This window comes from Bombus vosnesenskii, unplaced genomic scaffold (assembly GCF_011952255.1).
Source record: "Bombus vosnesenskii isolate JDL3184/JDL3185 unplaced genomic scaffold, Bvos_JDL3184-5_v1.1 scf7180000013264, whole genome shotgun sequence".
NCBI classification, from domain to species: Eukaryota; Metazoa; Arthropoda; class Insecta; order Hymenoptera; family Apidae; genus Bombus; species Bombus vosnesenskii.
The window spans coordinates 1053435-1175330 of NW_022882924.1; the positions used below are offsets into that span (position 1 = coordinate 1053435).

At 43.3% G+C, this 121896-nt stretch overlaps 9 protein-coding genes and 1 pseudogene across 19 annotated transcripts; 5 read left to right on the top strand and 5 right to left on the bottom strand.

Annotated features, from left to right (window-relative positions):
* Positions 1–24287: 24287 nt before the first annotated feature.
* Positions 24288–26347, bottom strand: LOC117238308 (annotated as a pseudogene).
* Positions 26348–26468: 121 nt separating this feature from the next.
* LOC117238295 (nucleoplasmin-like protein) lies at positions 26469–30749 on the bottom strand. Of its 2 annotated transcripts, none has more exons than XM_033503106.1 (5): positions 30528–30749; positions 30154–30269; positions 29119–29332; positions 28614–28690; positions 26469–27759 (listed from the first exon to the last, which is right to left on the bottom strand). In XM_033503106.1, exons 1-5 carry the CDS (start codon positions 30547–30549, stop codon positions 27652–27654), a joined length of 537 nt encoding a protein of 178 aa, XP_033358997.1. In that variant the 5' UTR covers positions 30550–30749; the 3' UTR covers positions 26469–27651. The 2 variants fall into 2 exon arrangements, with proteins under 2 accessions (XP_033358997.1, XP_033359004.1); XM_033503113.1 differs by lacking the exon at positions 26469–27759 and adding an exon at positions 28050–28318.
* A 594-nt stretch (positions 30750–31343) lies between these two features.
* LOC117238244 (nucleotide exchange factor Sil1) lies at positions 31344–33732 on the top strand. Its single transcript, XM_033503009.1, has 4 exons — positions 31344–31696; positions 32109–32389; positions 32462–32724; positions 32801–33732. The coding sequence occupies exons 1-4, from the start codon at positions 31573–31575 to the stop codon at positions 33498–33500; spliced, it is 1368 nt and encodes a 455-aa protein (XP_033358900.1). The 5' UTR covers positions 31344–31572; the 3' UTR covers positions 33501–33732.
* A 166-nt stretch (positions 33733–33898) lies between these two features.
* On the bottom strand, positions 33899–48361 carry LOC117238253 (zinc transporter ZIP13 homolog). 4 transcript variants are annotated; one of them, XM_033503030.1, is made up of 5 exons: positions 46950–48361; positions 37650–37760; positions 36146–36411; positions 35495–36056; positions 33899–35394 (listed from the first exon to the last, which is right to left on the bottom strand). In XM_033503030.1, exons 1-5 carry the CDS (start codon positions 47170–47172, stop codon positions 35216–35218), a joined length of 1341 nt encoding a protein of 446 aa, XP_033358921.1. In that variant the 5' UTR covers positions 47173–48361; the 3' UTR covers positions 33899–35215. The 4 variants fall into 4 exon arrangements, with proteins under 4 accessions (XP_033358921.1, XP_033358913.1, XP_033358931.1 ...); XM_033503022.1 differs by having other exon boundaries at positions 36146–36414; positions 46950–48341; XM_033503040.1 differs by lacking the exon at positions 46950–48361 and adding an exon at positions 45483–45593 and having other exon boundaries at positions 36146–36414.
* A 1913-nt stretch (positions 48362–50274) lies between these two features.
* Positions 50275–56690, top strand: LOC117238211 (F-box/LRR-repeat protein fbxl-1). Of its 3 annotated transcripts, none has more exons than XM_033502923.1 (8): positions 50275–51000; positions 53199–53398; positions 53563–53837; positions 53925–54191; positions 54266–54635; positions 54715–54918; positions 55003–55220; positions 55301–56690. In XM_033502923.1, the coding sequence occupies exons 1-7, from the start codon at positions 50890–50892 to the stop codon at positions 55136–55138; spliced, it is 1563 nt and encodes a 520-aa protein (XP_033358814.1). In that variant the 5' UTR covers positions 50275–50889; the 3' UTR covers positions 55139–55220; positions 55301–56690. The 3 variants fall into 3 exon arrangements, with proteins under 3 accessions (XP_033358814.1, XP_033358825.1, XP_033358832.1); XM_033502934.1 differs by lacking the exon at positions 50275–51000 and adding an exon at positions 51222–51646; XM_033502941.1 differs by lacking the exon at positions 50275–51000 and adding an exon at positions 52525–53069.
* LOC117238548 (ras-related protein Rab-28-like) lies at positions 55986–57720 on the top strand. The gene is made up of 4 exons (XM_033503554.1): positions 55986–56060; positions 56888–57073; positions 57187–57420; positions 57496–57720. The coding sequence occupies exons 1-4, from the start codon at positions 55986–55988 to the stop codon at positions 57718–57720; spliced, it is 720 nt and encodes a 239-aa protein (XP_033359445.1).
* Positions 57721–57887: 167 nt separating this feature from the next.
* LOC117238206 (hexosaminidase D-like) lies at positions 57888–61203 on the bottom strand. Its single transcript, XM_033502908.1, has one exon. The coding sequence runs from the start codon at positions 60757–60759 to the stop codon at positions 59008–59010; it is 1752 nt and encodes a 583-aa protein (XP_033358799.1). The 5' UTR covers positions 60760–61203; the 3' UTR covers positions 57888–59007.
* A 3114-nt stretch (positions 61204–64317) lies between these two features.
* LOC117238182 (shootin-1-like) lies at positions 64318–69929 on the top strand. The gene is made up of 10 exons (XM_033502866.1): positions 64318–64756; positions 66337–66785; positions 67468–67581; positions 67659–67753; positions 67946–68099; positions 68175–68303; positions 68375–68520; positions 68871–69402; positions 69483–69541; positions 69616–69929. Exons 1-10 carry the CDS (start codon positions 64683–64685, stop codon positions 69760–69762), a joined length of 1899 nt encoding a protein of 632 aa, XP_033358757.1. The 5' UTR covers positions 64318–64682; the 3' UTR covers positions 69763–69929.
* A 104-nt stretch (positions 69930–70033) lies between these two features.
* LOC117238277 (protein BCCIP homolog) lies at positions 70034–72049 on the bottom strand. The gene is made up of 3 exons (XM_033503071.1): positions 71909–72049; positions 70844–71098; positions 70034–70769 (listed from the first exon to the last, which is right to left on the bottom strand). The coding sequence occupies exons 1-3, from the start codon at positions 72017–72019 to the stop codon at positions 70230–70232; spliced, it is 906 nt and encodes a 301-aa protein (XP_033358962.1). The 5' UTR covers positions 72020–72049; the 3' UTR covers positions 70034–70229.
* Positions 72050–72450: 401 nt separating this feature from the next.
* On the top strand, positions 72451–121539 carry LOC117238159 (protein Skeletor, isoforms B/C). 5 transcript variants are annotated; one of them, XM_033502838.1, is made up of 12 exons: positions 72451–72548; positions 88744–88922; positions 104653–104878; positions 105773–105884; positions 118652–118890; positions 118980–119160; positions 119296–119316; positions 119432–119822; positions 119980–120300; positions 120463–120586; positions 120848–121142; positions 121256–121539. In XM_033502838.1, exons 2-12 carry the CDS (start codon positions 88856–88858, stop codon positions 121376–121378), a joined length of 2100 nt encoding a protein of 699 aa, XP_033358729.1. In that variant the 5' UTR covers positions 72451–72548; positions 88744–88855; the 3' UTR covers positions 121379–121539. The 5 variants fall into 5 exon arrangements, with proteins under 5 accessions (XP_033358729.1, XP_033358725.1, XP_033358717.1 ...); XM_033502834.1 differs by lacking the exon at positions 72451–72548 and adding an exon at positions 72883–73082; XM_033502826.1 differs by lacking the exon at positions 72451–72548 and adding an exon at positions 85944–86077.
* The last annotated feature ends 357 nt before the right edge of the window (positions 121540–121896 follow it).

Genomic DNA, 121896 nt, shown 5'->3' on the forward strand with positions numbered 1-121896 from the left:
GTACGGAAGTTTCAAAATCTCGAAAGATATTGCACTTCTTGCACTTGCAAACCTAACGATCGCTCGAAAATGACAAAACAAACGTGCGTACAGCCACGTTGGACAGCACGCGTTAGGTCGCGTCACTCTGTAGTTGCAGTTTCGGTTTACCAAGTTTCCGCGTCAGTTTCCTTCTTCGTGTTTCAAGAAAAAAAATATTGTCAGCGAAACATCTTGAACTAACCAGTAAACCACTAGCGAAAGACGTAGCGTGCGACTGTAACGATCAGCCACAAAGTTCATCCAAATCAAAGTAGTATAACGAACGAGAAATGAAATAAACGTTAACGTTGCTTCCACCAAAAACACCTGTACGCTTTTAGCATTTAGTGGTTGTACCAAGAGTGAAGACAAAGATATTTGACAACCATCGATCGAATTCATTCGACGTGCGAAAACTACTTAGAAAACAGACTGATTCGCAAACGAGAGAAGACACTGTTCGATTTAGCAATTTTCGTTGAGCGGAAGGTGGCAGGAAATTCGTTGGAAAAGTCGGAGAGATCGAACAAGCCACGAACAAGCTTGGCTAGGGGTAGCGAAGGAGGTGTTTGGGCGCGATGTCGCAAATAATTGGTCAATAATACCCTTGCGGGTGGCGAAAAGCAGGTTGGTCGGGGACAAAACGTCGTCGTCGGGGCGTTATCGTGTACAGTGTAGCCGTGTGTTCAACGAATACCAGCCCCTTCCTCCGGTCGGGCCCCTACCCGGAGGCAGCGCTGACAACTTCTCATTGTCCGGGATTCAGCTTGACGTCGCGGGGACGTGCTCATTGTTAATTAAACTACGCGTCGCCGCGCCATTGCCGCAGAACTCTCGCCGTGTTACTCGCCCGATAACTGTGGGCCTGCGGCTGTCTCTCGCGCGCGCGTATCGAACCAGGCGAGTAGCATTTTCTCCTCGCAGCGTTTTACCCTGCCGCGCTGCCCCCGCGCAAGCCAGACACGTTTCATCGAGCTGTCGCTAATAACGCGCCGGTTTAATTACCACGGCGAATTAACAGCCGAGCCGATGGTACGCGACCGTTCGATGGCCGCCTTCGCGATCCGCCTTCTCTTTCGCTTTTGCGTGCACCATCGTCGTAAAGAATATTTTTTCGTGGCAAAGTCGTTTCGCTTGGACACCGGAGTTCCGGACTTACGTTTAGGCAAGTTTCAACGGAACGCGTAGATTACTCACCGGCCGACGCACAGGCCACGTCGATCAACTTTGTAAAACGAAGAATTGACGAGGCGATCGTTCGACAAATACCGTTTCGTAGAATTTGCGATTTCTTCTTTGCGATATCGTCGCGATACGTAGACTTGCGGAAGGAAGTCCAACGTGGCGACCAACTCGGACGAAAACAGAAGGCGTAGCTAATCGGTTCGGTCTTTGAAGAAAGATTCGCATCTTCGAACGAGAGTCTCGGTACCAGTCGTTTGTCGTAACGGACAACGATTGAGATCCGCCGAAAATAATTCCACGGTATCGTGCGCGAAAAGAACGCAACGTCCTAGTGACGACGAATAAAAATATATCGCCACGGAATAACGTGCCGAAAGTCGAATCCCTCGCCGACTCGTGGAAGACGAAGAGGATCTTCGGTGCGCTTAACACGAGATCGCATATTACGTACGATGGCCGTCCTAATTCTCAGGATCGGGCGTCCCGATGCTCCTTAAGCGGGCCATAAAACGCAGGAAATTACCGGGTAGCAACGTCGTGACGTTCTCGCCGATACGAACCTTATCGTACGTAAGCGGCATCGCTTCGTGCTCGGTGGATCGCAAAAGGATGGTGACGGTGAGGCAGGGGTTGAGGGGCAAAAGGCGCGAGATAGAGGGTAGTTTCTACGGAGGCTTTCAACGAACCATCTCACGTGCGACGATTCTCTATTGTGTGTGGCGGCCGAAGCGGCTTTTTCTGCCGGCGGAATCGTTCGACTCCTAATTTCGGAGTCAGGCGATGGGAGAAGAAGCATCGCGCGGTATCAAGTGGATATAAAAGGGACGGCATAAACTCCGTTCTCGCCCGAGGAATTCCGGGCTCGGTTTTTCCATCGATGCCGAGTCTTTTTCCAAACTGTTCGCACCAGGGTTGACAGTATCGCCGCGATGAACCGACGTCTAGAAGTTTACGAGTTGTTTTTGCGGATGCTGCGTTTCCGCGAGTTTCTTCGTCCCGTTGGAATTTCATCGAGCCGATTTTCACCTTCGATTCTAAACTGGAAAGGAAAAGTACTGTTCGCTGGGGTCTATTGGCCGGACGAAGAAGAAGAGATTCCGAAAGACGGCAAAGTCGTACGAGAAAGAACCGGTGGCTCGAGCCACGAAGCTCCCGTTCGTAGAAACGGCGGCTAGGCAGGCGAAGCGGAACGTTCGAAGAATCCGGATCTGCGACATTCGTGCAAATTAGCAGCGACCGGTGACAGTATCCATGATCACCGTGACACCGAGTAACCACTCGTCGCTCCATACATTCCTATCTACGATCCCCGTGGCCGGCCGTGACAGCCACGCGGAGATGTCTGTCCTGTGCGCCGTGATCTTTCGCCGTCCAAAGAATCCTCTCTTCGAGCGGTAGCGATATCAGCAACAACACCGACCTCGAACAGAGTCGTATACGTTCTGTTAGGCGGAGGAGGGCATAAAACGAGAGGTCGCTAGCTCGTAGTCGTGGCTGTGGCTGTGGCTGTGGCTGTGGCTGTTGCCGGCGCACCGTTCTTCCAGCTTCTTCTCTCGCGTCGCCTTTTGTCTCCCTTCTCTGCCGTTGGCTGGCAGCCTCGTTCGTCCGTATTCTCGTCTCGTTCCGTTACCGTGTCGTTTCCTCGTCGTTCGCACGGATCTCTCGTTATCCCTTTCTTCGTCTGTTCTTCGTCTCGACTCGGCTGTACTTGCCTCCTTCTCTTTCCTTTTCGTCGACCGCGTCTGCGGGGACGATAGTCGAGAGCAGAGGCAGTAGAGAGTAGCTACGAGCTCTCTGGAGTCCCGACAATACCCAGGAAATTACATAACTGTTGGAAATATCAACCAATACCAGTGCTCTGGCATAGCCGCGAGAGCCGGCGGCGGCGGCGGCGGTAGCGGCGGCGTCGGTGGTGTCGGTGCCAACCCCTCCGTGCCATTATTATAACTGGGTAGGTGGCGTATTATACGCGGCCGTCGGGGGAACTCAGGCGGGCGAACGAGATAGCACCGTGCCTGGAGAATGAAACGAGAAATTGAGTTGTGCTGAAACGGGGAAAGGGGCTGCACGCCGCGGAAGGGGCGCGCCGGAGACGCGGCCGACCGCCTCGACGACCGGCGTCGCGATGGACGCGAACCTCGACCGGGCCCAAACAAATTTTACTCCTCTTCCACGCGGTTTTCTTCCTTATGGAAATGTCTTACGGCGATTCTTAACGTGACATCTTTTTGCCGAATTATTTTTCCAGTTGATCTTCGTTGATTCCGTGGAACGACGGGTTGAAAAATCTGTCCCCTTTAATTTTATCGACTGCGTTTCGATCGTGCTTTAGACGTACGTTGCACGGCTAATTACTCGCTATAATTACTCGTCGACTCGTGTAAAGAAAAGAGACGTTCGTACGGAATGGCGAAAAGAAGAAGAAAATATCGGCACCTTGAATCCATCGCTATTGCGGAGAGAAGTGCGACGACGAGAACGGGGAAAGATAGTGCTTCGGTGGCGCGTACACCGGTGGCAGCACGTCGACTGTCGAGTAATTCGCAAAAATTAATTACCAACTTGTTCCACGGAGACAAAGGAAAAAGGAGCTGCTTCAGGAATAGTCGCACAATGGAACGGGAACGCGAACGCTCCTCGAGAAAACCCGGCGTACAATCGTGCGTTTCGTCGCGCAACTGTCGTTGGAATTTCTCGCCGCTTAATCGACTACCGTTAATGAACTTTACGATCCATAGAGCCGATACAATTCGCGTTATTAGACGAAACACGGTAGCCGTAAAAAGAAAATGACGAGATATTTATAGAAATAGAGTAACGTCGACAAATTCCACGTGACGATTGTAAAGGAATTTAAAAGTGGATAAAACGAAGGCGATAACGAAAGATTAAATAGCGCTTAAAGGAACGATATAACGATAAATGCAGGTAGATAGGCAGCCACTTGAAACAACGCTATAAACTCGATCGAGTTGATACTGTATGCATACCGATAACAGCAACCAACCCCCGGGACATTTCAATTCGTAGATACAGAGGGGTCCATAAAAACTGGTCGACGATATAAATAAGCGTTTAATGTTGCGCGTTCCTAAATTGAATCTCGGCCATCCAACGATCTGTGGACAAGATCCTTAGGGGTGGAATCTCCGGGAAACTATTGTCCACCCTGGAACGTACGCGGCGGTTCGTACGCCAACAGCTACTCGTGACATATCTTTGGCAGCGTTTTATGCACCCCATAAAAGCCGGCATTACATAGGAAAAGTCAAGCGGCACGACGATGGACCCCATACGTTCTCTGTTTGCCTATTATGTATGGTTTACCGTGGTTTAACCAGGGGAAATCTGGTAGCCAGAGAGGGAAATATAGGAGGGGGTGAGTCCCGCTAGACTCATGACTGTGATTAAGTGTGATGTATCGAGGAATGGATATCAAAAATTCGGGGCGGAATTCACCCTCGTGATTTCTGCTGTTCCGCGTACAATCGCGTCTACTCGCGACATTTTTCTCACGGTGCGTGCAACGGCTGGAAACGTATGGTCGGTGCGCGAGATTCGAATTTCCGACGATCCGACTTTTCGGCAATTTTCGATCTAGGCAATTTCCTCGAAGACGCGCAAGCGAATCGAGCGACGATCTAAGTTATTTGGATCGGAGATGTTGAATCGGTTGCACTTTCGTTCGACGATCGAAACTATTGAAATTATATTCGCAGAAACCGTTTGGAAACGTCGCCTGCGCCAGTTTCTATCCTCGTTTGAGTAATAGATCGCTGCTGTCCGGCACGGCTACTGGTCGAAGCTCGTTCGCGAACGAGACGTCCCCGCTAAACGCTTTCTTATCGCTAGGCGACTGAAAAAGCGCATACGTCAAGGAACGTGACATTTAAACGCGCAACAGCTAATGAGGAATACTCGCGGCAAGACGGAAATGAGCTGCGAACGTATCTGCTCGATGGCCGCGAGCCGGCATTATGCGTGCTTTTATTCATTAAGGGACAATCGACCGGCGGACAATTGTTATAAAAACTTCAGCAGGCAACAGGGAAATTCAGGCTCGCGACGTTATTCAATGGCGCGTTATTTAGAAACGATCGTTCCTTCGTTTCTGACGACAGTCGTCACTGCGCGATTATAAAAAGCCTCGTGACATTTTCGTTTGAAACCCGAGCGCGATATCTGTCAACCTAAATGTCAACCGTTCGTGGAGACGCGAGCAGAGTGAAAAATTAATTTCTAAAATTACACGTTGGTCGAACGTAATCGAAGAATGCGATCGCGCGACGCCGCGTATCGTCAACGAGAGACAAAGAAGAGGGTAGAAACAGCCGGCAGCCGATACGAGGAGGAACGATAAAGTGGTCGAAGGCAAAAGACACGGCGTAATGTCCCGCAGAAAGCGAACATTGTGTCGCGTAGCGAAAGGGGTAATTCCGTAGTAGGAAGCCTTATTGGAAAAGAGCAGATAAGGGGGGTTGGCAACGGAGAAGGGAGGTTTGGGTGGCGCGAGTAGGTGTGAATGGGCGTGCAAACGCGGCGTTGTCGGTGAACACACGAACGAGTGCGGCGGATGCACGCGTGTGTGGGTGGCGATGGGGGTGACGTCGGGAACGGGTGGCGAACAGGGGTGAGGCAGAGGGGTGAGCGGCAGCGTTGAACGGAAATTAAATATGCCTCACTCGATAAGTCAGAGTACCATAGGAGGGCTCCGTATCAACGCCGGGAGATGAGCTATTGTGCTATTTTCGAGCGAAATCTCGGCGAGGCCATCCCCTCGAGTTCTGTCTCTCTGTGTAAAACGCTTTTCGCTTATTCCGTCGCAGAAACGAACGGATATCGGCATGGTCGCTGCCTCCAAACGGGCATTCGACGAATATTCTTTTATTTTTTCTCTGTATCCTCTTTTCTTTTTTTCTTTTCTTGTCGTTGTTGTTTTTTTTTCCTGTTTCCTTTTTGCCGAGTTTGTTTAGAGAAAAAGAGATCGAGGGATGGACGTATCGCGAATTTCCGGCAAGAAGGCGAGGATCGATATAGACTCGCGAGAATCTTTTTTCCTTTCGTGCTTCTGTCGATAGTTGTTATATCTTCCTTCTCCTCTTTGTTTTCTTTTCTTCCTTTTTTTTTTTTTTGTTTCTTATTCCCTTCCTCTCCTTTTTTTTTTTTTTTTAATTTCAGTTTTAATTAACGAAGACGAAGGGGAAAGAATATCGGCGATTTATTGGACGATCGTTTTATTCGCACGAAATAACGAGAGGAAGAAAGAAGTTAATTTAACCGGACGGTAAAAGCCGGCGATGCGAGCGGAATAATTATATCAGATTTATTATCAAACTCGGTACAACCGCGCGAACCCTTAGATAATAGGCTTTTTACGACTCGGTCGCGCGAACTACCCGATTCGAAAGTTACGATACTGTAAAGCTCTCTTTACGAGGCCATTACCGGGAGCTGTTACTCATATTTTTTCCTCAAACGAGTCGAGAGACACTTCCAGCAATATCATCGCGGAATGACCGAAATTCCTGATTTAACCAGAATTAAATATTAATTCCACCTATTGTTTTTCCAGCGACGTAAAAAAAAAATACTTTCACCCTTCGTCTCTCTCTTCGGATACGATGGAATCTACGTCGCGAAAATAATTCGCGAAACAACGATACGAAAAAAGCTTATCGTTCTTAGGGATTGCTTTGTGTCCGATGGAACAGCAGTCTGTTCGGATCGCAGCGGGCCTCCGAAACGAAGGAAACGACGCTCTCGAGAACGATTTCGCATAAACGACGTTGCCGCCACTACGACGAAATCGTTCGTGCACCGGCACACTTTCGAATATACACTTACGTCCACTGGAGCTGCAGAATCGATGCTCTCGAGAGATCATAACCGTGACTGGAGTGGCCATTCACGCTGAAAAACTTTCCTGAATGAATTCGTCCCGTGAAATGCCGGACAAAGCCTCGTTCCGACCGACATTTTCGTCTCGCGATGATTTTCCAAAATCTCTAGCCGCTGAAAGGAACTGGCATTCACGCTAGAAGGGGCATCGTGTTGTTGCTCGTTCTTGCGGCGGCGGTTAATGAAGTCATCGCTGAAAGGCGATGAAAAGATCGCCTGTCATAGCTATTCGATATACTCTGTGACGCTGTGTCGACTCTTTCTTCCCGAAGAACGAAATTTCGCGAACGAGTCGCCCGTTGGCAGACAGACTCGCAAGAATTTTTACCATAAGCGGCTTCTCGCATTGGTGTAACATATTCGTCAAAGAGCACGAGCGAAGAGGTTCGCTCGAAGGTACATCGATGATTCTCGAAGTACAAAAGATCTCGAAGTACAAAGGAAAGATTTGGCGTGTTGACGCTATTAATTTTCCCGATTTAGCCTGACAAAGCAATTAGTCTTCCCGAGAAAATCTGCTCGACGTTCGTAAAGAACCGTGTTCATAAAAATCCTTAGTCATCTCGCGTCTAAGTCCCCAGCTGTATTATGTAGAAAGGTTAACTCTTTGCGTATTTTCTCCAAACGTTTCGCAGAACAGCAACGCTATAAAAAAGATCTTCGAAATAGACTTGGGTAGCGCACCGAAGCGAAGCTAATCGGGATGGAAAAATCACCGGCCGAGCGAACCGTGGAACTTTTTCCCCTGGAAATATTACCGAAACATTACCCGAGGACGGTGGCCATAATGCGGTCATTAGGATCGAAGTCGTGACAGACACTCGATCGGGTCGAAGGCGACGGAAGGTCGAGGAAGCGAAAAATGAAACAGCCTCACGGGCCAGTGAGCCGGAGCTCTCTTTCTGGCCGTTTATAAATCCGACATAATGCGACCCGAACGAGATTATTTCACGATTTATCACCTCGGGTTCGCTGAATGCGTAGGGTGGTCTATTAGGTATCGGGAGGGTGGCCGGCAAGATGGCGGCCGAAGCTGGCGAACAATTGCGTTTCGGTCCGATGACAAATGACGCGGGAACCGTCTGCCGTCTCTCTGACTTACGACTTTTCCTTTGTTCGCGACTTGGAGCCGATACCACGAAACCGACTCAGGTGTTTTCTTCGGAGTTGAATTTTTCACGGGCCGTGATTCCAAACTCTCTAAATTCCTGTGGCGCCTCCGTTCTTTCGATCGATTTGCTCGAAATTTATGATAAATTTATTTTTAAGCAATATTCTTAATCTCTCCTCGAAATCTTAAGGTTCTTTTTCTCCACGCGAATGGAGACCTAACGATTTGTTGGCGGCGTTCTTCTACAAAATCCTGTGTATAACGATTCCGTTAACGGAACTCGACTCGTTTGCCCGTTCGTTTAATGCTCGATTGCCTCTGTTTCGTGAAAGCGACGATCGCGACGATACGAGTGGCAATAGCATCGATGAATAATCGATGAATCGTTAATTTCGATCGTACAAAATATTTTTCACGGCAACGATGATAAAGTCGGTTATCGTGGTTAATTATGGTTCCGCTTATAGTTACTTGGTTTCGAGCGAAACAACAATGACGAGATAATAAACAGCAGTGTGGAACAATAGAGGAAATAGCGACCGACGTTCGTATTTTTCGTCCATCGTCTGTGCATTTTTAGTAGGAACTAGTGGACGAAGAACCGTGACGGTAAAATACCAGTTTGTTATAATCGTGAATTATGGGCATTCACAATATTTACATAGTCGAGCGAACGATCGAAACGTAATACTTCCGGCGATTGTAAACCGATTATCGAATCGATTAGAATGGCGATATAACGAAAATAATTGGAATACAATCACTTAACCGCGAACGGAGGGTCAATGCTTCGGAACAATCGGGCCAGGCATTGACACTGATGATAATATGTCAATGGTCAAAAGGACGCGTCTGAAAATCGTATATCGTCGTTCGCGTCATAATTAAGTCGAATGTTAAATGAAATTAATCGAAACGAAACTATCGGTTCGTTCCGTAAATATCGCGATATTTCTGGAATTTTCCTCGATCGTAGACGTAGCGTAAAGTTCGTTACTACGCGGATTACGTAGCGACGACTATCGTAGACGGAAGAAGATCAATTAGAAACACAGACGTAAATGTATACTCGTAACGTATAAAAATAAGCAGAAAAATAGAACGACGATGAGAAACAAAGACGATGAAGAGATTAATAGGATATCGTCCGCCATAGTAGAAACGTAAAGGAGAATCGTGTCCGACCAACATCCCCGAAGTACGCTCCTAATCATGGTCGCGGAAAAAACCATCCCGAATCGAATTTGCCGTGGTTGTGTCGACAGTGGTCGCACGATCGCGCGGCAAGATGGACGAGCTCGCCTCGTTCCTGTACTTGCCTTCATCCCTCCGTTGAAACGAAGCAGCGATCGAGCGAACGAGCAGGAGGAACGAAGAAGGAACGAAGAAAGGCAGGACGAGGAGCAAAGGGGAGCAGAGAATGGGAGGATAGAACAAACAGAGGGCGAAAAAACGACGATTACGAGGAAGATGGAAGGGGATAGACGATATCGTGTGGCGTTCGCTCGAAACGAGAGCTGCCAACGAGTGAACACGAGCCAGGTGCAAAGTGACTCTGGTAGAGTTCTCTGAAGACGGAGGAAGAGCGTTATCCCGCGAAGCTGGCCCGAGCAGGAAGGAGAGAGCGGCCAACAGAGTCCTCGTATGTCGGCCACGAGTTTCTCGGAACACAATCGCATATAATACATATGCAATAGTCCTGGCTGGAGTCCGCTGCCAGTCCGGCCGAGTCCTGAACGGGTGTCCAGAATAGACACCGAAGCTGGACATCGTTGGATCGTGCAACATGGCCGCCGTGAGGCGAGCCCCGCTCGATAATTGAAGGGCAGCCCCCCGAATCCCTTTCCACCTCCTTGTTCCGGCACCGTTCTCTTTTTGTTCGCCGTGCAACGCGTCGTTCTCTCTCTCTCTCTCTCTCTCTCTCTCTCTCTCTCGCTCGCTCGCTCGCTCGCTCTCTCGGTCCGCGATCGCTCGCTAACCGTACCGCAGAGTTATGAGTCGCGGGGATAATGTCGCTTGTTATTAAGACCCCTATCGACGTTTCCTAATCTACGGTTAGCCGGACCACCTTAGACATCGGGGGCTAATTAAGATCGTCGGACCTTGACGGGACGTTGCGCTCTAATTGAACTCACGGAATCCCTCGACGTTCCGTGAACTCGTCTTGGCGTTAAACCGGTCAGCTTAGAGCTTACTCCTATCCTATCGTTGGTCGTTTTTTTCTTCGAAATTGCTTATATAGTTGGGCGCAGGGGCGATATCTACCGTTGCTCTACGCGCTCGAGGATCGACGAAAAAGTGAAAGAAGGAGGGGGTTAGGCAACGACGGTCCCAACGAGACCCACTTAACAAACAACGCTTAGTCATCGATCGAATCTCGATGGTAATAGCGATTTTCTCGCGCACACGCCGCCTGCGAGAACGACGGGGGACGTCAGGAAACCCGGTCGGCTCGGTTATCTCCCGACTTATCGTCAGATACAATAATGGCCCGGGAAAATGTCCCCGACACACAATAATGGCCTGTTAAAAGACCCACTTTCTCTCTCCCTCCACGCGTGTACCTTGCGCTCTATCCACCGCTGCCTCCCTCCGGTTCTTCTTCTGCTCCTTCTTCGCATCCCTTGCAACCTCCGGAGCAGTGGCGTAGCTCGGCCGGTAGCCAAAGAAATTCGCGAAGCTTCGTGTTCGATTAACGGCGTGTGCCGTTTCACGGCCGTTTTCGAACACCGTCTACGTTCTTCTCGCGACACGATTTTTATTAAAGCGGTCGAGCTTTCATCTCGGGTAAAGTATACCGCGTGAAACGACGAGAAATTACCTACGGACCCGTCACGGTTGATACAAGAACAAGCGACTTTCTAAGGACCAGTCCGATACGTACGATTTTCCCACCGTACAAACATACATCTACAAAGCAGGCACTCGAATTTGTGTACCGAATGGATACGCCGCTGCAGATATTACGCGCGCGTGCGTACACACGCACAAAGCTCAGCGAGACGCAGTTACACGCGCGCCAGAGAGAAAGAGAGAGACGAAGAGGTGGGTAGAGCGAAGGGCTGCATCCTGTCGGGGGTTGATTCGTATTACTCGTGTTTGCCGAAGGGATTTTAGGCTTCCTCGAGCACGCTGGGGAAAAATAATTAAAAGCGTTTATCTTGCGTAATCCTGGCCACGGGCGGATGATGGGACGCACGAGCGAGGGTAGGTGCCCCACGCACCTGTGATTTCTCGACCAAGCATAACGGATCGTCGAGGAAATATCGTTCTCGACGGTGATTAAACACGAATCGCCCACCAGTAATCGCAATGGTACGTCGAGATGTTAGGAATTTCGTATTTCGACTCCTGGCGGTATCCGTCTTTTGGTTTCGTAATCGGAAAATAAGTAATAACAAGCGACGCGTTGCGGTGATTTCAAAAAATACGATGAATTTTTTATAATAACAAATACAAACGAAAAACGTTTCACGAAGAATCATTCTCAGCTGTGGATGATGAATTTTTGGTGAAAAATTTGCGCGACTTTTCCGGCAGGCGTATCGTAAAATATTCGAGTTTTCGGGTTTTCAGGGCCAACGAGCGAAACAATCGTTACGCCGATGTCACGGAATAGTCATACACGAATTCGATCTAACGAATTTAGTTGAAATTCAGGGTCGAACGATTGCCCAAACACTTCCGTCGATGAATATTTATCAAATTTACCGATTGTTGTCTCGACACGGACCGACCGACCCATTCGTTCCTTCTTTAGCCGCGTAGCTGCAGCTATGCATATGCATGCGGAGTCGCGCGTTGATTTAGAAAACAATATCCACGTTATTTGTCCCTTGCCGTAGAATCTCACTCGCGCATCAGACGGTTCACAGTTAAATAAATTCCTTCGCGTTGCATGCGATTTCCATCGATTCACCGGTGGAATTAACATTGGAAATTTCCATTGTTCGAAGCATCTCGCTCCGTCGTTTCTTTTATTCCTCCTTTTTCCGTCTTTTTTCTTCTTTAACCGAAACCCTCCTCCTTCTTCGTCGTCTCCTTCTCGTCTCCTTCTCGAATGCGTATAATTGTAGAAGGAAAAGAGGACTCGAAATTTCGGAGAAAATCGATACGAACGAAAACGAAGGTACGTATTTTCAGACAAACGTAAACTGTCTGACTATCAATGGATCATATCGCTCGATCGATTACGCAATTTTTATGGAATCGAATTGAAAGTTATCGATCGTATGTTACTCGGCGGAATCTATAATTTGTAAAATTCGTCCGACTCGACGGAAATTTAAGATCCGAGATCCGAAAAGCTCGCGATCGAGTAAGCTTACGCTACGTAGAGATTTAGGTGTCGATGCACGATCGCCGATATCGATCGGGAAGAACAAAACGTTCGTAAATCTCTTTCGTCGTAAAAATAAAAGGAAATTCGTAAGGCAAAATTGTTGCATATTCAGGCCGAGCTGGATGGAAAAGGGGCCGGGACGTGTTACAAAATAAGGTCGTAAACGTCGACCAGGGCATTGAAAGGCCGAATCACGCGCACAATGTGGCACACGAGAACCGTTTTGCCGTCTAAAATTGCGACTCGATTCTTCTATTTTACGAGGGCCGCGGCAGAGCCAGCCGGCGCTTAATTGGGCAATTACTATTCCGAAAATTGACAGCGCAGTCAACCGCTATTTAACCAGTGGCGTGTGTCAAAGAAAGAGTAAACACGTCCCGTGACCAAACACACCGGACGGCGAAATGGTACACGAGCCGCCACGTTGCCTCTCTCTCTCGACTCTACAAATACAAATTTAACCCGCGGGCCCGCATTTTACGACCGAGACATAGTGCTCCAGCGAAATCTCTGTCTGGTCCTCTTCGTCGTCGTTCGCGTATCCTACATTCGGAGACAGCTCGTGCACGTATTTACGGTGTGCGAATCATGCTCGAAAGTATGGCCGAAGCACTTGCAAGCTCGTAGCGCTGTACCGGCTGAGCGGACAAAGCTGTGGCAACGTCTTTAAACCGAAACTTTTCCTCTTTTTTAGCGTCACTTAGCAAAGGCTATTTCCCGTGTGATCCGTTCCTGGATCCTTTCGATCGTTGCAGTAAATCTGTTCTTTTTTCTTTTCTTTTTTTTTTTGGAAAATTAAATAAATAATCACAAACTTCAGTACTAGAATTTATAGAATCATAAAGCTCTCGCAAAACGATCGGCAAAATTATTAAATAATCTCCAGAGAATTGGCTAACCACTTGGACTTGTGACTAGCTCGTATCACTTTTTAATACGTAAAATAATTTACGAGCAGCAATAATCGTCGAATCGGATGATCGACGAAGATGTAGTATAAAGCGTTCGTGGAAGCGATCGAATTCGTGTTAAAACCGTCGACTGGATGAAAAGGTACGAATAATCGATAGAAAATGTCGTACGAGCTGAACATATCGCGGCTTGCGTATAATTAATTTTATTAATTTGTTATCGATCCCGACGTTAATGTCGGGCCCGTCGTAACGAGCGGCGAGAGCACGAACCGCCGTCGTTTAGATCGTAAATCCGAAACTGCGGCGATCGTTTCGGCCCGATGAAACGAAACTTATCGCAATTTCAACGTCCCCTCCATAACGGACGACTTTCACTTTGCGTTGCCATTGACTATGACTACTTAACGTCACGCACCGGGCTACCGTGGAAAAAGTCCGTGTTAAAAAGACGTTAAAAAGGCTGCGATTCTTATTGGAACGTGATCGCGTTGCCGAAGCTACAGCTCGTTTCGAATCGATTGGTAGCTCAAGGTCACCAGGGAACGATCCCCCACCACCTTCGTTTATCCTTTCTCCCACCAAATTCCCATAGAATCCTCGAATCTTTCGACGCCTCGTAACAGCACTACGACTCGCTACGTACAGATAGTGGCGAACTAATCGAAATCGATAGCGATAAAATGTTCTGTCGTTATAAATAAAATTTAGATATTCGAGCTTGCTGTCTCGTTATCGCTGCAAACCCGTGGATCGTTGATCGACAACGAATTACGTCGTAGACAACGTAAGCTTCGGTCTTACGTTGATAAATTAAGATTCCTCGTTGATAACCGGTGTGCCTCGTTGATAAAACGCTGGCGAAAGTTTGCTACGTTGCGCTACTTAACGCCTGAAGTATCGAAGTGGAGGAAAACTCGAAGCTTTTTTACTTGGAAAGTACAGTAAGATTACCATAGAGAAATTGCGAAGGAAAAAATAGTTAAACGCAAGCTTTATCAACAAGACCGGTGAATTGAACGCAAGGAACAGGATAAAGGGGTTGAGTGAACGAGATTGCCGGGGTTCATTGTTCCATTTAATTTCGTTGGCCCGGGGGAAGGGCTTAAAGTTTTGAAGCGTTAATCGGCAATTTCGCGGCCGGGAAAAATCTTGATGATGTTACGGTGAACTAATAACGTAAATACAGGTCGGATATATTCGAGGAAGGTAAAGTAAAGCCGCTTCAGCCTGGCGGACAGTTAATGGGACCACCCGTAGCCGTACTCTAATACCGCTACGATTAAATGCAGACAGGATATTAAACTACGCTCTATACATCGCGGTCATAACACATTTTGACAATGCATCGTCAAGGCAATAAAGTAAAATCGTAAACCTCTTGCAACGTGGTTATCCACGACTACGAGCTTGAAACGGTGTCGTATAAGTGACATGCGACGATCCGTAACGATCCAAACTTTACAAACGATTCTTTCGCCTGCGATCAACTACGTTTAACGCGCGGCAATTTCAAACGTTACCTCTTGTTCGTTTTTAAATTACCTTTCGACGTTCCTCGACATCTCGAAAATATACAGTGGAACCCCGCTTTTGTAGGAACTCGTCGAGGGACGAGAGTGGCCGTTGCCGTTGGCCGATACGTAAAATAGTAATTCGCGTCCGCATAAACGAATTCGACTAATTAAAACTTGGTACGAACGAATGGCGTTCCGCCGTAATTCTAGCGAGGCGAAAAAGTAATTGCAAAAGCGTGCAGCTCTAGCGAATAGAAACCGAAGTGGAAATCGGACAGGATTGGAGCGTGCAACGGTACAAGGCGAACGGGGTCGTTCCGTTTCTCAGCGGTGCAACTGAAATTCGAGTCGGCAGATCTAATGGTGGCAAAGGCGAGTCATCACGTACCTACGACGGAGAACGGGCTCAGCCACCAGGGGCCACCGTTACAGGGACACGAAAAAGAGAATGGAAATCACGAACGGCAGAAAGAACTCGTGTCGTGTTACCGCGGGCATTAGCTAACGCGCGTGTCATCGCGCCGCGAATCGAGCCGTAGACACGCGAGAATTCGCGGAAAGAAATCGTTCCCTGCACCCGTCACACGGCTAACGAGCTCGCCACGATCGTTGGCTGGCTGCTCGCACGACCTCTCAAAACTCTTTCTACCTGATCGCTCGAAGCTTCCAATCGGCTACAAAGTGGAATTAAGTTCCATTTTATCGTATTCGATCTTCGTTTCGAAGGATTTTCGCTCTTCCTAGTATTACGTTGTCCGAAAAGTGTCTTTCTTCTACAGACGCGTGTTTTACAACGACGCATCTTTACACAAACGTGAAACCTAATCTGTCAAACGTTGTGATCTTTATCTCGATAGAACATAATCGATCATACGTAATTCGATAAAATAATATACAACGGAAAATGTCGCGCATCCGTTATTTCCTTATAAAACGAAAGACGCCTTTCAGACGACCCGATACGTAGGGATTCGACGAATTTCGAATAATTGGAAATCTTTGGTTCGCACGGTGTTAAGTCCGGGAGAAGAAAAATGATATAAATAAATCTGCGCGGCGCTACGATTTATCTTTATTGTCGAGGTTATTCGCTGTGTAAACAGAGAAAACTCGTGGATAAAATAAGGTAGAAAACATATTTAAATAGAAGTGTAACTATAAGTAAGAATACAATTTGAGCTGGTCCAGATCCTCGCGCTACCTGTGTTACCCAATAACTGAAAACCCCGAAGCCAACGTCGCCTGTCTACTGTTTATGGTCTGTCTTCGTCGCAGTCTTTTGTCTATACGCTGTCGATGGCTAAAAAGACCAGATGTAGAGTTTTCTTAGAAGTGATGACCACTTCGATATTTATTAAGATTATTATCAGTCTGGAAGCTACACCGCACGGAGACGTCGCAACGGGCAGTCGTCGTTCGAGGTTGTCGAACTATCGCAAACATCGTAACAGCTTCGAAATTAGCAAAAGTATTTCCCGGCCAAACGCGAACGTTACATTTTACGGCGTCCGTACGAACGTTCTTGTACCTAATTCGTTTGCCAGAGAAAGATATACTCGCGTCGCTTTGCAATAATACGTAACACGGAGAACGAGTGTACGTTTAATAGACCACGTTTAAAGATACGCAAAAGCGACATTGAATTGCACGAGAGAGGAAAGAAAAAAAGGGAGCGACGAGGCAATTTATCAAGCCGCGAGTTAACACAATATCGCGTTAAGGAGGAGGAGAGAGCCAGGGAAACTCGGTTTCGAGATGGCTAGTCGTATTTTCGCGCCGGTTGATTCACGAGCCGCTTTAAAGCACTTTTCGTACATAAAGAGGGATATGCAAGACGTTTCGCGATACGACGGGGGTTCTTAAGATGAAATACCGTTATCAGGAAAAGCGTGGAGCCGTGCTCGCGGGGATGATCCGCGACCGCAAATCCGTTCGACGTAATTGTCTTTGGCGCTGACGAATATATTTCGCGGATAAACGGTCATACGATTCCATCGTGGTCGCGCGTTTTTCATTTTCGCAATATAACGGACGAGATCGAGCATAATAACGTCGCGATAGCTCCGCCGGGGGCAAGGTTCGAGGTTTCCCTCCTTTCGTTTCTCACAATTTGCATTTTCATACCGTTGGACGGGAGGAAACGCGCGTTGCAACCTTCTGTCGCTACGAAATCGGAGAAACAAAGTCTTGCCGGGTTATTAATTTACTATCGTCTCTCGTTTGACGATACGTGCGAAGATAAGACGTGGAAATTATCGAAGCGTAGCTTGGACGAGATCAACCGTTTTACCATACTCCCGTTTCGGATACCTCCTAACGAATGGAAACGTAGTATTCTGCGGATTGGTAACGTTTTTTACCACGAGTCCTTCCACCGATGTACGTACAAATCCTACAGTCCAAGGGCTATTTACCTGGAGCCTTCCAAATCGCTTGCAAATATTTCCTCGAGACCAGTTCCACGTCCGCTTCCCGATCGGCCTCCAGCCACTTTTCTGCCAACGCAACTAGAAGCCTAAAATTCGCTTGTCGTATACATCGTTGCTCGGCTAGTCCAAACTTTTCTCACCTCGCTTCCAAATATCTCTACTCGCTCGTCGATCTACTTCGAACCACCGTTCCGCGAACGAAACGACCCAAAGAGCTAGGAATCTGACTGACGCGAATACCGCTCGATTACTCGAAGCTTTCCAACGTATTTCCAAAGATCCGCCGCGAGATCCACTCGTTTGCTGATCGGTCCGCGAGCAGCTTTTTTTCTTTTCTTTTTTAAAGAAACGTTCGAAAAAGCCGAGATCGAGTCGCCGGCGAGACAGGACTCGGAGTTTCGCGCGGATCCTGGAGATTCGCGTCGCGCCGCCGATGTGTAGGAACGCGGTGGTCGGCGCACCGCGACCGCCTTTTAATCTTGTTTCTTCGAGCGTCAGGCATTTTTCTGGGAACGGCCTCTTTCTCGCTCTCGAAAGAGAGAAGCGGCGAGAGCAGCCGGCCGGCCGTCTATTTTCGCCCCCGGAGACGACGATGCTGAACGTTTAAACGGCCCCGCGGTGACAAACGCCACGAACAGATAGGCCGGGACAGAACGGAGGCTCGCGCGATGCAACTCGAACGGATGCTTGTACCATTAACCGCAGACCGCAGATTGGGATAGATCCGAAGCCTAATGGAGTCGTACGCGGCGGCAGAACGGTGAAACAGCGTGGAAAAAAAAGAAGAGGAGAACGAAGAGATCTCGTATCTCGTGTCAAACAAATATCGTCGTTCCCACGACGCCTCGCGAACAGCGTACCATCTGTTTTGCTTCGGATCGTTCGCGGTCGCGCCCCTCTTCCGCTCTACGGTTAACGATTTGCGCGTGTACCATCGGTGGTACACGCGTCATCGCGATTAGGTTTTCCAAACAGGTAGTAAATTCGCGGATGCTCGGTACGTAGAAAACGATTCGTAGCAACGAGATTCGTGTTTTTCCCGAGGCGAAACAAACATCGGCAAAGACTCGCTATCGTTCGAAGAAAGTTACTCGATGGATTTGCTGAACTCGAACGGATTTATTCTTGTAATTCTAAGTGGACGATCTTGCACGATGAATTCTTTCAAAGATTCGAGCGTGGAACGAAACTCGTACGACTTAAGATACAAAGACACGGCGGTCGGAACGAGCGGCTAAAATACGTACTACGTAAATCTTGCGAGTCTTCCTGTCGCTAAATCATACCGTCGTCGCGGCTTTTATGTTTTCGCCACCGTTTTTCGTCGATCGATCGATTAAGAAACAAACGAGCAAAGAGTATCGCTCGAGAGCCGGGAACAAACGAAAATCGAAAAGAAAGAACTCGTATCCATTCGATCCGGTGGATCGGATACGCGAAAGCCTAAACCACCGTCCCGTCCGATTATCCAAAAAGGAGAAAAGAAAGTAAAAAGAAACAAAACGCTAGGAAACACAATGAACATCTCATCACGAGGACAAAACCCGTCGCATAAATCGTCGAGAAGCGTAATTGAATTTCTTCTTGGCAGAGCCGGGGGACGCGTTCCCTCCCTGAAAAGGATTCCATTTTGAAGGATCTCGTAGTTACGGCACTGCACGCTTCCCTTCCCCGCTGCTGGCGTGTGGCATCTTCGTTGCTCTCGATGGCTAGCGAACGTTTTAACCCGTGCGCCGGTCTTTGCCGGGATATCATCTGGCGAAGGTGAGACGCAGCAGAGAAGCGCACCCGGTACGCTGGACTAATTGGCCGATAAATCAACCTCCGGCTTACCTTCTCTCCACCGTAGCTCCGCTGGACCTTTTAGACTCATAGGTGGACTTTCCGGACGCAAGGTATACACGCGCCCCGAGTCTAATTTTGAACGGCGGTGCTCCGAGCTCCGAGAAATTCACGATACATATACGACGTTTCCGACAGACCGTTTTCCGCGCCGCTGCCGAGCGTATTCTTTCAAACGCCACTCCTTTCTTCTTTCCACTTTCTTTTTCCCTCTCTGCTATTTTACAGCGCGATTCATCGTACGACAGTTCGTCGATCGATCAGCGGATCGACGATAGAATCTTTTCTGCGCGTTCGCACCGATTCGCTTTCGGCCTCTTTTGCGGAGATTCGCCGTACAGTTCGTCGATGGATCGTCGAATCGGAACTACGACTGGTGACTACGCGTCTCTTCGCGAAAGGCGAAAAGTACGGACGACGAGTCTCTTGGAAAGAAAACGACGATTCGTTGCTACTAATTACACGGCTTGAGAGCCAACGGCTCAGCGAATAGCTCGAACGCCACGGATTCGACTAATTAGGCGCGTCTTCGCGAACGCGGAAACGCGATACGCACGCACCTCTCAACGTTATCCTGTGGTTCGCGCGATCTCGAGCGAAGCTACGCATACGTTGGCGTACTTGATGCAGCGATCAAGTCTCGGACAGAACGAGGCGAGAGGTCGGTCCAAACGAGCACGACGGAGATATTTTATCAGCGAGGATCGAGATCACCGCCGATAGCCAAGCGACGAGGCGAGAGCCGACGCGATAAATTCTCGAACGCGACTGCCGCTCTGTCGGTCGATTCGTATTTTCGCGAAAGTCGCAGTGTCTTTCGTCGAGAACTCGCCGAGGGATTCGACGTTCCTAGATCGTGCGCCTATGGTTTTTCGCTCGTTGCCGAAAAACGAGAATTCCCGTGGCCGACCAGCGACTGAGAACCCAGCGCATCTCTGCGCCAGAAGCCTACGATTTGCTCGCACATGGCGAGATTGCGAAGCAGAAGAGTGCCGTGTCGATGAAAAGTTGCGTCGTCGAGAGACGAACGGTCGCTATCGAGTTAGAATTATCGTAGAATTTTCTATTTAACGAATAAAAAGCTAATAAGACGCGAAATACGGACAGCAACGAGGAAAAACAAGAAATTACGTAATTATCGTTAATATCGTAATAATCGAGAACCGCTCGACACCGTGCAGCGCGGCAGGCACTGGAAAGCAGGCAATCGGATTTCGATAAAATTGCAAACAGCAGGAAAAACGGTGGTCGATAGTGGAAGGTCCGAGGGAAGGAAGAAACGATTTAAAAAATGGAACGCGACCACCGGCCGGCGCGGGGTAAAGATTATCGTGGCGAGACGATCGGCACTCGGTGCTCCCGTAATTTGTGTTTTCGTTATTGCGTCCGATTCCTGTTCCCCGAAGGCACGAGAGAACAACGACGGTATCTGGTGTCGCGGAGCAGCCGAGAATGCGAGAAACCTCCGCCGCGTGTGGAACAGGTTCTTCGTTTTCCGGGGGCAGATCGGTGTTCGCTTGTTACCGCGAACAGAGAGAGAGAGAGAGAGAGGAGAACGGAGAAAAACGAAGAATTAAGAGGGAACGAGACTGCATAGGCGTACGTGTGTGCGCCCGGACACCACGTTAAAGGTACACGTGTGTACAGGTCGCACAAACACCAGCACGTACGCGCACTAATCGCATCGAGCGAACTTGTTGGAATTAATTGGTCCGGCCAATTAACGCTCACGGCCTGAAACGCGTCGAGGGCAATGAAGGCGCACGATTGGCCTGCTCCCCGCCATCCCCTTCGACGCTCGATATCCTTCGGCAGCGAGCCAGCTTCCTGCGAGGCCCCTAATTAATTTCGACTCGCGATCGTTCGCAGAAAATCGGACGGTACCGCGGCCACTCGGACACAGCAACGATCGGCGTCGCTTCGATCGATCGCTATCGGCTAGATCGCAAGATAGGTTTGTAGGAAAGTGCTTCCGATCTTCTGCCACGTAGTTCCATAAACCGATCCTTCGAGTATACAGGCTGAGATTCGCGCAATTCGCGATGCGTTTCCAGTTATCAGTTAGTCCGGATTAGGTTTACAACTTTACGTTTACGCGGTCTTTCGTTCGGCGCGTACTTTTGTCAGCTTTGCAACTGGCAAATAGCGTGAGAGCGTTCGTTGAAATCGTTACGCCGCAACGATTCGTCTGACGCGATTAAGGCCTTTTTAAAAGCTCGGTCCTATGGAGACGAAACGATCGATCGACGCGTGAAAATTGTTTTTTTTAAATATAGTGGAGAGGGGCAATCGTCGAGAAGGGAAAGAGACGCCACGGGACAGTAAACAGACCTGTTTCTCCCTTGCGCCGAAAGGAAAACGTCGCGTCCCGCGATAACTCGATTATTACGGAACATATTGATTCGTGTACGCTGCACGAGGCGGGCAGCAAAAAGCGAATTTGAATCGGCCGGTAAAACAATGAAATAACGATGTAATCTTCGACAATGGATGGCATAACCGGCCGGAGTCGCTCGTTGTCCGCTTGTTAACGATGAAATATTACGTATGTACGGCAGCTGTCATCTTACTTGTCCTTTGACGGCATATTTATACCGGTTTCACCCTGTTCCGCGGCGCCCGATCGCCGATAACGGATGCCCCACGCTAACGCATCTCGCCACCAAGACGCTTCTACGCTTCTGAATTCGTTACGCTATCACCTAGACTCTGGACGCGGTGAACGTGCCAATTCGCGGACTGTTTTACGCGTAGGAAATTCTCGTTCGACCAATCGAATGCCACCAAACGAATCATATTTTTCACGTTTCGCGGACGAACGATTTTAAGAGTGTCGAACGTTTCGAAAATATCTGTCGATCGTCGGAAACGTTGCGCCATTAGTCTATCGCGAAACGAAGGGAAATCTCTGCGAGCTATCTCTGAGAAGCTTGTAACTCTGCGTTTAAGCAGCTTTTTTTCCAACTATCCAAGTACCTGTATCGAGATACGTATTGCCTTTTAGCCGCCACGTAACGAACGACAGAACGTAGAAAACCGAACGTCAAAATGAACGTATCGCGTTTGTACGGTTACGTTTCGTCGGCGAAAAAAGAACGAAAATCGAGAGAACGAAAAACTTGGTCGTAACGAATAGTTTTTTCGATTTAGCCGACCGATTTATTCCACGACACGAGAGATACGGTATTCCGGTATGGGGGAAAAAAATTGTTTAAATAATAGAGAGAATAAAAATGTGCAACACGCGCCGCGCCAGCTTGAAACGTTAAAAGCAGACTTTTCGCGAGACAACCGAGCCGGAAAGGCTTGAAACAATGTGGAAGCGGAGGGCTTGTCGATCGTGCGCGATTGATCGACGTGTATCGAAATCCTTCGTGGATCTAACAGACTGTCTTTCGCGGCACATTTATGCCGGGTTCGTACCGTGCATGACGTCCGATGAACGATAACCGGCGTACGCGCTAATACCCGCAATCAGAAACGGAACAGGATCGGGAATCGGTAATCAGGATCGACGTTCGCATTCTCCAAGAGGCCATTACTCAAAGATCTGACACACCGGGAAAAGAGGTGTCACGTGACGATTAAACACGCGTTACCGAATTCCTCGTTGATCTATCGTCGTTATTATTACGTATTTATAAGGAAAAAAGACACACGCGAGTCTCTACGTTTCTATTTTCTATCGTACCTCGAGAAGCCAGAGGAAAAGAGTTTGTCGACGAATCGACGTTTCAAGGTCTGACGCTTTCGTCGAAATTGACATTCACACTGAGATCTATGTATCCGACGATAAGGGACAGATTGATAATCCGCGAGTTGGCAATTGGAAATAAAACGCGAAAATGGAAATTCAAATGGTCGCGGACAAACTATCGAGGAAAAGGAAAGAAACGGGAGCGAAGAACTGTTACGGCAGTGTCGGGTTTTCGATCGAGCCACGATCACCGTGGAAAAACACGAAGTGAGAAGAAGAAATGGCGGATCCGTTTAACAAGGTGCTTCGCCTACCGGATAATACATAAGGGGTATTAAGGCCGCTACTCAATTGGGTATGAGCTCACCGAGAGGTGGACGTCTCAATTTTCTTCGCGACTTAATGACCGATCGTTAAAACCCGGCTTCGCCTCGAACCGGCTCCTCGCCGCACGAGAACCGACAAGATGAAACGAGACGAAGCTACCCGGTCCTCTCCTCTGCCTTCTTACCCACACCCTCGTATACACACCGGCAATTCTCGTCGTTCTAACGTAATCACTGGCTTTCTGTCGTAACGACGTTTATAAGTATCGAGACCCTGCCGATTTCTCGTCACGACTTTACTTTTCTCGTTATCGACGAGTGCCGCGAATATCGTGACAGTAGCTATCGCGTTTTAATTCCTTTAAATAATATCGAATATTATTCCCCTTATCCCTTTTTATTTATTCTATATCGGTATATTTTATTTGTCCCAGTAAGAAGAATTTTTATCCCTAGAAATCGCCTCTCTTTAACGATTCGGATTATGTATCGTCGTTTCGAAATAAAACGTTGCGCGATATTCCGCGTCGTAAATTTTTAATACTCAGGTGGCGCTGCATATTGTATCTCGAAGGTTATTGCGATCAAGAATTCGAATATCGTATTACGAATTTACGAGATCAGCTAATTTCATGATTCTTAAGCTTGGCTTTCATTGCCCGTATTGGCTATAGAATTATCCGTAAACGATTTACCGTGCCAAGTAATTACTACCTCGCATTTGCATCGATCGATGTTCACCGTTGATTTCGTTCGATTTATCCGTTCCGTGTACGTACAGATTACACGAATTAATTTACTTACCAGAAAAGGAAGATTTAGAACGTTATTTCGATGCGGCAGTTTTTCTCGAACCGGAAGTTTCGTGTCGTCTTTTTGCCGCAGCATTTTCGTCTTCCAAGGTCGTTGAAATTATTTTTATCGCAAAATTACACAGTCGACTAAGACACAACGACTTTAACGCGGTACCGAGCAAATAAAACTGATTGTTTCATACCGAACTCGCCCTCTGGTGGAACAACGTTTAAACAGTTTACTTTCACGCCACTTAATCTACAGTTGATACATCGCATTTTATATTCTACAGTCGATATGTTTTCAACGAAAATGAAAATAAATATAAAAAAGATAATTATAACATTTACATTTTTACAACAACATCCTAGATTCGTAGTCCTAAGTATTCGTTACGGCATGCCGTACATTCATTCGACCAAAAGCTATGCCCAAATATTCGCCGACGAGCTTGGTTGTGCTTTCGCTAGTCGAATTTCTGGTGCGCTGCGCGCACGTTCCGTTCGAAATTTCCGTGTTTCTTCAGTTTGAATTTCTTGTACCGCAGCAGCCGCGTACTTTTTTATACTATCCGATCGAAATTTCGACACTAATTTCGCATCTCCAGAGTAATCAACGGGATTTTCGGTATTCGACGACTTAGTAAGAGACAAAGTTTTGTCGACTTCCTTTTCATATAAACTAGGGGAAAATAAATACGTCCGATCAATTTTCGGGGTAAAGAAGAGTAGGATGCAAGAGGGAAAACATTAAAAAAAGATAGCAAAATGTATTTTAAAAAAGCAGGTAATATACTGACATCTATTACGAAACGTATGATCTTACTGAAACGGTAGCCATTTTGTAAATTCTTTGCTACGTCTTTTTTTATTTTGCGTTGCTAGTTTGGCAATAATTTTTGCGTCTACGTTCACTGACTTCGTCTTTTGCATACAGTTATTTAATCTTTCGATGTTTAACGTCAATTGCTGTATTTGTACTCTGAGCGTCGCATTTTCGTGAACTAGTCGAGCGTTTCGTTGCACCACCTGAGGGCTCACGCGATAAACAATGATTTCTTTTTATATTAAAAAAAGAAAATAAAAAATAAAACATTATACAATTGAGAAATGATTAGGATCAATTGCATTTTTATGAAAGTCACCTGCAAAAATTTTGCTTTGCTCAAAGGTAAAGGGTCTTGAAATTTTTCGGAGACGATTATATTGAGTTCTTCTCTTGCTTCGTCTAATTTCTCCATCATATCCGACATTACTCCTAGATGCTCCTTCAATAATTGATCAAATTTCTCCCTCAACGAATCCTTAGCATATTTCATTCGCAAAAACTTTATACACAAATTGTACGTTGTCTCCACTTTTTCGTTTAATTCTTCTCGCAGCGATTTATTCTCATCTTCCAAACATTCTCGTACTACTTCTAATTCTTTTCTTCGTTGAGATAATTTCGAGGCACCACATCGTACTTTTTGTCGTTGCCTTTCACTGTCAAAGAAATCCTTTTCTCTCTGATAGAGGAATCTTTCATCGTCCAACTGCTCTGAAATTAAGTCGATACATTTAAGAATCGCGATGAACTCGAATCAAGTTTCCAAAGTCTTACGTTTCAGGTTCCTCACGTATCTTTGTTGTTTCTTCAATTCAGCCGATAGTCGACCATTATCTCTTTGCATATTTTGCAACTGAACATCCTTTAATTGTATTATGTTTTCTAATGATATAACTGTTTCCTTCAGGTCTGCCACCTTTCAAATATACATATATTAGGACCACTGATTAAATATCCATATGAAACGACTCGTATTCAACGTACTTGTTGATATAAACTTGTTAATTTCTCGCTGGCTACTTGACATTGTCTACTTGAGTGAAAAATCTTCGCGTCTGTACTCCTGTTCAAGCCGTTTTTACAACTAATATTCTGCATATCATAATAGCGAATATTACGTGCTAGCGATCAGCGGTGAAATTTTCTTGACCTTCAACTACATCACATCAAAATGTTTCGTATTGTTAATTTCATTGATGATGTTTCACTTACCTTAGTATGTCAAAAAATTTAGTTATATAGTAATCTATAAAATTTTTAGGTTCTGTTCGTTTGTAAACAGTCACAGGACTCTCCTAATAAGATAAGCTGATGTACCTCTTATAAATTAAAAATCATTAACATGATGCTTGTATTTATTTCATCGAGAATTTTATAAACAGGCAATTTTTGTTCTTCACATAATGGCGAAAAATCATTTTCACTAAATAATTATTATATATCTTTGATTGTATTAACAAATGACAAACGCTTGGATGTCATAAAACTCCGCAAACTACGAATACATTATTTTTCTTGTACAATTAGGAAAGGCGTCTAAATAAAGATTACATCGTGCAATACTGATTAAAAGTTGTGAAATTTTTTATTGTATCGTATATGTACAAAATAGGTGTACAGACTACTTATCAATCGTATGGGCGTGTCCTATGCACGCATTACATATGCTTTTATCGCATATGACACTGATGTAAGAGCATCACATTGTGTAGTACACCTGTGTAATCCCCTCTTCTGTTATCTTTCATCAAATGGAATGAATATCGAGATGACTCGTAACTATGTTTCTTTTTTAAAATCCTGATCTCATTTTTTTTTTTTTATCCTCTTTACAATCATTAATAACATTCTAGCATAAGGGTTCTGTGACTATTACCCTTTCCCCATCTTGTACACACGAAAATAATAAATTACACTGGAACGTTATCTTCGAAATTTGTTTCTGTTTTCCCTTAAGGAGCATAGTAATTCATCTTTTTTTTTTCTTTTTCTGCGAATCGCGTTTACATTACTACGTTAGAATAGTGTATCTTCGCATCATTGGAAGTATCGATGTGTGAACACGGCATCGGAGAAGACAAAAAGGAAACAATACGAATACACCTCACTGTGGGTCCGTCCGTGCTTTCCACTAATTTTATTAACAACAACTGGGCCAAATATGTTTATTTTTTCCACATTTGCTTTTAAAAATTCACATTTGTTTTTACATCGCATTACACTTTTTTTTTTTTTTTTTTTTTTTTTTTTTTTTAGTAATTTTCATCACAATTTGGTCTTTTCTTTCTTTTCTTTAGCAGCCCCGTAACAAAACAAAGCAAGTTAACACATACAATTGGCTCTCAGAAGAATGCCCTTTGAACTTTCAACTCCATAAAATTTTGTCAAAAAAATAATTTTTGATTCACATTCTTAATATCCCGTAGAGTTTGTTTAATACGGGTCATTCCTCTAAGGCATTTTGGGAAAAATATTATTAAAATAAATTCCACTTTCTGTTCGTAACAGACATATGACATAATTAAAATTTTTATACATCAAAGAAATGCGACATTATTCTTCGTACATAGCGTAATATTTTATAATAGTTTTCATTGGTCCAGTTGTGTTGTAGAAACGTGGAAGGCAACGTTGTCGTCTGATAATCTGGTGAAACGATACTAGATTCGCACAAATGCGGATGATATTGATGGACTTACGCTTAGCCTAACTTAAAAGTTTGTTGTTTCCATAGTAATAAGGCTCATGCTTATTTTTTCTTGTTCTTATTAGCTTGATTTTTGTATTTGGCTGCAGTTGATAATTTGGCATTCTTCTTCTTGGGTTCATCTTCATCGTCTTCCTCATCTTCTGGCTCCTAACATGTTAAAGTAACAAATAGAATATAACTGTGCAAATATTTCGCAAAGTTTCAAGTACTACAAAGTACAAGTGTTACATTAAAATGGAAACCTAGATGCGAAATTTTGTTTTATAAGAGATTGTATTGTTTACTGACATTCTAATGCATTTCCTGTTCCTATAACACTAAAACTATAATCTGAACACAAAAAATGGAAAAAGGAGGAAACATGATAAGTAAGGAATAAAAGCAACTATTTTAAAATGGGATGATTTATTATGGAAAAAAAGAAAAGACACATGGAATGAAAATACAAACGCAGAAAGTTATATCCACGACTTTCATTTATTCCTCAATCTTCAGTGCCCTCCCGCCCTCCCCCCGCACCCCCGGGGAAATTTTAAGTCATATAATGGGATTTTAAAATACTCTTGGTAAAACTTGTTTTTCGGGGATGATTGAATAGCAGCATTTTAATATTAGGACTCTATTTGTCTACAGCTTCATCCATCTTGGCACGCTTCGTGCCATTTTTTTTACCCTCTGCAGAATGCTTTCTTTTCTTTTGCGGTGCCTGAAATTTGTATTCCTAATATATAGAAAATGAAATACTATCACCTCTGGTAATATACATAATAAAAGCATAACAAAGACTGCTAATATCAAGTTGATCTATTTATATATAATTGTTTCAGTCGAAAATATTCCGCATTTTCCATATATCAATTCTCAAAAAGATCTTATGCAAGCCTAATTAGAATGTCAGTTATTAATACAATCTTTTCTTTAATTGTAATTTTTTCAACAACTTTTAATATGTACATATTATCTATATCATTACTCTAGATTAATCATTATAATTTCTATACCTTATCATCATCATCATCATCGATGTTCTCTTCTTCCATTTCATCATCCATATCATCAAACTCCTCCATGTGTGTACCTGAAAAATCCGAATTAATATTGTATGGTTTATTTCAACATCTTCAATTTCATATGCATTTTCTAAGAAAACAAACAAAACGTTCTTGTTCGTTCGAAACAAAACAAACATAACTAGATAAAAGAGCTCTGAAATATGTATTTCCATAAATTTAACGTTTGACGATATTGTTCAAATACTTTTGCAGTTCCAGTTTCCATCTAAATTTGCTATATTGTTATTATCACAACTGTTAAAAGGCGTCCAGTTGCAATTATCGCCCTTCTCTATGTACTGTTTAAATTTAATACAATTGATTACTCGAAAAAAGGGTATCAATACCTTAACATGCATTTTATTAGAAACTTAATTATACAAATAAGATGTTAAAGTTTTGCTATAAAAAGTATCCTAAATTCGATATAGCAATAGACAATATTCGTTCTTACCAAGTAGATTATGTCCTACTATGTGAACAGGACCACTTCCTTTAACCAAAGTAAATGTGACTGGAGGGTCAGGAAAACTGAGATCCAGAATAATCTGTGCAGTTTTTCCCATCTCCAGTAGAGCAATCGGTGTTTTGATGGGTCCTTTTAAGCCCATTGCTTCAACTTGTAATACATTAAGTTCACCAGGTTTAGCCTCTGGGCCTAGAAGAGCCTATAAAATACATTAAAAAAGTACATATACATACATATGCATGTATATAGAAATAACAGTGTTTCATGTAAGGCAATGACAACAAGAACCACAACTGTGTATAATTATTACACAAATTTATGAAAGGAGTCCCATTTATGTAGAAATAAAATCTTTATCCTAATCAATTGTAAAATATGACTGCTACAAACAGTTATGAACACTTCTATAAAAAAAGAAGCTTGGCAAACATTCTTGATTTACATACGTTTATAAACGTTGGATTGTTTATCTATAATTAGCGAATATTTTTACATTAAAATATATGTAAATAATACACATTCACGGGACAAACATCAAGATCACAAATCTTCATTGCTTTCATTTCTCGAAAATTCGGAAACAAAAAGAGGGTTCTAGCGCGTGAAAACAAAGAATGGAGGCTATAATAAAGAGCAGCATTTTAATTTCCTATTACGATTAAAAATTCGCGCGCAAACCTAACAAGAAGTGATGAAAGCGCTCGAAAAATCGTGATTGCTAGTGACGCCAAATATTGGTCATATATTTTTGCACGGTTAATAGACACATATACGAAATATTGGCGAGTTCGTAAAAATACAGCAACTTTGTATGGAAATAAATCAGAGATATACATCGCAAATCGAATAAAAGGGCGATTCTCGATGAAATCGCGCGTTAATGAAAATCCGTTACTCTTAACCGAACATGAAAACCAAACGAAACGTATATAATGTATCAAGCAGCAATAAAAAAAAAAAAGAAAAAGAAAAAATATAACGCAAATTTCCAGTGAATTTCTATCGATATTTTTTACTTACCATTTTTATGATCAGCTTCTGATCGGCACCGAAATGTTGGTTTGTTCCGTCTGAGTCGTCGTTTTTATGCTCTGGATCCCATACCTCGCTAGAATTCAGTCCTTCGAGGGTAATTCCTGAACACAGAAATCACAAGAGTACGCACACGGAATATCGTAAATGCTTGCCGTTGTACCATAGTTTGATAAAAAAAAATCAAGTTCGTTAGCTCTTTAGGGGACAATGGGGTCTCCTCGTCACAATGGCCGAAAACCAGCCGGCGTCTCGACCATAATACCGCTCGCGTCGAATGGCCAATGACGACGAAAGTAATAGCGTGCTCCACAAAATAAAGGAGCCACAACGTTCCCGATAACACAGCTTCTAATATTTACCATAAAGATACTCTTCTGCCATGACGATCGACTTGATATTAAAGGATTCTCGCTAGTGGAAGTATAGAAGCAACCCGTTGGAGTGTGCGTGCCGAACGAGAGTAGAGAAGCCAAAGACGCCGCGCGCACAACGTTCGCTGCGCGAAGAACAGTGGTCGCACGTGCTAGACGAACGCGTAGCAAATGAGTTTCACGTACTCAGCCTTGCGCGCCTAGAATACGTTCTTCTCTTTGATTGGTCGATGTACTTTCAACTATCATCAACAGCGTTGCCATCTAATATCACGAACAACACTGAAGACTTTTCGACGGGTATTATTTACCCTCCGCGAATATTCTGCCGGTTATGAAAGAAATGAATCGAATGAAAAATATAACTGTCCAAGTTCACTCTTTTTATCATTATTCTTGGCCGATAAATGTAAGAATCTCACGCAAGATAACAAAAAATTAAACGTATAAATTATTCCTAAACAGAAGGTTATATATATAAGTACATACTGATATATGTTAATCCCTATTCGATGTAAACATGGAAGATTTAATTATTGAATTTTTAGTAAAATATTACTTCTCCTTCAAAATAGTGGAATATATTATGTGATTACTTTCAATCCTTTTTCCCTAAGAAAATAATAAAGAAATTTAGTATTACATATTTACGAATATATATTTTTGTAAAGTACCAAAATATTTTGTCTGTTGTATATACCAATCTCAAGTAATTATTTAAAAACGGCTAATATACAGTAATACAATTTGAATGAAAAATTTGGCAACGTCGTACTGAACGACTATTGGTCTACGTAAGCCCTGGTGGCAAGACATGATACTAACATTGACACACTAACTGAATAAATATCGGACGCAACACGTGAATAATACTTAAATTGAACAAAAGCGCGATGAAAGAGACTCGCAGGAAAATTGAAAATTTTCTGTAATATAGTTAACAAAATATCATTAAGAGAATTTTAATAATTTTATGAAAAGTCATCGCCGCATCTTGAGAAAAGTCGTAACCCTCGGTTAACCACAGGAAAAGATGAGAATGCAATCCAATACGATTATTCTAACTTGTTTACTTTTGTTACCGGTAGTTCTCGGAAGCCTTGAAAAAAATGAAACCACATTTGTACCAACTCGAGAATGGCAAACTGTAAAAAAAGGTAAGCGAACATTTATTTACTTTCGTTCTACGTACATTCTGGGACTACTTTTTTACGCAACTGATTGTTCTCTTCCTAAGACCACGTCAGTCAAATTTGACATCGCGGTTTCTTCGAGACAATATGTCTGTAGTATTCAGGCCATTTTCTTACGCGCAGTACCGTTAAGTTTACGAAAAGTTTTTATGTAAACTTCTTATTTATTATCGTCTCAATTATCTGCAGTTTATTCAAATACGATATTTTACAACTTGTACCACAGTGACGTATAGAGAATTTTATTTAAAGGTGCAAATAGATTGGTCATTTACTTCATTTTTTAATTTAATAATTTAATTATTCATTCATAGAAAAGACATCAATTTATGTTCTTGTTATATCAATTCTCCTTTTAATTCATTTAATTCATTAGGTACACCTATACCTGCAGGATTACATGTTCGACACAATTTTGAAAGTGGAGTAACAGAAGCTAAATTAATTGACGATAACAATGTAAAAGAAGAGGATTCGAACAAAAGTTCGAACAGTACGAATACAAATTCTGTAATGTTGCATCCTGAGAACACAATCCTTGAAGAAAAAGATCATGTACCAGCAGAAAAGTCTGATTTGTTTAATTACTCGATCGAAGAATTGAAAGACAGATTGAAAAAAATGAAACAAGACGGTGAAGATTTTCCAGAAATAGATGTAACTACCTTTAACTATAGTCTCTGTATAACATATAAGGAATTTGTTTAAATCATTTGTAAATATTTCTAGATCGAACACTCAAAAAAAATAAGGCAAAAATTTAGAGACTATGAAGCTTTGAAGAAAGAATTTAAATCATTTGAAATAAATATTACTGTTAGCGATTCGGACTTGTTAAGTAGCTACATTAAAAAGTTTCAAGCTTATAAAAATAAAGTCACTATGGGAATTTTAACGACTACAGAAATAGAAAGAATTTTAGATATTTTGTACAATTTAGAATACTTGCTTCATCACATTGATAATGCCAAAGTTTTTGCTGATATGGAAGGGTATGTATAAAAAGCAATTTTTGTTCTAACTAAATATCAACATCAAAGTCATTTTTTCATGATTTCTCAATTACAGTATGAATAAAATTATATCTCCGTGCCTCAATGGAACAAACAACGAAATAAAGATCGAAGCTTTGAGACTTCTGGGTGCAGCTGTCCAATCTAATCCTAAAGTGCAATTAAAAGCACTGGAAAATGATCTTGTTCAAAAACTTTTACATATATTGTCTACAAGTAGTAAATCAGACTTGAAGTCAAGATGTCTCTTTGCTTTGGGTGCTCTGATAAGGCAGTTTCCAATAGCACAAAAAGTGTGGGTCGATCATGGAGGAGTAGAAATATTTGGACAAATTTTAGTCGATGGCCAATTACAAGTACAGATGAAAGTTATGAAATTAATCAATGATTTAATTGTAGAGAGACAGCATATAGAATATATCACCGACGTTGCACAACAAGAACTAAGAGTAAAAGCATATTCTGCTGCTGATATTGAGAGAAAATTATTAAAATATTCATATTGCGATCGCTTAAGCAATTTAATGATAACAAGCTTCAAAATTGATCTTACTGATTTGTTGAGAACTAATTATGAATTTCTTAAAACTATTTCTGATAGCATGATCACTGCTGCTCCCATCTGTATCGACAAGTGGAGAAAACATAAAGACGAATTTCTTCCCATTATACAGCACATACTGGATCTGCATCATGACTTAAATATACTAATAGGCATGCTTCAAACACTCGAAACTACCCACGATGAGTTATAGAGAGAAAGGCAAGATATAATTAAACGTTCGTAATGACTGAGCTTCAGTATTTATTTCATGTCGTGTAGATATAATTGTACAAAGTTTTCACGCGTGATGAAGAAAATCGTTGGCATGAATATTTTGAATATTGGCCGTGGATATTTCACAAACATTGTTGTCAAATTATTACCAGTTTTAACAGATGAATGTACAATGTATCATAACAAAAGCGTGTGTGTATATATGCAAATTAGAAAATTATTCTGTACATATAACATGTAAGAAATCTGTGTTACCCATCCAGTAAATAGAAATGAAAGTGTCGTGTATTTTTATGTTTTAAGAAAATTATTTAATAAATTATTTTTTACTGTTCACATTTGTGTTGTTTCATAGAAAAAAATTGTTCAAAGATATATATCATAGAATAAAATACTTTATTTACAAATAATAGTGATTACATACGAACAGTTTGTTCGTGAAGTCATAGTTTATAGAAAATATACTTGCCAAATCGCTGATTAAACTAGCTTCGTAATTCCGAATTTCTATTTACATGTGCTTAAAAACGATGCTCATGTATCAAGGTTTTTGTTGTAAAAGAATAATCCTTTAAGTACAAGGATTGCGTTTTGTTCGGTTTATAAAACCAGCACCTTTAGATAATACACGAGACTACGGAGAATAGATGGAATCTCCGTTCAATAACTCATCTAATTCGTAAACTTCTCTAAAATACTTGAGTTTACATAATCTTTCAAATTTTATTAAATACAATGACTCTATATCTACATACCAATTTTACAGATTTTACATAATATCTTTCGCATATTGTTCATCATCAGGAATATGTTATTTCCTCCTTTCACAATAAGGTAGTTAAGAGTTCGATACATTAGGAACTTAAATTATACATTTGTCGGAATGATCGAACAAACCGATAGATGTACCCACAAAATATACTATTTTTCTTTTTGAGTAATTTACAATCTTTTTTTGAGTTGCAATATTTTTTAACAGTAAACGAGGAAGCATAGATATTATGTACACGATGATGTTTTACAACGTGAAAGTCACACGTCAATACTGGTTTCACAGTGTAACGCCTAGATAACGAAGTTTAAGTGCGAAATAAGTCGATATCATAGAAACGGAATGACGTTTCATGCAACAAGTTTTCGATTGTTTATGGAGGAACATACGTATATTTATGTATAAACTATGCCAGGTTTGTAACAGAGTATCCCTTAATGCAACAATGTAGATGGATAATACCGAATTGCCGATAATACGATCCCCGATAAACGATCGAAAAATATAAAAGTAACTTGTACAGATATCCCTGTTTTCTTTGTCTCTCGCTATCAGAAGAACATTAATTACCGCAGAAGGAGATCGACGTTATTTTTATTTATCGAATTATCTAAACGTGAACTTATTTCAAATATACAGATGACTATGAAGTTTTATGTGAAATAAAAATCAGTACAAAAGTAACTTCTACATGAATTTGGTCAGTCGTTAACCATCGTTCTTCGTTTCCTCTGTCTCCCGGCATGGATGCACCATCATTGAGCAACAAGTATTACGCGGTAGAATTTCTTATGGCAAATTCGAATTACTTGTCCCGACACGTATCAAGGAACGTTAATGTAACAAAAACTTACACTCGATACGTGTCGATATATATCGACAAGTAGTATCTAATGCTATTGCTAAATGAAGTAACTCTATTAATCGAAAAGAATCGTTAAAAATGCCATAATGGTAATACCAAAGAGCAACGCGACTATTTGTTTCAAAGATTCTTTAGGATTAGTAGTTTCCTTAAGCAGTTCGGGCAAAATGGTGACCATGCTGATATGAAGAAAGCCACCCGCGGTGAAGGGCAATATCCAATTTGTTTTCGCTCCTGAAGAAATATAATTGTCACGAATCTTAAAAATGTACATTCATTGAGCGAAGAAATTCTCAAGCGGTTTTCCTTACAATTTTAAAGAAGCGATACCTACCTACTTCACCGCCAGAGAAAATTATTGCAGACATGGCTCCAAAAATGCCACCGCTAGCTGTGAGAAGCTGCGCCCGCGCAGCATCCCATCTGTTGAATCCACTGCGTAATAAAATTGCGAAATCTCCGACCTCGTGCGGAATCTCGTGTATGAGAATAGCAAACGTGGTGAGAGCACCTAAACGGAAGGATACGAGGAAAGAGCCGCCTACAGCCAATCCATGAGTAAAGTTATCTATGATATTGGCTATCAGGTTAAGATAGCCAGTTATATGCTTGGACTTTTGTTTCGCAACAATCTGTTTATCGCTAGAAGCTTTGCCCGCTTTGTCTTTTTTTAAATAACCTTTCGACAACTCGGTTGAAAAACCATTAGCGTTCTTCGCAAATTTCTTTAAACAATCTTTTACCTCGTTCAACGGCAAACCTTTTAGGGTATTCGACAACTCGTTGCACATTAATACTGGCTTCATGCCGTTGCTAACGAAGCCGTTCTTATGGTTATCTTTGAAATTATTCGGCAGTTCGGAGTATCCGTTTTTCTTTTCTAAAAAGGGCCGCAACTGTAAGAATAATTTGAAACGCTTGTATTAGTATCGTGTTCAAGAACGATGTATTTCAATCATACATTATTTTAGAATCGACGTATTACCTCGTTAATGGCTTTCGAAAATTCATTGGGAAGTCGCTTTGAAAAACCGTTCTTCGGATTGCTTCCGATCAAATTAATACAGTTGTTATTTTCCATCTCCTTTTCAGCTTCAGTGCTAGTTTTTTCGCACAGTTCTGCTTTATTTACGGACGTATCCTCGATTTCAGCTTCTTGCTCGAAAGCAAACAGTTTCTCCACTATGACGAATACCAAGAAGCCTCCTAGTACCCATAGACCGCACGTCATCGACGGATGTCTATCATCCGTTGCTGAAACAAAACGATGTAACTTGAACGGATACGTGTAAAGCGATTCTAGATCTTAGAGAGGACTTAGACACAGTCATCTGTAAGAGAAAAAGATGGCCAAGGTAACTGAGAAATTGTAGGTGGACTAGAAACGAGCCAGTTTCATTTAGGAGAGGACAGCTGGCAATTGAAATCCGCAACTGAAATACAATAGGGTTTGAGAATGCCGTTTGAATCGCTCATAAAGCAGTCAACGGAGGTGAAGGATCGCCTCGAGTCATGCTTAGCATAGATCTAATATGATGAATTGCAGCCTGAGGCCAAAGTGGCCCGTAATTTAAATATATGATCTTCGATTGAAATTTGTATTGCTGCTTATTCTTATACGAGTCGTATTGTAAAACCAAAAATACACCGTCACAAAAATGGCGAGGCAAAAGAAGAGATTCGTCTATTTTTAGCAGGAATCGTTTCGAAATCTTTAATGCTTCTTTCGCGTTATACGATGATACTGCAAATTTTTGCAGAGGAAAGATCGATAAAACCGACTGTCAAGTCCGTGTGTTTGTGCATGCGAATTGCATATATATACTTTACGATTAAACGACATAGTGAGATCAGTCGAGTTTCACGCTCGATGCATGGATATTGCGTCGATCGATTGATTCTTTAACGACCTCGACTTAATCTTTGACACTATTCTCCTATATTTTTTTTTTTTTTGAAACTTCTTTCTTTTATCTGACGCTAGCCACCACACGATAAACTCGTGGGTCTTCCCGAATAGAAATCGTTCAAGGTTGTTACCCCTTGCAACTTTCTCATTACATAACTCTATAGTACACATTGTGTATTAGGTAATGTTTCGTCAATGACGTATAAAGAACTAAATTAGATCACCCTAGAAACGTCGTCATTCTTTGTACATTAGCGATAAGTTTCGCGCGTGATGGTATAGATTTCGTAGCACTTCGAATCGAAGGTAGGGATAGAAAATATACGTTATTTTCGTTTCGAACACTTCGTATTCAATTGCGACAACTTTCAAGATTCTCCGAACTCGAAGAAGAATGAAAAAGAATAGAGGAGAATTTTGTTCCAAATTTGTTCGTGCTTCGTGATTGGTTCGTTCGTTATCTCGTATGATTCGCCAAAGCAAGAACGAGCCACCAGTTGACTATAGTTTTTTATTATCTGCCAAGAGCGCAGCTGGCGCCACTGATTCTTTTCATTTCCTTGCTGTAGTATTTTCGTACCTTTGTTCAAAGAACTGCTCGCCCATGTTTCCGGTAGCAGATGCAGGAAGACGTCGCCCAGAAGGCCACCGACTGCGAAGCTCAGCAATATTTTCAATGTATTAGCGCTATCTGTAACATAAAGAGGATCGGCGTTCTTAAAGAAGGTTCTAGAAAACGAAGCAACATTTACGAATTATTTTTATATCGATCGATATAATTTATTGTTATAATTATTATCGTACAAGTTCTGCGGAAAAATTGATAAAATTATAGATAGAACATGGGCACAGGATAAGGAAAACAATTACACGTCATTGGATGAAAAAGTGCAAGAGGTTGTACTTAACAGATCGAACACGTTCTAGAAAATTGTTCTAACTCTCCTCCCACGCACATACGCGTCTGTGCACGGATGGATGGTTGGCCTTTTCTGTACGAAGCCGATAAATTTAAAGCTAAATCGCGCGATGTTAACAATTTTACCATCGACTGAGTTTCTTTATGGGCGTGGATACTTTCGTTAAAATACGATCTGGCCCTTATCTCCTTTCTCTTCAGTAATCAATGATAATTTAGAATGACCGATCTCGATACAAACATACATATATATAGAATATCGAGTTATCTGAATTTTCGATTAGGAAAAGATACAACAGTTGAAATTTAATCGGACGATATTTCATTTTGCCACATAGCCAATTATACTTTGAAAATAATAACGTTAAATTAAAATAAATAACGATAAAATAATATGCGAATTCAATTATACTTCGGCTCTTTTTCAACTACAATTCGTGATCTAACGGTACATCTCATTTCATCGTAGGTTACGTAAAGCGTGTTATTATCTTTGTTCCCTAAAAAAAATAGGCGGGTGTCTAACCGTTTTACTTAATCGTAATAATAGGCGTTCAAGAAGTGGTAATTTTTATTAAAAATCGAGTGGAAATAATTTTATCGTTTCGTTGCAGACGAGATAATTATTCGATAGACCTTGCTCCACTTCTTGTAGAAATAATATGTAGAAAAAGTGAAGTAGACTGGCCTCGATAAACAGCCTGAGTTTTTCAAATATTCAGATTCAAATTATTTCAATAATTTCACTGCAAAATATCTGCATTCTTATTTCTGTAACGAAGTGACAGGAAAAATATGCAACAACGATAACGATGATATGGAACAATTAACAAGTCTGCTTTCACAACAATCGATATACATATTTTTGATCAATTAGCCTTCATCGCGAATGGCACTCGTTAAGTGGTACTACCGTAGCGCTAATTATTTTACGCGATAAACGCTTATTTCGTTTAAGTGGCCTGCTGGATACAGTGACCTGTTACGGAAAATTCTCGTTGTTACGCAGATGTGTACCGCTACGGACTGTCAATTTACGCGTCTAACATTGTTCGAGCGTACAAAATCGTAAAACGTGTCCACAGAGATCAAGAACATTTGCCGTAGCGATAAGCAAACTAGCAAATAGGCGTATTTTGAAAAATCTACCGATCAAGGATTAATCGAAGCAGTATCATCGTTTTTCCGATATACGATTTTACAAATATAACCCGCGTATCTAGACCTTCTTTTCGATGACAAATTTAGTTTTCGAGTAATTTTCTCGTTGGCAACGCGAACCTTGCACTGTCCTCGTAATCGATACATCGGTTCAGTAGATTATACGTCTCTCAGTTGTATTTAAAGCGAATGAGCATTTACATATAATATTACACGTGTGTCGCGCTAGCTAGAACTAAACGCCCATCGATCAAGCAAGAAAAAAGTTATATCGTTAGCGTCGTTAAGAATCTTCGATAGCCACTATAATCGTAAAAGGCTTGCCGTAACACGGTTTCGCGATCGACCATCGGAACAATAAGTCGTTAGTAATAAAATTGACGATGAAGCGCTACCCGAAAACGATCGTTCCAACGACGAAACCACTTCCCTGTTTCCTTTATAATAATAATGACCAATTAAACGAACGATGCCGAGTAACGCGAGCTTGTTTTCGCATGTTACGCAACACGCATATTTTTAAATAATCGCTCAACCACAACGTGTAAATTATTTAACGGCTGACCTCCATTTCGCGCTGGTAGCATCAAACGCTACCAGAGGTAGAAAACCACTTTCTATCATTTTATCATTTCGCCAACATAATCTAAGATTACGATTCGTTTCGAATTAAAGGAACTTCCGAATTACCGTGTACACGAAGAAATCAAGAATTAAGCGTCGCTCAAATAGATTACGATTCACGTAATGCCAACTGATAATATATACGACGTTACTCTTCCCCAGTTTCGATGTTTTGATTTTGAAACACGCAACGATAGCGAAATCAGGGAGAAAGAAAGAGAAAGAGAGATAAACCATAAACTTTAAGAGCGAACGGAATTCCCCGGAATTTACATACACGTACAACCTCTACCAATTTCTACAGACGTTGTTTTTTTTTTTTTTTTTTTTTATTTGTCGAAATTACAATCAATTCTCGCGTTGTTTGGCTGCGATTTCATTACTCAAACGTAGCAACGCCAATCTCTCGATAAACTGCCGAACGACGACAATGATGCGTGTATTATCTTTCGAATTGCGAATTGCATCGCGCGATAATGAGTATTCGTCGGTTCTAGCTCTCCGAGTTTACAAGAAATTCCTAGAATCGTTTGAGAATCACGTCGCGCCTTTTTCACGATGAAATACCGATACAACGTTACAAATTGCTAGTAGGAATTCGATGTATTTACCAGGAATATGGAGAATTTGCATAGATTAGAATATCGATTGTAGTTTCACGAATTTAGTCATCGTTATGTTCTTCGAGGGAAAACGCGAATATAAAATAGCAGCAGCGTGATCGAAATTGCAATGTTTTGATCGCAAAAACCCATAGAACTTCGCCATAGAGATACAATCAAAGGGATAAGTGACGTAATTTAGAACAAACGTTATGAATAAAGAGTAAACACGACGGCACGCGATGGAATAACTACAATGTCGCTACAAAGTTATCAACTAGATAATTCGATACCGTATCGGGAATCGATCAATAGAACGTTGACGTTCATTGTTTCCTTTTATTTTTCATTGCTTCGTATCGGATAAATTATATCTGCCGATAGTTACGCAAGATCAGCGACAGGTCTTTCGCTGGTTTTCGAAACGCTATATATCGACGAAGTTATCTGAAACACACGATCAGAGGTTAATTACACTTTGAAAAGTAATCACTGTATTCTCCGAACATGTGACAAACTCTGCTATTGCAATTTCAAACAATCGGGTACCTTGTTGCCTGAACGCGCGAAATACTTCTTTCTCGTTCTCCGCATTCTTGCCATTACGAGCAGCCGTTATATAATTGCATGGAGCAACAGTACCTAACGTGCATAAATATCGCAGGATAATTGATAAAAACATAGCGTCGCAAAAAGACCGTCGATAACACGGTTCGACAGTGATATTCTAGTTTCTGCCGATGCTTTTCTTACCAAAAGTATCTACTCTATCGCGTGTTAGGGTTTGATTTTCTCCTTTAGTTTTTTAAATAAACCGAAAAATGTAAGTAAAAAATGCTGCGTGTTAGGCGTCTTTTTCACTTCGATCGTTATTTAAACGAGTTTAAACGTTTACAACGCAATAACCGCGTATCATTTTATTCGGCAGAGAGCGCGGAATTATCTGATCTCTCGTTGGCAATTCCCAAAACTGATTGTTCCCAGAAACCGTAGAGAGAACGCTTTCCTAAGAAAATACAGTTTGCAGATTCGCGTTTAGCTCAGACACGAGTCTACGAGAATCGTCCTTTGCAGGTTGCAAAATTAAATACGCGTGGAATAGCGTTGTCTAATTCGGTCCAGTGTTAAGCAAAATAGACACGATGACGCGTTGTTACCAAAAACGATTCTGATAAACACACGGATGCATAGGAAAAAAACGTCCGATAACAAGCTATATGCGGTTGTGAACGATATTAGAGCATCATCGCTATGTAGAGCACTGGCAGAGCATGATAATAATTATCTAACGAATCGTTTAAAAGACGATTCCCTAATTGTCCGCAATGGAATAATTAATCGACTAACAAGATACCGAGCACACCGAATCCAACCACGAAACGAAGAAACCGTACGTAAGGAAATGTTTCGCGCAAGGAAAGAAAAATTTGGCCACGTTCTTCGCGTGAATTTTGCCAAGAAACGTCAAATGTCAAATGTGATCCTGCACGCGAAATTATATAGCATATAGTACATTTACGAGGAAACGCGGTACGTGTGTCGCGTGATTCTGAAATAGAAAAATCGATCGGATGGCGTGTAGAAGCATTGAAAGAAATTAAACGCGCGATTCGATGCAGCTGAAGTTGTTCGTCCACGAACGAACCGCCTGTCACAATCTAATCGCGATCGGGTTGAGCGAAAGAGAAATGGAGAACGCATCTGTGAACGCAAATCGTGGAGCAGAGCAGCGAGACACGCTCGATAATAGATTCGTTCGAGAACAGTCGTTCTCTCGGTTAAAACGAGGGAAGCTGTTTCGTTCCGCGCGCCATCCACGCGATCATTTCCAGATTTGTCCGTAACAATCGTTCCGTTCTAAATGGAGTAATGACGATGTAGACTTAAACGCGTTAATTCCCCAAGGCTTCGGACGGCCTTTTTCATCCGAACTTTTAATACGTCTAAATATATGTTATTAACTCGAGGAATCTGTTTCACAGACAACGATCTAAATTCACGTTTTGAAATTGCTAGTATTTAGATGTAATTGATAAGACTGTAGCATCAGAAAGATAATAGTCGATAGAAGTATAAAAGGACGATCGTATCGGTAACGGAATCCGCGATAGGAATGCCGTTCATAATGAAAGATGGAAGGTTCGAGGGGATACACGTAAACGAGAATGCGGTCCCCGATCGTTGAATGGCAGAAAATCGGCTTACACAACCTTGCATCATCGATTTGCAGTTTCGCGATGTAAATGGCTTTTCTCAACCCCTGCGCGTCGCTACGAACGAAAGAAGAAGAAAGAGGACAAGCTCTTAAATGTCGATGACCAAAAGCGATGTTTAAACTTGCCAAGAACAAACAGACGTATGATTCACGTGCCTGGCGATGAGATATGGGAGAAAAGGAACAAGAAAGGTCTCGTTCGAGTCATAAACGAGAATAACAATTCGCTTCGCTGCGAGAAACTGTACGGCTCGGAGAGTCACAGTCGCGTTACAGGAAACAATTTAAATTCAGTTTCGCTAGTTGTAATTTACCGTTTAAATGGACCTACGACTATTGATCGTGCTTTGCAAGTAAATTCTAGAACAATGCGAAGACCCTGCAAGCAGTGGATTTCCTGCGAGACATATCGTAAAATCGAGAGCAATGATAGCGTAAAAGTGAAAACTGAAATTATTGTCAACTAGTTTTGCAACGGAAAAGGTACAGCGGCGATTCGTTTTTACAGTTTCTCCTTTTTGTAGCCAAGCATGATGGAAGATGGCCAGTGAAAGTCGGCTGCAACAGCTGATCCGGTTTTTCTTCGATAAGAGACTCGGGAATGCCCTTTGTAACCCAGGGGACCCCTGCAATCTCAGGTAGCAAGTTTCCATGTAAAAATGAATAAGAAGTACGGGTTGACAGGTGACCATTGCAGAAGAAAAGTTAAAGGACTGACCCGACAAAAAATTTCAAACTTGCTCGTAGCGCTAACGTATTCTCTATGCAAAGAAGAAATAAATCTGCATAAATCGACAAATTAAAGAAATCTATTTCGTATGCAGTTAAGGTTAAAGTAATACATTTTCACATAATAACCTGCGAAGTGGCGTCGAAATTGCCTGGAGACCATCTGCCTCAACTACCTCGTGTCCTTGAATTCTTTCTACCGGTTAAAACGACGTTACACATATATACAACGTGCATTCCACCCACGGAGGAATTGGAAATTTCATTCGTATTCTCCGCTGTGTCCAACAGGTTCCACGACCTTCGGCGTACAGTGTGTGCCACGGTAAGCCATTCACACACGTGAACTTTACATGTTGGCGCGATCCGAGCACTTCTGCCGTCGTTGCTTCGATTCGACCTTTTACCTCTACGTCCCCTAGTCGATTTTTGGAAGCTCGAAGGCCGGTTTCACCTTCCCTATTCTATTTGTTCAAAGTGAAATTTTCAAATTAGTAATTCCTCGTTTATTATATATTTTCAACTATTTTATTATCTTATCATGATATAAAAATCAATTAAAAGAATAGGCAAAAAGGAAAAAAATCCCACACGAATAAGAAAATTTAAAGTTTCAAAGGTTAAATAAAAAGGTTTGCTTTTTTCCGATATTCGTCTGCCAAAATGAACGTAATTTGTTGAATATATACGAGATCACATTTGCATTGCCCGCTTTGTTTCCTAGTTTACAAATTTCGTTACTACAATGCATGCCATCTCCACGCAAGTTCCATGACCTTGTCTGTTCACATTGGCGTGGAACAAGAGTCATCGCGCGTTAACACGGACCAGGGATTCTCTTAACGTGTTTCGTACACGCACAATGGACTACCCTGTCTGCATTTTCCTAATTTCACCTGATATCACTACGTAACGAGACGAAACAGCTACTGCTACTCTCTCCGACACGTAATAACGCTAGAAAATATATCTCTCGTTTCACAGATCGGAATTAATCCTCGGTCATTGACATCGGGTCGAAGCGAAATTTCGTCTTTTTTTTCCCTGACCGGTTACGGCAGGCGCTTCCTTTGGGTGCACGATCCGGTATTCCATGGTGAACCATAAATCCATCATCAGGTTGGCCACAATCCTAACTTTGTAATATTTGTAATATTCAAAGGAATATATCACGAATGCAAAATATAAAACGTTTTATGTAGAAACAAAATAAAGTGATTCAAATATACAAATTATCTTCCAACACCGACACGGTATCAACTTCGTGCGATTCGAAGAAGGACAAAGTTATTCTGGCGCAGTTCGTAGCACTCCACTGAGAGAGACAAGATTATGTTTCAAGAGAAGCCTTTGGCACGATGCATCGAAAGGCTGGGTAAACAATATGCGCAGTATTGCGCAGCAGATTCTTTGCAAGTGGCCGAATGCGTTTCTTTTCGGGCACCGGGAAGAATTCTTTCTACTGTACGTAGTAACTCGTCATTATTTTTACCTCGTCTACCGTGGTATCGCAGTTTTCGAGGAACATGGCAATCTTGTATACACAAAATTAGACAATTTTTTTCTAAGTAAGAACGAACAGCATGGAGACATTATAAACAATCGCTAGGAGATACACAACGACGTTAACTTCCAACAATTTGCGTAATCTTCCTGTTGAAACACCGTTATCTTTTTATTCCTAGAAGAACTATACGATTAAATGGATAGAATAGGAAGAAAGCGTGTAACAAGCGTGTTTTTCTTGTCTTTCGAATAATTCTTTTCCATTCGATTCGATCGAGCACACGTTTCTAGTAAAATCAATGGCAAATGATCCTATTTTCATACATTACGATAAACAGGATACTGGCCATACTGACGAGCATTAACACGGTTGGAGAGTAAGAAATATAACTGTCAATCTGACGTAATCTCTTGCAAATGTATACGCTATTCTCTGTTCGCGGACTATTTAAAGAATACATTGGAAAAAAGATCATAAAATTATTTATAATTTCATAAACATCCGTACTAGAGAAGTAAGAATTTCAAATCTGTGAAATTTATTATTGTTTCGGTATTTATACTATTAACGATATACCTGCAATTCATAACTTAGGGTCTGAAAAACGTAACAAAATCGCTTTCGTGTAAATACGTATATATTTGCGTTTATCTTACCTCGAATACAACAATCTCGTATTCTTGTCAAATAGCTACGTAGTATACTGACATTATCGGGGTCACATGACATATTACGCTAAAGTTTAGTGGAAAACATTCAAACAGCAGCGATCACTAAAAAATAAAGACAAATATATTTTAAACGGTACGACGACTGATATTAGGCAATATTTTTCTAACGGGTTTTGATGGTTATTTGCAACGAATATTCTACAAAACGATTTGTTACTTCTGCAAATGATCATTGAATCTTAAAGAAAAACATCATCCTACGTCCACGCGGTTGTAACGTCAATTCATATTAGAGGCCGGATGTGTGCAAGTCTTCACCGCGTACCCTCAATTAGCCCAGGGCCCCACCTTAAACTTAAACTTTTAGTTTATTATTTTTGTATTATCTGTTTATGGATGGCCCTTGAAACAACCCTTAAGTTGTCATACGTCCTTACTAATTACGGGGAAAGCAGGTAATGGAAAAAACTCAATACTTGACTAACGAAAAAGCTGGTTTTTCCCATAATCAATGTTACCTACTAGCCACGTTGGTAGGAGGCTTTCTCCTCCTATCTTCATTTATTAACATGACCTATAACCAATTGGCATCGTGTAACGTTACCCTCACTTTTCTTAACGGAAGGTGCGAACAGCGAATCCGCGTTGTTAATTAAAAAGGGCACACTCACACCGAGCTTTTCTCCGTAATGAGACGAGAACACCTAGAGAGAAATAGACAAAACCATCGAACAGTGAACATCTCGCCGATCAGTGTAAATCTATGCTAGAAAATAAAAGACAGTAGTTGTGTTACGACTCAACCTACCCTTTATTTCATCAACCTACCCTTAAATTTACGTGACACGGTAAACTACTTATGTAGGCCCTTATCACCTTAATTTATAATATTTTATTGCAAGTTAGTACGGGGAAGATTGATTAGATAACTTCTTAGAATTTCATTAAAAAGAAATGGTTAATTTCATTAGTTCTTATTAATAATCTAATCTTCCAGCAAATAAAACGTGATTCAAAGATAACGCTTGAAGAACACGCTTGAAGAACACATTAATTAGTGTTGAACATTTTCATTGAAGAACTTCATTTGTTTACGGTAAATTCATACGCGCATGCCATTTATATACGTAAAAAGAAATCTCTACGTAAAGTTTAAAATAAAAGAAGTAAAAGCATTGTATTAACCATAAACGTCGTGCTATAAAATAACAAATTACTTCGTTGGTACAGATCACCTGTATTAAACCTATTGTGAAGCTATTTCCCGCGTGCGCGGTAAAATGAAAGTACACTGTATACATAACCTCCCTTAGCGATAGTCAGAATGCCTCGCAACAGGAAAACATCATGATTCCACATGAATCATTTAATAGGTTCATGCTGATTAAAAAAAATAACATGATAACAAAGGAAAAAGGAAATCAATTACGTGTCATTGATGAAAAATATTACCTCCGGTCCTTAGGTTGGCACCTTCTTCAATGGGGATGATAAATAGGGGGAAAATACCAGTCAGTCCAATCAGGGTACTTCCAAGCAAAGCAAACAGCCATGGTGTGTAATCGAAATATTCCACCATCGCCTTCCATGGCGTCCACATCTCTTCTGTGATCATTTCATACAAAAATCCGATAGAATAGGTACAATTCTGTTGCATGCACATGTCTGTCGCCATATTTGTGCGTCGTGTATAAAACACCGAACTTGTCAAAAAACACTTATCTTTTCTCAATCTTCCTGATTCTGTGGTTTTCTCCTTGATGTTATGATCCTTATCAAAGTTCGTTGGAAATGTACTTAGCAAAAATCACAAGAAATTTCTACTTTCGTGGTTTGTTTATCTAAAGATAACCTCTGCCGAATACCTTTACGAAAATACTCGTATTTTCTCACTGGTTAAATGTGTAGAAATAACACAAATGTTTGGAGAATATCTCGAGTAATGAAACGTCAGTTGTTACGGAAAAGATTTGCCAAGAATTTTACGACCGTTTGGAAATTGTCGAGACAACGACAACTGTGCGTCCGACTAGCCTACACTGAGGACTGAGTACGGACGCTACAAATCAGACAGTCGCCGCCTCTACTAAAGTCGTCGATTTTGTCGATCAAATCAAGCCTCTTGTTATTTCATACCGCCGCGATGCGGGGATAAGAGCTGCAAGATCGGTCCTCCAATGATAGATATCAAAATGACACTGTCCGACGATGTATTTCTCTGTACGCCTTCTTCTTCTACTCCTTTTCTCTTTCTTCAATATGTAGCTTCTTATCCGATTCGCATTTGTCACGATAGTCTTTCATGCCAGCGAAATCAGGGTATAATGCAGATTGACGTTCGCCTTAGAATATCAGCAGCAAAATGCAATCTTGTCTCTTGGTCTTCTTACCTTGTTACGTCTTTAATCAGAGTACTCAATACGCTGTAGAAATCTGAATCACTGACGGGGTGAAGTGGTCACCTTTGCCGCCACAGCTGATAAACACGATTACACAACAGCACACAGTATATGCTTGGGACATATGTATTCGCGAGAAGTTGCGACTCTATATTTTTGGTTATATACGTCTCGAAGTAGTAGAAGGTAGTGTGAGAACACAACGAATGTGACACTCACCGAGCAACGAATAGAATTGCAATGTTGTTACTCTGTCCTTTTTTGTACTCTCAGATTATTTTGCTAAACAAGAAACAATGTGTTATATCACCCATTCACCACAACGATGCAACAGCCAATGAGTGTTGCAAGGAAAGCAGTCCTTTTTATAGCTACTAAAACACTCCACCAGATTGCTCTACGTACGAAACAGAGACGAAAAACATGTCTGCCGCGGATTAAAAAGACAAGCAAAGGATAGAAGAGGAAAAGAGAAAAAGGAAATGGAAAAACAATCAAGATGAATTTAAATCAATGAAAATGAACTCAACACGATTCAATGACGAGACAATTAATTGCTTATTCCAAGGAAATGTTTTGAAAAGAATAGGCGAAAAAGAAAAAGGAAAATACATTTTCATCGCTATCGAAGTTCATAGAGGCGCTGCTGTACTTCCTTATAAATCTTTAGATATGCCTGCATGTATATATCGTATGTACATGTATAGTATAGATTACAAATATTACATGTAAATTAAATGCGAGGTAAATTGAAATATGACTTTTAGTACTGAAACAATTATGTACAACTATAGGAGAGATAAAAGCTTTAGAATTTTTTGCATTTTAAATATGTAAAGTACTTTATTGAAATTTTAGAGTACATAGATTTAATTTAACATTCCAATTTTGCGCAAAATGGCCTCCATGTGACAACTAATTTCATTGCATCAAGATACATATTTGGTACTTTTATCGCATTACTTCCCCGTATTATTTGTCAATAGATGTGTATATATTTCGATTGCATCGTTGCCAAGATAAAAAGAATATTCGATTTTTAAATACTATGGACGTAAGTAATTATACGACGTGGCATCTTTTGCAGATAAAATTAAACGTATAATGCTCTTCAGATTATCTTTTTCGCAGTATAGCGAAGTAAATATTGCGATCTATTGCGAAACCCCACTTTCACGATCGTCATTTCGATCATCGATTAACGTATAAATATACACTTTTCTTTACTGCTAGATAACAATTGGCTGTCAACTGTTATTACTGATAAGTTTAATAAATACGAAAGCAAAGAGCGGAAAGAATGAACATGACTGATAACATATTGCTATTGTGCAGTCATATGCAAAGACTAGATTAAATGAAAAATGAGATTTCCGTCCGGTAAAACGCGCAATTGCTCGTAGAAGTACGCATTATTAAAAAATCTCAATCCATCTACAAGTTGTGTCTCATGTACCTTAAATTGTTATATGCATATATATCTAATAATATTCATATAGCAAATTGCAAACTATTATTCATGTACATACATATATTTATACAAAAATGTTTGACAAGTGTATCTTCTTCAATCGAAACCTACAGTTGGTAACGTAGTACCTTTAGCGCCATCTTTATTTATGAAGTGCAAACATATGCGTATAGAAACTTAATAAGTCTATAAATTTCTATCTTCCCCATTATTTTTCTACTTTTCGATAACTTGAAATAGTTAAAAAAAAGTATTACGGAATATTGTGATATTTTGTTTTCTTGATATTTGAGAATCATAATGAATCATTTAAAGACACGTCCGCTAGAAGAAAATATTTATGTCGATAAAAAATTATAAACAAACTGGACATAGTTAGCGTGCATCGTGCAAGATCTTGTAAGTCACTGTCAGTGTTCGTACATTATGTGGCCTTAATTAATCAAATTGCTAATGGCGCCATGCCAAATGCTACCTATTTGGCCTGCAATCAAAAAGATATTCAACAACTGTCACGCATACAGGGCGTTTGTCATTCGCAATATTTTTACGGTATATTATAAAAAAATAAAAATAATATAAATTTATATTTTTTATGAGTCATCATTAACACTCCTTATTTGTCTGCCAAATTGTTTCTTTTTGTTAAAGTACATACTGGACGATGAAACGATCTGTGTTTTACGGATCACACAGTTATACAATCAAAGGTTGTTGCATTTCTTCGTGATCTAACTGTGACTAAAAATAAATACAATGAAAGGGTAATGCCGAATAATTCGAAATGGAATTCAACATGTTTTTTGTCGTTGAATTTTCGAAAAGTCCCGCAATGTACCATGACGGCCCTCTGTTGGCTGTGCATCCTTGCGTGGCACAGCTCTCCAGCGAGTCTATTTTAGGGATCGACAGAAAGTTAAGATTATTTTAGTTACATTTTTCACCTCCGATCTAGAACGTAGGGTGCTTAGCATAAGAACATCACAATGGTCGACTAGGTTGATTTTCGACAAGCATCGAGGGTTGCATGCGTTCCGACTAACCAACGATAAGTATTTAAAATAACAAAGAAGAAAAAGGATTACTTCGACAAGATCACAGTCGTAAGATAATTATGTAATCCAAACGTCAACACATTTTTCGTAAACCGAAGGAAGGACGTCATTAAACGATGGCTTAATCTTCTATCCTCTGTCAGAAAGTATCTACGAAGGAGAACGTACGCAATCTCGATCTTCTTTATCAAAATTCGTATTCCTCCGTGTACTCGTGATAAACAAATCGTTTTTGTGAGATTTCATTCGACGATTTCCTATCGTTTGCTCGAGTGTCGTTACGCGTTAAACTAAATCGCAAAGGATATGGTGAAAGTGTAAAGCCCTTATTTGTTCTTTCGTAGCGTTTTCAGTAAATAGTGTAATGTTAGGGTGTGCTGTTTTCGTACGGAGATATATGTATAGCGATATAAACCTTATTTTCTCGATATCTAAATCCGTTCTCGATCAACCGATATATCATCGCTATGGATGCACGAAGAATGTCCAACTGGAACGTACTGAGTGTAGAAGCTGCGCTTCAACAGCTCAACAACTTTGACGACGATAAGAAGGAGGTTATAAAACGATCGAATACGGTAAATTATCAAAACAGACATTAGCTTTCTTTGTCATAACAAAATTTGTTAAACGTTGTCGCAATAACAATCTTGCATTCTTCTTGCACCGTTTAGAAGAACATCTGCAATATCGTGTTTTCTTATATTTACAACTTGCAAATCAGAATTATGACACGTAGAAGATGGAGATCGTATTGGTAGGATGTACATACAAATGCGTTCTATCTATTCTTATCTTTGCCTGATGTCTGCCTGACTGACTGCTTGCCTTTATTTATAACTAATTAAGCTACCACTCAGTTTGAAATGAGTCCTAGCATCGTCCAGTCAGCCGACGAACTCCTGACAAATTGGTTGCCGGCTCGGGACCGTTTCTGAACTCGCGGTGACTCGAGTGCCTGTAAAATATATTGACATGAACGAAGGAACGTCGAACTGTTTTGCGACATTTCTGCGTATGACACGGTTTCAATAATTCGGTGTAGATCGAGAAAGGTGTGGCTCAAAGTGATTTTTCCTAGATCGATCGTACAGCACGGTGTAATTAATTGCATTTCCAACAATGAGCACCTGGCATCAGCTGGACGTGGAATTCGCCACGAATGCTATATCTAGAGAGGATGTCGGTCGTAGCGTTTATCGGAAAAGAATCGCGTCGAGCGTGGTAATTATTTAGTTAAAATATCGATCGATAATTCTATTTGATGGAAAAGATTTCATTCAATTTTGAACGTTTAGCTGGGCAGCTAGCAATTTGTTCGCGTAAGAGCGTTCATCTTAGTATTGCATAATAACTTTGCGCTTATTTGAAAATAAAAAGATCCTATTTGTACCGGATGAAACCATCTAAGCGGTGACGTTATCGATCGCTACGATTAAATTCGTTATCACATCATGCGACACGCGAGATTTCTTCTGATAGAAGCTGAACGTGTGAGTTCAGCGACAAATGTTGATTGTTAAAAAAAAAATGAAATAGATATATCGTTTAATAAAATTAGAGCGACGTTTTTATCCATCTTGCTATTTGATCGAAGTACTCGATTTTTTAATACCCCAAAACAATGACATCGATAATCAGGTAACAGAGTCCAAGTGTTTTATCGAGAAACAACGACTGGGATTCTTAAAAAAAAAAAAAAGAAAAAAAAGAAAATATTTTCTTGTAGTACATATATCTTTGTGTAAATACCACGTGTTTTGTTAAGTCTCGTGTCGGATAAGTTCCAAGTCTTACATCAACCAGGCTGTTCTGGCAGATTTCTAAAAAGCCTATGACCCTTTTCGATGAGACAAAATATCAGCGGTCAAGTATTTTACGACGTCCGTTGAAATCAAAAGAAGGAAGAAAACCCGAAAAAGAAGAGGTGAAATTTTGGTAAACGTAAATTCATCGGCAAATAAATTCCCGATCTTCTTGTGTCGATTTTAAACAGATGTAAAAACAATTTTCATCGACGTTATGTCGCAAGTAATCTGTACAGGCATTTCTGAAAACTCTTTTATTATTAATGAACACGCGCAACGAGTTTCGAACAATAGCTGTAGTGAGACTCGCGGATATTTCCTAAACTCTGACGCCCAAAATCTGACGTTTACGGGAAACAGAAGGAAATGTACCTTGGCTGCAGGTGACGAGTTTAAAATTAAAGCGGAGACGGGTCTTCCAAGTCTTATATTTAGGACGACGCGCAGGCGCGATCCGATTAGAAATCCCCGTCGAAGACTTAGAACTTCTGATTCCTTGAAATCTGCCGTGTGCCGCGATTTTCACGAACCTTCTTCGTCGTTTAATAAATATTCCCGTTTTTCTTTACACATCGGTAATTTTCCGCACGGTGCAAAGTTCAATTCGTCGCACGTGGATTAAACGTTCATCGGATCGGATAGATCAACGTCCTGTCGACCGAAGTAAGCTCTGTGACAATATCTTTCCAAAGGGAAAGCAATTTTGTGCCTCGAGTACGTTTTGAGAAAATAACAAGATGGATCTCGGGGGTGTCGATGTCTGGGGTCAGATCGCCGTGGAAACGTCTCAGATGTTCGTTTCCGAGGGCGGTGTGGTTAAAAGTCGCTTCGCTGGGACAGTAAGTGGTCAACTTTACCAAAGATGTGACGAAAGACGTCAACTCGAGTTTGCTCTTTTAATTCCAGGCAGCCGTCGAATCGTTTAACGCGTCTCGTACTAAGGATTATTGTTCTTTCAATTTTTTTAGACGATAGAAAAATTGCCAGACAAGGTGTTGCTAAACGTCTTCAGTTATCTGTCTCATCGCGAAATATGCAGGGTAGCACGTGTGTGCAAAAGATGGCGGCAAATCGCGTACGACACGCGATTATGGAAACACGTATCTCTGCGACCGGAAATCAGTGGACTGCACGTGAATTCTTTGGACAATCTGCTGCACTTGATCAGGTAGTAGATACTTTCTCGATATAACGTTGGCAGGTAACGTTCGCGTCCGAGGTTCACGCCAGAATCAACTTCTTCTTTACTTGCCAAAATATAACTCGTAAACGGTAGCGATACGGTGGATTCACGCAGCCGTAAAATATTAAAATAACTTTCTCTGGTAACAGCACGCGTTTTGGAGCTTCGCTGAGGTACATCGAATTGCCGATCGAATTGATCACCCACACGGTTCTTCACGAATTGGCAAATAAATGTCCAAATTTGACTCACATGCTTCTCGACTTCTCCACTGCCATGCAGCTGCACGATTTTTCGGAGATGCAAGCCTTCCCGACTAAACTCAAGTACATGTGCATCTGCCTGTCAGAGGTAATCTTCATGGAGGGCTTTATGAGAAAAATTTACAATTTTATCAACGGCTTGGAGATCCTTCACCTTATAGGTTCGTGTCCACCTTGAAATCCAAGCGAATCATTATCATACCGCCACCTGTTTCAACGAGAAACTAACTACATGTAGAATCTTACAGGAACGTACGAGAAGGTGGAAGAGGAGGAGGAGGAAATCTACGAAGTGATAAATGTGCACAAATTGAAATCAGCGACCCCCAATTTGCGAGTAATTAATTTATATGGGATCAATTTTGTAGACGATTCACACATCGACGCATTTTCTTCCAATTGCATCCAGCTCGAATGTTTGGCCGTGAATTTCTGTGCCAAAGTCACTGGCTCGACCATGAAGACTCTGTTTCAAAGGAGCAGGAGATTAAAGTGTCTCCTCATGCAGGGAACGAGTAACTAAATATTCATCAACGTGCAATCTTACCTTCGGTTGTACAAAACTTGAAATGTTACGCACCCTTTTCAGATCTCCAGAGCGAATACGTGATGCAGGTAGAATGGGAAAAGTCGAGCATCCAGGAGTTGGACGTTACCGGGACGGACCTGTCAACGGAATGTCTGATCGACATGTTGACCAGAATTCCAGGTCTTCGTTTCCTGAGCGCTGGTCAGCTGAACGGCTTCAACGATAGCGTGTTAAAAGCCTGGGCTGAACTCGGCAATCCTCGGAACCTGATCGCTCTAGATCTGGATAGTTCCGATAACCTGACCGACGATGGTCTGCATAAATTCTTGTCGAGATACGGTCATCAACTCTGGGGGCTCGCCTTATTCGGCATGCCTCACATCACCGATCAACTATGGCAGAGTGTATTACCCATACTGACCAATGCCAAGTAAAATATATTTTTAGATCTTTAATACCTTTAATATGCTACGACAAGATATCTTTGAAATTCCTGTTTCTTATTTTAGAATTCTTGTAATGGGAACACAGGAGAGGTTAGGCGTGAATATTCACGTGGATCAGTTGATGGACGGAATTGCTAACAATTGTCCAAATTTAGAGCGGTTGGAACTCCGCTGGGATCCCGAGAATCTCCGATTCTCCGACAAAAGTCAGAAGGCTATAGATATACTACGTGTAAAATGCATTAAATTACGGTGCTTAAGCTTGAGGTAATCACATAACCGGATAATTATATTTGAAGTCGGGCAATAAATAAAATACGCTCTATAATTGTAAAATCGATGCGCTTGCAGCGATGGAAGATACTATGAAATAGTAAAGGCCAATTTTGAACGCGCCGACAGACTGACGGTCGTTCGTACGACAACGTGCTGCCGCGTGTCTAATTACTACCTCTTAGCAAATTATAAGGATTTGATTTTTAATTAACTATTACTTTGATTTTTAATTAATTCATACATAAATTCTTCCATAAAATACAAGCACCGAGACGAAGAAGCATATCAAGAAGGTAATACACGAAAAGATTAAACGTAGACGCTGAGACAGATATTATGGAACGTATAATTTGTAATAAATTTCTCGTTTCAGCCAGCGAACAACGACAATTACGATCGAACAACGAATCTACCTGCGATTACTCAAGTACTTACTCCTGCCCACGAAAGACAGATACATATTTTTTTACACTATTTTCAAGCGCATAGCGTGAGTAGACGAGAGGTCGAATTACTTTGACCCTTGAATCTCGAACCGTTTGATATTACCATACCGTTACCTATGTACTATATACGCTATATATGTATACTATACATATACACCAGCATAAGAAAAAGGAAAAGGAAAACAAAGAATGGGGAAAAGACTACGTACTCGATGAGAATTATTACGAAAAACCTTGACACGTACAAGTACAAGACCTCGATCCATTACGTCACAGGGTATTCATAATTAATCGAAAGATCGTCACTGGAAAAAGTTTGTCAAGTATAATATCGACGAGAGACAGAGGTACGCACCATGGCTGTTCGTATCGATTATTCGCTAATTTATTCATGCAGCCGTGTAGACGACGACGACGTCGCACTGCCCACGGCCGGTCGGTCGATTCGCTCGATTTCATTCTCTAGCCACATGCCAGACCCTTCGTTTATATATTGCATTATAGTCGACGCAGAACCGTCGTGGCCGACACGACTTTTCGCATGATTCCCGAAACTTTCCGTCAATCGTCGCGTTTCTTCCTTTCGTGCTCCTTTTGTCCCGATCTTCCCCAATGTCTGACGTCGAGGAGGACCTACTGGTAAAGAAGCTGAAGATCGTGCTGGTCGGTGATTCTGGATCCGGCAAAGTGAGTTTTCTAATGTCCCCGGCGTCTAACCGGAAGTGTAATCCAAGTCCCAAGCGACAGTGTACTTTTTCTAGTCTTTTGTTTTTGCGTTAATGCGAAAGAAACAAAATATCGATTTGAATTTCGATCGTACATTTTTGGAAGGGTATACGCAGACGAAACGTCGATGTATATGATTAAATTGTTTCGAGTTCAGAGTGCCTGAGCTTCGAAGAACCAAGCAACGTATCGATTTATTTCCTCCGTGCGAAGCGTGGTCAGTGCCACGATTAAACATACTTTCGCAAGTATAGAACGTTTTACGTTTATTGCGCTTTACTTTATCGGTAATAACCATTTTGACATCTTCGTCGCTCGAAGTGTCATACACTGTCAGCAATAAATCTTTAGTAATTAGAGTCTATAGTCTACGCGTAGTCCGAGCAAAATTAGGTATTCGTGACTCGAGCCGTTTCACGTCTGTCTTGAATTCTTTTCTTCGTCAAAATTCTTTTGCTCAATAACAGGAACAACTTCTAGTTCTCAAACAACTTCTAGCTATTAATTAGCAGGTAAGCATAACACGCGAGTTTCGATCGACGTAGAAATTCCGTGTTACGATCGAATGCCCGAGCAACACTCTACTGATCCGAGAACCCTTAGTTATTAAGATTACTATGTATATTGATTGACAGTCGATGATTTATTTTAGAATTTTTTTATTTTCGTTTCTTGAAACCGAAAAGCTGTTCTTTAATCAGAAAAGGACCACAGCTTCTCTCTTTCTCTCTCGTCGTAACGATAGAATAGCAATTCTGGATAACTGAAATTCAAGGATCCCTGTTTAGACGAGCATCGCTCAGAAATTTTGCAATAACGAGTTCACGAGACAGTACACGCCAACATCTGGAATCGACTTCTTCCTGAAGAACGTCAACGTTGGTTTTTATAAAAACGTTAATCTACATTTATGGGATGTCGGCGGTCTTGCGTTACACGGAAACATGCTGGACAAATACGTCTTCGGTGCTCATGTAAGAAAACGGAATTAATCTGACATATGTTTCAGTCGAAACATCATTTCACAAAAAAAAAAAAAAATCTAGATCAGCTGTTCTTCTACAGGAGGAAAAAAAATATTTTTCAGATAATCCTTTTAGTCTACGACGTCACCAATAGCTTCAGTTTCGAAGTTCTAGAAGAATGGATAGATAAAATCAGAAAATTGAGCGATAACTACGAGGAAAGACCGCTGATGGCCGTAGTTGGTAACAAATGCGACATGGAACATCAGAGGACGGTGAAAAAGGATCGAACACACAAATTCGCCGCAGACAATGGATTTCCGTCTCACGATGTTTCCGCTAGAACCGGTGAAGCGGTAAAATATTCTTTAAACAATAAGAGGAGCAATATCCTGTACTTCCTTTTTAAAAAAAACTGGTTTTCATTTCAGGTTTCTTTGTGTATAGTGACCTTAGCCGCGCAAATTTTGGGTGTTCGATTGACGAAAACAGATCAGGACTATCACAAGCCCATAATAATTGCAGAAATAGGCGACACAGTGGACATGAGCACCATCCACAAGGTCGTGAAAAGGATCCCCACGAAAAAGCACACTCAAATACCATTTCATCCCCATTTACCTGGTTCAAAGTCGTCAGTTTGCCTGCTACAGTGAAAATTACCGTAACGAAAAGTGGTTTTTGCAATACGATATTTTTGTCGAACGTCAAGGACGGTTCACCTGTACATAAGACGTCCATACGAATATTTTTCGCTACTTTCTTACCGTATACAAGAGATTACTTATACTTTGAGGGGCCAATGCAATAAACCACTGGTGTCTTCGTAGTAGATTTAAAAACAAATTTATTTATTGATAAAATCTTACTACTTGCGGTAATAATGTTAATATGGATCGACGTAACAATGTTAAAAATACTTTTACAATAATAGTAGCATCGTTCGTTACAGTGATGTACATACACCGTTGATTGAGTACATGCCATAGATTTGTATTCAAGTCCTCGGTAATTTTGTTATACATGTATAAATGCTGGTGGGAAAAGATCGTTCGATATTGAGAGTTGATCCGTGAAGAAATCAGGGGATAGAGGAAGCTCTATAATCGCATTTGAACATCGTAAGATTAAGTAAAACAGGATGATAAACGAATAAATTTTTATTCGCGTGTTAAACACCGAGAGAAAACTCGTTCGTCCATATTAAACGACTCGCAGATGTATCTCTATTTTTATAAATTGTTGATTCACAGGTTTGTTTCTATACCTAATTGTTAATGGCACTAATCATGCAAAACTATATGCAAAAAAAAACAAATATACAAAACAGAATGTATACAACGGAAGAACACGTCATTTAACAAACAAGAATGAGTAAGATCGCGGTATATGCGTATTCTTAGAACAATTAGCTTTGAATAACATAAATGTAAGATGCCCGTCGGAAGTATTAAACGATAAAACATGTTAATAAATAGCAAGTAAGTTAGTGGAGGCCTTTTCATTAGGAATTAATTCCTAAGATAGCAATTCAGAAGATAGAATAATTAATCAACTTTAGGATCAATTTTTAAATTAACACTTCATCTCTAACTAGTTCACTCTTCGAGTGCACGAATTAAGATCAGTTTTCATTGATCACGGGTTCAATCGAATGTTTGTTAGACGATTAAAAAAAAGGAAAAAAAGGAAAACTAATTTACGGACGGTGCAGTCGATAGAATTTGATCACCCGCTTGAATTGAGATATAGAGCATATTCTATATATTTTAGAGATATAACGTGCAAAATTATAGTTTTGGTAAACTTTATATACCATCGATTACTCGTCTCTTTATAAAACAAAGATTCTAAGTGTCTCGATTAATACGTCGCTTTTGTTTTTACTTTAGTGCGATCTTCAGTCTCATATTACACGTTATGGAAACTATTCATTCATTAAACTATAAGATAAGTTTTGTTAGTGGTCTTCTTGGCCATACGTTCTTTTCTAAAATCTTTTCTTTAGCCTCCCATAGTTGAGTGAATTTCTCGTTCAAAGGAGCGATATACGTTTCTATCCATTCTTGTATAGTATAATTGTCATATATGTTTTCCATAGCTGTTCTTATTTCTTTTTCAATATACTTTATCTCCGTCTTGTATTTATCCAGTTCTGCAACCGCTCTTTCTACGTGACTAGGATTTGAAAAAGAGTATTTTAAATTGTACGGCTTCAACCATCCCTTAAATGTGTTATCCTCTTCCATTTTACTAACTGCTTGAGTCAAAGAATACAGCCGCAATATAGCGGCATAAATAGACACACCGTGATAACTACATCTGGTCCAACCATATTGAGGTTCTGGAATACTTAGAGAAATGATGGCCTCGCACTCTAGCGCTTGTAATACTGAAGCAGGTACTTCTATCGGAAATCTACATAAGTCTGGAGCTTGCAGGATGGCTAAATTTACAGCAAGCGAGGGTATAGCAGATGGCAGAAGTTCGCACAGTACGCTAAAGTGATCGTATCTTTGCCACCCTGTTAAGATCGCACCCTTAAATTTAATTTCAGTAGAATATTTATTGATAATCTCCAACCAACGCTGATGATTTTCCATATGATAACCAATATCGGTATAATATCTATCTGGAGCAGTAGCACCTTTGAAAGCTGTAGCGAGCCAGATATCTTTCCAAACCGATGCGTAGTTTTTCCACAATTGATCTGTCAACGATGCTCCAGGATCGGTGGTGTATTTCCAAACGACAGGTTCTACCATTAAATGCAAGCCTCTGTCTATTATTTCATCGGATGATATTTCTCTAAATTCGTCATCCCACATAAGAACAACAAGATCTGGATACTTATTTTTTATATATTTTGCCACTTTTGAAACGTGATCCAAAAATAATTGTTTCTTGCCCCACTGTCTTTTAACCATTGTATCTAAGCATCTGGAACATTCTCCTATCTGATAAACTTCATCAGCTCCAATGTGCAAATGCTTTATATCAGGATGTGCTTCTACTATTTGGTCTATCATTTCGTATATCAATGGTAGAGTTTTGTTGTAAGTAGGGCATAAGACTTGCGGGTACCTCGAAACTTCTCTATAGTCTTTATATTGATCTAACTTGAGAACAAATTCCATATGACCGAAAGTTTGAATCAATGGTATGACTATAAGCTTATTCTTACTGGCTATCTTTTGAATTTTTGCGATGTCCTTTCTAGTATAGCAATTTCCTGCGCTGATATTTTGTATCGTTCCTTCAAAAGGAAACATATCTTCGTATTCTATAAGTATACCAGTGGCACCTAAATTTTTGAGCAAATTTAGCAGGTACTTGTAATAACTTGCCTTTGGAGGAGCTCCTTTTAAATCTAAATGCACGATTTTATGTCCCTTAAACAAGGGAACTGTTTCTGCGTGCAATCTTTCATAGTTAATATCGTTGAATAGCTTTCCTCCTCCGCTTTTCAATTTTCCCATTATTTGAGCCTCTATTTGTTTTTTTCTGGCAATGCTAAGAGGATTCTCGGTCAGGTCGCTCAATGGATAAACCTCTTCGATCTTAAACTGTGGATTTAATTTATTGGTCGTGATGTCCTTGACCTCATTATCGAGAATATGATAAATAACAATCAACAGAGTAAAACTGATCATTACGGTGATCATTAAAGAGGCTCTGCCTCCTAGTCGAGTCATGATTGTCAGTCCAGCAGAACATCAAGATTGAGTCACCTTATTATTACTCCTGTTTAATCAAAGTTATTATTATTTATAACACGAGTTGATTGTTCTTTCCAATGAATATCGGCACTTGTACTTGTAAAGCAACGTTATGTTGTTTTTAAGCTCGTTCAAGTTGAACTTACATAATATGGATTTGTCATCAGAAAATAATGTAATATTATCTAATTAATTGCATTTGCAAAGAAACGACACCAGTTCTTTTCCTTATCACAGATTAATGACAGAAGGATAGAAATAATAAATCCTTGTTATATAGTGCTATACTGCTATATAGTGATAAACGCTATCAAGGAGCAGGCTGGGCAACTGTATACGATGATAAACGCCTGCTAATATAAATTGTTATAAGATATTTTATATTGGTACGTTCATCCCGTTGGATTGTTTAACTTATAAATCAAACATTTACATACATATCTCATTTAAATTGAAATTGAAATATCGTAGGAACATTTCAGACTTTACAATGTGTATTTTTATGCGATTGGATATCACGTTATCGAAAATAAGAGAGATATTCCCTAAACTATATACATTCATATTTTTCACTGCACAGAATACTTGCAAGATTCATTACACTTAACCACTAATTGTTACAAATTTGATAAAACTTTGCAGTCTACAATAATGTATCTACAAGATAATCAGGAGACAATAAATATAACGTGATAAACATTATGTCGATATCTTCTAGAACGAACTACGTACATATACATATATTATTATTGACAAAGTATTATAAACGAATAATCCATATTTATGCATCGTGAAATTTCGTGAGAAGAAAAGATACGAAATCAGGGCTGCCACTGTCACGAGCTTGACCTATAAATAACAAGCTCGTCATTCTGCATCGAATTTACTTAATGAGATCCAGCAGAACCATGATAATTTGCGATGATGTTGAATCAAGGCATGCCCCTGGCACACTCTTACGTCGCAATTTCACTTCGACTCTTCAAACATTCTTTTTTATTTATCGTCGAGTAACATATGTGTGAACAAAGTACTCAATGTGTTCGTTTAATTTACGGAGAAAATAGGCGCATTGATTGGGCGCATAAAATGCAGAACGAAGGGCGTGAAACTAAGAACGAAAATAGAGTTCTCGTACGTTTAACAAGAAAAGAATCAAAGACGAGCGAAACCGGAGAGGCTCACAGCCGTGTAATCGAATCCTTAGTAGCGAAATCTTAAATCCTAGTCCTTTATCTCGTTTCCAGTTTCCGCGAACTGTGCATGACCACCCGTTATATACTTAATGAACGTGACTCACATCTCTTTAGTTATGACGAGAGTAGGGGAATAATTCTAGACAATAAAGCTGTTTAATGATGCCACTCTACGGAAGTTTAAACCACGCGCTTGGAATAACGCGCGTTTTTGCGACCTTAGCGATTCCAACTTGTTATAACATTTATCGTAGCCAATTTTTTATCCCAATTGTACTCGAAATTGAATTATTGTCGTTGCGTCTATCGTACAATCCGTGCACGTGAATAGGTTAAATGATTCATCATTAAAAGTACAGGAGTAAAGGTCGTTCTTTCGAAAAACAAATAGTACATATTCTCTGAACAAGATACGACACATAAGAGGGAAAATATTTGTCCTCCGAGAAAATATTATTGCCAGTGTTTGAAGAGAAAGTCGGATTTTGAATTACGCCGTTCCTGCGCAGTAGATCCTCGACGCTGTGCAGTCAGCGATCAATAAACGTGCACGGAGGAATGGAAAGCTATCTCGAGCCCGTCATTTTTCTCTTAACATTTTAGGTATAAAAATAAACGCTACGATCGATGTAAATCATTTTTAAACGACGCGAACGACCTTCTTCGAAAATTCTATGATAAGTACAGATTCTCCGAACTGGAGCCCACGAGAGATGTTTTTTCGAGGCACGTTTATCGGTGACAAAAACGAAAAAAACGCGGGGTTAGGTTGGGGTTAGGTTGTATCAAACGAATGTGTTTAATTCTCTCGCATTTACATCGGTTCGAGTCTCGAAGGCGTCGACGGGCTTTCATAGCAACCGAACCGAGACAAAGACTCGGCTTCAACGATTATTCAGAAATCATGACTCAAGTCCACGTATGTATGTAGACGCTGTATCTATGTTTGTACAGTTTTTTCGCAAGTATGCATGCAGCTGCGTGACAGAAAAAACAAGCGTATCGCAGGGGAACCGAGATCATTGTATCGTTTAACTAATGTACCTGACTTATGCATACTTTGACAACTAGTGCATGATATCTGCATCTGCATCTGCATCTGCATCTGCATCTGCATTGCCGACCAATTAAATCGAAGCTCAAGAGGCAAAACCCGTGCGTCGAAACAGAAGATTAGCAGTACGCTCGAGTAAAGAAATGTCTTCTTTATTGCCTCAAATATCCTTGAATTAATCCTCGTAATTTTATCAATCGTAGTCTTCGAGTAAAATTTATGAAACCTGCTGCTCGAAGAGCACCGAAATCTGTTATTCGTCGCGGTATGTATAAAGTACACACTTGGTGTTTGTCAATGTCGATAACTCGAGCAAATTCTGGCGAACGAATTCCATGATTATTTCGATCATTAAGCAATGTTACGCGTGGAGCAGAGACGCGTGCCGTTGCACATTCTCTTGGGGAAATTTTTGATCGTGGGCATATGTACCTACTTACACGATTCCGTACGAAGCAACGATATATATATATGTATATATTCTCAAGAGTCTTTCACGGCTGACAGATTCGGTGATAACGCGTTATTAAAGCGAGCTACTCGATGCACTGCGCAAGAAGAGGCCAATTACACGAGAAAACATTTCTTCGTTCCTTTTATTGGCATTAAAGAAACATCGGTGACCAGCCATCTTTGTTGCCACTTTACGAGATAACAAGAACAGTTAATAGATTAATTGAAATAACGCGAGGCTCGATATGCTACGATAATATAGGAAAACCGGCGCGTAAACAAGTAACAGAGAAATAAAAAAGGGGGAAAAATAGATTGTCCTTTTATCGGGATAACTCAAGCTGGGCAATTGACATTTCTTTCGAAATATATCGCGAAATTGTGCGTAAACGAAAGAGGTATGGCGTGCGAGGCGCGATTTTTCGCTGACAATGAGAAAACCTTGCGGCCACTAACGCACACACCGACGTCTTTCATTAAAGGAAGGGCACGCAATCTCGGGCTCTTTCGAGTCGTCTGGTACCTCTTGAGATAACGTGACATTACGGTCAGCCGTGCGAGCAGTATGCGCGCGAACGTCGGAGAACGCGCATCTTCGTTCTTCTTTTCTGTCATTCTTCGCTACCTCGCTCATCGGACCATAGTTCCATTAACATATCCTTCGTTGCACAGTGATATTCTGTTATATTTCTTTGATCGTCGTTCAATCGGTTTGTAAAAATGCAGCTACGTGCCCGATCGTGATATATCGATCGGTATATTGGCGTCGAACTTGCCAGCTATAGATCGTAAGTTTCTAGTCGCACAGTTTATTCCGTTTTTTGTCTCTGCGTTCTTTCTTCTCCTCCTGCATCGCGTACCTCGTAATATCGTCGCAAAGCGACATACGTAATCGTGAACGTTTGTTTTTGATAAAAAGAATGCGGGAAATTGCGTCGAACGAAAGTATGCACGGCGCAAAGAACACCGTTTGACAGCATTCAACATCCACCAGCGCGAAACAGGAAAAGTGAAAGGACTTCATAGACTTCCCGTAGAGGCAATGCGGCAGGTGATGCTGCCATTCGTACGTGTAACCGTAAAATTACGCCCGACGTGCTTTCTTGACCGACAATCGTGCTCTTGGAAAACGTTTGCCTCTTACTACAGTCTCGTCGTACGTCTGCGCGCACAGAAATTGGTCCTGGTCCAGATCCATGGACAAAGGCGTCAACCGATCGTCGTTCCTTTATCGATCGACCAACGTAAATGGTGAAACGATACCAGCAAGGTGATCAATTGAATTGCAAGTGGCATATACGCACGGAAAAGTGCAACGATCTACGTGACCGTCGACCCGCTGCGTTGACGCTTGCATGACACGGCACGTTTCAAATTATCATTTCGCTCTTCCTCGATATGCCGCGTCCGTCGTCGTTGTCGGGTTCACGGGACGCGAAGCTTGAATTAAAAATAGTTGGGCTTGGTGTAAAAACGCCAACGAAATCTTTGGTATTGCCATAAGACAGCGAGGACGTCTGCGGGACAGATTTTGCGGTGCGCGGTAGATAAAGCGTTCGTCAGAAGGAAGGCGTCATCGTTCCTTCTAACCCGTAAACGATACTCCAATTCGTCCAAGTATTTGTACATCGTTATACGTTTTCTTACAGTTAGATACTTTGGAATAACGATAAGCGTCGCCGTAACGAGATAAGAAGTAACGTTGGACTAATCGCGATCTATAACGATCGAGGACTTCCGTAGCGACCATGCAAATGACCCAAAAAAGCTTTTAGATTCCGGCGGTCGTTAACCTAAGCCATTTATCGAAACACCGGATTTTCTAGAATGACGCGGCCCGCAGTGACATTAACGATCGTTCTCACGAGCAACAGTCGCCCGTGCATTCCAACGAATCAACTTTGAAACGTTTGCGGGAGATCTAGCTGGCTCCCACCAAGCCTAACAACACGTGTCCTCGTAGTCTCGCGTTGGAACGTTGGACGCGTAAGTAAATACGATGCGCTTCTTTGTTTCTCGTTTTCACGCGTGACCGTTAAATCAAGCTGGCATAAACCAAGTAATACGGTGGAAATTCGTTGGACGGTTGCATCTGTCTGACGGGCAACAGTGTCGGTAACAATGATAGGGACCAATTGGACGGTGACGTAATATATCACAGAAATAACATTTAAAATTCGAGGAGTGGTCATCGCGACAACGGCGGCTCGTCCGATTACAATTGACATCGGTATTGCGTTTCATCGATTCGCGCTGATCGACGTGCTACGAAGCGTGCCTCGAACCGGCACGATATGTATTTTCCTGGCCGATCGTTTATTATCGAGAACCTCCGTAAGAGAAACGTTAGACTCGCCGAACCAACTGACTTCACAATTACCGGTAACTTGATTCGGGATTCGTTGGACGTAACGCGTTTATCATTTCCCGGTAAGTTCGCGTGGCGGCTCGGAAAGCACCTTATCTTCCCATACCGGGTACTTCGAGATTCGTGGAATCGAGATTAGTCACGAATACATTTTGACAGAGCCGGCTATTTCTAACGCGCCTTGTGGCCGCAGGGGGTGCGACCGATAGGCGTATTTTTAGAAAACGATGTTATTAACCCTCTACTGTTTGAGTACGCTCCGATAGGAATACCCTTACACGTTCCATATTATGCATAGATTCGTTCAGTTTTCTGATCAACGTCTTTCTAATATACCTATAGTGTGTATCATCGATGAGTTTCGAGTCTCGCGGGATATAAGCGTGAAATTTCGTACAGTGTTATAACCATTCTGTACAAGGTCGATCAACGAGACGGAAAGGCAAGGCTCTCACGAAAGCAAATATATCGTCTGTTCGCAGAGACGACATGAATAAAACGGAACTGAACATCGTCTTGAACACCGAGCCAGCGAGGACATCCTCGAGTGTAATTCACTCGCACATTCCGGTGCCGAGGATATCGAATGCAATTAAAGCCCAAGAAAGGTGTCCCCCATCCCGCAGGGGGTCCTTCGAAAAGCTGTCGCACAGAGGAGTGTCGGTCGCCGCTCAAAGGGCGTCCTTCGAGAAGCTCGACGCTTCCGTTCAGCAGCAACGATCGAGGAACAATAATTTGTCGAGCTCGAGCATCGAGATGCGCAACTCCGAGACTGAGAAACTTGCTTTCCACACTACTACTAACTGCAAGACGAACGAGCTGGTCGGTGTCGCGAAATTGAACAGGAGCAATAGCCTGGAGAGCAAGTGGAAGAGCAAATACGAGGAATCGGAGAAGAGGAGGAAATTGTTGCTACAGAAGAGCGAGGCCGGTAATTAATAATTAGTAATAAGTTTCGCGGCGTAATGAGCGTTTGTATGGGCCGCCTAAAGTCGTTAGAGAACTTTATTATGATTCCATTAGTCATCATTAACGAAGTGACGAAACACGGCTTCTTCCCTCCGCTTGCGAACATCAATTCGATTAAACAGTTGGGATAGGAGGTTGGTAAATATGGAACGGCGCCGGTTGTAGTTACAACTTTCCTTTCGTACATCTTTATTCTTCCTTTATTCTTCTTTTTTTTTTTTTTCGACACGTGCTTCATATAGTTGTTTCTCGTTGCGATCTTACTTCTCACTTTTACGCGATCAATTTCTAACAGCAACTTCGTTTCTTCGAATCGATTAAACTGTTATTGCAAGAAAGATCAAGGTGTAATGGACTTACGTAAAATAAGAGCAAGGCACGATACGTACAGCGAGAGGGAAGTGGCTGATGCATGGTTGTAGTTCATGGCCAATCATCCGACAATCATACAACTTAAACGTTATTCGGTCGTGATTCACTCGTGCACGCGAAACGAATTCTATGACGTTTCTTAGTCATTGGCCATACGCGATGAAATTATAGATTAATCGGAATAAAATATCACCTGAGTATCGTGACGTCTGCATCTGTGAGTACATTTGCAATTAAACTATTAAAGTTGTAATAAACGTTTTTTATCGCAGCAAGCAAGGAACATGCCGACTTGGAGAAGAAATATCAACAACTACAGAGACAAAATAGCACTTTGCAGTCGCAAGTGCAAGAAAAAGAACAGAGACTTCAAAAGCTGCGAACAGGTAGTTGTTTATACATTCCAGAAATCTTTTCCGACGTTCCTTATTTTTATCTAACGAATTCCTCGATTTTCTTACAGTTTCCGAGGCAGTGTGCAAAGAATACGAACAACTGAAGCATCAATACGAAACTGAGACAGGCGCTATGCATAAAGCCATGCAACAAGCATCGCAGGTAAATCTAAAACAGTCCATTTCGCCTTTATAATTGTAGATACGGTGATACAGAGCTCGCGTATTTCATTGTTTCTATATAATCGTTATTATTACACTTAATATCGCATAAGAGGAAAAATCAGTTTCCAAGGTTGCAACTGGGCAGGCAATTCTATGCATAATTTATCGTATAAATTAAAATCACTTTCAGTGGTACAGACAAAATCGCGAACTGAAGAGAAGATCGCAGATCATAACTCAAAAATTCCTGCAATCGAATCCGGAAGGCTCTCTAGACCTTGAGATAGCGGACGAAGTTGACTCGAATTTCGAAGATCTTGATCAGTTGAGAGAAACGGTGAAAGGTATAAACAGAGATTAGTGGCTTACAATTTCACCGTTAATTATGCAAGTTATTTATAAGAGCGGGTAATTTGCAGAATTAAGTAAAGAGATAGCGAGACTTCAGACGGAGTTGCATTCCGCGCGCCTTCAAGAGTTTGAAGCTCAAGAACAAGTGACGCATTTGACCACGCAGTTGGACGAGGAGAGAACTCTCAGACGAAAATGTAATTGGAAACATCTGTACGATTCTCCAACGTTCGTGTAATAATATATAATAATGAAACTTTCCAATTAGGTGAAGAGAAGGTGAACGAGATGAAGGTGCAAAAAGAAAACATGGAGAGGGTGACGAAGATGGTTGCAGAGGAGGTGCAAGCGTTGAAAGCTCAATGCGATCGCGAGAGAGAAAACGCGAAGATTATGAAGATAGAGGCCGAAAGGGTAAGATGCCTTTAATATGGCTGTTTGTTAGAGTCACGTCCTCTATAGAGGTATGCTACCGGTATCCACGCCAAGCTTGGATACCATGTTCCAGTTTCCTGTCTTCGTACTTATAAAGAGAGCGACATTTTTCTAATTGATTCTTAGAAATGGTTCGATGTCATGACATTCCGCGGCGTTTGTAGGACGATAAGAATGTCCTAGAAGGGTCTGGCCACGTAGTGGGAAAGGTGATGGACGATCTGGCGAAAGCACCGAGTCGGACGACTCGGCACTTACCCCAGAATCTTGAGGGAGAAGAATTATGCATAAAAATTTATAACAGGCATTCTGTGTCGTACTTTTAACAGGTACAAAAGGAAAGAAACGTGCTGGCTCATCAGAGCGCACTCTTGATGGCTGAAGTTGGCGATGACCCTAATGGAAGATTATTAACCGTTCTACAAGAGGTGGAGTCTTTGAAGAGACTATTGGAGGAAGAGCAACAGAACCATGCTTCTCACATACAGATGCTGGAGGAGAAGTTGGAGGAGAAAGAGTCGAACGTCGAGTTCGAAATAGTAGAGGAAAAGTTAAAGCTGGCCGAGTCAGAGTTGGAAGTTGTAACGCAAAGGGCAGAAAGGGCGGAAAAGTCGGTGGAAACTCTGGAAGGAGTGGTTCAAACTTTGAAGGCGAAGATCAGTGAGCTGGAAGAAAAGCTTTCCAGGCCACCACCACCCCCTTTGCCTCCACCTCCGCCGCCGCCGATGTTCAACAACGGTGGACAATCGTCGATAAAATTGCTGACGAAAGAAAAAATTAATTCGGAACGAAACGCGGTGACTGACATGGAGAACATGCTTGGAATTACGAAAAAAACACCGACGGTTGCGCAACAGCCTGGTAATTATGTTTTAGATTTTGCAGGTGGTTGAGCAACTGTGCTAATATCGTGCGTTATATTTATTTTTTAATCGTTCCAGCTATCGACGACATTATCAACCAAATAAAAGGTGGACGCTTCACGTTGAAGCAAACGGATGTAAGTTTATGCAATCGTGGACGTTATTTTTTTATACGTAAATTACGTTTCTCAAGTGAAACGATTCGTTGCAGAAACAAAGGGAAGAGGAGAGAAAAAGACGACAGGAAGCGGAAAGCGCGCCGCCCGCTGTCTCGGAAATGTTAAATATTTTGGGTACCATGAGAAGAAGAGCCAAGCCGATAAAGCAATCGTTGAAATCAACAGACTCATCGACGTAAAAGTAGATGCTGTCGGTAATATGTAAAAAATTTGTACGCCTCGGGCACGAGTTACGTGCCATTGTTCGGACATTAATCGCGACGCGTATTTTTTTAAACAAAGATCTGTTCTACAAGAATGTTTATATTATTTATTTAGATGGAAAATAAATTTTCTACCACTAAACGTAGTATCTACATTGACGGTCCATGAAAGATCTAAGTATTCATGTACTTTTAGGCATAAAGAGAATGAATAACAGATGGTTACAGGGCAAGTGACGGGAAACAGTTTGCAGTAAGCAGTACGAAAAGGTGTATTATAAAAAGCTGATTACATGTAAAACATAGTAGTTCATTGTACAATAGATCGTCGAAGAAACCAACTTTCGAAAGCGCATATCTTCCTTTGGTACGCATAAGGAAGGTGCTTGTTCTTTCTTTTTCTTAGGAATATGAGATGAATTAACGTTAGTCCTTCAAATTGATTAAGGTACTTCACTTTTTATTCTGTCGATAATTGATTGTAATCTGAAAGCTTCGAAGAGAAGCACTCTCCTGTAAGGCGTCATTTCATCGTCAGACTCAGTCCACGTTCCAGATACAGCACTGTCCGATTCTTTCTCGACTGAAAATTCAAAACTTATTGTTGCTTCCTGCGCAAAAATTTCTTCCTCCGGATTGCTCCATACAATAACCTGTTCACACGTATTATCTTTCTTTTTACTTTTTGATCTCTTAACTAGTTCCGGTCTTTTTGTTTTATAGAATTTACATATTAATATATAATATGAAAAATCGAAAGGCATCTTCTTGTTATTTGCCTTTCTTATATCGGACATTAAATTTTCCAAAAGTGGCACGGATATCTGTGCTGGAATATTAACAAATCTTTCGTTGATCAATAAACCTAATACTTCCGTCTCGTCTTCGAGAAGATTTTTTATCATAGTATCTACTGTGTCCGTCGCATGTTCCTTTGCCATTTGCGTCAGTAATTCTCTGAGTTGTTGTATACAAGGATAATTCTGAAATAAACCAATTTGCGCATCACCGGATGACTTTTGTACTAATTAAATGACATTATATACAATATATTTACCTGTTTAGAAGATAAATTAATTACTGTAGTAATACCAAACACGTCGTTGACATCGGTATCTTCGTCGTCCGATTCATCTAAATCCGCCGATTGCTTGACAACCGAGCCTACGTAGTTTTCGCGGATTATTAAATCTGCCAGACCACCTAAATCAACATGAGCTTTCAAAAACAATTGTTGTAATAAGGTCTTAATGCCATGATAATCCGGATCCACTGGATATCTTCCTTCAAAGTCTACTTGAATTTCCATTCCCTAAATATAAAAAAGAATTTTATACTTTAACGTTTATTTATATTTAATATTTTGTATTATGACATATTAATTGTGAAATATGAAATTTAAAAAATATACTTAACTTAATTACAGAATAGAAATCGAAATAAATTCACATTTTCTTTGATTATAAATAATTTTTATCACAAATTAAAGATGTCTTTGTCATTAACCCCTTAATCTGCGAGGTCGTGTTAGAGACGTTGTACGACGATCGGGCCGAATATAAACAACACGTGTGAGGGACGTGGTACGTCGATAGGGCCAAACATCAACAAGACGCGTGAGAGACATGGTACGTCGATGTTATTGATTTATTATTTACTTCAAGGTAATAAATCTTTTTTGTTCGATGATCAATCGGTAGCAATTATTTATCAATTATCTTGCAAAATAAAATTAGTTGTACCTTACACATGATTTGCACGATTTCGAGCGCTCAGCCAAACTGTCAAATGGCTTGACCTGAGACCGACCATGTCGTTGCTTATGACACGCGCTATTGGAACATAAATCGTAAGACAAGGGGTTAATAACTTACAACACTGTATTTGCTTAACAATGCTCTCATGGAATTGGCACTTTGTTGGTTATGACAGTTGTACGAATGATTTCCACAATTGCTAAAGATTATACGCGTACTTAATTATTATGTTTCATTTTCGATGAATGTCAATTGTCTCGAAGACAGCTTTCAAATAAATGTGAATCAACGACCGCGTGCTCGAAAGTAGGGTTAAGACCGACTAATCACATTTTATACTGATTTTTTTCACTCAAATTCCTTACCTCCTCTTCCAATGGTTCCTTCTCGTCATTCTCACTACTTGACGAACTTTGATCATCGTCCCTGGAAAGTGGGAAAAGTCGCTGGTCACGTTTTTTGGTTGGAGCAGCCATTGTCACGGACTAAGGAGCGGTTCTGCCGTTCTGCTGGGCACCACGTGATATATATATCGTAGTATCAACGCAATTGTTTTTAATTTTCAAGAATGCTAAGATCGATAATTATTTGTTCAAGTACGATATTAGTACTTATACTTTTTAACAAAGAAACAACCATAAATATTCCTTTTTATTTTTTAACAAATATAAGTTAGGTATTCGATTTTTACATAATGGATGTATATACAATCAAATATAAAACGGTAAAAGTATTTGTTTAGTATCTAGCAAGAATTATGAACGATAACATTACAATATTAATCGCATAAAATAATTATATCGCATTTAAGTTTTAATTAGTTCAAATTTCAATTACTTCAAACGTTCGTCGACAGATGTCGCCAAATACATACTTTTGTCGTCGCGCGGCTCCAGTGATCAGTTACAGCTCATTTAGCGCGCGAGTGTGTTGTATGCAGTGTAGTGTCAATTTTACAAGACTTTGTTGCACAAAAAAGGAAATGTCTTCGAGGCGAGAAAGAAGGTAAGCGAATTCGACGAACCGTGTTATTTATGGCAAAAAGACGCGGATTAAGTTAACAAACAAAAAGCAAAAGGATGTGTTTCGCGACTATACCGAAGGTCGTAAATTTCGTATCCGCCGCTGTGGAAAGTGTCGTCATTCGTCATGCGCTTGAAACGTACCGCGCAAGCGAACTGTTTTTTTAAATAAAAACTTTGCTATTTAGCTACTCGTTGCCCCGAAATGTAATCATTAGAAAGGACAATGCGCGTAACGCTACTTGAGAAAGTTACCTTGGATTCGGTACTCGTTCGATAGGTTTCGATATAACGGGAGGGAAAAATTTGAACTTCGAATCACATACTCGTGTGCAGTGAGGCGAAGACGCGTCCGTTGTCGGCACTGCGAGCCAAAATTCGATTAAAGTTCTCGCGCATGGGCCGAAGGAAATCCTGTTTTCTCAAATTTCCCGGAGTCTGTCAGGTGGCACCACGGCGTTCACCGGTCCGGGTACATCGCATCGAACAATACGGAGCAGTGCGATCGCTTTTTTAGGTTATAAAAACACGTAGCCTCATAACGTATATCCCCGAGTTATGGAGTAAAATATTCGCGCAAAAAGCAGAGCCGACGGTGGCCCTCTTTTGTCGTGCTCCCCCGTGAATATTTCGTGAGTGCTTTGAGCTGTGGCGGGCGGTGAGATGGCTGTCTCTCTTTCTCTCTTCTAGTACCTGTATTTCTATATATCTATCTCTGTTTCTTTCTCTTTATCTGGTGTTTTTATAGATGTTCGGCTGAATAGATGTTCTCGAACAGTGTACCACGTACATCCCCCCTTCGCGATTCTACCTCGTGATACGCATACAACGTGTATATATCGTGTATCGATGTACACAATGCTGCCGATGCATTAAGGATTAGTTCGATTATCAGCTACGTAACCGGAAGTAAATAGTTTCAGCGAACTTTTACGCGACCCGAAGGAACTACGAACCTTGTCTTACACTCCATCTTAACGTCTAATGTTTCCTTTTATGTTTTCTATTGATTTTTATTCGTAACGAAATAGCATCTTTTTTTTTCAAAATAACGAATATAACATCGATTAGCTCTCTTTTCGTAAAAAAGAAGACACATAGGGAAGAACGAGTAATTTAATAATTAATTTCGTACGAACCACATTTCGATATACGCGACTAAAAATTTGCTTCGAATAGTCGATCGCATCTCGGAACAACAACATATGTTTCGGGTAATCTTTTCACGATTATGTTTAACGTAAGCTATAGGTTTCAAAGGCAGTAAATAACGGTACTATCCGCGAAAGACGCGTAAAATAAAGAATCTGCTAACTAAGGAAAACGTCTGCCTTTCCTTCTCTCGTAAGTCTCGTTGAAACTATTTAACAAGCTGAAATCGAGCTACTCCTGGCCACCGAGCCACTCTCTATATGGCATATACACACATACGTGTACACGACTGCAATGTTTTTCATTTTTTGGCTGCTCGGTGTCTTTTCTTTAGCGCTGTTCCATAGCATATAGCTGTCTCACCTGCCTTGATCTGTACCACCTGTGCGTTTCGTTTTTATCCTATGCTTCCTCTCGCGAGACGCGTCCCAACGGAAGTTTCTCGACTACCGGAAACCACGTCGTTTCTTTACATTTTCCTCGTCGATGCGGTCGATCGCCGAATCGTTTCGTCGTGACGTTACACGATGAGATACGAGACGATGGAAGAAAGACCGTATCGAAAGTGAACTGTTCCAGGTATACGCGCGATGTGGACGCGAGATCTCGTCGAACGGAGGCGATCGAACGCGATTGCCGATTAATTGCGCCGTCCCTTCCCTGTTGCCTAATTCGATAGCCTACTACTGATAACACGCAAACCACCGTGGCTCGTTTGATCGCGGACACGAGAGAGAGAGCGAGCACGCGTTTCACGGTTAACAGGCACAGGCCACGGATGATGTTACAATTTTGGATCTCGTTAGCTTCGGGGGATTTGGTTTATTGATTTCTCCTCGCCGTTTTCTTCTAGACGGCCTTCGAGGTGACGCGTCTATCCAACTTTGTCCTTGTTCAAACGTTCGTTACGAGACGAGCGTTCGTTTCGCTGGAAATTTCAAAGACGCGGTATTAATCGGGGAATTTGGAAAATTTGGATAATAAGTACGTACGTATTTGGACAATAAATAAGTAAATACGTACGTATCGCGGTATACGAACTCGTCAAATGTTTCCTTAAGCGTAATGTCCGTATTTCGCATTGGCTATTTTGCAAATTATTTTCGAAATCGAGTTGTACGAGTACCGCGTTATACGGAGTCCTAGCGTAATCGTTTATTGATTTTATGCGATTTGGAATTTCGTGTTGCCCTAGACCGTTCCATACTATTGCGCTGTTTGTCGCGTCAGTCTGTACGAAGCAATTTCGGATGTTTTCCTTCAAACATGTATATTTCAGCACGGTACATCGTACACACGTAGATCGTGTTTTTATTCGTTGAAAGGTTTGTCGTATCGCTCGTACTACGACAACAAATATTAATTATCATCGAACGAATAGAAACGATCGCATATCGGTATCGGGAACAAAGTGATCGCGTCTGTTAAACGTAGGGAGTAGTTGGTGCGATTTGGACGCAAGGCGTTCCTCTTTTTTCGCCGGTGGTGGGAATTACAGAGCGAAACGAACGAAATTAAGCCATATGGTTATATCGCAGGGGTGTGCTCGGCCCGATGCGCGGCGCAACTGGTTGATTTATCGGTGCTTTCGCGTAGCGAAAACTAGCAAGAAGGCCGAATTGAATTACGCTGCGTGCACAAATTGCTTTATTCAAATGCAATTTAAGGGTGGCGCGTCTTTCGCAGACTGCAAAGGAGAGTTTAAAGAGGCTGTTGCGTTAGGTATCCTTCTCACATACTGTACATCGTTCTATTTATCGATCTGCTCCTATATTTCTGCCCTCCATTTTTTCAACAACCATCTTCGACGATAATTTTCGGTCGGCCAAATTATTTCTCTGACTCTGCACGCAGTAACGCGAACTCGAATTCTGAATTTCTGAAAAGAAATCGCGTCGGTTCACGATCGAACCACGTTTTACGTAACGCGCGACGTAAATTTGCAGAAAATGAGGCTGGGTTAATCAACTTTGGTCGACGCTACGTCAAAGCGTTTGAGGTCCTTTCCTGCTTGACCTTTCGAAACGGCAACGTAGGTGGACATTAACGTCGTATCTTGGCTCGACGTACTCCCGACGTCGACGTTTCTTCCTGCTGCTCTTCTTCCCCTTTCGATGGCGAGAATGCTCGAAGCTGATTACATTGCAGCTCGTCGAAAGTTCAGAAAACGTCGGAATATCGGACGCGCCTGGGTCAAGCTTTTTCCTTCTATCGAGCGGAATTTTTCTGCCATTGGAACAAGCTGTTCGTCGAGGGGATACGTATAAATTCGATCGAACGTTTTCCATCGTTGCCTCGGGTTGCGCGAATCGCCAGAGATTTATCATCCTCGTTTCTGACCCTTGGTCGAAGCCAAACGGTTAAGAAACCAGCCTAACAAGCATCGAGTCGCTACGTTTTCCTCGCCAAACAATTGCGAGTGGTTCTCTTTCCAAATTTCGTCGTTTCGAACTGTTCAAAGATCCGGACGATAATTACGATTCGGTTGCGACGCGAAACCGTGATTCTCTACTTTTCTGTTTCATTTCCAAATGCCTGGCAAATTCTTTTAATTTTATTCTATTTCTACGCCGTTTCAATTTGGACGATCTCGAAGAAAGCGAAGCGGCCAAAGCAAACAGTATCTTTGACTTTGAACACGCGCACGATATCATTGAGAATATCAAGCCAACCAAAATACCTTCAGTTACGTTTCTATGCTCCCTATAGGGAAGATTCGCATGATAAAAGCTTCTCAGAGTAACTAAGATTCTTAGGATTCAACGGGAAATGAAAGATGCTGCCTCTCGAATATCGCGCGACTTTTCTCCGAATCTCGCTGTCAACTACTTAGCGATATTATTCACTTACATCGTCGTGCAAAGTTTGTTTATTCGTCGCGGCGCCGATTATTCGAGCAACGATTTAGCGCAGCCATTCGAAGTCGTCTGGAATAATCGTCTATCCGCGGTGGATAAAGACAGTTGTCCTTAAATTTCTCATTCGCGTAAAGAATAACGAAGAAGCGAATAGCGTATAGAAGAGGATAGCGGATGATTAATTGTTACGTTAGAGTTCTCCTTTATCCGATTTCTAAAGCTTTCGCGGCGGATTGCTAATATTATGTTACGTCGGTTGGCGCGGTGACGTAGCAGGATCTTTATCTGCTCCGGTCCGGTTTTTCCGGTTTCACCCTCGCGGCTTAAACGTCGTTTCCGGTTGCATCGTTGCCAGTCGGTTCGACCGGCCTTCGAATTTAAGTCGACTCGGCGCATTATTATTCATGAAGCGTTGCCAGTGAGCGCGAGTAAGAAGAGCAAACACGAACGTTTCGAATGTATTTCCGGGTGCGATAAGAAAAGAAGAATAGAAAAGAATAGAAGAGAATAGAAGAGAAGAGAGCCACGGTGATATTTACGATGAAAATTACGACGGCATCGTGTTGCACGATCGTTGGTCGTTATATCGGAGCCGCGACGAAAATCGTTAATCAAACTGTTCTCGAAATGGAACGACCGGGTCTAATAACTCGCTCGCAAGACAGAATAGGCTGCACGGTGAATGGAAGTAAGGCGTCGTATTACGGCAATGTTCCGAAAGAGAAATCTTCCTTATAACGTTGGATTGTTATGCGAGGAAGGCTCGAGCTGTATAATGCCATTGTATCGTCAGGATAATAGGGCTATTAAATTTGCTATGTGAATATCGTCGAACGATAAAAATATCCTCGATCGCTTATTAAAGTTCTCTCGTTCGTTCAGCCTATGCTATATGTTTGTTCGCGTATCGTGGAAGGAATTCTTCCTTCCAAATGTTCGCCCATAGGAAGAGGAACGAAACGGAAAGAGAAAAAGCTTTCTAGCGAATAGTTAACAAGACGGAAAGACAAGGTTACTCGTTGGACAAAGTCGATCGTTAGGATTATTCCGACGACCGAACAGCGTGGTTGGTCGTGTTCGAACGACGACGAAAGAGTATAGCAGCACCATTGCCGATACACCGGAACTAATTTGATAGCGTTTTGGGTCAGCCAGGGTCGTACGGGAAAGGAAAGAGCCCCCGAAGGTTGCGTCCTACTTCCAACGTCGCGATGCTTGGGTGGGAGTGCAACAGAAAGCAAACGGGTAGGATAAGGACTGGGTGGATCTAGGGGTGGGAGAGGGAAAAAACTCTACCGCGAGAGAAAACCGAATCAATAAACCTACGATCTCGCCTCCAGCCTGCTGCCTCCTGCCTTGCACCTACTTATGTAACTAGGCGAGCAGTTACGACCCTTCGAACTGCATGCTTGCATTAATGGGCCGACCAAGTACCGCGAATTACCTTGCCGTTCGGATAATTAATTAGCCACAGCGATCTTTTCACTTCGGACGTTGATGCGACGATAAATAACCGAACGATTCTCGCCTCTCTATCATCGTTATCTATACATATTTCTATATATTTCTTCCGCTTCTTCGTGAGTTCGTAATGTCCGATCGACGTTCCCAAGCTGCTTGCCGAGGAATTTTTATTTTCGTAGAAAGATAGATTTCGATTTTCAGCTTTTCGGGAATTTGGCAGGAAATTTTACATAGATTCGAGATAGAATCGACGAAGGTACAAAGTTTCGCGATCAAAGTAGGCGGATTTAAATCGACGATCGATTTCGTATCGCTGCCCCTAACGTCGGATGGGGTGCGTTTAGCCTGTGGCTGCGATCGAATTATATGGCGCTCGCTATCTCGAATGTTTGACGAGTGACAATTAGGGGAATATATCTTTAGAAAAGTAGATCTTATCGTGGCAATGATCGAACGCGTATAATTGCGTTTCTTGGTGCGCAAGGCAACGGTCGCAACATTCGGAATTTATTGGAAAATTCGATCGACGCTATTCGACACCGACGTGACTTCATTTTCTGGCCAACGGTTGACAGAGTATAATTCTCGCAGAGAGATAGACACCGTGGCAATTGTTACTCGTCTTTGTTTCTCCAGACATTGTTCTCTCATTACGACAGGATGTCACGAGGTTTCAATTTCCGCGGTACATTTAAATCCTTCTACTTCTCCCGATAGCTTGTTAGCTTTAGTTCTCGCCCGCGGCTCCGGCAATTACCCGACCGGTTCGCCTCGAATTATTTTCTAACGATAAGACAAATCCCTAATAAATACCTAACAGAGATCGTTCTAAACCACGTCAATCGGCATAACGCGACGATAAATTTTGTTTTCAAATAAAGAGAGAACGACTATGAAAAGAGGGACGTACGAGAAGTAAAGGAAATTCGTTTCTATCTTGCATCTATCGTACTTTTATTTTATTTTTTATTTTCAATAAATAAAAAATGGTTTTGCAAAATTGTCCGGACATCTTAATTGCGAGAAGAACGCGCTCATTTATGATAAACCGAGAGAAAAGAAAAGGGAACGGAATACAAGGCCGTGGCACAATGCTGTCTGCCTTGAATTTTGATTGGAATGCCCATTGTCTTCCATTTAATTATCTGTTTAATGCTGACCGTCGTCTCTTCCTCTCGTCCTTCGTACGTACATGTTCCGTTTGCGTGTCCTACGTATGTACGAATTCGCGTTTGCCGATATAATTAACGACTCGCAATTAAGACCAACGAATAGAATCGACGGGAATAGAATAGAATCGGGAAATAATGGGGATAACGACGACGAAACGAAAAACTGTGAAAAAATATTTGGACGATACAAAAACTGCCGCGCGCGAATTTCGACGTTTAAAGATCGTTTCTTGTTTTAATTGGGAGAAAATAGCATCTACACGCGCGTATGCGAAGAGACGCGGATACGAGATAACGATCTCTTGGAAAAAGAATTTCTTTCGTAGAAAATTTGCATGTTTGACGGGGACCATGGAGGATTCGAAAGAGCCTGTACTTTACTTTCGTTTTCGACGAGATAAAATATTTGGTCAGTTACATTGTCTACGGTCTGTTACACAAATACAGTGGTCACGTGGCACGCGGCGAGCTTCAAACGTTGTTTGCGAAGGGAAGATATTAAACTTCCAACATGATGCACGGCCTCGGACTCGGAGCGTAACTCCGGAAAGGAACTCGGGAAAGGAATGCGGGTATCGAGTTTCAGCTCCTTTGTGTACAAAGAAACCCTTCGACAACTTCGTTCCAAGCGTTTCGTTACTTATTGCTCGAATAATTTAAAGCAGTAACGAATCTTCATCGTCTGTTCGCGCGCTTCATTTTCCAAACTCTTCGTTCACCCGTTAAATTTTCATCGTACCGTTTAGCGATATAGTCGCCATCCCTGGAAAGAAAGGCGCCCTTCTCGGTGCGGATCGCGACCGATTTCGCGTCTCCATAGAGCTTCGCCGACATAAAAGCCGCCTCATTTCCTCTCGCAACGAGAGAGAGAGAGAGAGAGAAAGAGAGAGAGAAAAAGGAGAAACAAAGAATGAAAAAACGAAGTAAAATATCATTTTCGAATGGTTCTTTCGCGCGAGCGGTTGGGAAATCGCGCGGCCAAACTCCAGATATACGTATACGCGAGGTTTGGCGGTGGTCGTCGACGTGATCGAAGGGAGCGAGAGGAAAAAAGGACCGAGGCAGAAGTAAATAAGACAAAGGTTGGAGAAGGGACGGTAGACCGATGGAGGGATGGAAAGCAGCCAGGGGATGGTACGTGGTTGCGTGTGTGCGACGATGGCAGCTTTTCAAGGAAGCAACGTGTGTGCGAGAAACGCGAGAGCTCGTGCGCCGGCTGGCTACGGACAAAAGCGTGGCTCGAGCTTTTTTTAATCGCGTCTCTCTTACACCTGCTCTCGTTCGACCTGCCTGCCTTGGCTGGCGACACCTTCCACGTGGCCCCATTATCTCTTCCTCTTTCTCTTCTTTCCCTTCTTTTCGTCCATCCTGAATCGGCTCGGTTTTATCGGAGTATCGCTCGACTTACCCCCAAGGACGCGCGGCCGTATCGTCGTCCACGAAACCAGGCTGGTTTTACGGATTCTCGATCGGGAAGAGAACTCCCCGTCGTCGGTTCGGAGAGGGGTGGACGATGACGCGTGAATCGCAGAGATAGAATTTTATTTTCCATAGGCGCCGCGCTATTTATGCCTCGTACGCCTGGAAACGGGCCTCGATACCGTGATATATTCGCGCGTGAGTGGCCGAAAGCCTGTGGCGAATTTGCCGGTGACGCGGCGTCGTACCGCGTGTCCTTCGATTTTCATCCCTATCGTTCCGTTATCGCGACCACCGCTCTTCGAGACAACGACTTTCGCCAGTTTATCTTACCCCCGTGAATTTCCCCACGTTTCCTCTCCGTTTCCATACATTGGCCGTTGCAAGCTTGGAAAACCATCGCTGGTTGGAAATTGTTTTTTTTCTATCTCTCGCGGAGAAGTGTCGAGGAACTTTCGAGTAGCCTCGATTCGCGCGTTGCTGTTCACGTGGAACTACCAAAAGTCTTGGACGATTCGTCGCGCAACATCGTCGTTTCTAAAGTTTTAAATCGTTTTCGTTAACCGGGAAAAAGGTTCAAGCCTCGCCAGGAGTTCTTCCTTCCACGAGGCAAGCGTATCCTCGAGAGGAATGGCGCGGCTCGAGCGAGTAATTTGAAATTCAGCTTCGTCCTTTCTTACGTCGCACGAACGAGCTTGCCTCCTCTGTCGCAGCGGAGCAAAGTCACGCAAACGAGTTTAGAACGAGAAGAAAGGAGGAAAAATAGGCAGTAGATACGTTATTATGTTTCTTCGGAACCGATACAGACAACGGCGAGACGATGATGCGATTTCCCCTTGACGGGAACGAATTTACGAAACGTTGCGTGGTCGGCTGTGGGAATCGAGAGGCTGCTTATTTATCGACGCACGATCGGTCCTGCGACAATTTCCCGCGCAAAAGTTGTCGCGATTCCATTATGACGATATTATGTGGAGGAACGCGAAACGTTTGAAAATCGAATGCAAAGGAAAAGGCGATTAATTGGAAGAGAAAAACTTGGCAAGAAGTAAATCCATTTTTTCTTCGTATCGGAATGAAATTATTCGATAGGATACATCTATAGCGCTAGGAAATTCGGAAACTATTTGCCAACGATCCTAAACATCTTTTCTTTGAAGCAACGACGTTCGTGCTTTCATTAGTACGGTCGTAATCGTTGAACACACGACGAAACAAAAAGCGCTCGTAATTTCGACTCGCTCCTCCAAAATCCTAGATACTCGATAGCATCCTGGCAGCGGATTCCGCCAGCGCAATGGCTGCGTCCTTTTGGCGCGCGCTCGATTCGAGTAGTCAAAGTGCAAAAGCTCAAAAAGGACGCCTCGCTGCGTGAAGCTTCGGGAAACTCGGACTTTGAGTCTCTCTCTCTCTTTCTCTTTTTGAAAGTACGCATTCACGTAGGCAGGTACTCGCGTGGAGGAAGAGCAGAGAGGAAGAGAAAGAGGAGAGAGCTTTGAAAGCTGTCGCAGGAACGAATCGGACGGGCGAGCTGTTGAAACGCGGGCGTAGAGGATGTACGGTAATAGATTGTACAACCGGGCGATTCTGCATGAAAAAATAAACCACGAGTGTCGGATAAAAAAGTTTTACGCGCGAGTCATCGTTTTCGAGAAAATCGACTTTGATAGTACGAGGGTGCGTACTCGCGTTCGCTCCGCGTAATAGTGGAATTACCGTCGCTGTAGTTTCTAAGTCGACTGCGAATGTTTTTACGTCTACGTGAGATTTAAAGGTACAAAATGCCGTGTAAACGCGTATAAATTATTTCATCGGATGCATACAAATTTGCATAAACATTCGCCGTCTATTCGCAATGGTTTTTCGCGAGTTGCGTGTTTCGAAAAAAAAAGAAGATTGTAACGTTTGCAAAACGATGCAAAGTTTGCTGCATTTTGATCTTTTTCCCCTCGCGGTGAACCGTCCAAGTCGATCGTTTATTTCGAAACACCCTGTACAAGTTAGCGAGTCGAGAAAGAGGTAGCACATTTCTCATTGAAATACCGTCATATTTCCGCGTTGCCGATGCGTTTCGCGCACACAGCTGACTAAGACGTACGAGCGAGCCGAGTTCGATCTGTGAGTCGAATTGGAAATAATGCGAGAATCGAAAGCCATCGCTACCCTCTCTCCGACGGATCGTTTTATCGATAGATCTTAACATTCTCGCCGCTGACAAATTACGTTGCGTTTGCCTGTCTCTCCGTACGAAACCGCCTCTACATATTTCGAGTATTTCTTTTTAAGTAAGTTTTTCCTTCGGATTCGCGTCGAGTCTCTTGTAAAATTTCACGATCGTACGGACTTCGTGCCGTTTACCTCGTATCAATTTTATTTCAAATTCCCCGCACGCTCGACGTACGTAGAATCGCGTTAAGGCATCGTTCGATCGGAAGCGATCTAGGAGCGGATTAATCCGACGATGGGATTTCGAAACGCGGCCGATCTCCTTTTCCGCGTGTATATTCCGAAATGAAATTAAACCGTTCGATTCGGTGTCAATCAAAGTGGATCCACTCGGATGATATTTGACGGTTGCCGTGAAAATACGCATCGACGAGTCCTTCTAGAAATTACGTTACGCCCTTATTACCTGTCATTGTTCGATAACGATATATATTTAATTAAATCGGACCCGGCCGATTGAAAGCAGACGGGACGTGCTAGATTTTAACGAACCTGTCAACGTCGTCGTTCCCCTGATGCGGCCACTCGATATTCGTTTCTGTCCGACGGAATGCTCGATCGAAGTTATTGTCTCGCTGTGCTTTCCCAAACAGGCAAATGCGCCCCGTTACGCGTGATTATCGATCTTTGTCTGATCGACGAGGGAAACGAACAAGTTCGATTTCTTAAGAAACGAAATTTACTTTTCCACGATATGGACAAAAAAATCAAAACGATAGATTTAAATTCGTCGTAATCAATCGTCGCGCTAGATTATCAACAGAATCGATCAGTTTTACGCGCTACCTTCTGTTTGTCGCGTAGAGTACCGTCGATTAATCCGACGTCCGCGAGTGCACGTCGTAACCGATTCCTCGGCGGATGATGAAAAAAGAGGGAAAAGCAAAAAGGGGAAAAATGGTTGCGATCGAAAATGATCGTAGAGTCGCGTTAAAAGCAACGATTTCATCGACCACGGCAGCCGCGCGTTACGGACGCGCTCAAAGCTCGCACGAACGACCGACGAAAGCTGGCTATAGCGTGCCGCGTGGTCGTGCAAAACGTATCGTCGGAGATGGCCGGAACTGCAACAACGAAACGACGAAACAGCGATCCGCTTGTTACATCCTGGAATGTTTTCAATTAACCGGTAGACGATCGTCGATCGACTCGTAATTTACCAGCTGATGAGCATATTGCACAGAGTTATCCGAGCGTAAAGAAAAACCGAGACTTCTCGACTTAAGCACGCCTCGAATAACGAGTTCGGGCAATGATCGAATCCTTTCACCGTTGTTTTAGTTCGACCGCGAATCCACTAATTCTGAACGAACGTTTCGCTTGTGCCCGACCAAGAATCACCGGCATCGAGAGTGAAAATTCACGATTTCGGCAGAGGCGGTACAGAAAAGAAGGAGATAAAAACACAGAAGAATTTAGTTGAAAAGGAAAGTTGCCGATGAATATTTTGAATTTGAAGCGATCGACAGGGCTATCGGTCGCGCGTGTACGAACTTTACTCGAAACATTCGGAATCGAGCAACTTTACTTTACGTCGATTATCTCTTTATTTATGTTCCAATTTGGTTTTATTCTATTTGCTACCGTACCGCGCTCCGTCCTCTCGTTCGTTATTTTTTTCATATTTACTTCATTTCATATTTCTATCATTAGTCCTTGTTACTGCCTTAAACGAATCGCAATTATTACCCTGCCATTGTCTCGACTTTGTTTCGCCTTGCCCGTTCGCGCGTCCTCCTCTCCTATTTAATTTCCCTCTCGCTTCCTCTATTTTCATTCCACGAGCAAACCAACACGGTCGGGGAGACAGATAAAGCCGTTGAGCTGATTTCGAATTCTTTGCCGCGACAACGAAATCGTATTACATTCATTAAAGGCTGTGAGCCGGCTAAGAACACAAAACACTGGCGAGGGTAGCGGGTGAAAGAGGGGGCGGGACAGAGGGATCGGTGTATAAGCGCGATACGTATCGAGGAGCGAGACGACGAGGAGAGCCGAGTCGACTCTAACGTGTCAGTGGAACAGCGAACCTTCTAACCGCGGTTCGTTACAAGAAGACACGACCCGCAGCTGCAATTGCATCCCCTTCTGCCTGACTTTTCCTCCTGACACCGCGGCGAGATCTTCGGCGTGCCTGCGGTCCGTTTCTCCTGGTCTAGATTTCGTCTACGTCTGTCTCTAGCGATGGCGTCGATATTTCGGGGCTGGTATTTCCGACTTGCCCTTTGTCGTATCTTGACGGAAGCGTTGCGCGTAGGTTTCACGTAGGACGATCTGCAGTCCTTCGAACGAACTTTGACCTATCGCCAAACGAACGTAGGTGTCGAATATTCGTAACGTTATGACGTACGTAGGAGCGGCATCGTTCGTCACAGTTACAACGTTTGCCAAATCGTGCGAGATGCGAGCTCAGTTGCGATCCGATAGTACGTGCGAGCAGCCAACGGACCGACTATACGGTATTTCCTACTACGTCGGCACTAACGAGCGAACATTCCGCTTTCGCGCTTGCCTTCGTCCTTTTTATTTCGTCCCAGAGAATCTGAAACGACCTTGGGCGCTTGCTCGCGATCGTTCACTCGTCCGGCGTTCTCCAGCGCAACTCTCGTCCCTTCCCGGTATCGCGACTCTCTTACGCCGTTTGGCCGCGTTACGATCCTGCAGATCGAAGGGAACCGATCGCTATAACGATCGACAACGTCTTGGAATCGGTATCGATAAGTCGACGCGAGTGTATCGGTCCCATCGCTAGCGGCGGTCGTAGCCGTGTTAGACTAGAGCTCTTTAGGTATCCAGGGTGGGGTGAGATTGGGCGCAGAACCAGCGTGGGTAATGGTGACTACGTTGGCTGGTAGGTTCCGCGGGGTTAGCAGGGCCGAGAGGAAGGCGGCGGTGGGGTGGACTCGGGTGGCATGGCGCGGGGGTGCACCGCAAGCTCGAAAGTTGGGAAAAAGCCAAGGAAGGGGTTGTGCTTCGAACGGAGGTCCGTCCGAGGGCGCAAGCTCGAGGTCGTCCCCGTATCCTCCCACTCTGGCACGCGATAGGTGGAGCCTCCCTGGCCGCCAATACATGTCCTGGACCCGTGTACGCTACGTGCGTAACCCCAGTCAGTCCTTCCACGTCCGAAAACGCGCGCTCTACGCACCCGGTGCGAGTGAGCTTAGCGCGGGCTCTCCCTGCTCTCTCTGCCGCGCTGCGCTGCGCCCAGCGTATCCGATCAGGTTAGCCCTTTTCGCGATACCTGCACCAGAACGTTCGTGCTCGAGCGCTTTCAGATATTTGCTAAATCGCAATTCGACGATTCGATCGTTCGTCCCTCGGTATCGTTGTCACGCCGCTGTTCCGCCGACGTGATAGCTCGTTGTCACAGATTGTCAGCCGGGAGGGAGATGCCGGTGAATCTGTTTTGGAATCTGTTTCGACCGTGACGATTCGTCCAGCCTCTTCGTCTTGACTCTGGTCATATTTTCCGAGTTGCTCGTCGTAACCATTCTGGCGGGTTCTGCGTGGATTTTCTAGCGCAAGGCGCCACCGCCGCTACGCCAGTTCGTTCGTCTCGAAAAACAAAGCTCGTCGTATCGTAACGCGTATCGGTTTTTTGCGAACGTCTATTAAAGAACAACAAGCACGTTGCTTGGTAAGCTGCAGCGATTTACGATTTCTACGAGCAACGATCGGAAGCGCTGGAATTTCGGGTTCAGTGCCAAAACCGCGAAAGTGCCAGGTTGTTAACGCGGAAGGGAAAGTTTCAGTGTATTTCCAGTGACGTCTTACTTTGAAAGTATTCGTAGATAAAATGGAAAACGGTCGAATAATATTTTGATATATCGTCGTACACTAACGTACACGTAGGACGGATCATTTCGAATCGATAGATCGAAAAATATCCGCCGAATCGTCGGTGAAATAGCGAGTATTGCGTTTCGAGCAACTCGACCGCGAATCGTGCGCCGAATGAAATTTGCTTCTTCGTCCGATGTGAAAACGCCAGTCGATTTTCGTGCGCTCTCGTCCGATACGAAGAGATATTACGGCCACGGTGGTATACAATACGGTGGCATAGTGCGTTGTACGATAAATACGTTAATAATAATCAGCTATCGGTAGAAAAATAATGCCGCGGTGAAAGCGTGGAAAACGTAGAGCGTCGACAACGTGGATCGCGCGATTTCATCTTTACCAGCAACTATATCCTTTCGAAAACGTTTTCAAATATTCGTTCTACGACGTACGATCGCGGTAACAACCGCAGGAGAATAAATCGCGATACAATTTCATCAGCGATCGTGTTTAAACGTTCGCGGAAGATGGCGCGTTCGGTTTGACCTAGCACGATACATTTCTACTTTCCATCGGCTCGTATTGCGCGATTGCGAAGGAATGCAATTATCGAAAACATTGCCGAGCAATGTTGCAAGCAAACATTGCATACACGTTGGAACAACAACGGTGTACGGGCTTGGCGTACCAGTACGTGTGCAGCTTACTTCCTGTCCATCTCTCCTTTGGTATTCGCTAGATGGCCAACGGAGTAATTAAAGATGCAACGTGTGAATGAACTCTGACACGAACACACCGATGGCATTTTAATTGCTCGACGCATCGCATCGCGTATCTTACTCTCTCCTCCCGTTTGCTTCGCCAAGCTACGTTTATCGCATTCGTGTAGTGAAATCTTCCTCGATTGGATCTTCTTCGATTCATAACTATTTACTGTCGCACCACTTGCAAATAATTCCTACGATCTGAAAATTAAATGGTTACGTGGCCTTTTGTTTGTTTCGCGAGTCCAACGTATCTTTCTACGTATTAATATGATCGATAGAAATTAAGGTAAGCGTAAGAGTAAAAGCGTTTCGCGCATTTTCTTTCGATCGTACGGTAATCATGTTCTCTGTGCATAGAGCGGAATTTGCTCGCTCAAGGAAAGACGTCGCAGCTGTTGCGACAACGCGAAATTCAACGTGAAATCCGTAATTTCTCGCGATTCTATCGAACCATTCGACGGCGAAGAGAAAAACAATAAGAGCTAAAAAGAGAGAATGGTCGGAGCGGGAGTCGGTAGACTCGTTCGGAGGAAAATATTTGTTGGCCGCTGATAGAAAGTACCGGCGCGTTTCGTCCACTCTCTCGAGGTCGTGTAGACTGTACGGCTGTTTTTTTCAAACTCGCCAGCCGGTACGGGAAAGGTGTGCCGGCAGACCGATGGCAAATTTCTGCTCAGTCGACGTTGTCTCGGTCAATAGTCAACACGTTCTACAGGAGTCCGTCGCCTCTCGTTCACTTTTTCACCGAGCTTCTTCCGACCGATCGATTCGAGTGTTGGTACAATTCGTTTTGGTTAGTTTCTTTCGCCAATTACTCGCACGCGGCATTTCACTCGATGTTCGATAGCACTTTTGTCCTCTTTGTCGTTGGTAAGTTGCTCCGTTCGACTCGGTTACTCCGAATCTCGATCGTGAAACGTCGTTTAAACGACGATCGATTATCTTCCTTCGGAATCGTTGAACGAATTTCAAACAACTGTTCTTCGAATTTCATTCTCTCTATTAACGTATCCTGGCGCGGATAGATTCGACGATTCAAGGTTCGTAAATAATCCTGGACGAGTAAGTACGCGATCATGAAGCTGCTTAAAGCCTTTGTCCGAGACACAGTGTCGTTTCATGGTTCCCGCGGCGAAAGGTTCTCAAGGATCTTCAAGCGGCGTGCTCACCGTCCGTTCTAAAAAACAAAGATTTTCTGACCGCGACAGCTCGAAGCACGCGGAAAAAGGGAGAAAAAAGAAGGAAAGAGGGCGAGAGAGGGAGCAAAGAAAAAAAAATTCCGCCGAGAAAACTCTCGCGAGGATAGTCGAGGCTTCACAGTGTTCCTTTCGAATTTTCAGATCAAAAGTAAGTGCGCGCGTGTGGTTCGTGTGTGTATACATGTGCCATCATCCGCGTGAGCGATAAGCGGGAGAGAAGAGGACTGGGGCCAACAGAAGCCGGAACCGAAAAATGGATGCGACGTCACTGCGACTCATTTCCGGACTGCTTTTGTTCGCCTACACCGCGTCACACTTTAGTAAGTCATTTTGCTTGATAAAACTACTATTTCTTCCTCTGTGTGCATGCGTCTGTCTGTCTGTGTCGCGTAGTTGAATCCTCGCGTCGCGAAACTCGTCAATTTTCGAAAAACACGTCCTTCCTTCACCGATCGCTGTACGTTGCTTCGATCGTTGTATTCCGCGTCCTTAGAATGTCAGAATTATGTTTTAGAGGCTTGCAGATAAGAGGGGGAATTAATGAAAATTGGCCGCCCTCTAGTTCATAAGACTCTGGCCTGTTATCAGAGAAAAATTCCACGCGTACACTCGATTAATTAAAAGCGAACATAGCTTAATTCTTCGTGTCCCAAAGAATTTCTGAAGCATAGCCTAGACAAGGTACTCCTATGACAATGTTTAGATCGTACGTCTCGATTATGCTTACAAATACTATCTCCGTGGAATGTTATTATACGCATTTGTGTTTAATAATAATAGTAATAATAATAAGGATGAAAATTTTAATTTCGTTGGTAACCGCTTTAACAGCTCGCCATTTTCCCGGTACAAATACAACCAACTAGAACGGCTAACTACGTAACACGTGTTCATACCGCAGCCACGATATTCGAAACACGAATCACGACGCGTTTGCCTCTCGCTACCCGAGCCCTGTTCGTTTCAAAAAGCATTTCGATGTTTCCAACATCCGTCGATCCAACCGTTTCTGCCAACCTTTCTCCGCCTCTGTTTCGCGTTCCCGCCGCAAATCATCGACGATTGTCGATAGAAAAACCCGTGTGAAATTGTCGTTGATCAACCGATCGCGATATGGAGGCTGGTCGATTAAAATCTCTAGGATTAAAAGAGGACTTAAAGTTAATTGTAGGAACGGGAGTAACGTTCGCTTATCGGACACCAGGATGGTTATGGTAATTTCAAAACTTTGAGCGATTTAGAAGGTAAATTGCTAAGGAAAACGAGGACGTGGCACAGCAGGACCGAGGCAATGGTGGAAAGGCGGCAGCAAATGCGTCGCCGTAATTGCATAATGGACCTGGTGTGTTCGAGTCGAGATACGAAGCCCTGGCCTGGTTTTTACTCGAGGACTTTCACTCCGCATCACTGGCTCTTCTCTCTCTCTCTCTCTCTCTCTCTCCATCCTTCCTTGTTTTCGTATTCATCTCCCTCGATACTCCTTCTCTCGTCGTGTTTCTGTTTCTCTCTTCCGTATTTTATCCCACGCGTTTCCTCGTTACTCCATTTTTCGCTCGCCATTTTTCTTCCCTCTCTGTCCGACCGTTTTTATCTTCTCTCGCTGCCATTCTCGGTTCTCTATTTAGCGACGTATTCGTTATCTTTATTCCTGCTCGTAAATGTGAATTTAATTTCGCACCTCGAATAATCGAGGTACGATAGATTCTGAAATTCCATTACATTCTATAAGAATTTTCTCATTCGCGCGAAACTTTTCTAACTTTTGTAATTTCCGTGTGCTCGCCACGAATCACCATGAACGTCGTAAATAATAGAACCGAAGAGAAGGATCCAGGGAGGACACCCGGTATATAAGGAACAGGCGGGTCTCTCTGTTACTTGGCATTAGTCGGTTTCAAGTACGGAGTATTGTTTCTGGAGATCCCGCCGCTCAAATTGCCAGCATTTAGCGGCTTATCTGGATTATCGTTTCCCCATGCACGGCCGGGAGGGAGCATTTTTCGCGGGGGTAAAAACGCGGGACGGTTCGCGCTTTTCCAAATTCACCGTGTTTTCTCTCACCGGACGATATTCTTTTTCCTTCTTCCTTCCGCCGTCTGGAAAAGGATTAAACGGAGAAGAGGATTAGAGACGTTTTCTTTTTCCTTCTTTTCCCCTCTTATTCGTTTAATTCTTTTCTTTCTCCCTCTCTATTTCCCTTCTCATTTCTATCTCTCTCTCTCTTCAAGCTCGGTCTCTATAACGGAAATAATTTCAGCGGAGGAGGAAGCGTAAATTCAGTGAGAAAAATTACGCCAGATTTCAAGATAAACTGGATGCTGGTTTAATGAGTCGCGTTCAACTGGTATAAAAGGCATATATATCGTTTTGCAGCCGTATATCGATTCGCACTGGGATCGTTAATTGATTACAGAGCGCGATATTTGCTCTATTTCTTTGCGTACAGGCACACACGGTTGAACGTTTAACGTTTGACCTACTTCCTACGGATAATTTGAAAGGCTTCTCACGCGTCCCAAGGTCAATCGTGCCCTCTCGACAAAATTTTACCTTGGGATTAGAATCCGATCGGATATTTATTCGTCGACGCTCTCTTGGCGGGCTCGCGCGCGTCTTACAACCGCATTTTACACGCTAGATATTTCGCGCGCAAATTGCTTTCCACGAATAACGAAAAGCATCTTCGTAATAATATTTCGTTTGAACGTTAAGAGGCAGCCACTTGCTCCGGAAACGAAATATTTTTCTCGAATTTCTGCCTGAAAATTCTCGTTAACGACCAACTAGCTTCGCTCAAAGGCTCTTTCTTTCTTTCTTGCTTGCTTTCTTTCTTCGTCATGAACTTACAAGGTGTACCATAAATATGTCGTATACTTTCGCAATGTCTAAAGCGACGATAGCTGCCGCCGTATACGTACGAAGCTTCTAGGTACGTTGCACAGGTATCGAAAATTATTTCTTCGTAACGCTGTGCGCGACGATCTTCCGCTTACGAAATTCGCTACGCGAACGTAACTCGTTACTCGTAGCACGAAAAGTCTGAGAAACATACTCGATTTGCGGGACACCTGGTACGTCGGCATACACGGAGATAGAACAGGGCGCGCTCATGTAGCTTCCAATAAAGCTCCGTTCGAGTGCTCGTTCGGTACTCGACGAATCTTGAATCGGACAATACCCTCGTGGTACGTCCATCTGAAATAACCCATAAGGTCCCTCGAGTGTAGCATCTATATAGGGAGCGGTAATGCGTCGTGGCACGGTTACGAGTATCCGCCGTACAACCAGCGGAGCAACATTTTTTACCTTCTTTGTCAGGGATTACTTCCGGGTCAGCAGCCAGGCTCGATCGTGTCCAATCCACAAGCTTACAGATTACCGGACATACTTGTCACGAGCGTGGTAACGCGATGCGTATCACGTGTAATCCATCGACTTTTCCAGCACGCTTTTACTCACATTTTTCTCCCTTCCGTTTCGTTTTTCTCGTACGGAGTTTAGTCCGCGATAAGACGAGTCGGTAGACACGCGTGCAAGCCCGAATGTCGTATAAAAAATATCGTATATTCCATCTTCCGTATTTTCCTGTAATTACGCCCGCTAGAAATTTTGTTTTTCGTCACGACAATGCGTTATTTCTCGACTGTGGTCGAGCCACATTCGATATATATTATTTCGACTCGCTGGAAAACGAAATTCAAACGTACTTTCGCGTATTAGGGAGAACAGGTCGGGAGATGTCCAAAGGAACGGGGTTCGGTTCGAAGCAGACGCGAAGACTCGCGGAGATGGAAATCGCGAACGAGAACAGGCATTCATCGGACGTTGCGATTGCGAGGTTACGCGTCCGTTCGTTGCAAAAGTAATCGAGCAATTTTTTCCCTTTTTTTTTCTTGCTTCCCCGCGGGATTACTTCCGGTTCAACGAGTCCCGCTCAGTCGGGTTCAATCTCCGTACTCTGTGTCAGATTACAGAGTACTCGCCGTAGTAACATCTATAGTAACACGTGTGTAGTATGTAAACTCGTGGTACGCGTGCGCGTTTACGGACCAGTCGCCCATATGCATAAAAGGCGAGTACTGCATACATGTATATCGCTGGAAAATCGGGCGCGTTCGTGTGCGTTCGATGCATATCGCAGACGCACGATCTTTATTCCTTTTCTTCGATCGAGATTGTATCGCGTCTACGATTCCGTTCGATTCGACGAGTTATTATTCCATACGAAATATTATATGCTCGTGGAATATTTTTAAACGGATGCGCGATAACCAGAATGCTACGGAAGAATGATTGATAAAGATTAAATTCGATTTGATATTTAGGGGATGAAATTTATCATTCGTTTATTTAGCATTTAAAATCGAAGGAGTTTTATTTCCATTACGGATACAATCGACACTTATCGATGATAAAAGACGGAATATCGATGTGTCGCGTAATCGCGATACAAGCTACGAAATAATAGAGCGATAATAAAGTAAAAAGAATAGAAATGCACTCTGCTTTCCACTCGATCGCCGGAACGAGAGTGAACCGCAGAGCGCTCTGCACCCTGAAACTTAAGTAGCTCCTACCAGAGTGCACACAGACAGGGTGGGGAGCGTCGTTTCGACGCGGCGCTCAACCACGGCGTCCCCTCCGTGATACTCGACGGTAGTATGAGGGGCGTCGTTTCAGCGCTCGCCGCTCACAATCAGACAGCCGAGTCCCCACCGTGAAGCGTACGAAAGAGCACCCCACCATCGCCACGCCACTATGGAAGTGGAATAGGTCAGCCGGACGTTCTGAATAAACCTTGTAGTTACGATTATTTCTATACATTTTGAAACTTTCGATTCTTCTGCAAGCATTTATCGATAAAGTACCCCAGTATCTACCCCTGTGGAATTATTAAAGAGCAGAGTATACCAAGTACAATATTCTGAGATAACTTTCCATATTTGTTGCTAATAAAATTCTATCGAAATTCCAACGGAAATAGTAGAACGTTAGTTATGGTTTTCTTTTCGGTATTTCTTCGAATCACGAGCTACTTGTTCTAGGCGTTGCTTCTTTATTCGTTCGTATTTACGATCTGTTCGTTTATACCGTACGTTAAAGTTCGTTTCGTTGTAATCGTCCGTGTGCAAGAAACGAATCGGTTTAGCGTGAATGTTCGGCGTGAAAAATTTACGCAGGATGATAATTTCCTGAGTATATCGTATCGAACAAGATTCCTATAATTTTCTGGAACATCGGACGCTTTCAAATTTTCCTTGCACGCGAGCCTGACGCGCATGCATCAACGTAATCGTGCGCTTGTTCCTTCCGTAGATGACACAGATGTGTCGTGGAACGCGCCCATTACCGGAGATCGTTATACGCGACTCGTAACGAAATTTCAGTATCGTTTCTTATGTTCCCAATTTTTCGCGCGTTACGAAACGTACTATATAGAGGAATTCTCGCGAATTATCAAATAAAACTGCGATACTCTGTTCCAACACCGAGACTGTTTAAAAATAAATTTCGACGATTTCTATCGGAATTTCTTCCTTGTCTCGGTCTAAATCTGCGTGTACGTTATACGTATTTACGATGCTCGTTCTCGTAATTGCTACTGTACCTTGACATAAATGAATCGTATACCTGGTATTCGATCAGTCGTTGCTACGAGAGTCCTGGAATGCCACGTCGCGTCATTCTCTCGTCCATGATCTGAATTATATAGAAAATTACGGCGCTCTTGGATACGTAATCCCATATAATGCGTCATTAACGGTAAACCCGCGTCTCTAGTTTATTCTTAGCGGTTAAGTTTACACCGTGAATATATCAGTTCGACTGAAGCGTTATTTTAAAATCGACGTATACTTTCATCGAGAGAGTCTCGTAGTAGAATCTTACGGAGAATTGAAATTCTTATCGTCGCCAGTCCCTTAAAAGAAGGATTCGTTCTATGGTTGATAAAGCGGCAAGTGTAGAAAGTTAGCACCGAGCAAGACCGAGCGAACTGACGCATCCCCGTAATTAAAATTCGACGGTAATCGAAGGGAGGCGCGCAATCGAAGATAGAGGATCGCATGTGCACGTGCGACGCAGCGACAGGCTACTCGGAGTAATTGGAGTCGGTAACGGGTGTACATTTAATGCGTGTATAGTATACTTGTTGCTTGTTCGCCAGATGTGTGGCTCCCAACGGAGCCGGTTACACGATGCTTTCGAAACGGCGAGCAAACGGCGACCACCCTCAAAGTTGGCGGTTCGGTGTTAATAGATGTAAACGGCCAATTCGAGACTTTAACTAAAGGGATTTCTCCGAGTCGGCGATATTTGTAATCGATTAACGGGTCCCACTCGTGACCGATGGCGCAATAGCGAGATATCGATCGACGATCGAAGGACGATGCATCGAAGTCGTATTCGCAACGAGGTGGTTTTACTCGCGTCGAAACTAGAGCTTTGATTATCTTCTTCGTCTAACTTTTTTCCTGCCGTTTCTCGGCCTCTTTCTACTTTCGATTAGAAAAAGAAAAAATTCGATTCCATCGTTGGATCAGTCTGCCGCATTAACCGGTGGTCCGACATAAAACGTTCGGTTTGCATTGTCAGACAGTACAACCCCTGTACCTTAATCTATCCGCAATCAAATGATCACCCATCTCCCCTGGGGATCCCCTTTTCTTCTTTCGTACTATTTTCTTATCGACTCCTCCGGGGAGAGAATAACCCGGAATCGCATCGTAGCTGGGCCTATCCGACCAGCAAAACGGAATGAAAGGCCGGAGTCAAAGAACGCGGACGTATCAGGGAAACAATTTAACTAATGGAACCGTATTGCCTGTAGAGATCTATGATCGTACACGATGCGCGCACCCCACTCCCTTCTTTACGCGATATTATCCGAATTTTTCACCGGTCGTTCTTGTTATCGGTGGCCGATTCTAATTCCTCGGAATGGTATCGATCGATATCGAGCAACGTCAACCGAAGAGAAAGACGTTGTCTCGCGGAGGTACTGGAATCAACGTCCGTGCCGTTAGTCGGGCCGAATTTTCTCGATCTAACGAAATATTTCGTTCGGTTGCTTTTATCGTATTCGTGTCCTTTACCTGTATGCGTCTATCAAGGCACACATGGATCGCGTTAACTAAGCGGCAACGGCGTATTTCATTGGCTTCGTCTCGTCGACCGTATCGGAGCCGGGTGTAATTTGCACGTCTTGCGGATGCATAATGTGCTATTAGACGAACGGCTGACACGTGCTCTGACACGGAGTCATTATCGACCGTACCGCTGTCTTTCTCGTTATAACACCTCGTGCTTCTATGCCTACGACTCTATAAAGCGAGATACACGCGTGTATTGGAAAACTCATCACCAAACACGCGCTTTCTTTTACCTTTCTTTCGCTTCACGGTCAAATAAAAATAGAACGAAAATCGAACGAAACGCTTTGATCGTCTGCAGCGAGTGTAATCACTCGCCTCTTGGAGCGATCAAATAGAAAGCGGCGGAGATCGTGATCGAAATTGGCATCCAAATATTCCGATATCGATGGCACAGTGATCAAGTCGGCCGAAGGGGACGATATTACAGTGGCGTGTCTCTGGTCCGTGTTTGAGTTCCACTGCGATATGAATGTCTCCCCATGGGGGTGTCGTCGCATATCGATTGGAATGAGGTGCTAGCTACGCGTGCATGTATGTATCTATGTATGCACGTCCCGCTTCCAGCGGCCCTACGTCGTAACACGAATTTCGTGGGAACTGTAGCTTCGAAACGGAGGGAGTCGACCGTGAATCGTCTTCTGACCGATGACACGGTCACCGTCGCTGCTCCGCGATAATGGTGTCAGCCAGGAACATTCGTCGCGTGCACTCGTGTCAGACCGTGTCGGGCGTTCCGAACGCTGATCTCTCAGGTCACGATCGTTAAAATTCGATTTAAGTCGTCTTTGATACGAAGCAATAGTAAAATTTATTATCTACTATTTTAGGAAGCGTCTATTTTACGAAATACATTTATCCAACAAGAAGGAACTTTTCGGAACGACGTATAGTATTACGTGCACGCTAAATAGGACGGCTGTCACGTTACCTGTCCACCCTTGCGCTCGTCCCCCATTCGAGTCGCTGAAAAGACCATCCGAGATAATATCTAACGGATGGAGTCCCCTTCCTAGTTACCATTACCCTAAGCCAGGTTTTAACGAGCGGTTATTCGATCGAAGATAGTATTCCATTATTACTCGGCGTAAATCGTAACCAGCGACAAACTCCATTTATCGAAATGGAAGCGTAAACAGGTGGGCGAAATAAACGGAAGGAATGTGTACGCAAATAGAAGGGAAAAGTAAAGATAAACGAAAAGAATCGTCCACGTGGACGTCGAGCAAAGAAACATCTTATCCAGGAGGATTCGTTTTATCCGTAAGCCGTGCCTTTATTTTCTACACCGGCCGTGTTTGTCGATCACCTTGAGCCCTGCAGACAGTCTACCCGGCACGAGTTCTATTTTCCTGGAATCCCGTTTCTTTTCACTGGAAAGTTAACCTGCTCCCGTCAAAGGTATTTCGTGATGTTTTTACCACTTGAACGCTGGGTGTATCGAAAGGCGTGAAAATACTTGTAGACTACGACACCGGTTAGACTCTTATAGTAAACGAGGTGCGAGAAATCGAGGTGTATCCTGACTACGGAGCGAGTCGCACAGTCAGTTCGATATCGCCAAGAGAAGAGGGTAGAGGGTGGTCTTAATGCATTTGTCGAGGTAGCTATGGTACGCATCACCAGGCACCCTTTTTGCAAGCTCAGCGTGCTCTCTCCATTCGCCCCCTTTCTCTCCAGCTCTTTCTTCTTCTCTTTTTATCCCCCCAGTCTGCGTACGCTCGTTCCTTCTTCTCCTTTTCCTTCTTCCGCGTCTTCTTTGAATCGATGCCGAGTTTCGTATCTGTCTCTTCTTTCTTACTGCGTTCGATTCACCTGAACCATTCTTCGTCCCCTTCTTCCGTTTCCGTTTATTTCGGTTTATAATTTTGCATCGGTTTTACCTTCTCCTCGGCGTTCCTCTTTCCGTACTCGTCTTCCTTTATCCGCGTGTTCGTCACGTTTTAGAATTTTCCCGAGCATAGTTGCTTTCGCCAAGTCAGTCTTGGTTTATTCGTCTCTTTATCGCGCTCTTTCTTCCTCTCTTGCCCGCATCTCCGGCGCTTCCCCTCTCCCGAGAGTATAATGACTCTAAAACGAAGCGACCGACCCCTTGGCTTTAATCTCTTAACGGGCAAACGGCAAAAAATATCATTCGTATTCTTGCTCGGAGACGGACAGAGGCTGTCTGGCCCGATCAATTAAGGGATTGCCTTGTCTGCGACAATTATCCGGATTAACCGGTGCGCGTCGAAAGAATATCCGCGGATTAGAGCGAACGCCCTTTTAGGGGAATATCTCTATCTTCAATGACGTTGGAAAAATCGAGAACTAGATTTTAATGAGCGACAAGAAGAAAGTATAAAAGATTCAGATTAGGAAAAAACGGCGACGGTGATTCGGCGAATGTTTCGATTATGAAAGAGGTTACGGATCGTTTAAAACGTTAGTCTAAAATGCGGACGAGCGACTCTTAACCGCGCGATATCGTCGCGATCGTACGACTATCTTTGTTTCTCCGGTTAAGAATAAACGCAGTTAAGAAAAATGTCAAACGTAAGTCTACGTCGTGACTGAACGATCGGCTATGTCGCGTAATCGTTGCACGCGTATTTGCTTGAACGAACGCGTCCGTTTCGACGATTTTCCTGTCTCGGATCGCAAAACGGGTGAAATCCCTTTCTCTTCCACTCTCGATCCTCCGTATGATCCGCTTTTAATCGTATCACGGAAACTTAGAGGTAAGCTGGCTTATAAAATCCCAAGCGACGGTATGAATATTTATACGAACAGGATACAGGTACAACAGGATGTTTGAATAATTTTAAAAACGTCTAGAGGAAACTTGCCAGGCTATGAAACGATTCGCTTAGAAATAAGGCAGATATCGGCGTCGTCTGTCCGACTAATCGGACGACGAACGAATGCCGGTCGAGTAATCGAATATTCCACGAAATCGTTGAATATCCGGTTGTTTAGTCTGCGAAAGGCGACGCCTCCGGTTCTCTTGTTTCGCTATTTTCAAATTCTCAGCTAGTGTCGCAGACGACACGCTCTCTCGGTCGGGAGCACTTAGAAAATCGATAAGCCCTGGCTCGCTTGATCCGCCGCTGGCTGCTGCCAGGCCATATCTTGATTAAAATCAGTGCCACCCGGCACTCTCCTTTCTTCACCCTTCTCGCGCAAGATCCAGCCCTTCGCCTAGCGATGAATCCGGTTAGTCTCGTTAACGTCTTAAGTCACCGGCTTCTTCAACCACCTTCTCTCTTTCTCTCTTTCTCTTCCATGCTCTCATAACCTTCTTCATCCACGCCACTTTCTCCTCTCGAGGACAATGGAACATCGAGCTTGCTCGAAAACTTGCACCGCCACTTCTGCTCTAACGCGTGCCCGATAAAATCGTTCCACGACGGGCTTCATTCGACGGAAGCACTCCGGCAGCGCGCGTACACTTCGTCATTAGGATCATCGCTTCCGACCATTTCGACTCCTCTCTGCTTGCTCCTTCCACCGATTTTTCTTCCGACCAACTTTTTTTCTTCGCCATTTCATTCGCATTCGATTTCACCGGATAATAGATAAGAGTTTGAAAACAGTCGATCGTCCTTCGATTAATTTAATCGCTGCTTCTTTCGTCGCTTCTGAAACGCGTTTTTGGTATATAAATTTCCCTATTTCTGTCTAGAGATCGTATCAACGTCGATGTTTCTATTCGCGTTATATGTTCCTCGAATTTAAGACATTTCCTTAGGACGAGCGAACGAACCGAAAAATACAGCGTAAAACAAATAATTTTTAGAACGTAACGCGCTATTTACTGGAAAAGGAAATATTCTCACTTGTGGTAATTGCTGCACGCCTATATGACATAAGGTGAAAACCGATAGTGTCGAGCCATAAATCGATGTGTTCCCATCGCGACGCGGTAGTCGTATCTGTTCCTGCGGCTCTCTCCACGATCTCACGGTGTCTCGTTTATCGTCGAACGAGATTGGCCGTTCTTTCGCACGAAAGTGAAAGTTCACGCGTTTGTAGGTCTAGTCAGCTACCCAGCGAACCGGTAGCGAAACGACTGGTTGGCTGGCTGGCTGGCCCGCATGTAAAATCAGATCGTATTAACTTTTGTGGTCTGATTATCCGGTGTTATTTGAACGGGTCAAATCGGTCTCACGAAATCGCGGAATCGTTACAAAATCAAGACGAGGATACTTGACGCAACGTTGCGTCGCGGTGCTTCGAACGAGCGCTAATTGTAACTTTAAATTTAAATTCATCGCTACATGGGTGATTACGTAACAGACGGAACTGTTTACGCTTGCCGATAGGACGAGTCTGTTGATCGGAGTGACGGCGGTAAGACAGGATGATCTTACAGCGCATAAATTGGCTCGTTATCTTGGGATCTTGAATGAAACGACGCGCCTATCGTATCCTGTTTTCGATTTACCTTCGTTTTACCTCAAGTTTATAAACGCGTGGTATGTGAAAAACGAAACGAGATCGACTTACGGTTTTTCTCCCGTCCGTATAATCGTAGGGCACGAAACGCGATCGATCTTGCGAAGAAACAAAGAGTCATCGCTAATTGATTCTCCAATTAGCTTGCGTCACTGATCGATACGGATACGTTTTTTACGAAGGTGATCGTCGGGCGATGGATAGATCGTAGCTGTGGTTGAGCGACTCATCGTGAGATCACAGCCGGACAGACGATTTCTCCGACGTTATTGCGTTACGATTTAAAGTAAATACACCGAGGCGAACAGATATTTCCAGTGGAAACGAAGCGAAGAACATAAGCTGCGGAAAGGAGCGACGCGGTTTCTTTGACAGCGAGGTAACAAGAGAATTTCTCGAGACTTTCTGGTTAAACGCGTGGCCGAAGGCGCGCAAAGTCTGACGAAGCCATAAAAACAATCCAGTTCTCGCCACGACTAAAAAAACATTTCCTTCTAATTAATTAGCTCCAAGTTGGAACATAGAGCGTGGACAAACTTGTCGCTTACTCTCGTAAACGGGAGGTCGATGGAAACGTCTATCGAATCGTTGAAATACACGCGCTATTTCCATCGTCGATCGACCGACCGACCGATCGGTTCCGTAAATAGAAACCGGTATAATGTCATTCGCGATTTTGCAATAGCGAAAAGGAAGGAGGAAGATTCGAAAGGAAAAAGAAACGTTAGGATTCTTCGATTTCATGGTCGTTGGCGGTGCGTCGCGCGAACCGTAGTACCGCGCGACGTGGCAAGATAACGAGTGAATTTTTTACGACTATCCTCATTAAACGCGTGCCCGGAGGCGAGCGGTGGATCCGCTGAATCCGATCGAAAGAGCAAAGACCATCGGCGCCAGAAGCTAACGAATCCTGACGCTCCCGGCCCAGCCAGCCGGCTGCGATTGTGTATTTGGGGCACATGCAATATGCTTTGTGCTACGCTGCCCCGGGGCTAAGGTATTCCCCACAGTGGCCCGTGAAAGCGGAGTTATAAGACTGACGTGTGCCAGAGAGGAGAGACTATTCGAAGAACCTATGCGCGATTCGGGGTCTCATCGACGGTTGCGAATAGCACGACGGAGCCAGGATGCGGGGAAGAGAAGAACGAAGGGAAGAAGCACGGTCGGCCGATGTTTACTCGGTTCGAATGTTGACCGTACTCCCTTCGCTACTCTGGCATCATATCCTGCTTTCAGACGAACCTCTCAGGACACGTAGTCGCGAATTCCGTCGAAGCGTCGCTCACGATTCACAGCCATCGTCTTGCGGAGCGTCTACGAAGACGCGAACGATACACGGTTCGTCGATACGTCGCTTAAAGTTCGAGGATAGGGGACAGTGGGTAGCAGGTAATCGAACGCGAATCCACCGATTAACGACGAGTACACGAGTCAAGTACGTTAAAAGGAGAGCCGGCTGGCCGAGTCAACGGGTAGGAAGAAGCAACGCTCGGTGTAGCCGTGTTTAAAGTAGCGCCGAGTCGTAGGCGAGGCGTCGCGTCGTCGCATTGCGTTAATTCGTCCCGGTGATTATGGATCCATTAGCGTGGCAGCCAACAAATAGCACGGTACAATCCAATAACCGTCGCGGCCCATAATAAAAGGGGAGGCAGTTTAAGCACCAGTCGGGGGTAGTTTAGGTGGTGGCGCGTAGGCACGCACCTACATAATCTCTCTTTGCCTGTGGTACGTACTTGTGCACCAGTGTGCGCTCCTGTTTACTAGTAGATATTCTCTCTATCCCAAGACGCTTCTATATCTCTACCCCTCCGTTCGAATTCCCTTCTTCCCTCTCTCTCTCTCTCTCCCTCTCTCTCTCTGGTCCTTTCTATTCGCTGTTCTTTCCTTCTTTCTCCTGCACTTCTCTACTTTTGCCCCTCTTTCCGTCCACGTCATTCCATAGCCGATTTCGCGAGCGCACAGCGAGGGTCGACATCCCCCAATACCGGCCAGATAGCGATCACTGCGTTCATTGTCGCATCACCATAATATCCTGCTATACCGATGGGGTGTAGACACACTACGTCGACGACAAGGACGACGAGGAGGAGGAGGACGGATCGAGAAGAACGGTAGCCGGAACCTCGACGTTCACCAATACAACCGCGAGCGAACGGGGTGAATGGGAATCGAGGGTGGACTAAAAGCCTGGAGTCTGCGTTTCGGTCCAACACCGCACCGGTGCACGCCAACGACGTGTTAATTATCCTTGGGCGACGGTGATGGTGTTTCGTTCCCAGCAAAAATCACGCACCACTAAGTTGGACGTTCAATGGGAATTAATTGAAGAGGGAGCTTCGTGGCGGTTAAGAATTATACGTCACGATCGTGCCGAATTACGTCTTTTTGGACAGGTGGAGAACGAGTTGGCAAAAGGTGTACGGTTTGAGGTCCGACGCGGACGAGCGACTTTCGTTCGCAGCGATATCGCGCGGACGAGAGTCGTTGACCTGTATCGAACCTAATCGAAGTATCGGCTCGTTAAACGGGTTGCGAGATACATTATTATTATTAATCGATGTGCAATGTTTAATTCATCGGAACGTGCATTTCGGGTATTAGAAATTGTATTAATATCGAGTTGTTACAACGCGTGCAAGATTGAAACATAGCGATAATAAATAAAGCGTTTGGCGTGTCGGTTTATAATATTAGCGGGGAAACGGATTTGACGAAATATAACAGAGAATTACTGTTTTTAATAAAATGCCCAACTTCGATCGGATTTTCTTGCGTCTAGTTTCCTCGGCTGGAATATTCGACGGAAAAATATCGTAGATAAACGATCAAAGTCGTTTTTCAGCATCGAACTCGGTTATTTAAAATATCAAATTGTTTATTACCTTTTGTAGCGAGATTGTAGCCAATAGTGGCGATTTATCCGCTTGGTAAAAATATAGGTACACGCGAAGGCGTGTGTGCGTATGCCCTAAATCCAAAATTCCGATCGAACTATTAAGCCGATTGCGACGAGATTTGAAGAGAAATTCGTGCATTCGGTGTGCATGAAATAAGATTTGCAGAGTATCGGTTTTTTCGCCTAAAAAATATCAACGACCGATGCTTCCCTTTAGCACTACTCGGGCAGCACCCAAATCTATGCTCTGGTTTTTGTAAAATATCGTAAAATACCTTAAAATAGAGGAGAAACGTTTCCGAGACAGTGTTTGTTGTTGGAAATATTATTCGATGATTTTTATTATTATTATTGACGTTATTACGGATGTTTACATATTTATGGGAAATTAAAGTACGAAAAAATGTACAGTGTGTGCAATATGGAAAGTATTATACGATACACCTGAAGCAAAGAAGGCAGCGAGAAAGAATCGTGAAAGGTAGAAATTTGGAATTGTACGAGAGAAATCCTAAAATGCGATACCGGCGAGGAAGAATATTTCAAGGATGAATCGTATCTCTGTTTAAGTATCTCCATTTCCCTGGTTATCTTCGTAAAGTAAAACACAGAAGCTGATAAAGGCCGTGTCAGCATCTTTCGCAGCCATTGCGCGAATCGTCGTAAACGTTCGCAGTCTAATTACCGCGCTTACAAGATACGATAATACGCGAACCGCGTGACGAGAAAAGATTACTCCGTGCAAATGGAATTCCCCTCTATCCCTGGCAACCGATCGCGGATAGTACGATCTCTCCAGGAGCGCCAATAAAACCGGAAATAAATCCTATCCATCGCGAGCAATCTCGCGGAATCCGTTTCCCTCGATTTCACGCTTCAGACTGTTAAACGCAACCGCTAATCCGAAGGCGAGAAAGCGCTCGAAGACGATCGGTTCGCGCGTCCGAATCCGTTCCCTCGTACGAACGATCCACCGATGATCTTTACTGCCGCGGCGGCTCTTCCGATCTATTCGCTCGTCCAACTTTATGGGGCCTGTCGAGCAAATGAAATGAAATTCATGCAAATCGCGGCACGGCCGGCTGGTCCGTCGACGCTTTTGTATCGGGGCGGTGATGCGTCCAACCTATATCACGAGGGTGAAACCGTACTTCCCCCTTTTGCAACCGTGAACGTAGCCTCGAACGAAGTCCCGACCGCCGCCGCCGCCGCCGCGTCTTTTCGCGGTCTCGCTCGTTTAGGCTCCAATTCGCTCCATATGTTCGACGTTACGTTGGAACCTTATACGAATAACAATCGTTTAATTAAACTATCAGACGGTAGAGAACTGCATTTATCCGAATTTGTCGGGGGCAAACAGTTAATCGTATTGGAAATCATGCAACGTGGGTTCACCGATTTGCTCCACTTGTATTTCTCGTTGGCGCGATAGCAGCTCGAACGAGCGGGTTCGACGGGTGAAAGTTGGCTTGATCGAGCGTTAAATAAAATTTCGTTAGCATAAACGGAGTCTTAATTTTTTAACAGTCTACCGTCGACGTTAATCGATAAAACGATCTGTTACAGGTCATGCAAACAACGGACCCAATTACTACGGAAAATTAATCGGCTCGTTGAAGAACTACGCACATGGAATCAAAGGAGACGTGTACGCCGTGGACGACACGACGATATTCATAAAAGGATTCTGTTACGATGGTACCGGACCGGACGCGTACTTCTGGGTGGGCAATAGCTCCACGCCCACCCCACAGGGTTACATCGTCCCGTATCCGGAGATAAAGGAGGGCAGGTAGCAATGAAATTCTTTCTTCGCGCGTAATTTTCCTACGCGTGTTTCTATCGTTGTCGTTCTATTCCTACTGAAATCTCGATCTTGTGTCGACATTCTTCTACGTTCGAGAGGCAAACCGAGTACACTGGTTCTCGCACGAACAAGCACGAACGAAGAAAAGAAGAAAGTTGCGTATGCGGTCAGGGTTGACGCCTGATAGGAACGCCGAGAAGTAGGGGAAGAAAAGAAAAGGGGGTTCGGAGGTGGACGCAAACGGCATACCGTAACCAAGGGATGAAACGAAACTCAAAGAGCTTGTTGCGTGCGTCGAAGGGACAGACGGTGAAAGGGGAGAGGATAGGGCGGAGGATGAAACAGACGGAAGGCCGGGCGAACGGATTGCGGGGGTGCAGTTAATAAAACGGGAATTATACGGCCATCTCGTTCGGATTTCGTCCACGCGAGCACTTTATTACGTTTCCACTCGCTGTTACTTGTCTCTTCTGCGTTCCGTTCGTTGAAATTCGGTGAAAAAAGTTGACACCGTCTGAGACCGGCTCGGCCTCCTTTTCCACCCTCGTCGCAACTCTGCGAGCCTTTTAAGTCGCGAGAGATCGCCGTGCACAATAACGATGTCTCGCTTAAACGGATCCAATCGAACGGAGATTATTAGAGGACGGTATTAGAAGTATTTGTTCCTGTTCGACCGGCTCTCCTCGTCTTCTCGAATGTTCGCGAGCACGATCGATACACGGTTGTTTGCCAAAATCGTCGACGCGTTGCCCGGCCAGTCGATGTACGATCTCGTCGGTGAAAAACTGGTCGGCAAAAAGCGCGGTACTGCTATTAGGATAGTTACGAGGACTACAACACGCTGGATCCTTCAAACCTTTTTCTTGTTGTTGCGCTCAGTGACCCGGTGGTGCTCAAATTGTACAACTATACGGACATCATTCTGAAGCTGCCTAACGGGAAACGGATACGGGACATCAAATGGCTGAGCGTTTGGTGTCGTCGATTTACCGTAAGTCAACTCCAACGTTTCCTTTCTTTCTGTCTTCTATTTACCGTGTGTGTCCGTCTCTAGATACATACCTATGCATGTACCTATATGTGTCATATTTATACGTAGGTATATACGTATATGGAAAGTATCTTTTCACGAGAATATTCGCTGCGTCGAGAATCTATTCTAAGAAATCTTAAACTTTGCTCCTCGTCTCCTATCTCCCCGTATAAATTCCCTTGTCTCGTTGAATCCGATGATAGAACGACGATCCTCTGTAATCTCGTGTACGGCATTTCCAATAAATTTGTGCGACATACTCGGCTGCTTGGTCGCGGCGCGGAGAACGTGGTCGTGGCACGGAGCCACCCCCGTCGCGCGACGTTTTATTCGAAACCCCACGACGCGCGGAGAATGGAGATAACTTGATTTTTGAGGAGGTCCATGGGCCGCCCTATCGGACATGCATTCGTGGTCAATGGTGCGTGTGAGATGGATACGGAAGCCGAGATCAGGGGCGTGCACGCGTTTTCGCACATACACATACGCGAGAACGAAGCGGCATAGCTCGGTGCGTGCACGCACCCAAAGCATGCATTTATGTCGTTTCTCTCCCATCCCCGGTTCTCTTCGCTCTTTCTATTTCTTCCGGCACTACTTTTCTGCTTTCGACTTTGCTTCCATGAATTTTCACCGAGTCGCATCAATTTATGGGTTTGGCATAAAAAGCATCTAGTTTTCTAGCAGAAATTTACATTTTCTCGTACAACTCGCGCATTCGATGTTCGACGATTGTCTGACGTTAACGAACATAGTAAGTAATCCGGAGTAATTGGAATTTCGCCAAACTGGCGATTTTTCTGTACGCATTTCCTTACCGCGATACGCTTTTTGCGAGGTTCGAGAGAAGCATTGCGAAGCTTAACGAATCTGTCCATCCTTTTCGCGATTCACCCTCTTGCACGCCCACTCGCTTACCCACAGATCCAGAGTCGTCCGGTCGGTCGCACGAAAGTCAGTATCGCTTGTTGGAAATATCCGAGGGAGAGAGAAAAGGTTTGAAACGAGCATATCGACGGTAGAGAGCGGAGCTTTTGCTCTTATATTAGGAGGGCTTTAATATCGAAGTCTGAGGGGTGCTCCCATACCGTGACAACCCTCCATCAGACACGCTCTGTCACCGCAAAACGCGCTGTCCGCCGCCTATGCTCCATTCTACAGGGTGTCCCGTTACGATCCGCCCGGTAAGTGATCGTCGAGTCCTTTAGTATAAATCGATTCCTCTCTCTCTCTCTCTCGTTTTGAGTGCACCGATCAGGAACGTGAGTAGAAGCCAGACCAGTCGTCTAAGGGGAACACGATGAATGTACGATCGTGATTTTGCGATAGGAATATAGAAAAGGCTGTTCTACCATTTCGCGAAAGGTTGCCTGGAAAAGATTGAAACGTCGCTTTCGAAAAAGTCTATTTGTCATGGAAGTAACATTTAAATACAGCGAAAAATATCCTATGTTATGTAGCGCGATCGGAATTTTCCTCTTATCCGACAGGCGCATAGGTAAGTTTGAAACTTTAATAACCTTAATAAAAAGAAAACGTTAAAAAAGAGATGGAAATGAGGAATCGGGTACACTCGGTTTCCCGCACTAAGGTCAACACCCTGATAAAGTTTAAGAAAATTAGCATCGTTAAAACAACGGCATTTCCAGCGACCGCTACACGCGACTGGAACGATCGCTGAAACGCGCGAATGTACCATCCTCCGATGGACGATGTCTATTTGACGGCGTCTCGATACAACGAAAAATCCCCGAAAATACGATCCCCGGAAGGGCTTTGGTTTCTTCGATACGGTGTTCCTCCATTTATTCGTGACTCGCTAAAGATTTGAAACGGCTGGTGGGGTGTACCGATCTCTTGAAGGGGCTGACCGATACACACAACAGGGGTAGGTTTTGCTTGGGTATCTGGTAGACAGGAGCTGTCTGTCAGTCGGTACACCCTCGCGTTACGTCGAAGGATGTATTGTTGGAATAAGCCTTCTTCTTGTTCCGCTTTTCCTTTTCCCCCTTCTGTTCTCGTTCCATCCATAGATACACCGCTATCGCTGCGCGATGCTTGGGTTCCTTTTCAAAAGAACTCCAGGAGATATCCTTGCTCGATATCAAACCACCGTTCAATGGACCACTGATTCAGATAGGATTTAGTAATTTTTTTTTTTCCAGCTTCCATCTCCCCTTGCCGGGCAGACCAACGTCCAAAACGGTCTCGTCACTTTTGCACGCGATTGGGGGAAGCCTCCGACTGCCGGGATCTTATCCGCGGGGCTTCCTCGGGGAATCCAAAACGTTCAAGCCGTTGATCGCTCTTTCATCTCGATCCGTGCCTTTCTTTCTTCGTCTTCGAACCGCTTTTCGTTAGTGTATTCTTTTGGTGACCCGTGGCAAACTCTATTTGACCAGCGTGAAAGAGAGAGAGAGCAGCGAAGAAAAAGAAAAGAAGGAATTCCGATGGAAGATACTTTGTTCGTTCTTTGAAATATATTTGAAGCATATCCTGCTGCGATGCCTTAATTCGTAAGCTTCGTTCGATCGGAGAGTAGACGTACAATGAGAAGAGAAATATCGACGGATGACAAACCGTAGAGTCTGTCGTTACGTATCGGTCTGACCAGTGAACGACAGCAACTACTGCGGCACGCGTTGCCCACTCGCGCTGCCTGCGAGGAAAAATCAGAAGAAAACGAAAGAAAATAGAGCGGAATAGCTTCACCCCGGAATCTCGTGCTTTCCGCCATTATGAATATGCACGGTTCGCGTTACAGGTATTTAATCTTTCTCTGTAGCTTTCGTGCGATTACCGGATATGTACGATAATAGACAACGACGGACGATTACGCAATTGGAATCGCGTTGAAATATATGTTTCGTTTAATTTATTTGAAATAAATTAAAGCGTAATACGGTGGATTTAGTCGATTCTAAGATATTGCAAATCGATCCCCTAAACGACAAATTATAGATTGGTGGCGCATTTAAATTCTATCAGCCGGGGTATCGCTCCAACCACCGGTTTTCGGCGACGGTTGTGTTTTAACCGGAAGAAGAAAGGGTCGTCCTGTGGGCGTGTCACGGCATTTGCATTTAAATTCTCCGTCTCTTTCCACGAACACTGGGAGTTAATTAAACGCCTTATAGTTTTCGGGGTGGGATGACGAAGTAGGACTGTTTGTGGCACCAAGTGGACGATCCTAGCCCGCTAGAACGTCAATTAATAACCGTTTCAAACGGGTTGTAAATACGAGAATCGCGTTCCGTTTACGGTATACGATCCTCGACCAGTCTACCCCCGTTGTCAACTATCGCGTCTAAAAATATTTCTAACGTTGTGTAATACGTATTACGGTCGTATCTTTCGTTTCGTTGGAATTACGAGACTGAAAAAAATATCAATCTCGAACGAAGATGAAAAATATATACGTACGTAGCGCTTGTTTATTGAAAAAATATTGTCACAGATTACGCAGTCTTTGCGAGGGAAAAACGTGTGGGGGAAAAGCGGGGCGAAAACATGAGCAAAAGCTCTCGTATAAATCGTTTGCATTGACAGTATTTATTGTGCCGGAGCGACAAATGTTTTCCAACCACGTTGAAGGACTTCTCGGAAAACACTCCATGGCATTCCAGTTTCGCTCTTTCCAGCCGGTCGACGCTAATCGTCGATCGGAAACTGGTAATATCGTCTTCAAATATTTTACCGCTGACACGATCGTTAAACACATATCGATGGCGCGGGGGAAAAAAAAAGAAAAAACGAAACATTTACAAAATACACGGAATAACGTTTGCCGGTCTCGAAGCCACCAAAATATTTTCACGTTGGTTTTAATACCGCCCCTTATAATAGAATCACTCGAAAGCGAAGGAAACAATGTTCCTGTTAAATATAAAAATTCCACTCGAAAAGCTTAAAAACCGCGGGGAAAACAGCAATGCGCGTATAAAAGTGGTTCTGTTTTAATTTCATCGTATCAGCGTTATCGTAGCTAAAAAACTCGTGGTAATATTTAACCAGGCTGAATAAAACTTTGTTTTGCAGATTCTTTCCTATGATAATTTCTTAATTTTAGAACAATTTACCTCGTTAACGATACATCAGTCGCTAGACTCGTTAACGTGCTACGCATCTCGAACGCGATTTTGGCAACTAAATTACCGGTGCTTACCGGTGATATACCGATCGACCCATTCGCAAGACCAGCTTCAACCCGTCGGTAACTCGGCCAGTTATCGTTTTGTAAAAGTTACGCAAAGTTGTAAGTCGAGAATTGGATCGGGCCCATCGCTAGTCCTGGGTAAGATCGTTGCGCATGGGCAGAAAGCAGCTCGCCGGGTCGATGTTGGCCGGGGCTGGCTGACTGGCTGCCGGCTGCTAACCGAGGATGCTCTCCCCCTTTCTCTTCGTCTCTATCTTCCCTCCCTTCTGTCCTCTATCCTCATCCTCTCCCTCCCTCTCTCTCTCTCTTCCCTTCTCTGTCCTAAGTCTAACTCTTCTCTGTCTCCGTTTCGCTTCCTCTTTCCCTCCAAAATTCTTGCCGTCGCTATTCACGCGCTTGCTTCCGCTTCCACCTTTTGTACCGTTGTATCTGCAAAGACCCCCCTCCCCTTTCCTCGCGACAGTACTTTTTGGAAAAATTATTTAGTTTCGTCATCGTTTCCTCGTTTTCATTCCCATCCACAGATTCGCTCTCTCTCTCTCTCTCTCTGTGAGCTTCGTTTCTTCTCCGTGCCAATGCCTCCGTTTCTTTCGTTGGCGTTCCTTTTTTCCTCTTTGAAGCGATAGTACTCTCGGTACGATGGTCATTACCCTTGTCTGCGGCGTCGCGACTTCCTGGTCGCTTCAAAGAGCCGCCATTTTGAGAAGACTTGGCCGATGGCTACGCGGTCGAGTGGCGAGGATCAACCGCTTGCTTCGAAAGATCGAAGATACCCTCGATCGAAGCTTGAGAAAGGAGCGATGGCTCTTTGAATTTTAAAGGGACGATATCGCGGCATCGCTGGCTGCCATCGCTAAGGATTTTTCCAACGACGGAACCGAAAGGCGAAAGCCGTCTCGTCAGTGCTCGTTTCAAAAACCGACTATCGATACCGACCGATAAAGCGCAAACGCCGACAAAGGGATTGCAAGAGCCGAATAAATTCTATTCTCGCCCGTTACATCTTGCTCGCAACGCGCGATTACTTATTCCGCGAGACGAAGATCTTCACCGAGGATGGTAATTTTAGAAGCTGTCGTAGGATTCGTTACGGACATACGATTACGCGATCGCACGTTTTTACGAAGAAAACTCGTTTGTAATCGCGTAACGCGGCCTATGAACCGAACCGGGTGGCGTGTATTGTAACAGGACGCCATTTTGAAGCCACCCCAAAGCTCGGCACACGTTTCAAAGCAGCCACAACGGTGCATCAGGTGCATGACGGTGCTGCAGTCACGCATATATGAGGCTATACACGCGTACATCGTGCGGCAAGTACCGTTGGAATCTCGCCAAACCTATAAACTTACCCTTCCGTCTGAAAAAAATCGGTACGCCATCGAAATTTTAACGCGGTCAAGCTAATCGACCAAGTTTAAACGGTTATCTTTTGTGTTTCCCTCCCTGCCTACCTGCCTGCCTGCCTTTTACCCGCCCATCCTACTCGTCGTCGAATGAAATAGAACGATATACTAACGAGAAACGCGAACGCTATCGCGCGTTGCAAAAAACGAACAACACGCAGAAAAGGGGAAAATTAACACGAGTACGAAACACCTGCAGCCACGAACTTTTTTACTGTCTAAGTAACCCCCCTGTTGGCGGGGCCGGCGAGGGCGGAAGGGGTTACCGACCATGCATTTCCACGGTACATATGAACAGTATCTGCGCAGGCAGCATTCGGATACACATAAGTGGTCGAGTACACACGAGTAGACGTGGAAATGAAATACCGGGCAGAGTGGTTGGCTGGCGATGGTGCAGAAAGAGAGCGGGTCGGTAGCGCGTTGGTTGGCAAAAGCGATGGAAGCAAAACGAGTGGAACGAGGCGAAGTGGAACGAAGTTAGTATCTCGCGTCTGACCAGCGACGTACTTGAACAAAAGTTATCATTTTTCGTTGCGAAACGAACGAACGAGCGAGCGAGCGAGCGAGCGAGATAGCGAACGAATTCCATCTTGTCTCCTCCATTTTCACCCCTACTTCCATTTCCTTCTACCTGCAGGTCCGTTGGCAGATTTTTCTTTTACCCGTTATCCATCGTTCTCCGGGCCATTCTTCCAGCTTTCTATCTTTCTACTACTCCTAACTACTCCTTTCTATCTTTCTTTCTATAATTTTCTTCTCGCTTTTCTTACCCTGTAACTCGTCTCTTCCTGCTCGACTCGCCTCCTCTCTCCTCCTAACGTCTACTTCTCGGCGTATCGGTTCGCCGATCTCTTTCTCGCTTTGCCCCGTGGTTCTTCCATCGTTGTCTCTCCCTTTTTCGCTCATTCACCCCGCTCGTCGGTTTCTCGCGGTCTCTCGTCCGTCTCTTTTCCAGCGGCTTCTCCCTTTCTGGCCGATTCTCTGGCTCGTTCGCCTCTCCTTCGCACCCTCTGTCATCCGCTTCCCCTCTATATATCTTTCTCGCTCCCGACACGCCGATTGGACGGGAGCTTGCGAAAGTTCCAGGTATCCCGGAGGACCGCCCACCGGTCCTCCTGCAGCCGGGAAAGTTTCGTCATTCCGTGCAGAACAGGGAGGGAATCCGCTGCTGATGTTGCTCCGTCGGCGACGCTGTATACCTTGGCAATTGGTCGGCCCTATTCAGAAATCACGCGACACGCCACTTTCTGATAACCTCCGGCACCGAGGTGTAATTAAATTTCCAAGGATTTCGCGAATGAACCTGGACCGTGCGCCCTAGATCGGTACGCTCGCGTAATCCACATTTCCCAGAGACTTTAGAGACGTTTAACGTAAATATTTTATCGCGTTATTTGCTATTCTTTCTTCTTTTCTTTTCTTCTTTTTCTTTTTTTTTTTTTTTTTTTTTTGATATTTCACGAATCTTTCCGTTGATAAAAACGTATTAGTTAAATAGGAAACGAGTTCGAGGAAATATATAAATATCGAGTAATATGGTACAGAGCGTGGAGCAATTACGTTGGCAAGTTTATAAACCGATATCAGTCCCCAGGCGGCGCGCGTGGAAACAGCTCGGTTGGAAAGAAGTTCGAAGTGACGCGAGAAATCCATGTAATTAGACTGGTGAAACGTATTTAACGGGAGCTTATCCCCGGTTAGTATAAAGTTTCGATTAAAAAAAGTTCCATTAAATCCGCCGGCTAAGATATAGAGGAATTACGAGGAGGGGAGGCTCTTTTAATTTATCATCTGCTTTAAATCCAACGGACGCTGCTTGATAGAAGCGGTCCTTTTTAGCTCCGATTTCCAAGGTTCGGCCAATTGCCAGGATCGGAATTTCACGAGAGCCTCGTACAAACGCGATGATACTTCCTGACCTTGTTCCATCCTATATCCTTCGTCCATCTACGCTTGACCTTCGAATCCATTCGTCATCGTCCTACCTCGTACAAATTATTTACCTCGCTTGAAAATACTTTATATTTTGATACTTTACCTGATCGAACGATTAACCGAGAAATCTCGGACGTCGTAAGATCGTCTAGACGTTGAGACAACGTCGTGACTGCGTTATCAATTTAATCGTCTGTTGGCACGACGTCGAACGATAATCGCGACAGACTAGAATCGCTGGCCCGGTAGCAGTAAAGTGCAACATAACGTGCGTTTGCTCTCGTTTGACGAAGAACAGGGATAAGGGGCGTTGCTATCGAGCCTAACGAGGCTCGATGTCTCAATTTCCGTAAGAACGTGCGCCTCGCAACAGGGGGTGACCAATCCCGAAGGGGAACGCCTGCCTGTCTGACGGCGATACGGAGCTGATAAGGTGCTGAAATAATATACGGCTATGACTTGTTCGGAATCCCTCAGATTCGGATGCATCGTCGTCCCGTTTCTTTCTTTCCTTCGTAATTATTAGCCTCCACTGCCGAGATTATCGCTAAGGGATCGGCAAACACGGATGAAAGCTTTGGGGAGAAAGATAGAATCGATGTGTGTATCGCTGTATCGGACACGTGGTAGCTTCTGTAAGTTACGATTAGATTAATTTATTTCCTCGATCAATTTTTATTACGATAATTTTGCTAATCTTATGTTTACTTGTTTTAACAGAAGCAGTTGTTATATTAGTTTTGGATCGAAATTTTAATACAACTTTATTTGGATTCTTTCTAGAGTCGTTCTAGAGTCTGTATCTTAATTTTACCAACACTTGGATCGTTTCCTCAAATTATAGTAAATTAACGAGAATCCATTAGGGCAATTTCTTTCCGACATATTAAAGGGATCAAAGTACAATAATAATTGGTGAATGTAAAGGCGAAGGGAAACGCACAGAGACGATATTTTTCAGTTACAAGGGCAGATTATTAGATCCGTTCGTCCTTGATCGTCTCCCTTTCCCCGGGATTGTTTCTTGATGCTATCTCTGACTCTCCAGTTTGTTAGGGGGATTTATTTGATTGAATATCGACTGCTCGGGCACCCGCCTTGGTTATAACGAGTATATCAGCATCGGCCGTATCGCACCCGTCCACGGGGACCACCCCCGTGAATTGCGTTCATGGGGCGGTACGGGTCTTAATCCAAATCAACCGACCGGGGTCTTGGTCACGTTTTTTTCGAAAATAACGTAAGAAAAATGATCGCGGTGAATTTATTCGGAAATCTTGTTCTCTGCGAACAGGTATAATCCGAGATTCTAAATCTTCGAATCTGCAAACCTTCGAATTTTCTTCGATCCTTCGCATTCTTGTAACGCGTGATCGCGAGTTTATAATTTATATCCATTGCCACTTGGCACGGAAAAACGTTCGCCGTGTTACGCGGAAGACATTAGATTTAAAGAGATTTACGCAGGGGTGCGCGCATGGCGCATACATAGACTCAAGACTCGCATAATAGAACCCGATTCGAATCTAAATCCCAGCTTACGAGATAAACAGTCTATTAGGGGCTGCAGTAACCCTCGGTGAAACTTCCACCGGCCTATAACGACCAGATCAAAGGTACCGGATCGACGAGGACCCCTCGTGACCATCGTATCCCGATTTATAAACTGCCGGTGTCTTCCCTTCGCGCGACTTCAATTTACCGGAAATTTTATTCCTCCGATCGATTACAATTCCGATTAATAATATTCGGATCATTTTCGAGGAAATTATTTATCGAATTTTCCATCGACGATTATTAGCAGAAACACGAGTCTAGTCAGACATTAGCGATTCTTATCTGATAATGAAAAAAGTTCGACGTAAAGGGGAACGTCGTTCGAATGGAATTTCGTTCTAATGGAAAGTTTATCAGAAGCTAGTTCGATAAAGGGCGATTAATTATTGGCTGCGGATGATACCGTACGCGGCACGCGATCCGTTCGACGATCGACGTCGAAGTATCGCGACTTTCCCGGCCTTTAGCGATTATCGCGAAAACAATGGCATTCCTACGGAGGCCGCGTGATGGCTTCCGGGGGAAAATCGATGTTGGAAAGCGAGATGAAAAGTTTTAGCCCGTAAACTGTCCGGGATGGACGGGCGAACGGATCTCGCGCGAGATCCGCGTGAAAGAGACAAAATGAACGTTTGGCGTAAAATATCGAGCAAGTTCGTTTTAATCGAAGGTGTAACGTTTCAAGGAAGATCGTGGAATCGCGTGGGCGATAGTAACGAGTAAATAAAAGGTATTGGTTGGACGATGTCTGCATTTAATGCGAAGGGTTGTCGTTAAATATCGAAGGAAGACGCGTGGGTGCTGTCAGATTCGAACGTTTCGTATTATAGCGCCCACGATTTCGTAAATTTACAACGTAATTAATCGCAACGTGAATACCAAAGTTACACAACCATTGTCCCGTTTTCAATGGAATTTCTTTCGCGTAAAACGCTTTACGCGTAGGCACCTTAAATTGTTTTCGAAATTACCTTCTCCCTCGTGTACGTTTGAACAACATCGTACGGTATCGAGTACGTCGAGTAACAACGAATTAATCGACGAGTAATTCATTCATCCGGGGACCCAACGTGCAAACTCGGGTGGACCCTCGACTCGCATACTCGCATAAGCACCAATTTTCAGAAGATCTCGCCCACTCAAAACACCATTAAGCTCGAGTTCTAGTTCATTGGTAGCCGGCATCTCCGCTCCTCTCTCTCTCTCTCTCTCTCTCTCTCTCTGTGTCTGTCTATAGCATTGTCTGCGTATACGCGAGCACATAACCACTCGCAGAGGGTGGATATGATTGACGAGCCCTTAAACGAAATGGGATTAATGCGCGTGCAAATTTCAAACTCAGCCGACGGGAAGGGAAACGTCGGGCCCGGCTTGCCGATAATCATTATTATTAACGATGGAATTAGTATTCGACGAAGTGCGGACTCGGGAGAACTCAAAGGGAGCTACTTTGCTTTCCGGGCGCCGACATAATGCCGACGAAAACTTCGTAGACAATGGCGAAAAGTTTCGCATCCGTTTTCTTCCGTCGTTTCCAATCGGTCCGTCCAAATGTTTAATTTCCTTCGCCGTTTTCCGATCGCGTTGAACTTTAAAAATAAAGGTGAACGTTAATTTGCCGGTTGAATGGCCAAAAAGAGTGTACATCGGTGGAAGATTAATTTTTAAAAGCGACGCCGCGAACTTCTTTTGCTCGCCAACTTCCTGCCTCGCCGGAAAATTATTAATCGAGTAATCGGCTAGTCGATCCTTCGCCCAAGCTCCGGTCCCATTCGCGCACCTTTTCACCTGCGATTTTTCCCTCGAAATTCAACGCTACCTGGATGTATCTACCCTGGTTCGAGTCAGTGACGCGTGCTTGCCGTGCGAGACAATTCGTGTTATCATCGTCGGTTGGTATTGGAAAAGTAATCGCGAAAATAAGATCACGTGGAAGGAGCGTTGCGAAGGAAACGATTAAAGAGGCAACGACAAAGGTGACCAGTTTCAAGATAAAGAATAGAGCGACTAGTTCGCAAGCAAGTTCGTCAGGATCGTCGTACGTTATACGTTTTAACTAGAAATCGGTCTGCAACGGAATAGATGAATTTGTAAGTTCGTGAAATTCCACGCTTCGAAGAGGCTCGTACGATCGGTTCAAGACGAAAGTGAAAGAACGATTTTTGAGGAATCGCTGTTCGAAATTTTCCGCGCCGTTTATCCATGGATCAAGTTGCCGAGACAAGAAAAACGACAAAGTTGCCGGGAGAGTGGTTCTCCTGGAAATTTCTTGGCCCAATTGCAGCGACGTTCTTCCGTGACTCGAAAAGCTTGTCGGTAGGGAAAAGCAAATAATTTAACGAATCCGGCGACCCTGATATGGAAAACTCATATCGTCGGTTCAAGGTATCGCGCGTATCGATCTCTTTGTAGACAAAAGTCTGCGAGTCGGTTCCAAAGAACATCTCGAAACGGGCGGAATCAGGCCACGTATACAGTAGCCTTGAGCGGAATATCGAAGACGTCGAAGATATTCACCGACTTTTCAATCTTCCACTCTTGGCACACTTCTCGAGGAGTCGATAAAAAAGACAATAGAAAAATAGCGGCCGACAGAGCCGGTTAATCGGTCTACGCCAATCACACGTGCAAGTAGATGCTTGAACCTATTGAAATATCCTTAAATAGTCGAAACAAAATTGGCACGTTCGGACCGAATAAAATGGCCGAAAACGAAATAACTCGCTGTACATATAAATTTGCAAAGTCTCTTGATCGATCTAAAACAAAGCGGCTAGCGAACGTTTTTTAAATATTTTTAAATGACTTAAAAACGGCGTGAAAATGGGAGAAAAAAAGGAGCAGAGAATAGAAGGGGAGAAAGAGGAAGTGTATAAAACTGTATCGTACGCGAAATAGATTTGTCCAGGGTTACGGAATGAGTTGAGAAATCGTCGCGAGCGCTGAATTTTCTCCCATAAAACGTTCCCCAGGGGATAAGCGAGTAGATCACCCTGTATACGGGGTGGAATCCGTTTCTCGGATTTTACGAGGTCCCGCTCGAGATCTTTCTTTTTCTACTTTCGTCGGTTCTCTCTCTCTCTCTCTCTCTCTCTCTTTCGCCCTTTAAACCTCCACCTCTCCAATCGCGTTCCTCTCTTTTTCTTTCTATCGTTATTCCACTCCTGCGCTTTCCTCGTCTCGCTTATTCAGACGTTTGACGGAACTTAGAATATAAACGACCCCAAACCAGGCCCTATCGATACGTCAGCTTCAACAGGGGGTAAGGAATGATAGATCGACTTTTTCGACTGGCAGGGTGTAAATATGCGGTCTCTGAAAGACAGCTTGATGAGACGGTTCCTGTTCGACGCCGGAAATCTCTCTCTTTCTCGTTCTCTCTTTCTCTCTCTCTCTCTCTCCCTCTGCCTGCCCTCTTGATCCTTTACCTTCGACAGGGAAATCGAACCTTCGAATCGCTCGACTTTTTCGTGAAACTCGGTCCCACGCGAGACTGGAAGAACTCTCTTCAACAAGAAGATCAGAAAAGTTAGAGAATGCAATGTCCCGTGCAACTCTGAGAAACCTCAACTTTAAATTGTCGCGTTATACGTCGACGCTATTCCGTCGCTCGGATTTCATCGGTGCAAATGTTGGATCGAATCAAACTTACGTCTAATTTGCCGCAGGTGAACTTCGGAGACGTTTTCATCCCGGCGAACCTGAAAGCGCCGAAGGCCAGAGTGCTGCCTGAATTCTCGAGGTTGGCGCACGGCCTCCGCAGCGGCAACATCACCATCTTAGATTGCAAAACTATTTACATCCCGAATCTGCATTACGACGGCGCCGGTCCTGACGCTTATTTCTGGGTTGGAAACGGTTCGGAGCCCAACACGTTTGGCATCAAAGTACCGAGCGAGAGACAAAGGTACGTCGTACTTGATCCATTCCATCCGTTCGAACTTTCCTTTAGACTTCGTGCGTTACGAATAAAAAACGAGCATTCGCATTTTACAGCTTGGCGCCATTAAGTGGTTATCAAGGAGCGGACATAGAAATCGTTTTGCCGGCTAACTTGACCGTGCACGACATCGACTGGCTGTCGGTTTGGTGCGTTCAGTTTAAGCACAACTTTGGACACGTTATGATCCCGAAGGACCTCGACGTTCCACCGGCTCTTGGACAGACAAAGATCGCGGTAACTGGAAACGAACTGTTCGCGAACAAACTGAATTTCATTTCTTAGTATTCATGCACCTGTTAAAAAACGAAAGTTACGTTCGTTCAATTGAATCTGACATTTCATTAACGAAATGTATTTTTATCGGGATAGCCGCCTTGGTGGTACGATCCTGTAAGTAACGTAGAGTCTATCAAACAGACGATTTCCACGTGTCAGAAACGATCATCCGTTTTAAATACAAGCGTGGCTCCTATATAAAAGGCAAAAACTTGCGTTGTTTTTGCAGACAAGCAGCACGCCACCACCGCCGGACAAGGAAACGCCGCCTCTGTCGAAACTCGAGCTGACCAATTGCAAAGAGTTAATGGAGGGCCGTGTGCAGGTCCAGTGGGAGATGATAGGAGACGATATCCAGATCAGAGTGTCCGGCCGGATCAACGAGGACCAGTACGTTGCGTTCGGTTTATCCGGTCGCGAAGGAAAGCCCGAGATGATCGGTGGCGACGTGGTCGTGGTCGCTTACGACAACAGAACCGGTAAATTCATCGCGGTCGACTATTATTTGTCGGATTACGCTCAATGCGACGGCAAGAAGGGCGTGTGTCCCGATGAAAGGGTCGGAGGGAAGAACGACGCCGTTCTTGTGCACGGAGAACGAAAGAACGGCGTGACGACAGGTAAGAAATTACTTTTTCAATGATCGCCAAAAGCATTTGTACTTATCGTGGCATTTATATACGTACTAATCAATTAGGACAAAGCGTATTAAATTTATTTATTTCGTTCATCGTGGAAGATTACAGCGTGACGTAACGTTCGCGATCAACATTTCAGTTACTTATATGAGACCTATGAGTACAAACGAGCCGGTAAAGGACAGAATGATCCCGAACACGGAGACGAGCGTAATCGCGGCGATAGGACCTCTGAATATGAGAGGAGAAGCCAATGCTCATCACAGTTTCGACAGGACGAACGAGGACATTCGTATTGATTTTACGTCGAGGAACGTGCACGAGTGTACAAATTCCCTCTACAACCTCCCGGACATGTCTGACATCGAACCCTGGCCAGCAGCCGTAATCACCAACGAAACTACCTTCAGCACGAGGATCGGACCCGCTGGTGGCAAAAGAGGATACACGAGGATCACAGGTATCCTTGCTTGTATGCTACGTTCGTTGGATAGCTTTTAAAACGAGTGTTAACGAGAGAACCTTGGGCTATTATTTTTAACAAATCGTTTTATCCCGTATCTTTTTTATACGTTCGTGTCGTGTTGTTCGAATATCGTAATGATCGACGATTAAAACGTAGGACAACCTGCTTGGGGAATCGCGTGGTACATCAACGACTTGCTGATCCCTGAAATCACAGTGGAGAGAGGACAGACGTACACGTTCATAGTCGAAGGTGGGAACGATCCGGCTAATCCAGCAAGGCGAGTTGAAATTTCAAACTATTATTAGTCCGGTTTGTATTCTGTTTCCTTCATTTCGCCGCTCCTTCGATGTTCGATAATTATAGGAAATTCGTAGCGCCGGCATACGTCGTTCACTGCCATTCGATTACAATTTTCCATAGAATTTTCGAACGTATCGTCGAAGCCATTGTTTTACGAACTGTTTCTTTTCGAAATTACCTGCGAAATGGTAAGTTTCTGCTTCGCGTAGAGTGCAAGAACGCGATTTCTTTCCTGTAGGTACCATCCATTTTATATCACCGACAGTCCAGAGGGTGGATTCGGTCAAAAGACCGAGACAGAGCAAAGGGCACAGAGAGTGTTTGCTGGAGTAAAATACGACACGGACGGATATCCTTATCCCACGGCGGCTGGTCGTTACTGCGAATGGGTTCACAAGACGGTAGACATGAGCGCGGATATGGAAACTTTTGAGAATTTCTTTGAAACCCTTAGACTAGAGTGTGACAAGGGTGAGCCCGCTAAACTCGTTTGGACCGTGGCTGAAGATACTCCGGATTTGGTCTATTATCAGGTACGATTCATAAAGATACAATCGACATCGTATGAACGCGAGATCGACGCTTTTGCCATGATCGTGTCACGAATAAAGAACGTTATAAGAACGAGAACAATTTGTCTCCGCAGTGTTACACGCACAATAACCTGGGCTGGAAGATAAACGTTGTCAACAGCGCACACGCGGCCGTGCCGTTACTGTCGATGGTTACAACGACGTTCGTCGTCGGTATGTTACAATTCATAAGATGAATTAACCCTTAAACATTGCCTAAAACAATACGCGAGGAGTTACGAGCGTACGTGCGATCGCAAGGCTAGATCTGAAAGAAAACGAGACGAAGGGAAAGGTAAATTCGGATTCGAAGGAAACTCGCGTATATAACGACGGTGATAAAACAAAAACAAAAAAAGGCGATTGTTAAAATCTGCTGAACACGATACAAGGTTGTAAGAAAGTACTTAGCTCGTAAGGTTTAATCGTACGTAACAGATTAGCAGAATATTTTTAAGATCTCTATCAGATTCAATATTTCATATTATACTATATATATGTATATGTATATGTATATGTATATGTATATGTATATTTATATATACACACATATATATATATAATTATATATATTGTATACATACATACATACACGTATTAACACGGCACTTGAGGAGAACGAGATTCGAGGTGATTTTTAACGTTTAAGAATTTAAGAGACTACTTAGGAAAAGGAGAGCGAGAATAATTTCTGACAATAATAATAATTCGGGAG

Excerpts from the sequence above, each read along its gene's own strand:
- LOC117238295 (XM_033503106.1), bottom strand. The coding sequence starts at position 30,549 with ATGGCAGAAGAGTATCTTTATG. Across the intron at positions 30,270-30,527 it reads GGCAGAAGAGTATCTTTATG|GAATTACCCTCGAAGGACTG; the intron begins GTAAATATTAGA and ends TTCTGTGTTCAG. Across the intron at positions 29,333-30,153 it reads AGAAGCTGATCATAAAAATG|GCTCTTCTAGGCCCAGAGGC; the intron begins GTAAGTAAAAAA and ends TGTATTTTATAG.
- LOC117238244 (XM_033503009.1), top strand. The coding sequence starts at position 31,573 with ATGAGAATGCAATCCAATACGATTATTCTAACTTGTTTACTTTTGTTA. Across the intron at positions 32,390-32,461 it reads AAGATTTTCCAGAAATAGAT|ATCGAACACTCAAAAAAAAT; the intron begins GTAACTACCTTT and ends AAATATTTCTAG. Across the intron at positions 32,725-32,800 it reads GTTTTTGCTGATATGGAAGG|TATGAATAAAATTATATCTC; the intron begins GTATGTATAAAA and ends TCTCAATTACAG.
- LOC117238253 (XM_033503022.1), bottom strand. The coding sequence starts at position 47,172 with ATGGCGACAGACATGTGCATGCAACAGAATTGTACCTATTCTATCGGA. Across the intron at positions 37,761-46,949 it reads TGCCAACCTAAGGACCGGAG|ATAGCGCTAATACATTGAAA; the intron begins GTAATATTTTTC and ends TTTATGTTACAG. Across the intron at positions 35,395-35,494 it reads TTTCTCTGGCGGTGAAGTAG|GAGCGAAAACAAATTGGATA; the intron begins GTAGGTATCGCT and ends ATATTTCTTCAG.
- LOC117238211 (XM_033502923.1), top strand. The coding sequence starts at position 50,890 with ATGGATGCACGAAGAATGTCCAACTGGAACGTACTGAGTGTAGAAGCT. Across the intron at positions 53,399-53,562 it reads AATCTGCTGCACTTGATCAG|CACGCGTTTTGGAGCTTCGC; the intron begins GTAGTAGATACT and ends CTCTGGTAACAG. Across the intron at positions 53,838-53,924 it reads GGAGATCCTTCACCTTATAG|GAACGTACGAGAAGGTGGAA; the intron begins GTTCGTGTCCAC and ends AGAATCTTACAG.
- LOC117238548 (XM_033503554.1), top strand. The coding sequence starts at position 55,986 with ATGTCTGACGTCGAGGAGGACCTACTGGTAAAGAAGCTGAAGATCGTG. Across the intron at positions 57,074-57,186 it reads AATACGTCTTCGGTGCTCAT|ATAATCCTTTTAGTCTACGA; the intron begins GTAAGAAAACGG and ends AATATTTTTCAG. Across the intron at positions 57,421-57,495 it reads CCGCTAGAACCGGTGAAGCG|GTTTCTTTGTGTATAGTGAC; the intron begins GTAAAATATTCT and ends TTTTCATTTCAG.
- LOC117238206 (XM_033502908.1), bottom strand. The coding sequence starts at position 60,759 with ATGACTCGACTAGGAGGCAGAGCCTCTTTAATGATCACCGTAATGATC.
- LOC117238182 (XM_033502866.1), top strand. The coding sequence starts at position 64,683 with ATGGACAAAGGCGTCAACCGATCGTCGTTCCTTTATCGATCGACCAAC. Across the intron at positions 66,786-67,467 it reads GCTACAGAAGAGCGAGGCCG|CAAGCAAGGAACATGCCGAC; the intron begins GTAATTAATAAT and ends TTTTTATCGCAG. Across the intron at positions 67,754-67,945 it reads CCATGCAACAAGCATCGCAG|TGGTACAGACAAAATCGCGA; the intron begins GTAAATCTAAAA and ends AATCACTTTCAG.
- LOC117238277 (XM_033503071.1), bottom strand. The coding sequence starts at position 72,019 with ATGGCTGCTCCAACCAAAAAACGTGACCAGCGACTTTTCCCACTTTCC. Across the intron at positions 71,099-71,908 it reads AGGAACCATTGGAAGAGGAG|GGAATGGAAATTCAAGTAGA; the intron begins GTAAGGAATTTG and ends TTTTATATTTAG. Across the intron at positions 70,770-70,843 it reads TTAATTTATCTTCTAAACAG|AATTATCCTTGTATACAACA; the intron begins GTAAATATATTG and ends GGTTTATTTCAG.
- LOC117238159 (XM_033502838.1), top strand. The coding sequence starts at position 88,856 with ATGGATGCGACGTCACTGCGACTCATTTCCGGACTGCTTTTGTTCGCC. Across the intron at positions 88,923-104,652 it reads CTACACCGCGTCACACTTTA|GTCATGCAAACAACGGACCC; the intron begins GTAAGTCATTTT and ends GATCTGTTACAG. Across the intron at positions 119,317-119,431 it reads CGCCTTGGTGGTACGATCCT|ACAAGCAGCACGCCACCACC; the intron begins GTAAGTAACGTA and ends TTGTTTTTGCAG.